At 41.0% G+C, this 121,545-nt stretch overlaps 3 protein-coding genes across 6 annotated transcripts; 2 read left to right on the top strand and 1 right to left on the bottom strand.

Annotated features, from left to right (window-relative positions):
* On the top strand, positions 1 to 19,924 carry LGI2 (leucine rich repeat LGI family member 2; the record flags this gene model as incomplete). Its single annotated transcript, XM_042811850.1, has 8 exons — positions 1 to 53; positions 203 to 274; positions 3,898 to 3,969; positions 7,307 to 7,378; positions 7,923 to 7,994; positions 9,027 to 9,196; positions 13,305 to 13,469; positions 16,039 to 19,924. Coding segments are annotated over 8 exons (1,494 nt in total), but the record flags the coding sequence as incomplete, so codon positions are not given.
* A 23,961-nt stretch (positions 19,925 to 43,885) lies between these two features.
* Positions 43,886 to 95,886, top strand: CCDC149 (coiled-coil domain containing 149). 3 transcript variants are annotated; one of them, XM_042812424.1, is made up of 13 exons: positions 43,886 to 43,966; positions 52,749 to 52,910; positions 53,424 to 53,462; positions 64,152 to 64,259; positions 69,650 to 69,766; positions 71,247 to 71,419; positions 72,873 to 72,945; positions 74,575 to 74,659; positions 75,810 to 75,954; positions 82,445 to 82,521; positions 87,579 to 87,686; positions 91,709 to 92,302; positions 92,885 to 95,886. In XM_042812424.1, exons 1-12 carry the CDS (start codon positions 43,919 to 43,921, stop codon positions 92,299 to 92,301), a joined length of 1,728 nt encoding a protein of 575 aa, XP_042668358.1. In that variant the 5' UTR covers positions 43,886 to 43,918; the 3' UTR covers position 92,302; positions 92,885 to 95,886. The 3 variants fall into 3 exon arrangements, with proteins under 3 accessions (XP_042668358.1, XP_042668360.1, XP_042668361.1); XM_042812426.1 differs by having other exon boundaries at positions 91,712 to 95,886; XM_042812427.1 differs by having other exon boundaries at positions 43,889 to 43,957; positions 91,709 to 95,886.
* Positions 95,887 to 96,627: 741 nt separating this feature from the next.
* Positions 96,628 to 98,092, bottom strand: SOD3 (superoxide dismutase 3). Of its 2 annotated transcripts, none has more exons than XM_042812380.1 (2): positions 97,958 to 98,092; positions 96,628 to 97,539 (listed from the first exon to the last, which is right to left on the bottom strand). In XM_042812380.1, exon 2 carries the CDS (start codon positions 97,512 to 97,514, stop codon positions 96,798 to 96,800), a length of 717 nt encoding a protein of 238 aa, XP_042668314.1. In that variant the 5' UTR covers positions 97,515 to 97,539; positions 97,958 to 98,092; the 3' UTR covers positions 96,628 to 96,797. The 2 variants fall into 2 exon arrangements, with proteins under 2 accessions (XP_042668314.1, XP_042668315.1); XM_042812381.1 differs by having other exon boundaries at positions 97,962 to 98,092.
* Positions 98,093 to 121,545: the final 23,453 nt, after the last annotated feature.

The raw sequence follows: 121,545 nt of genomic DNA, 5'->3' as shown, positions 1-121,545 counted from the left end.
TGCGTGGGGGCGGCCGGGGCGCCGCGCAGCCTGCCCGTCGGGCTCGGCTCGCTGTGAGTGCGGCGGCTGCGGGCGGGTCTGCTGGGCGCGGAGCCGGCGGTGCCGCTCGCCGTGACGCCGGGGTTCTCGCGACAGGGACGCCGCGCTGGGGCTGCCGGCAGCCCGCGCTGGCTCAAACGTGGCTTTTCTCTCCCTCTGCCAGGAGCCTGGTGAACGGGACCTTCTCCGAAGTCAAGGACAGGATGTTCTCCCACTTGCCCTCCCTGCAGCTGCTGTAAGTATCGCACGGAAGCATCTCGCTAGCGCCCTGCGCGCCGCTCCTCGATGTCGTTACGGGCGCGCCTTTAGGAGGAGCGGCAGCAGGTAAAGCCACAGCCGGTGCATCTCGATGGCACAGCCGCCGTTTGGTAACCCAGGCGTGAATTTTCTGTATTGCTACAGCATCGTGAATCAGTTCATAGAACGTGTAGTTATGCGCTAAAGGCGAAAAGTGTTACCTTGATGTCCTGAATTCCACTTTGAGTTTCAGCTTAAAGAAGCTGAGGGCAGCGTTTACCCCTGGAGCCACGTGAGCGCTGTCCCCCGCTCAGGTTGTGCCGGTGGGCCCAGTTTTGTGCGGGTGACTCCTGCGTCCCTTCGGGACATTGCGGGGCAGTTCAGCGCGGCACGGGACGTGGCTGCTGGGGACAGGAGCATCCCGTGCACAACCGAGGAGAGCAGCGTGTGTGCTGCCTGCTGCACGACTGAGGTTTGGCACCTGGCCTCCAGGGCGGCCGGCCCCTCCAGTACCTCCCAGTGCTCCTCGGTGACCTTGGGTCAGTCCCATGGTTGTGCCCATGCTGTAGTCGTGTAGTGTTTCCCACAGGCTTTCACTCAGCTGTCCTGGGAGGCAGGAGCAGGGCAGAGCAGAGATATGGGTGCCTGCACAAGCTGCACAGCCCCAGCTTGAACACCTCACCCTGGAGGGACTGGGTTACTCCCAAAATAAAGGGGTGCTCTGAGGAAAAATACGGTGAGAAAATGCATGGCTTGCCAGAAATAGAGGCTGAGCGCTTGCCACAGAGAAATCAGTTAAATCTGGTCTTGGCAATAGGTAATCCCAAAGGGCATGTGGTAGTGGAGTGCCCTGGTGCTCTTGTGCCCCGTCACCTTCTTCCAGAAGGTCTGGCTCACCATCCAGGGAGAGGGGCGTCACCTTGTTAAAGACACTGCAGAGCAGTGGGCAAGGTGAGGGATGGAGGCCTGCAGGGCAGGGACTGCCTTTTGTATGCAGCACTGGTGAGGCCACAGTTCAAGTACTGTGCTCATTTTTGGGCCCCTTGCTACAAAGAGGATGTTTTGTTGCTCAGATGTGTGCAGAAGAGCAACGATGCTGGTGAAGGAGCTGGAAAACAAGTTATGGGGAATGACTGAGGGAACCGGGGCTGATGGGTCTGGCGAAGAGGAGATGAGGGGAGGCCTCATTGCTTTCTGCAACTGGCTGAAAGGAGGGTGCAGCAAGGACTATACCAATCTATTTTTTCTGGTGACAACTGATGAGATGCGAGGAAATGGTCTCAGATTGTGCCGGGGAGGTTTAGGGAGGACATTAGGAAGAATTATTGGGCAGCACGGGGAGGTGGTAGAGTCAACCTCAAATGAAGTGGTTAAGAGGCCTGTGAGTGTGGCACTGAAGGATGTGTTTTAATGATGGAACTCGATAGGTCAGGTTGATGGTTGGACTTGGTGATCTTGAGTGTCTTTTCCAACCTAGATGACTGTATGATTGTAAGGCCTGAGAATCTGAGTCTTCACAGGTTCTGGCTCAGCTTTGGCCAGGTGCCATGAAGGTATTCATTTTCATTAGCACCAGGCAGTGGAGTCTGAGATGAGGTAGTTGGTCAGCTTGAATTTTAGGGTGAGAGGATACAGTAAGCAAGAGCAAGTAGGGCAATTAACCACCTCATTTCTAAATATAGTTATTCCAATGTATGCTAATGGGAAAATGGCAATTACTGTTGTGCTAAGGTTTTCTCTAGTACATGAAGCATTCCGTAACCTTTCTCACATGAAAAACTTGCCTGGGAAAGGAGAGGCTGGTGACCCCCACCCCCTTTTTGTTGAAAGCACAGATCAGGACTAAAAGCATAGCATGTTCGTACTGTGCCTTCTCTGATCTCCTCAGAGCAATAGAGGATTTACCCCAGGGTGTTTGAGCATAACCAAAGTCCAAACCAAAGTTTTAGGGGGAGCTCATGACCAGCAAAGAACCCTGGACAGAGGACAGGAGGACTTTGCGGGAAACAGCAGGACCTGTGCTATTTGGAATGGAAAGAGATGAACCTGACAGTGGTTTGAGAAAAATGGTGGGTATGAAATGGGAGATGGGGAATCTATTTTGGTTTGGAGACAGTGGTAGCAGGAGGAGGGAAGAAGAGCAGAGGAAGGTTACTTCCTCTCACTAGATGTGGAGGATTTCCAGGAGGAAACATTGAGCTAACAGGGGGAGGATCAGCTGGAGAAAAGCAGAAGTTGCCCTTTTCATTTCTGTTGCAGTGCGAAGGGTTTGTAACCACTACCATCATCATCATCCCAGCCCCCGACAAATTTTGTTGGTCAGTGTAATTTAGGAGTTTGTCCTTCAAACAGGAGAAAAGGAATGATTAAATGATGAAAAATTAAACACTGCATGGAGCACTGTTGTACGTCAGGACTGAATCTTCAGTCACAGTAGCCATGATGAAGCAGGAATGCAGTGATTTCTTTTTGATTGCAGCCTGAATCTTTCTTAGATTTGTACAGAATAATTTAAGAAGTATTTGTCTAGTATTAACATAATAACCCGGGATCACAGGGAAAGTTTGTATTTTGTGTTCATTAGTCTTAAAAATTAATTTTAGTAAAATGCCTAAAATCATACAAAAGGAGGATTAATAAATTATTGTAGTAAAGCAGTTAGTGCAGACGTTCACTCATAGCTGAAAATTCAGAAGTTTTACTAAAAATGATTTATTTTGAGTAATATTTGATTTTTAGACTGGATGGAAAGTTTTGCTTTTTCTTCAAGCGAGATTGCTATCTGTGCCTTGACCGTAGACACTGGAGGCGTCTGGTGCTCCTTTGTGCTCTCATACTGCAAAGAAGGAGCTTTGCTGGCCAAGCCTTTCTGTAGCTTCCTTCTCCCTACCTTGCTGTCCTGGCTCAGGTGACAACTGCTCAATGTAGCACTACCACATTTTGACCCTGAAGTTTGCAGAGGAAGCAATGCAGCACCAGGAGACCTTCTCCTTGGTGCATGCAGACGCAGAGTTACGCTCCCCAGAGACAGCATGGCTTTTTATCTCTGGCTGTTCAGGCGCGTATCAGTTTGCAGCTGACAGTGGGGTGGTGCATAATGGGTGCTTTCCTTCCACACTGCAGATCAAGCTTGGGGCAAGTCCCCTGTGAGCTGAGAACAGGTGAGCCCCAGTGCACCAAGACTGCTTAAATGAAAGCTGGTGCTTGTACAAAAGGGCTTACCACTTCTCAAAGCTGGGGAGTAACACTGAGCCTCTGAAAATTTTCCGTGTGTCTTGATTATCGTGGGCACCTGGGATCCACACACAGCAGACTTACCCTGAAAGGACAGCTTGTCCTACTTAGGGGACAAAGCAATCCAGGGCTAGGCTGTATTTAGCCAAGATGAATGGTACAGCGAACATATTTCCTGGGGAGTGTGGACTTTAACTAGCACCGCATTATGCCTTTGATTTTTATTTTTTATAGACCATTCTGCAGTATTTTATGTGTGCTGCGTTGGTGGGGCAATATGAGCTTGAGTCAGTAAGATGGGTTTGGTCACAGTCAATAAACACAACTGGCATAATCCAGTGTGTCAGCTTTTAATATGCTTTCCCATTGCCTGCTCTCTGTTTTCAGCTTGCTGAACTCAAACTCCTTTACTATTATACGAGATGATGCCTTCGCTGGTCTCTTCCATCTAGAATACCTGTAAGTTCAGTATTTTTTGTATTCACCTGACCATTATAAATCAAGGGGTTTTGATACGTTACCAAGACTCCTGCTGTGGAGTCTTACTCTTTACTGTGATTACCAGAAGCAGGGGAGATGGATGATGGATTGATGTTCCATTTCTGTGCGAATGTCCTTTATGGTTGCTCACCATTTTTCAGAGGTTGCAGTGGATTTTTAGTATATGCTGTGAGTGCAAGATGGCTCTGTGCAATTACAGTACATTGAAAAAACGTTGCTGAGCAAGAGCTTGTCCCGGCTTCACAAAACAGTGCCATCACTTTCAAGGAGTTTGGATCTCAGGAGAGGCGGTGAAGCCTCCCGTGGCCTGCTGACAGCCTGAGGAGGAGTTGCAGGGCGTTGGTGTACTGCCCAGAACAGCCCTGATTACCGTACTGATCCTCTTTCCCCAGCTTTCCTCTTCAACTTTGTCTTTGTTCTGACATTCCATTTAATGCCCGTGGCATTCATTTTTTTATATTATAAATAATTACGAATATATGAATATATCAATATATATTTCATATAAGAGAAATTATTGTAATTATTTACATTATTATTTAAATTTATTTTAACTTTCCTTTTCTGAACTTAGTTCACTTCTCCGTTGATTTTTACGTTATCTTCATTTCGCGATCTTTTTTGTTTTCTTTTTTTAGGTCACCCTTTTTTCTTTTAAAAAAAGTAATAGCCCTGGTACCAGGTTGTCCTCACTTCATACTCCAAAGGACTGCCATTTCTCTGTGTTACCGGACACGAGCTGGTATGTTCTAAACTCTGAATATGATCTGAAAGAAAGTTTATCTTTCCACCCACCTTTCTGTGCTGAAAGGTTGCTGTGGAAAACAATTGCCTTTGTCTAAAGGAAGACCAATGCTCATAAAACTGACTCTTGCTAAAGTCCTTCAGGTAAGTAGGATGAAGTTGGGGTGCATTGAGGACTAATGATCTAATACAGGAGAAGCAGCCACCGGTAGAATTAGCAGACCAAGAAATAGAGGATAATTGTATGTGGCATATGTTGGAATCTACGATTCAGCTCACGATTTTTGAGTGGTAGTTATCTAATCATTCTCTTTTACATGTGTCTACAGGAAAAAAAAAAAAAAAAAAAAAAAAAAAAAAGAAAGTAATTTGCAGAATGCTGGTAAAAAGGAGGAGAAGAAAACCCTGCAAATATTTTGATGTTGTTTCAGTGATGACTTGCTTAGGCTTTGAAGTGGTGATGAGTCTAAAATGGAGCCTTGCCACAACAACATGCACTGCAATAGCTGTTGCACTGGTATTTGTGGCCAGACCTCTGTTTGAAAGAAGAGACCTCTGATCCTCCTCATCTCATTTAAGGGACAATTTCTGTCCCTGGCTGCTAATTGCAAACCAGGGAACAGAATTAAGACTGGTAAAGCCTTGGAGATTCAGTTTCTTTTAGTAACAGCCAACTAACTGGTCTCAGTTATTGGTTGTGGTCATCCTCCCAGCTGAGTCCCTAGGGCACTTCCTCTTGCAGCAAATCTCACCTGTGTCTTTTGGGAACTGTACATGAGTGAGTGGCCTTTCCTTTCCTTTTTTTTTTTTTTTCCTTCCAGCTGTACAGATGGTAACATCATTACAATTGTAATAACTCATGTCTCTCAGTTACCAATGATCAGACCTTACAGAGAAGAAGACACTGCTGATGAACACGATCAAGGCTCTTTGCGTACCGAGCAGTTTCCAAATGAAGAGCAGCAGGGGAGCAGCTGCAGCAGATACCTGTATATCCCTTAGCAGGAGCGGCTCTTGTGCTGTGTCACACTGCACTCACAAAGCTGATGATGGCATTTCATGCACCTTAAAATCTACCCAGCTACATTTGCAGAGTTGGGACAAAAAATGTCTGATGAAGGTGGGAGCTTTGCTGGCGTTCCCAGGGTAGCAGTCCTTTGAGACTGGGTTTGGTTGCAAAGAAATCCAACAAATTTACTGACTCCCAGCCCAGATTTCCACCATCTTGTTGCACTGTGTTCAGTGTTTATTTGCACTGTCTGGCAAGCTGACTGTGTACTGAGTACTGTGTGAGGGAGCACTGTGGCTTTGTGCTCTGTGGATTGAATTCATGTCTCCAGGCTGCCTTGTAACTGAGTATGGTTGACCCATAACTGACGCCCTCCATTCACATGCATTACTTCATCATCTGCATCCTTTGCGTGCAGTGAGGATGCCAGTCAACTCATGAAGGATTTTGGCTTTGTCTAAGCAGAGCTTTTGTCATCTCCTGCAGGCTGCAGCCCCTTCTTGACTCACTCAAGAAATGACATTGATTCACAACATTTTTCCTCTGTCTTCCTGGGTGGCAAACAAGGGCCTGTAGAGGGGAAGGAGATACTCTTGTCTCATAAACTGTTTTTGAAGTCAGTATGCAGCTTTCTTCATCCAGATACATCTGTACCATGCAATATCTTGATGGCCACCTGGCTACAGCCGCTTTACAGAACTGATGGTGCATTTATGAATGTGTCCTCAAGTGCTCTAGGTGCAGGATGCTCAAATGTCAGCTCTTTTTCTAAATGCTGACATGCAGTCAGGATGAGCAGCATACTCCTGCAATCGATATGTGGCTATCAGTTCCCCCAGCACACAGGGCCAGGACTTGTGTGTGTTAAGGAGCCCTGCAGAGGTGATGTCCTGGCTGGAGAGTACTGGAACATGGCAGCAAGAAGAAAAAAGGCTTTCAGCAGAGGTCTTGCCACATAGGCAGACTTTGAGCTTGGAATGCCAATATATTGCTGGGGTTCATGTGACAGCAGTGACTGCAGCAGAGAGCCTTCTGGTTCTGTGGGTGTGAAGGTGGCACTGCATATGCAGCCCTCTGGCTGTGGGCACCATCCCTTCAGGCACAAACTCGCAAGCAGTGTCCATCTGCACCCTGCACAACACTGGCACCTCTGTGCTGCCCTGTCATTTCAGTATTTAGGTTGTTGAGGAAGGCAGGACTTGAGCTTTTAAGTCCATCTCAGAAGTCTCTCCTACCCAAGTCTCTTTCCTCATACAGCACGTTCCACAAGAATTAAGCAACAAAGAAATAATGGTTTTTGCTTTGCTCGCTTTGTTTCTCTGCTACTGCATATTTGTGTCACTTGCTCTCCCTTGTGCTACATGCTTTACTTCTTGCAGTACGCCAGAGGAAAGGTGACAACTCCACTGAGACTTCCCCCTGTCTAAGTCTGAAGGGGCTACGCAGGAGCCTGCAGAGTTTGGCGGACGTAGGCTAAAGCACTGATGGTGCTCATAATGTTACTTGAAGTCTTCTAAAGTACTTTTTTTTTTTTTTTCTTAGATTCATTGAAGGAAACAAAATAGAAACCATATCAAGAAATGCATTTCGTGGCCTTCGAGACCTGACCCACCTGTAAGTTATTTAACACTTAGAAATTTGTACTGGAGCACAACTCTTCCTCGCGATAGATGGTTTTCAAGCCAACACCTCTGACTGTTGGTAATGTGCCTTCTATAAATTAAGAAGTGACCTTTAAAAAATGCCTGCTCAGGCAGCACTGCAGCACATCCAGCTGCCTGTGCATGCTCACAGGTCTCACTGGGGTACAACCCTTGCCTGTGGGTGCTGCCAGCGGTGCCACTGTGGTGTTACATACTTGTAGTTAACATTCCTCTTTTTCTCCAGCATGTTCAGTCATTGATCTCTGTTACATTTCATCCAATAAAACAGCTTTATATGTTTTACTTCTGCATCAGCTTCATATTCTTCAAGGAATCACCATTCTTAAATAAGTATAATGAATGCATGTGTGTTCCTGGTAGTTATTAACAATGCTGGTGACTGGAAAGTATCCCATAATTAACATTTTGTAGGTGAGTTCAGACTTAGCAGGTGTCAACAAGATGGTATGAGAGATGATGTAACGATGATACTAAGCTCTAACTTTCTTTTCTAGTTCTTTGGCCAATAACCATCTGAAAACTCTGCCAAGGGATGTCTTCAGTGATTTAGATTCTCTAATTGAACTGTAAGTAATGAAAATCTTTCTGTTGACCTCCTGCTACTATCACTCTGTTGCTCTGCGGTTTAAATTCTGCATTTGTGTGGTGCTGTGTATGTAAATGTGCACTTTGTTGTTCTGTCTTTTCTCATTTTAATATTATTTACTTGATGGACTTCTCCAAAATGACTGCTGTTTCTCAAATCACTGATTTGAGAAACAAATGTTTTGCATATATTTTTTTTTTTAGTGGAATGGACAATTAATTTTATGACAGCAATTTCTCTGAATAGTTTTTCCTGTTAATGTTGCAAGTATTCCATGAGATTATTTTAGTTGAAGGTGTTAATTTACAAATATACTTTTTCACGCAGTTGCAGCATATTGCTGTCTTACTGCCAGTGTTTTCATGTATAGCTATGCTGCTAGTCAGCTTCCTGTTTTTGGCCTGGCTCTCTCAACTAAAGATTGTAGCCACAAGAATTGCCATGGGGTTGAAGACCAGGCACGTTAGTAGGGGAACGTTAGTTAAGCTGCCCCTACTGTTAAGCTGTTAGTAAGTTAGACTCCACATCAGGACTGACTCTAAAAATACTAGCCTTACATCTGTATTTACATCTGCACAGAAATTATACCAGCAAGACCATCCTGCTCACCAAAGGTGCCTGGGTAGTTCAGTGAAGGAATGGGATTTGTCTGTGCCAGCAGTAGATGATGGGATGCAGACTTGCAGCAGACAAGTGCTCTGTGAGGATTTATTGTGCTATAGTCCTAATCCTTTGAAAAGTTATAAACAGGGGTGACTTTACATGAATCACAGTGCTTTTATTGCTAGCATTGTACCTCGGCTTATTTCCTAGACTGAAACTGTTTTTCTAGGGTGAACGCTTCAGTGAATGAGCATAGGTATTAAGAGCACGTTAAGAAGTCTTTCCTCCTCTCACTTCAAAAACATATCAGAGTTGTGTTTTAAGTTCATTATGTCAAGGTGCTAACAGTTCTGTAAGTTCATACTGCTATCAACCTTTTCAAATATGTTTATTTTTGTGTGTTTTTTAGAGATTTAAGGGGAAATAAATTTGAGTGTGACTGCAAAGCCAAGTGGTTGTTTTTGTGGTTAAAGATGACAAATTCCACTGTTTCTGATGTCCTCTGTATGGGTCCAGCAGAATATCAGGATAAGAAGTTAAATGATGTGACAAGTTTTGATTATGAATGCACCACTACAGGTATTCAGAATGTACATTTCTAAGCACACTACAAATAGTTAAATATCAGAGGTGTATATTACACTACAGCACCTCTGTGAGCATGACATGGTGGGAGGAAGAGAAAAAAGGGTAACATACAAAGCACCATGGAATACTAGAACAAGCATAAAATGAGAAAATTACGTTTTGAAGCCAAAGTACAGTTTTTACTGAGATTAAGTGATAATGGGAGAAGAGTTGGGAGTAGCCATATTCTTAAAGTCTTGCTTATTCTTAAAGTCTTAGGGCTTGCCAGTGACCTAATTTTCATCACAGCATGCATTCTATTGTATGGAATAAGGCCATATAGTTATGTCAGATGAACTTCCTAAAACGTTTTTTGCTTCACGGAAAGCAATGAAGAGAAGTTCAAATGATTTGGCTGTATCTGCTACCTTTATTCAGTAGACCACAATTTAATATCACCAAATGTGGCAACAATACTGCCAGCTGTTCTTTATGGTACTCCATTAAATTGGAGATAAATGTCCAATAATAATCCGAGTACTGTCTTGTTTAGGTTCTTGATTTTTATTTTAGGTAATGTAAAGCATGCAGACCGAAGTGAAGAGACACTTGCATGTGGGTATGCTTATATTTCATGACCAGATAGCAGCAGTTGCCTGTATTTAAATGTAGTCACATCATACAACTGAGAATATCAGCTGCAGGTATTGTTTTCATGTTTCATGTATATCATGTCAGCACTTTGCCTTTTCTTTTCTATACTGTAATATCAGAGGCATTCAAGTTCTTTCATCTGTCATCAAATTAGTCTTCATCATTAAGAGTAGAGAAGTTTTATTTTACTAGTAATATAAAATAAAGTTTCGGGACACGATATGAATGGTAATCCAAGGGCAATATTTAAAGGGAAAGAGAATAAATTAAAAATTAAAAAATATGTCAGAAGAGCAGCAGGGATAAAGCATGATAATGTGCCACATAAAAGGATGTCAAATGCAGGTGGCCAATGTAGCTTAGAACTTTGCCCGGGTTACTGTGTCTGTAAATCCATGGAGGTGCAGAAATAAGGTGTAAAAGTAAGCTTCATTTTAGTTTAAGAATCTAGTTTAAGAAATTGCACAGCACTGACAGTATGGGAAAACAATCCTTGCTTACCTTCCTGGCCCTCAGACCTAAATTAACCTCCCTATACTGTGTCATTTCTTTGCGTCTAGATAGCTGACGTCTAGATATGAACTGAAATGGCTACAGGCTAAATTCATCCATAAAGTTAGTCTCTTTTCTGCTATAAATGAAATTTCACTGAGCATAAGTGTAACATCATGTGCTGTAGATTTTGCTGGGAAGCTAAGGTGTTATGTGGTGCAAGGATTGCACAGCGAATGTTTTTATTCAAAGGCCACCTATGCTCTAGCCGCAGGCATATGGATATAACATACTCTTCAGATAGTAAAAGATGTTTTCCAACCAGACAAGGACACTGTGCCTAACCTGCTTGGCCTGAGAGCAGACAGCAGTCTGGAGCTCAGGTCTGCAGTGAAGGTGTAGAAGCAGTGGGGCCTCAGCATCCTTACAGAGCATCTGAGAGGGATAGCATTCATACAGAAGTGACCTGTAAGAGACTATCAAATAGAGTGTAAATGTAAGTCTTCAGGACTGTGTCATCTCAGACAGCATCACGTCCCATGCATTGAACCAGTCACTACCTTGCTGCGAACTGCAGCCCTGCAGTGGACTTGCTGGTGGCCTATGTTAGGCCACAACTGCCTTTCCCTTCTCTGCCCTTGCTTCCCCCAGATCTGGAGGGAGACAAAATATGCCCACATTCATTCCCTGAGGACTGGTGTGTTCAGCATGACTGGGTGTAGGATGTGGTAATGAAGGAGTTTGCTTGGTAAAGTATTTTCTCATCAGCTCCATTGGCTCATTGCATCTGCTGAACTGATGCAGTGGTGACAGAAAGGGAGATGTAAAGAAGTGCTGCCAAATTAAAGAAAATCCAGAGGATGAAATGCTTGGTCACTTACTGTGAAAATTATTGGCAGTGCCTGTGACCTGCGCTTCTAACTCTTGCAGTTGTACCATCTTGTCTTTCCCATTTCTCACAGCTTGCATCATGAAACAGGTTAATCCATTTCACTTTGGTTTTTTTTTTTGTTTGTTTGTTTTTATTTCTCCTACAGATGTATCCAGCAGCACTGTGGTTTGGCTATAAGCCCCTTGAGGGAATGTGTACTTACTTTCAGGAGACTTGAAAGCAATCTTACCACTTCTATTGCCTTAAGGCCTAAATTTTTGGCAAGCCTGATGTGTCAACATCTCTTTAGTGTGTAACTGTGTTCCACATTAGTCTGGTATTTACAGCTTGGTTTACTGTTTTTTAATTGATTATGTCTGATTTAGTTACCCGTTTTTAGTCATGCAGTGCCATAAAGAGCCCAATGACAGGTGCAAGTAAAAATAGCAGTGTTAACACTGAATCATTTCTGAACAAGCAATGGATTTTAACTCACAAACTGGTCTGTTTTAATTTGCAGATTTCCTCAAAGTGCTTCAAAACTGTTGAGATATCTTTTTCAGTGTTAGAGCTATGCTTTTTTCCCCTCAAGATTTTAAAAATGTTTCAATTTTCTTTGGCTACATCTGTTTCTGTCCCATCCTTTGCTACCTCTTATGATTTATCACTTCTTCTTTCTGCAAAATTTGTTGTTGGTGTTTCCCAGTCTTTTTGTTTTTCCAGTGGGAATGAAGGTAACTTTCTTGTTTTCCTATTTGCACTGCTGTGTCAATCCCATGCTCTGCTTGTAGCAGACCCTCACAGAATAGTGACTGTTGTTTCTGTTGCAGCTCTGGAACCTGTTGTGTTTGCGTGATGGTTGTCATCTGTCTTTGTTCTCCAGAACAAGCTCCTCAAGAGCAAAAGCTTTCATGCATGCAGAGACAAAGAGTTCTTAATTGAAAAACGAGTATTTCTTAACATGCCAGACTGAGGGACCAAAGTGAGGACTTGATTAGAAATCCCAAAATCCCTGAATGCTCAGGCCCTTCAAAAGTAGGAGTGAATGGTGGAAGCATGTAGCAAATGGAACTTGAAGCAGGGCAATGTCTGGTTCTTCAGAGAAACTCTATCTCAGTGGAATGTTCATTTCCTTTTCTGTATGCTTATATCTACATAAATTCCATGCAGGTCTTCTGGTACCTCCTAGACCAAAGCACCTTTTAAGTGCTGGCTTTTCTTTGTCAACTCTGCTATATTTATTTCTTTTTCTGATAATGATGACTTTGCCAAGTTTTAGGCCAAATATCAATTTCAGGGTTTCCTTTTTTTGCCCCAGGCTGGCTCTGTACTGACTTAGCTCAATATGAATTTTAGGACTAAATCTGCAAGCACTTGGCTTTTGAGCAAAAATCTTGAACTTTGGGCTGGTCTTTACAGATTGCTCCAACTCCTCAGTCTTAGTATTTAGATTAAGTTTTCCACTGGATAGTAATTTGAAGGTTGGTTGTATTTTATGCTTAAACTACTTTACAATGCCCCATAAAACGCTACGTTAACTGAGATTTTGATTACACCATTTTATCTATCATCTAGCCAAAATGGGGTTATCCCCAGGCAAACTTCAGATATTATTTCACTTTCTGCCTGGTTTAGCGTAACACAAATTGCTAGTGATTAAATTTGCATGTCTTAAGAAGTTATTGGACTTCAGCTGGATGTTGCTGGCTCTCAGCTTGAAAATGATTCTACCAAGGCCATTTGACTTGATGGGAAAGCAACTTCCAGCTGTGGGGAAAGAGTCTTCTCTTTGGTGGCATGTGACTGTTTGAATGTATCCTGATTTCAAGGATACCAGCCAGCCTAGCTGGGAAACTGAAATTCTGACATTATTTACCTGCTTGATCTCCTTCACAACTCTCTTTCCAGAGGACAGTTTAGGGATGCTTAAAGCAAGAAGACGCTTTCCCCTGTTGCTGCATGCCTAACGTGAGCACTGACACTTCCATCATAGGCCTGTATAGAATTCAGAATATATCACTCATTTGCTGTTTGTAATCAACTACTACTTATTTTGCATTTTCAGCAAGAATGTATCCTAACTGTTGTAATGTGCTTTTTTAGATTTTGTTGTTCACCAGATTTTGCCCTACCAGTCAGTGTCAGTGGATACATTCAACTCTAAAAATGATGTGTTTGTAGCCATTGCACAGCCCAGCATGGAGAACTGCATGGTGCTCGAGTGGGATCATATTGAAATGAATTTCAGGAGTTATGACAACATCACAGGTAACTAACTCTGGGATTCTAAGTGGTGATGAACTATTGGCAGTTCACAAAGGTGAGATTCGTAGATGGGAGCAGTTAGTTTCCATCCTACGTCAGTGTTGAAATTATCCAATTAAAGTGTGCAATATTTGGACGTGAATGAGTAGTGCACCTTGTTCTTACATGCATGATTAACCTTGCTGTAGCACACAGACTAGGCTTTTTCAGTCTGAACTTGTGAATTGTTCTGACGCACAAATACTTGCTGTGAATGTAACATGATGGCCCGGCTCAGATACTCACTGCCTGAATCACACTGTAACTTAAAGGATAGGTTAAGAGAGCCCTTGCTGTTACCAAGTACATGCAAAAAGAAAAAGAAGATAAAAATATTCTACTGCAAGTAGAAGGAAATGGGTCTGAAGGGTACATCTAGACAGGCTGGGCTTATTTCACAGCTGAAGGGAACATAGATATATCAAAACCATGGTTATTAATTTAACAGCTGTACTGTAAAGCCTCCATGTTTTACAAAAACGCTGAATTTGCATGAATTTGGCCAGATTACTTACCAAATAAAAAGCCAGTGTTGATGTCTGGTTACTTTCTAATGCTAACAACCATTCTGTTCCTAATGACGCTGGCAGTGCTGTATGGAGCTCAGTCACAGAATCGCAGAATGGCTGATATGGGAAGGGACCCCTGGTTCATCTGGTGCAGCTCCCTGCTCAAGTAGGGCTGCGTAAAGCATGCTGCTCAGGAGAACTGTCTGCAGCAGGAGCAGAGTCTTTAGATCTTGGTCATACACCATGCTCTTTCCCTCCTATTTCAGCCTGTTGGTTCTGAAAACTTAAGGGCTAAATTTATCCATGGAGCATCCTTCCCTTCTGTTCTTTGCTTTGTATAGTAGATTATTTTTTCCACTTTCAAGTTTTGGAAGCAGAGTATACAGTGTTCTCATCTGCTGTTCTGAAGTGTCTGCAAAGGCAGCAAGCACCAGCTTGTTCAGGTCAGCTGTGTGTGTCACTTGGGAAAATTAACAACATTCCACTTCTGTGTCAGGGAATTTTGGAAATGAAAAAAATTGTATTCTTAGGTTTTCATTGCGTTTTGGTAGATGAAGGGCAAATAAGAACCAGTGAATTTAATTAGGTAATTAATTAGCTAAAGGTAATTAGCTAAAGGTAGCTAGCAGAGCTCCAGAACAGCTCTGGAAACGAAGTTGAGAGTCATTTCCAAAGTTCGTCTTCCTGTGAATGACATAGTTAGGAGACACTTCTCCTCAGGACTTTTTCCCTACCTCCATACCCAGAACATGCGTCAAAACTCATTTCTGAAATGACTCTCCTGCATTCCTAGGAAGCCCCAGATTAAGCTCTGTACTCTGATATGTAAGAGAGCTGGAAAGCTCAAGCATTCATAGAGCTTTTTGTGGAGCCTAAAGAGCATTTGCAGGGCTCGGGAGCAGGCTATCCACGCTGTGGGCAGTTTTGCTACTTGCTATACACTAGTCGGAGTTTAGCCCTTTGCAGTGTGGACCTAAACCAGTTGTTGAGAATTATATTTATACTCAGTACATAGAGAAATAGATCTTGATATCCTCTCCTAAAGGAGATATCTACAGGCTGGGTAAAATCTTCACTAGTGTATTCTGTGACTAAATTAGGCCAGAAAGAGACTGGATAATCAGCTCGAATATTCCTGTCTACACTGCAGATATCTTATGGTATTCAAGATTAATCCTATCCCTCCAGCATTATTGGCTCTGGAAGGATGATAGTTCATCACAGGCCAGCTGTGAAACAGCAGTGGGTAGGGGTCAACTATGGTGTCAACACGAGTCTGTTGGAATGACTGCAGCAAAGCAAGTACAGAGGAGTCTGTGCAGATGTGGTACTACATAAACTGTGTTTCAGAGAAGACTTCCTTTGCTGCAGCAGATCATTTCATACAGTTTGGTTATTACCTTTTGGTGTAGATTTTGTCTAGTGACTTGAGATTACAGAATTGATCATAACTGCAGTAGTCCTAAATATTCTGAGTTTAATATAATCTAAAATTTCAGGAATACTTAAATACTTAACAAACAACAAGGTTAGATTTATCTTTTTAATCTTGCTGTCAGGGGCTATATCCACAGTATTTCTACTTACAGTGGCAAAAAGCTGGCTGTGACTCCTCAAGAAAAGCAGAATATATTTCATCTTTCTGGTTAAACCAGAAATGTAGATTTCTTATGAATAAAAGAATTTCAAGTTCTTGCTGAGTCAGGAGATAACTCGTTATTTTGAGTAATGAAAACTGGATCAAATAATTGTTTTGGATAATAGGGAGTACATATTTGGACAGAGAAAGAAAACGTATTTTGGATGAAGAGGAACTTGCACACCTTGAGGGGTGTGATTTGAAATCATCTGTCCAGGTACTGAGGGGGGAAGGAAGCAAGAAAAGAAGCTCTGAGAGTGCATAGCAAAAAACAGATTATGAGATAAAGATTTAAAAGAGCAAAGGGTGATGTGGTGATGTCTCTGTGGCTTAAAGGGTGCTTTGTACTGTGCTAACGTGTGTTTTTCTTTTCTTTGGACATTAGGTCAGTCCATAGTGGGATGTAAAGCCATTCTTGTTGGTGACCAAGTCTTTGTGGTGGTGGCACAGCTCTTTGGTGGCTCACACATTTACAAGTATGATGAGAGCTGGACAAAGTTTGTCAAGTTCCAGGATATTGAAGTATCTCGCATTTCCAAGCCAAATGATATAGAGCTTTTTGAGATAGACAGTGAAATGTTTTTTGTCATAGCAGATAGCTCCAAAGCAGGTTTGTCAACAGTGTACAAGTGGAATAACAAAGGATTTTACTCATACCAGTCCCTTCATGAGTGGTTCAGGGACACCGATGCTGAGTTTCTTGATATAGATGGGAAATCACATTTGATCCTCTCTAGCCGCTCACAGGTTCCCATTATACTCCAGTGGAACAAAGCTTCAAAGAAGTTTGTCCCGCATGGTGAAATCCCCAACATGGAAGACGTCCTGGCTGTGAAGAGTTTCAGGATGCAAAACAACCTGTACATAACACTCACAAGATTCATTGGGGACTCCAGAGTTATGAAATGGAATAGCAAACAGTTTGTGGAGATTCAGGCTCTTCCATCCCGAGGAGCCATGACGCTGCAGCCTTTCTCCTTTAAGAATAATTACTACCTAGCCCTGGGAAGTGACTATACCTTCTCCCAGATATACCAGTGGGATGGTGAAAAAAAGCTCTTTAGGCTATTTAAAGAAATCTATGTGCAAGCGCCGCGTTCTTTCACAGCTGTGTCAACAGATCGAAGAGATTTTTTCTTTGCCTCCAGTTTTAAAGGAAACACACAAATATTTGAACACATAATCATTGACTTGAGTTTATGAAAAGCTGCTGGAATGAAATTCTTGTAGAATGACATTTGTATACAAGCAAAACAGAGACCTTTCCAAGAACAGGCTGCACCTATGGAGTATGATGACATTTTCTGAACTTTAAAACTTGCATATTAATCAGGGAGTGCATTTACTTGATTGCTGCATGACATGTCTGTTTTATATTTTTTCAAAGACACTTTGCAACCTGCAGCCATTCAGAGAAGAGTGCAGTGCATTAGCATTAATTTTGATATCTTAGAAAATGATCTGAATTCTATCCAGGAAAATACCATAAATTGAGCATCTCTTAGAGAAAGGGACAAGGAAGCCGTACCATTTCTGTGCCACGGCGCAGAAATGCTTTTGAGTCTTAAACTAACATCTCAGTAAAGGTTTTAAGATTAGAGGCAGTTCTTTATGGTTGCTGATGAATTGTAAAAGCAAATGGCAACATTCCAGAACGTGTTTTATTCTGGTTACTTGAGCCCTATTCTCAAAATCTGCATCTATTTGTGTTTATAACAAGACCAGGAGGTTTTAACTCACTGCAGGTGAGGCAGAAAGTCAAAATCTGTTACTATCTTTCTTTTCTTAATCAGTGTTTCAGCAACAAATTGTGCGTAGCAAATAGCTCAGCCCAGAGTACTTGGATGGCCAGGAAATAAAGGTATGTCACTTCCAGACTGTGTGATCTTAACAAGTTAATATAGACAGAAACTAACAGAGGTCTGGTTGGTGCCATGAATGAAAAGACTGCAGATTGAGTCCACTTTGTGTACTAATAGGTGTTCCAGAATGACCTAGTTCAATCTCTTCTTGATGGTTCCAGTAGATTGGGGTGTATTAGCAAGGAGATCAGTTGACTTATTCTTCCATGAGTCACAGCTTAAACTGAGTCTGTAACATACATTTGTGTTCTCCATGCTGCACCTCACCTCTACGCAGTGAGATGATTTATTCCCTAGAGCTCTTCCTCCAGCACAGCTCACAAGCAATAAGTTCAGGTTTCATTCATCACAAGCTGTATCTGGGGAGTCCTCCTGGCTGAGGACCAGATATGACTTCAATATCACCAAATCTTTTGAAACCAGGACAGCTGGAGCTGTTCCAAGCTAGAGTGTTTTCTGCCTCCAAGATGAAGAGTTTCCTCTTGGTGACTCCAGGCTTTTGCCAGGTTGCCATGCTGCTGGAGGTCTTGCAGGTTAAACAGTAGGATGTGAACAGACCATATTGCTTTGGTATTTTGGGTGGCTACAGACTAAGGTATTCATTCATCTTAAATAAGGCAGTCCTGGTGTGCACTGAGCCTCTGTCAGGATAGCAGCTGGCATCTGTTTTCCCTGAAAGGCTCTCTAACGTACTAACCAACACAGCTGTTCACAGAAGCTTTTTCTTTTTTCCATGTATAGATTATGCTTCTTTGTGTTTTCATGTCATGTAGCTTATCAAGTTATTTTCTCATGGATTTTGCTGCTGCATTTCTGCCTTGGAGACTTGGTGCAAAAGAAGCAGAGCAAACAAAGCTTTCCTTTGTTCTTCCGTATTTGAGAACATCTCACCATCTTTGCTGTGTGAGCTTCATGTTTTTGCCTTGGACATGTGAAACATGGTTTATTACTAAAACCAGAGATGTTCTCACAGGTTTTCCCATATCCAGGTTGAACAGTGCTGCAGGTGAGGATTGTGCAGAAGGGCTCTCACAAGTCACAACTAACAGTGACTGGGATATCGCAGCCTTCTCCAAGTTTTGCCGTGCTGCTCTGAAACAAAGTGTTATTATTGGCCTGTCAGAGATATAATTCATTTTATTCTGTTTTTAAATTACATGTTATTTTCTTCCTGTACGGTTGGTCATTTTGGTTTTATTTTTAATTACATGGGCAGTACCACCCATACAGCCTCTGAAGCACTGGTTGGTGCTCTGCACTCCAAGTTCTAGCAATGCCTCTCTTAGGATCAGACTAACAAAGCCACAAAAGTAAGAAATAGTTGATGTGAACGAAACATCTTAGCATTTTCCTCATTAGCTTTTAAAAGCCTCTCTTCATAGAGCCACTACGGCTGACGAGCACATTAAGTTGTGTAGGAAGGCATTTTTTATTTCTTTCCTGTCTAACGTGTTAAAATACAGTCACGTATTCTGATGAGGAGGGGCACTTCTCAGCAGTTTCTTGTAGGGCTCGCTGCTAGTGCTATGCACTCATTGATGGCACACATCCAAGAGCTAAAAGCTGGCTTAGAGAAATTGGATCTTGATATTTTCTATTTGAGGGGAAGCAAGAGGACGGTGAGAAAGTGCTTTTGTATCCAATACCAGGAGATTGTACTGTTGTGAGGGAGTCCAGGGGATTTGAGACTCGGCTATCAAGTTGAATTAAATTAAAACGGTCTCCACAGAGACGGGCTTAATAAAGAGGATGAAGTGATCAGCAGGAGCCTGGCTCGTTCGCATGGGACCAGGAGAGGAAAGTGGGGGAAATGAATGCTGCGGGCAGGCTGCCATGGATGTGAGGGGCTCTGCTGGGGCTTGGGGAGCTGGGCTCAGCATCGTGCTTCAGGACAGAGCAGGAGCTGCTGGGTGAGTGCACAGAGTGAGGAGAAGATCCAGAGAGAGGACGGAACAGCACCAGTTGGTGGGAAAAAGGGGTGCAGGGTAAATTCCTCAGGGCTTAACAGCATCTCATAGTCTCGCTCTGCCCTTCCTGCTCCCAGGGTGAAGCAACCAAGCACCTAAATTCTGCCTTTCCAAATGCGACAACGGTTCTGTCTCCTGTATTCTGTAAAGCAGTTGTTGCAAGTAGCGAATAATCTTTGCATATCCAGAACGGACTGCAGCTGTGAGAAAATCTCATGTGAGACAGGATGGCAGAACATCCCACTGGTAACTTTTGACGTGTTCTAAAATACACAATTCTGTAAAGAGCAGTGGTTGCTGTCAACATAGCTTTAACACAGTGTGCTTGCTGCAGTGGGAGCACATGAAGGCTGTGTTCAATTCGGCTCTATTTAGTAAAGAGGTGATGTACTCCGTACTACTGATGCTGTATGTACTCTTTAATCCTTGAATAAAATGTAGTTACTGAGACTGACGGGGCTGTGCCGTGTTTGTTAAGCGTCCCTGAGCTGTCGGCCACACAGGCCGGGCTCAGGCCGGGTCCCAACAGCCCAGGCCTTTCGTGAGCGGTGTGGGGGTCAGGGAGTCTGAAAGGAACGAAGCCGTCCTCTGCTCTTAGCTGTGCTCTTAGCCGAAGTTTCTGTGCCAGGCTCAGTCGGACGTGCATCCCCGGCCCGTGGTTTCCCCGCTCGCTCTTTCCGGACACCCCCTCTAGTGTTACCGAGTGCGCACTGCAGCTGCTGCAGCGTCCCGCCGTTCGCATGAGGCATTTTTTTCCTGTCATCTTTTTTTCCTCACCGCAGACACGAGAGATCCTCGTTTTCAAAACATAAGATCCTTAAGCAGGTTTCTTAAATGCGGAGTGGATGGGCACCAAACCCTGAAAGTAATCCACAGACTTTCACATCTTTACTGTGGGGTCTCTTAAGATTGATTAAATTTTATGCAGTCATCAGCCTTTACTTTGACACTGAAAAATAAATATAGATGTACCAACAGTGAATGCATGCTATTTCAAGCAACCCTTGAGCACAATCACTGATCGAGTCACTAGTAATGCAAGGAATCACTCTTTTTCTTTCCCTTTCCTCCTCCAGCAGCAGCACCATTCTCTGTTGCTAATTTACAGCCCGCACAACCACAGCGGGGCTGTGTACCATGATGGGATGCAATTGCTCCAGGACTGGTTTCTCCCTTTTGGGTATTCCATCTCTTTGTGAGTCAGTGGTCTTTGTGCATGCTTCACTGAAATGTCTAGCCATGGTTCATACATCAGCTGCAAGTCAGTCTGTTCATCTTTGAAAGTCACCTGTACTACCTTCCCCTATATGTGACTACTGCTCTTGTCACAGAGCCTTGAGCTGATCTGCAGTGGTGTTTGGCAAAACTTTGTCTGCAAACTTCTGCCTAGTGGGCAGCTGCCAACACGGCAAGTTGGCCATGGTTCTGTGCAGAAGCACACACAGTAAAATCAAAGGCAAACAGCCTGACATCGCAGATCTGTGAAGAAAACATTGAAAGGAAGCTTTAGGAGCTGCTCAGAGTCACACTGCAAACATTCACAGAGGGCTATGATGCAATGTGGCAGGCCAGCAAGGAAAGGGCTTCTTAGAGTCTGTAGGATGTGTTGAGAGAGAAGGGATGGGTCTTGGGATGAGAGATTTCTGTGGGCATTTCCTTATTCCAATCTTGCTGCTTCAGTGAAATGGCTTGATTGCTATTTGGTGGAAAGCAAGGAAAGTAGGTAGCAGGAGTTTAGTGTAAGTAAATACTGGAATAGTATCTAGAAAACCAGAGATGGTGAGGCTGCAGACAAATGCTAGAGGAAAACAAATCATTTTCTAAGCACTGAGATATATCAATGTGAGAACAGAGAGAACAAAAAGAATATATGCTACTAAAGAAAGGAAAGGAATAGAAATGGCAGAATTTGAAGTGTGTGTTTAATTGCTTTATAGACAAAGTATCTAAATGCATTTCCAAGGTCACTCAGAGAATGCAATCCACATCATTTTCCCTTTCAGAGTCACCCTAGTTTATGCTTAATTAAACTATGCAAGCTCTGCACACTCTAGAAAATGCCCTTTTTATTACATTGTAGGTAATTTGCATTTCTGAAGGGCATTTGGGAACCATGACATCATCAGAATGAAGGGCTTCTGGTAGCTTTGCTCCCATTTTTATTCATTTGCAATTGTTGATTTTTATTCCAGAGCCCATTTCTATTTCCTGCCTGGACATCAGCTCTGGATTGTACAAGAATGCTCATTTTCTGACTTCAGTGGCTGCTTCAGTTCTTCTGACTCAGCAGACCGGGGCAATGACTTGTCCCCCAGCTGCAGGTGTGCCCTGGCAATTACTTCTCCATTTTCTTTTGGTGAATGAAAGAGCGGTGGGTCATGAAATACTCATCACCCATGGCTGCTGGGGTCAGCATGGAGCTGGCAGATGGAAGGAAGCAGCAGTACTGCTCTCTGTGCACTGATTTCTCTTTTCCATTTCTTTCTCTTCTAGTTTTGCCAGTGTGGCATGTGGTTTTGCCAGAGTTTAATAGAAAGCAAAGTGCCAGTGAGGACAGGATGGTGAAGATTTACTTGGGATGCTTCTCAGAGCAAGCCAGAATTAGAAAGGGGAAATCAAAGTTAAATCAGCAAATCTGCTTAATGATTTTTTCCAAACTCTATAGCCCAGGGGTCTCTTTGGGTCCCAGCTCCTCTCAGCTCTTGCTGACAGCATTTTCTGACTCTGTTTTCTACCATTAGCTAATGGGGAGAAAACGACAGGACTTTCATTTTGGAGAAAAGCCCATTGCAATTATCTACACCTCTGTCACCTGGGGATCTGATTATGTTGCTGGGGTTGCACCTTGAAATCATTACAATTAAGACTTAATGAAGTGAGTAACTACTGAGTCTTGCAGTTACTTCCCACCAACGTATTGCATTTGCCTCCAACGTATGAAGAGCAATCACCTGATTTTTATGATTTTTAAGAAAGGAGCCTCCTGCTTGAAATTTGTCCCGCAAAATCCTAAAATATTGGGGTTCTATGAGCTGCTTTTCTTCCCTATCTCTGTGCAGACCTGGTGAGCTTAGAGCAAATTGCTGGCTGAAGATGTGTGTGGTTGGAGGGAGTGGAGGAGAATAAAAAAAACTAACCAAAACCACCATTTTTTTTTTTTAATCTGGAAAGCAACCTTGAATAATGAGGGAATGCTGGGTGACAACTGCGTGGGGAGGACTCTGCTCATATCTAGGCTGATTTCCAGCATGTAGGTCTCTAATGCAGATGAGCAAGTCTGTTCTGTGGCCCTGGGAGCCCATGGGAAGTGTGGGACAGGAGCCTGTTTCTCTCTCAGGTTGTTCTTGTACACTAAGGAACGTTGCTGGACTCAATCCTCCAGATGATTTTTCTAACAAAGAGGTGCAGAGAGATACAATGATGTGGGAAAGCCTCAGGCTTGTAAAAACAGTGGGACAGGCAAGGTTTGATGGAGCTGCCCTTTGCTAGGGCAGTACTCAGTAAGCAAGAGATCAGGGCTCCTGTTGGCAGTGTCTGCTTGGTTTATCATGACGTGCATTAAGGATATATCTGACCTGATTCAAGAGAACAGGGTAAGTTAATTGGCACTTTAATGCCTTTTAGTCACTGTTGGCTTAAAATTGAGCATACCTGTATGCAAATACGTTTCCCAATCTCATGCTGACTTTCTACTAACAGTGGTTTGTTCCTTTTCTCAGATATGAATCAGATTTTGGGGTAAAATGAGAGGTAACAGAGAATTTGTCTCCACTGAGTTTCCTTTTTTTCTTCTTTGCACCTAATTTATTTGCCTCTCTTTCTAGTCTCTTGGAGGTTATGTCTGAATCAGTAGGCTGTAAGATCTATATGCCATTTTCATTTAAATGGTAGCTGAGATGTTAATCTTTATTGTAGGACAACTCATATCAACATCTGCAGGCTGGATGAGGATAACTTGCTTTTTGTTGTCTGAGGGATTGTCAGTGGGGGCCAACTGGTGCAGATCCTGGTCTTTGGGCATAGTAGACAGAGAATGAAAGTTCTGGTGGCTTGGTATGAGGCAGCTCCTGGCCCTGCTTTTCCTCAGTGAAGGGAGCAGCTTCCATATAGAAGGGAAGGAGGGAGGGAAACGGAGGGAAAGTGAAGCTATTAATCAGTGACAGTAATGAAGCAAAAGCAAAATCTCTCTTTTTAAAAGTCATTGACTTAACTGTTCTGCTCCATTCTAGATCTTAGCAGTTGAATGTGGCACTGCTAGTCTCTGTGATGTGGCTTGGTTGCAGGTTCTAGACCATGTGGAGCTTTAGGCTAAATAGAGGTTTCATACTATGGCAGGAAGAGAAGTGCAGATAAGAGTAGTCTACTTGTCAAGGAGAAGAAAATCATCCTTTGAATTCAGGAGTTCATGAAGGTGCTGAAAGCTGCAGGCTGCTAGGTGGATCAGTGTGCAGGCCTGTGCTGTCTGACCACGGACACTGGGCAACCCACTTGCGACACAGAACCATTGAATGGTGACCATCTAGTTCCAACCCCTCTGCTATAGGCAGGGATGCCTCCCACTAGACCAGGTTGCTCAAAGCCCTGTCCAGTCTGGCCTTGAATGCCCCCAGGGAGGGGGTATCCACAGCCTCACTGGGCAACCTGTCCCCATGTCTCACTCTCTTTGCAGTACAGAATTTCTTCCTAACACTTAGTCTAAGTCTATCCTTTCCCAATTTAAGGCCATTTCCCCCCATCCTGTCGCTATATGCACTTATCAGAAGTCCATCCTCAGCTTTCCTGTAGGCCCCCCTTCAGGTGCTAAAGGTCACTGTAAGGTCTTCTCAGAGCCTTCTCCAGGCTGAGGAACTCCAGCTCTCTCTCCCCTCCTCATAGAAGAGGTGTGTATGGGAACTACTGAGTCACTGCCTGAACCTCTGATTGATCACCTGAGGCGAGCCATGAGCCAGCCAGAAGAGCACAGCTGAAGGCAATTCACCTGTGCTGCTGGAAGGGGTGGAGCCACGCTGCACCTCCCCTAGATCTATTTAAGAGCTGGCTACCAGTGGGGAAGGATCTCATCTGGAGATCGCCTCTATTGGTGTTTTGTGGTGAGCCCAGCCGAAGGGTAAGCCTCCCATTTTGTTCTCTTTTGTTATCATTGTCCACTTTGCCTAACTCTCTTGATTATATTGTGACTGCAACATCTTGATATCCATTGATTATACAAGGTGCTCATGTGGGTCATAAAGGGGGCAACACAGAACTGGAAGAGGTCTGCAGTGAGAACTGCTGCACATCTACTGCAGCCATCAGCAGAAGCATGCTAGATTGCTTAAGAAACACTGCAGGAATATTCATTTTGTTTGGCTGTTACTCAATTTCATATTGGTGTTGCTGTCTTTGGTACTTTGAACTCCTCCAAGTTCAATGACCTGAATATTAATAGTGTTTTCTACCTTCTTTTTTTATTCTGTCTGTGCTAGCCAGGCCTATTATAGAAAGGATCAGCAGAGATAAAGCTTTTGGGTAACTTGAAGACTATTGGAACAGGACTTGAGCCAAAACAGAAAAAGTCACAGAACAAGAGCATGGCTAAGGTGTAGGGGCCCTCTGGGTCTGTTTGGTCCCACCCTTGCTCCATCAGGGCAAGGGTGCCCAAACCAGTATCAGGCAGTGTGTGCTAGCACTCCATTGTTGTATAGCACAGGAGTGCTGCCTGGTGTTTGTTTTTTCATATGTTCCTTCCTATGGAAGGAGAGCAAGAAAGAAATATACAGCTAACAACAACTTGCATTGAAAATCCAGCCATTCTAAGACTATTTAGCTCCCTGTTCCTCTTATCCTCCTCAAGACATACGTGGATGAAATCACTTCCATGTCGTTTGCAGTGACAAACTGTTCCTAAGTATAGACTTAGCTTGGTGACCTTGCGGTGAATGTCAACAGTCAGTTCAGTTGCCACTTAGCACTGACACTGAAGCTTATTTAGGAAGTAATGAGTTGGCACCGCATACTAACTTCTGGAATAACTGGGAGCTAATGTCTACTGCCTGCCCCACGCACTGGTATAATTTAGGGAAGAGAGTGAGTCACTCCTACTGCTTCCAACTGCACCCAAGGCATTGAGTTTGTCTTCACTGAAAACATCTCGGGTTGATCCATGCATTTTTTCACTTTCAATTGTCTATGCTGGTAGCTGGTTCAGGATCTTCTCTTTCAACCCAAGACCATCTCTCTGTAGATATCTATGTGTACTGTAAAATTATCTAGTTATGGCAACAATGGCTAAATGGTCTTTTGCAATACCCTGATCTGAGGTAGGCCATGAGTTTCTGCCACGGTGTCTCCAGTGGATGGATGAAGGAGAATATTTGCTGGGCCCTCTTAATTGTAAGAGCTTGGGTAGTAGGAAAGCCCAAATCTCTCTATGCCAAGGGGAGTCCTGGGGCTTCCTACAGCCTACCTTTTTGCAGTGTGACCTTGAGCAGTGCTTGGGCGTACCAACTGTGTGTGCATTCTGGTGACCATCCAATTATGGGTGCTTCTTCCAGTAAGCATCACTCCTGTAAAATTCCACTATTTTTTTGTTTTGTGTTCTCAGATCAATACCCATCCTCCAACTGGTTCCTCTATAAAACTGAAAGTATTCTCACAATGAGCGCGCAGCTATGGTGTGAGGTAACTTCTAAGTAAGAAAGGCAAGACTTCCTCTTTCACTGAGATTTTTCTTCAATGTCATCAAATCTGAATTCTCTCAGCTCAAAAAGATTTTCTGAAAAATCTACGAATGGATACATCATATTGCACAAGTGTGTGAAAATCAAAAGCAAAATGATTATGAAAGGTTCCTCTCTGCTGTTTTTTGTTCTGTTAGTTTCTACTCTCTCTGAAGCCTTCTGCGTGCTATTGTTGATGGTATGTCAAGCACAAAGAAGCATCTCAGTCTCAGAAGTTGCAAGGAAATAGTATATCTAAGGGAATGGCAAAAAATAAGAGTAAATGAAAGATCTTTTCAATAATGTGCAAGGTTACGGAAAGCAAGGATACTTGTGAACCTTCCAGAGCTGAATAGAAAGCAATGAGATTTTTATTTACTTTAATAGAAGAGCTTTCTTTTGTCTCTTTGTATTTAACCCCATATTGTTTGCATTGTCTGCTGTGGCAACAAATTCAATCCTTTGAGAATATATTTGCCTTTTGCTAATAATATCTATTGCCATAAAGCATATAACATTTATTGTCAAGAGCTGTGCAGGAGACACAGATGGAAATTCAAGAAAGGTAAGAAGAGTCTTATACCATGTCTTCAGCACACCAAACTACTTAACTTCTTGCCTTTGGTCTTTCAATCTTCAGGTCAGAAAGCTTTTGAAGTATTGCCAAGATAACATACTCCTTTTGCACGGACCAGAGACTGCTTAGTAGTGACCTCTCTGCCCGTTTAAAGGCTGAACTGAAAAAAGACCATGCACCTCTAGGGAGTTCTGCCTTGTCCTGCCTGGCTGCCTACTGAGAATGACCATGCAGGTAGCAGTTGCCAGCAAGTCCTTCAATGCCTTTCAACACATAGTAAGAGAGAACAATTTCAGTTGCTGCAAGTTTGGTTTGGCTTACATTTTGCAGATGGATAAGAGAAATGCCAAGAATACCATGTTTGTTTGGTGTAATTGCAGCACTGCTGGGTGCTACGAGGAAGAAAAGAGCAGTTTGCCCTTTGCACAGCAGTAGGTGGTAGAGCATGTGCTTCACAAACACAGTGTGTCTAGGCTGGTGGATCTTCCAGCCTAGGGCTGGAACAACCTGGGCTGGACAACCCTGCACCTCTCTTCATTGAGATGGGTTATCAGGCTTCAGTGGCTAAATGTTTGGTGTCTTTGCCAGAAGGTTTTGCTGTGAAGTCTTCCCTTTTTATTCTCACTCTCTTTGAGATGAAAAAGTTACTTCAAAGACAGCAGTCCACCTGCCCTCAATTGCTCTATTGACACCTGACGTTTGTGATAAATGATGTGGGGTCATGAGTAGCTCTGGAATGGGAAAAGGGAAGCCAAGTGGGGCGGAGTGAGCTTCAGTGCTCTCCTGTTCAAATTCCTGACAAAGAGCATCACTGATGTAGGCCGAGAGTGACTTGTCTCCTTGTCTCCCTTGTGTACATTCAGTTTTCTATACTGTCAAGGTTCAGACTGAATCCATGCTATTACTCATTAGTTATCTCAAAGTACTCTGAACTTTAGCCATCTGATAGCAAGGTGATGTATTTAAATATAGAAAATATTTAAATAGTATACTTAGTAGAAACTCCTCAGTTTTGGCGGAAGGCGAAACTCAGGCATCTGAGTGTATTCATTTAAAATTTGCATCTTACCCCATTGTGTGGTTGAGAATAACAGAAATGTGAGACAATGTTTTCAGGCGGTTCCTGTTCTTGTACAGTTGTGCAGTCCTGGGAGTGCTGTTTACCCTGCAGTCTGTGAACTCTATGGCCCCAGAACTGCCAGAAAAAATACTGATATTAAATAAGAAAACACCATGAAATTTAGTAAACTCTAGAGATTATCCCACATGATTTTCCTGACTATCAGACTAGTATATGTTTCTAAAGAGTGTTTGTTTATCTCCTCCTGACTAGTGAAGCTCCTCCGTTTCTCTCTTTTTTTTCCCCTCTTGCTGCTGTTCTTTCACACTCCAAACTGGAGTGGGCAGCTAAGCTGAAAGAAAAAATGGATAAAAGGGAAAAAATGAAAGAAATCCATCAAGAATTTATGTTGGATGGAAATTTGAGGCATTCCTATGGTAAGAGTTAAGAAGGTATTGCCAGAGGTCTTTATGTCTTTGTCATGGGAATTACTTCCAGGTTGGTGAAGCAGAACAAAACTGTTAGTCTGAAATCATCCCTGAGATTAAAGCCCTCAAACCTCTGGTCACATTCAAACAGGGCCAACCATGTCCAGTCTCTGCCAGTCCCAGGTCTGGCCCCATTCCCAACTTCACCATGAGCTGCCCCAGCATTTTCCAGCAGCGAGTCCCATAGGCGCTTATTGCTCCTTCTGGTAAATTTGATTACTAAGTGAGATCGAGTAGCATGCTCCTCACAGCAGCCTTGTGTCACTGGGATGGTGTGATGGCTACTTTCCAAACCACGCACAGTGGAGCACGAGGGCTTAGGAGACAGCTCACAGAATTATCCTGATAAGCAGTGACGAAGGAAGCAGGGACATTAGTCACAAGGAGACCGGGGCTTTGACAGTGACAGCTGATGATGTACAGCAGCTGCATTTGGTTTGCAATCAGTTCAAGCTACACTTTAGACATTAAGCTGTCTTTTTGGGGTTTTAGTTTTTTCAGGGTAGCCAGAAAAATTAGGTATTTTGCTCCCAGTTGTTGTGTGTGTGCCAGACTGGGAAAGTGTTCTCTTTCAAACCCCCAGTGGCCCGCTAAAGCCCCTAAACAAGCAGTGAGGATTAATTCCTCCCCAGATAAGATTCTCCTAAATCCTAACAGATAATTTGTTTGAAGTTTAATTTTAGTCTATTATTACACACATGGGCCTTATCTTCATTCAGAGTCGTTAGCAAAATTAAACAAGCCTCCTCAAACAGGAATGGGAAGCATTGCAAGAGCCCAGGTGAGTGAAATGCAGTGCTAATGGCACTACAGGTAGGTCGGTGAAGTGTTGGCAAACCAAGCCCTCAAGGAAGCCCCTGTTTGTTTTGCTCTCCCGTGCGACAGGAGTAACCCCATGATGTTTCAGCTACCTCTGCTGTGGTCTGTGGTAGACTATGTACATCTTCTGGTTGCATTTCATCATGCATCAGAGGAAGATAGAGCAGCAGTGCACAGTTGGATGAAGAAGAACAAGGCAACGTAGCATCTATTGCACAAGCATATAATGTGCACTGTGCCAGTGGTCAGGCAAAGCTGAAGTCTGTCCCAGCTGCTTGCATGGTGAGTCCGTTCCTCCTCCAGTGAGTGGGCTGGACTCCTCGAGGCAGTGCAATGTAGGAGCATGGGGAGGTAACCTCAACGCACTGCTCCATAAGTAGGGCTTGGGCCTAGAGTGTCTAGGTATGTTAATGTTGTCCTGCTGATTGGGGGATATTTAAGTGAGCACCTAGGCAGTGCTTATGCTGTTTGACCTCATTAAATACTCTTCAGATCAGAGCATTGCTGGCTCTGTTGGTATTTGAAGCACAAATATTCTTCTCTTTGTAAAAATGCCAGATTCTCAAAAGATAGTACTCCAAAACTCTTCTTCTCTCACTGCAGTCTGTATAAAAACCCCAGATCAACATAAGAAGAAAAGGGACTAAGATCATTTTCAGCCGGGCTGGGGAAAGATCGGCGCTGCTGCTATTTGCCTTTAAGCCACTTCATTTCTTTCTGTCAAAACCAGAGTTTCTTTAGTATTCCTGGGATCACATGGGCTCCCCCTAGTGAGTACAGGACAAATTCCTCTGCATTAAAGCCGTGAAGGCTGCCTGAAGCTCGTCAACTTCAGCATTTCAGAACTGTGGGTGATAACGTTGTTAGAACGGTTCAAACTCAGGTCAGGATGCTGAAGACCTAAGTTGTATTTTGCTCTGTCCCAAGCTGATATATCAGCGATTATGACTGACCGGAGTTCCACCTAATTTAGTGTTTAGTTATGGGTTCAAAAAGCATTGCAATGAATGTAATTTTAAATTTTTAAAAAGAAAATTGTAATTTAGGCTCTTGCAGTAACTCAGTTAATCAAAAATTAAGTAAACCAGTCCAGACTAAGAAGATACAGACATGCCCCACACAGCCTATCTGTATGTTAGCTAACATAAACACATACTAACTATTAACTAGCTACTTCAATAGTTAATACCTTCATGGCCAGGTTGGATGGGGCCCTGGGCAGCCTGACCTGGTGGTGGGCAACCCTGCCCATGGCAAGGGGCTGGAATTGGATGATCTGTAAGGTCCGTTCTAACCTAAGCCATACTATGATACTATGACATCAGTTAATACCCCTCTGCTACTCATATTCTAAAGACAAAGAGCTGTTAGTGTCCCTTTGCTTTTATTGAAGTTGATGGTTTTCCCCATCTGCATTTTTCTAGTCATTTATTCATGATCCCTAACATCCAGCAATAGACATTTTGGCCTATGCTAAGCCACCTACTTACACAATGCGTAAGTAATGCTAAGACATGATTATTTCTTAGGGTTGCTTTTCAGTAATTTAATTTCTGAGTAGAAGAATAAGTGAATATCACTAATGTCTCATATTTCTCATAAATATGAACCATCCAGAGTACTTATGCCATTGAAATGAAGACTAGTTAATCCTCATAAAGGCAGCCTTGAGGCACAGGAAACCTGTATCTGAACACCAGTGTGATGCATCAATAGAAAACATTTAATTCAGCCATTACCTTCTGATAATGGAGAATTGACTGTATAATTTAATTTAGGGCAGCCTGCAAAAAAGAAACTGTAATAAGCAGAAAATATCTTCATTCTCCTTGCCTTGTAGTGTGGGTAGGTCTGTGTAGCGTCAGATGGAACACAGAACAATTTTTCTTCTATGTTCAAGCATCACATAGCTGAAGGGCAGGAGACAGAAGCTGCTGTAATGGACATTCAGGTTAGATATTAGAAAGGAAATTCTTCTTAAAGATCGTAGTCAAATATCATGCTATTTTGTTCAGGGAGGTTGTGGGACCTCCACCCTCAGAGATGAGAAGAATATAACTACACCATGCCTCAGTAATCTGACTTGACTTTGATGTTTCCTGGCTGTGAGCAAGGTGTTGGACCAAAGGACTTCCAAAGGTCACGTTAGAGTCAATTATTATGTTATTTTATAATTCATACCAAAGTCCTTTTGACGTTAACTGACAGGTTTTTTATATTTCAAAGAGAGAGCGATGTATATTGATTAATGCATGTAGACATGCACAAATGGCAGATGTGGGCAGAGTTCTAAGTGCAAGACAGAAAGTCTTGCAGAAAGTCAAGAAGTAGTCATTAGATGTTTACAAGTAATTTCTTCCAAGAGCAGCCTCCTGCTCCAAGTCTGTGTTGAATTTTGCAGTCTGCAAGTCTGGTTGTTCCTTAGGGTTGGACCACTTCTTTGTCACTAGCTGACAGGCTGAGTTACATCAATATAAGTGAAGTTGAAAATAATTTCTCCAGAATGCAGTTTTCAGTCTTTCTTCTTGCAGTAACTTGTAGCTTGATATGTATTAATTGCTTTGTTTTCTGGAACAAATATATTACTCCTAAGTAGACTAAATGGCATTACACTCGTCTAAGAGGTCTCTAAAATTAAGCCAATTCTTAACAAGTTATTAATGACAGACTCTACTCTCAAGTTATTTCTTTCACAGTGTTTTCCACAAATTCATTCTGAGCTCTTTTCTTTTCCTTTACAAAATTATGCATTTTGATAGCAACACTACTTTTAATATGCACATATTCAAGTTACTGTGAAAATATCACAGCAGATAAACCAGTATATGTATTGCTCCTCCTTAGCTTGCATAGTCATGATAGTGTATTTGCTGTAAACAGTAACAGCATGTTGTACTCTCCCACTGGGAAGAGGAAAAAGCATTTTCAACAGCAGCCTGAGGAGGATCATAAACAACAAAACAATCTGCAGAAAGACTAAAGTGAAGCTTTCTTACTGAACAAAGACTTCTAAAGACAGATAAAGCAAGGCAAGGTACAGGGTACCAATATGGCTAATATGGACATGGGCTTCATTTGAAATCCTGTCCCCTGGAAAGCATGCAACCCAGGCAAAGTGTGCCTGTTGTAGACTGAAAGCTGTTCTGTTTCAGACTAAACATCGTAATTCACTCTCATGAGGCAGGTAATTTAGATCTTCAAATCCAAGGTTCAAGTGACCAGGAAAAAAATCTCCTTTGTTTTCATTTTCTCACATTCATACTGCCTCTAAACTGTCTGAAGATGTGAAACTCTGTTCAGAAACAAAGAGAGAAAAGCCCAGTCATGACTCTGATAAGCAGATGGCAAGGCAGCAGGTATATTCCAGATATGTGGCTTGTCAGTGGTGTTTATATCAAGAGTGATTTTTCTTTCTTATGAATACTTTTTCTATCGCTGAAACTGAGTTGTTGTTGTTTTTTTTTTTTTTTTAATTTATTTTTACTTCTGGGGATTTTTGCATTATCTGGATATTTATACATATTCAAGAATTAAATGATGGTGAGCATTCCCTCTTACCATTCAACTTTACATATTGCCTAAGATCACAGGTAAGTTAGTTTTGTGTTGTCAGTTTTGTGGGGAATTTCCTAGACATGATGGTGGTAGCACTGAACAGACAATTTTTTTCTGGCAAGCACTTTTCAGTAAGTCTCTGTACTGGAAGAGTTCTGGGATCAATCAAACCATTTCATGTTCTCCAAATTTGCAGTTTCATGCAGCTTCATGCAGTGACAGGCACAATCCAAATGAAAAGCCTTGCTCCAAGCAACTCAGGCTTTTGGGGAGGTAAATTTGAAAGTAGCACCTTAATATGAGGTCACCCTTAATAACTGTATTTATGGAAGCAAAATTCTCTCTGCTCAAGACTGGTCCTGAAGCCTACTGTTGGATCTTGTCAGTGTGGCTTGCTTTCATGCAGGGTTTTAAGACCGTTTGTTCATATTTCCTCATGTGCTGTCATGTGTACCCTGACAGAATAAGCACAAAATGCATTTACATGAGTAATGCTTAAAGCATTTTCCTGTGTCTTTGGGAGGTGTTCAAGGCCCTGCACCCAACTCTTCTTCTGAAGAAGATTCTAAAGACAGATAAAGCAAGGCAAGGTACAGGGTACCAATATGGCTAATATGGACATGGGCTTCATTTGAAATCCTGTCCCATGGAAAGCATGCAACCCAGGCAAAGTGTGCCTGTTGTAGACTGAAAGCTGTTCTGTTTCAGACTAAACATCGTAGAAGAAGAAGAAGAGTTGTCTTTGTCTGTTAAACTGCTCTGGTTGTATGCTCAGCTGGATAGTCACTGCACATCACTTGGCTTAGCTCGAGAATACACCTTTTATATGCCAGCACTATATAGTTGGTATTCATCCTGTTTGTTACATTATTGCACTTTCTACCGTTAGACGGCAACTTGCAAAGTCCTGCCTCGCATGCTAGGGAGGGAGCAAAGGCTCTGTGAGAGCCACAGCATATCCCCACGTGTGAGTGGCCTAATTGTCATCCCTGGGCTGGATGTGGTTCTCATGTGCTGCCCAGAGAACTGGGACAGGTGATGGTCTGACCATGTGTGGGCAGATCCATGACTGTCACATGCAGAAGAAAGCACCTCTGATCTGGACTTTCCTAACAGAGAGTTTGTTCCTCAGTCATCCTGGGGTGGGGAGCAGGAAGCACTGCTCAAAGGCACAAAGTTACAGAGAAAAGGGGATCCTTATAGAGCAAAGGTCAGGCACAGATAGAAAGGCAAATTCTGAGAGAGGGAAAAAGAACCAGCACAATGAAAACAGGAAGATTTAAAGTAGATATATCATTTCTGGAGGGGAAGGGAAAGTAAAGGGAGGGTGAAAGCTAGATTACCTACTGGCTAATGAAGGGCAAGCAGACACATATTCTCAAGCTCTAATTGTCTTCAGTTAAATTTTCATGCTTTTATTATTTAGAGCTAAAGGAAGGAAGAAGGGCTTGCCAGCACATAAGGAGTTACTATTTGAGTCACAGTGAGTATGTTGGATCTCACTGACCTAGTAAAATAGAATTTTCTTCACTACCTGTAGGTTATCTCTACAGAACTCAATTCTGATGTAACCATGCCACAGCATGCAAAAACTTATATGACTCCTATATCCAAACCAAGAATTGAAACTGTGGCCTTCCAAACGTCACTGAAAAACATTCAGTTTCAGTTCAGTGTGAATTCAGGATTTTGTCTCAAACATGGAGATTGTTCAACATAAGAGCTCTGTAAACTTGAGGTGATGAGTCAAACCCTGTGAGCTCAGAAGGTTTCTTCTTCCAAAAACTCATGTAATTTGTTAGGAGCTTTTCTCATTCCTTTTTAGTGAACAAGCTGTCTAGGGTTAGTGTAAAATAAGCTGCAATTGCTTCCTTTGCAGAATTGCTCCGTGTGGCGTGGCAGGGACAGGTTTCACAAGGTTTATTACAAAACAAACATTTACACACAGGCATTTCAATTAGAACATTATTTCCTCTAATGCAAGAACTCTCTTTTTTCCTGGTTTGGAGTGTGCTGTGCTTTACAGGCAAACACAAACGCAAAACAGCCATGTGCTCTGAATAACTTGCATTCAAATTAGACTGACAACATAATGAGAGATGAATAATGTTATATTTGGAAGTCGTTGATAGAAATCATCCCCAGCTCATATCTTGAGAGGATAGTAGGGTGAGTGGTTATCTATGGCTCTGTTGCTCTGCTGCTTCTTTCACAGTCATTTTCTTTTCTCATCTTGCCTGGTACTCTTAAAAAATAGCCTCTTAAGATATGAAAGTTATCTTTATTCTTCTAAAAAAATATCCTCCTCACTTTCTGGATGGACCCTTATAATGCTCCAGTTATGTTTTAGAGTTAATGTACTCAAATCCTCACTGACTTCCAGGACAGGTTTTAAATCACACATTACACACCCTTATCCCCCAGTATTCTGCTTTGGGTTTACAGTTCCAGTTAAAGTTACATCTGTGAAAGAAGACGAGATGAGCAAGCATCTTGCTGCTCCCTATCCTTTTAAAATATCAAATCAATTTAAGGGCTTAACTTATTGTTATAGTTTATACTGAACCTCCCGAATCAGTTCATTGAATTTTAGCTGTAGCTATATAAAATTCTATACAGTGAAATTATTTGGTCACACTGAGAATGGCTATGCTGTGATCCATCAATGCCGCTAACTGCCAGTTATAAAGAAATCTCCCTTCACTCTCTTCATTTCAGTAAATTTCTGAAGCCACGTAGCATATTGACGATATTTACCTGAAATGCACTTCACCATTTCTGACTTCAGTGGCTGTCTAAAAGACACAGGGCAGACCCAAGGAAATACAGACTTGTAAGATTGGCCTTAGAAGTGAGCAAGATAGTGGAAACATCTGTAAGGGAGTAGATTATAATTCAGTTAGGGATGTGATTTAGTAAGGGGAAAGCTGCGTAGTCCTGTTAAAAGATCGTGTATGACAAATGTACTAGGGTCATTTCAATGCACTGCTGAATTGATAAAGATGAAATTGTTGACATAATTCATCCAGATTTCAGGAAAGTATTTGTTACACACTGTACAGGAGATCGATTTACAAGGTCAGAAAGCAGAGCATAGGGGACAACTCCTGAAATGGAATACAAATTGGTTTAGGCACAAGAAACAGATGGTGTCAGTAAAATGAAACAATTCAGGGTGCAGTGAGGTACGGATGTACATGAACATGAATACTGAATGCCACGTGATGCAGGACCCAAATCATTTGTTGTGACAGGAATGTGGACATGGGGAGGTCTTCATAGCTTTGGAGTGAAGAGTCGCAAACCTCGCTGGAGTGATTGATCTAAAAACAACCTCAAAAAATGCAAATCACTGTGGGGGATTTTGTGCATTAAATGCACTTCTAAAGTCCTCTGTGGATAGCAGAAAAATGCCTAAAATTCACAGGTGATTAACCACTTCTACCTGCTTTTTAACACCATCTGTGCACCTTGTTAAATTCCAGATTGAAACAGATACATTTTCCTGGTGTGTCAGAATCAGCACAACCACTGAAGTTGAGAAAAATGACATTGTGCTGTTAGTGAAAGCTATAAATAGTGAAGACTTTGAGGGCACTCGGTGCTGGCCATCAGCAAAGCATCCACATGCTTTAACCAAGCTTTGATCTCTTCTTAATGTGAGGATTTTTTCTCTTTATTGTAGAGATAGACTGAGAAGACTACTGTACTAAGAATGACTGAGCAAACACTTCAAGCTCGTAGGGGATTCTTAATAACTGATGATATTCTACCAAAGTCTCATTCTTCATATGCGAGCTGCCTGCCATCCCCCCTCAAGCATTGAAATAACAAGGGGCCACATTACTCAGTGCACTTCTTCAGGCACTAATGCAATTGCTTCTATTAAAGCAGAAAGGCCAGGTGTCTTAAAGTTTGGGTGGGAATTAGGCTCCCCATAGCACCTGGTGTTCCACAATAGGTTTCTCCCCATCTTCTAGCCCTGAAGTTGAGCGGAGTGGTCCTCTGGGCCCCACCTCCAGTGGAGAAAGCACAAATTAATTTTATTTGTTCCAGGCTTTAAATGTATGTTTTTCTGTAAAGCAAAAATACTTTAACTCAGCAGGGCTCCTGAGCTAAACTTCTAAGTCTTGGGCAGAGAAAACCCTTCATCAACAAAAGGTTGGCAAAAGCATACAGTAGACCTGTTCAGCAGAGGCTTGCAAGTCTTTGCCTCCCCACCTCTGCATACAGCCAAGCAGACCAAACTGCTGATACAGACCTCCATACCCTTTTGTTCCTGTTGTGTGGGGAATACCACTTGCAGAAAAAGGCAGATATAACACAGATAACTAAAGATACCACAGACCTGCATAGCATATACAGATTATTTCAAATCAATTTTCATTTATTTCAGTATGATTGGCTTAAAATTGTGATTCAGAAGCTGTTGTAATACTCATTTATTCCTCCAAACTGCCTCTGGATCACAAGGTAATGACCAGAGATAGTACTCACTTCAGCCCACGATCTCTATCTACTGCTAAACACAGATCAGAGTTCTCTAACCTTACCTTACCTAGGTTTAAGAGGTTCTGCTTGGTACAAAATTGATTCTGCTTGGTTTGGTGCCTTCACCATTTGTAAGAGTGAGTAAATAAATGGTACTATCCACTCAGAATAGGAGATTATATTTTCAATTGATTCAGTGACCAAAAAGCATGAAGAAAACAAAACCCTTCTTGGTGAAAGAGATCACTTAAAAAATAAACATTTAAGAGGCAAGAATAAAAGCAAAAGTTATGAAATTCAAAGGTAAGACAAGCAGCAATGAATAAATTAAAGATTGGTTTCACTGAACCAATCATTTGTTACCTAAGAATTTAACAGGATCATAAACTCATCAGTAAAATGTAAAAGCCAAGTGAAATTCTGGACTATCTTGACAGCTTTTGCATAACATGTATATATTGTCCAGAATGGCTAGAAGAGGAGTGTATGCTTAAAAAGTGCTCGCAAGCACCCCTCTAAGGAGGTGTAAGATGAAGCTTTATAACATAGAGCAATTAGAAAATACAAACAAAATAAAGCAGGTGTCTGTCCAGTGCCTTGATTCTGCATGATCAGTACAAGAAGGCAGTAGGGGAGAAGACAAGACACAATCATTTTAGAGCAGCATTCACTCCCATGGATACTGTGACACCGAAATTATGGTAGTTCTTTCTTTCTGCTTGATTAAAACCTGGAACATAAAAACAGATTCCTTAATTTCTTTTGTTAAAGCTGTTGCTTTTTTTAATAACTAAATATTTACGTGAAGAGAGAGAGGTTGTATCCTCCCAGTTATGACCTTATCTGAAACATAGGAATCCAAGATTCAGCTCATTGCTTCGCTTAACACTGAACTGCTTTCACCAAACTGGTAAAGCTTCTAGAGATAAAATTGCTCAAGAGACTTCCCCTAGAAATGACTGAAGTTGAAGCCCTAAAAGGTCTTCAGAATTCGAAAACAGAACACACAAACTTCAGCTTAGTGGCTCTGTATGGTATTATTATCCATTCTAAGGTGTGTAGTCAGCTTTGATAAGAAATTCCTTATGACTCCAGAAAAATTGCGTACTGAAACTGATACGTATTTTTTTCTTTCAAATAGACATTTTCAAATGGAAAAATATTTTGCTGTGATATTTTTAACAAGTTCTGTTTCAGTTTTATTTTTGTGTTCTCTGTCAGCCATCCTTCTTTCTTTATTCCCTCCTAATGACTAGGAAGAGCAGGATCTCCACCTCATTTTTTGTGCTTACCGTCTGCTGGATATTGACCACATGTGGAAAGTGATAGTCTTTGTGCCAAAGAGTGTGTGGTCACAGCAATAAATGTCTCTGAAATGGCCAGACAGCTTTCTGGGATTTGATATACTCCTCTGGTTGAAAAATGAACTTACAAGTCTGAAAAGCCACTCATATGTCAGATCTGATGACAGTACTAGGGCACTCTTCAATTTCACAGTAACAGAAAGTAGCCTTAATTCCCTACCTGAATTCCTCAGTAAAATGAACTATTTCTTAAATTTTTCTAGCACACTTAGATGAACATAAAATGCAGTACATGTTTCCTTGGTACCCATCAGTTGTGCCTGTCTGAGTCACTTGACAAAATATTTTCTCTGATCTTATACTGCATTTCTAGTGCCATCAGTAGCAAGATATTTTAAGGGAAATAATAATAATGCAGAAGGAGGGCAGTGAAAGGCTCTTGACAGGAGGAGTTTGATGCCTCTGGGAGAACAGAATTTATTTACACTACATCCATATTTGATTATAACAACAAGGTGGCAACCCTGCCCACGGATGGGGGCTGGAATTAGATGATTTTTAAGATCCCTTCTGACCCAAGCCATTCCATGATTGTATATGATCCTCAATTTTTGTATTTTTTTTTTCTTTACTGCTAGTTCCTACTGAGTTTACTTTTATGTCGAGGGAAAGAAGGGCCATGAATTCTGCTGATGAAAGTAAAATAATTTACTCATAAACCTCACAGAGCTATCTACTATCACTAGCAAAACTATCCATTAAGTTATTAATCGTTTAATTTCACATGTGCTCTTAAGGAACTTGATTCCTTCTTGGTTGAGTTGGATTCTGGTTCTCCCCAGCACCTTCCACATGTTCCTCCATAGCCCGCTGCTGCCATGGGATTTCACTGAAGTTCACGTTAGGATTATGTCCATTCAAGAGAGCGTGTGAGCCCAGCAGTTCTGTGCAGTGGGTGTTAACTGACAGTATCTAGAGGCCAGACCAAATACCTCTGTCCACAATTCTACCCATTTTTCAGAACATTTCACCATAGCAAACTAGTAGGCAATCAAACAGCTATTTTTCAAGAAACCCCATATTTCCTAAGGTTTAGGTAATACAGTATTTTTTCCCTTCCCTCCTTCGGCCTGACCTCACCCTTCCTAGAGCTGTCTTCTGCAATTCACAGTCAGGTCCTGTCATCCTGTCTCTTCTCCCACATTCTCTTTTTTTTTTTCTGGAGGAGGCAGCTACTGAACTCTGAACTCCAGAATCCAGTAGCTCCAGCTAGCAATCCTATAACAGCAAAAAAAAAAAAAAAAGAAACTGTCTCCAATTTTAATGTAACACTCAGCACCTAAAATACAAAATAACATAATGGAGTGAAGGACCAAAACTGTTGAGGAAGAAAAAAGAAACACCATCACTTTAAAGATCCTTTATTGTTTGCCTAAGATGTGTCCTTCACGGACTTGACTGGGCACAAAAGGATTCAACATAAATGAATAACTGCTTCTGATCTGCAGATCATATTGTCCTGCTGACAGATCATGCATGTGAAGTAGAAGAGCTGATACAGGATAGTGAAACCAGCAATGAACCTGAGAAAATTGAGAAGGTGCAGCTGGAATATAAATGGACAAGAAGCAGCCTCTGATGAGGAAAGGCAAAAATCAAAGGAAATAAAAAAATTAGGGAGCACATAAATGCACTCCTAAACATGGGATGCTCCCTCCAAAATGCACACATGAGGCTTTGAGTGTGCATTAATCCAGAATGCAACAAGAATGCAAACCAGAATAACACCGCTATAAATTACCAAAGGTACTAAAATATCTGTTTTATCTATGATAGGCTAGAGCCTCATTCAGAGGTATTTAAACCCTGATTAAATGGAACCCTGAAACATCTGTGCAGAGTCAGACTGAATCATCCTTCAGGGGACAAGTACTACACATTTTCATTACATTTCAATTACGCAGCTTGCCCAGATCTTAAGGATTTACACCGTTCTTTTGATCATATATTTCTTTAGAGCTGGACATGAATGTAATGATCACGTTAGTGCAGTAGATAAATGATGACAAAAATAAGCAGCAAAATGTGAAGTGATCCACTCACTGGCTTATCCATGGTTAAAAAACAGGGTTGTTTTCTCTACCTATGTCTTACAAAGACACAGCTTTGTGGAGGTTCTGTTTTAAAATTGTTGATTAAATCATCTGCAGGTGAAAACTGTTGGTGAAATCTCCTAGAGATGGTTACCTGAGAAATTGCATAAAAGAGCCAGAGTAGTTTGGATGCAGCTCTGAATGTGTAATTTGTCCAAGCACACATGCACCAAGAATAAATAAATAAATAAATAAAGCATATAACTTTTTAGAAAGTCTGGAACCTTCTCAATGAAATGTAGAAAATATTTAAAGAAGTGGAAGCCAGGTAACCTGGTTAAAAAACAGATGAACTCAAGATACCAAGAAGTTTGATCATACGGAAAGTGTTGCAGAAGGAAGAGATGAAGCACTAGAAGCAGCTCAGTGTATCTAATGAACACATACAGAAGGAAAGCAAAGGAGGTAATGTGGAGACAAAGCAACAGAATGTTTCAGTACTCCTGAAATCTGCAATTCTGCTTCTTGGATCTGTTTGAGACTTTTGCTTTTCTTGGGCAAGACAACTGCTTTTCTCTTCAGCTTCTTATTTCTAAATTGGGGTTGATAGTACTTCTTTTCAATCGTTTTCTTGGCTTGTTTATGTGATTTGAGGTAGGAACATCTGCTCATAGTCCAGCAGAGTAACTCATCCTGGCCAGGTCCGTTCTGTAGGAGCATTGCAGTGGTGAGTAAAGTAAGTAGTATTACTGGTAGGTAAAACAGAGAATTGGAAAAGGTGAAGAAGCTGCCAAAAGACTTTGTTATCAGGCACCAAATGTGATTATTTAAAAATGCATATTTGTGTACTTTTATTTCCTTTCTTATCCTATTAAGTCCATTCAAAACATACTTCAGCTTGTTTTTTATTTATTCCCCTGAATCTTGCTTTTTAATTCAGAAGAAATTAGTTATTCTCATCCAAGAGCTGGGGCTTTCTGAAAAACACAAGCTCTCATCAGATGTTTGATAAAATCGTAAGAGCTGGAAGTGCTGAGAATTCCTTTCGATTTATAACCTCTCTTTCATGAATATTTACTTCTCATTTGAATAATTATCATCAATAAAAATGAAAACTTTTGTTAAGACTGCAAGCAGCTTTGGGATTAAAATGAGTGACATCCCTCAAAAAATGAGTGTTATTAGAGAGTTATCTTACAAGCAGAGCCCTTTCTGCAAGAGCATTCTGAGCGTGGAGTACTGCAAGACCAAGAAAACAGAGACACATTCCATAAATGAGAATTAAAGCTAGGAAAAAGATTGTTGAATTCAACTATGCTCGTAATGGTAAAGCTTTAACTATTACAATAATATGAAAATTATGGGGTTTCTAATACCATTAACAATTCTAATCAGTGCATTTAAATTATAGCTATTTTTCATGTAATTTTCATTATTTGCTATTTGCCTGTGAGAACATGCTTTCTTTTTCAGCAGGGTTTGCTGAGAAGCCTGAGAGGATGTGCAGGCTTGCAATGTATTGCACACATGACAATGTGTGCAATAACAGACCACAGAAAAATATGAACAGGAGGAAAGATGAATGTACCCTCTAGAGCACTGAAGTTACAGAATGCCTAGAGATGACAAAAAGCTAATTTAGAACAAAATGGTCTATAATTTGGAGAAAATGTCTAAGTTTGATTTATAATTTGCACCTAAAATGTACGAACCCTGCATAGACCCCATCAAACTACAGCTCCATACCAAAGCCAGCAGCTCTTTTGATCTTTTATATATATGTATATATATAAATATATGTATATGCAGGTAACTGTAGATATTTATTAGACTTGTTAATTGTAAATTGTTGGGGAGACAGTCCAGTGTTTAAAGTCTTCCAGTGTTTGAGGAGGACCTACAGGAAAGATGAAGAAGAAAGTGTACAGACAGGGCAAGAAATGATGTTATTCATGCTGAGACTGAGGGGTCACCTGCTTGAAGGGCTGTGAAGTTGTAAAAGAAGGACTCTTAACTTTCAGAGAACAGAATGACACTGTTACTAGATGCCAAATCACAAACAACATCCTAACAATGGAGATATTGTGGTAAGGAGTGATATGTGTTATTGTTTCATCTTTAGTTGTTTATTGTGTTATTTAAAACAAAGAATAATTGTGGGGGGCAATCCTAAACATCAGTACAGGCTGGGTGATGAGTGGAGAGAGCACAGTCCTGCAGATCAGGAGCTGGAGGTACTGGTGGATGAAAAGCTTGATATAAGATGCAATGTGCAGTTGCAGCCCATAAAACCAAATGTATCCTGAGCTGCATTGAGAGAACCACGGCCAGCAAGGTGAGAGAGGTGATCCTTCCCCTCCACTCCACTGCTGTGAGACATCACCATGAGTGCTGTGTTCACCTCTGAGAACCCCAAAATAAGCAGGACAGGGATCTGTTGGAGTGAGTTCCCAGGAGGGCCATGGAGATGATCAAAGAGCTGGAGAACTTTTCTGATGAAGACAGGCTGAGAGAGTAGGGGTTATTCCACCAGGAGAAGAGAAAGCTTTGTGGAGACCTTCCAGTATTTTAAAGAGGACTTGTGGGAAAGATAGAAAATGGACTCTTCCTTGTGGACAGATATGATAGGAAAAGGGGTAATTGTTTTGAGTTAGAAGAGGGCAGATTTAGATTAGACGTTGGGGAAAAAAATATTCAGTATGATGGTGGTGAGGCATTGGAACTGGTTGCCCAGTGAAGCTGTGGATGCCCCATCCCTAGAATTATTCAAGGTCAGGTTGGATGGAGCTTTATGCAGTCTAATCTAGCGGAAGATGGCCATGCGTGTATCAGGGGTTGGAATTCGATGGCCCTTAAGGTCCCTTCCAACCTAAGCCATTTTATGATTTTCACTTGTTTGTTTTGATCTGAGGTTCTCGATCCATCCAATTCCTGTCCCCCACAGCGTACCCGGACTTCCCAGTTTAGGCATTTTTGAGGCGGTCGTGCCTTGGGTGGATTTTGTCTGTGAGGACGCACTACGCTGCAGCTGCGTTCGCTGCTCAGATGAGGGTACGTAGAGCCCCCGAGGCCCCCGGACGAGTGGAGAGCACCGCGTCCCCAGCGCGCTCGGGCTGCCGTGCTTCCGCCGGTGACACCAGCGGTCCTCGGGCCGCTCCTTCCACGCGGGGCTAGCCGTGCCTTGCCCAGGCCGCCCCCGGCGCCCGACCGCGCACGGCGCCTTCGGAGCGCGGAGGCGGCCCGGGCCCAGCTCCGCGGCCCGGCCAGGCCCCGCCTCTCCCCGCGGGCCGCTCGGCGGAAGGCCGCGCCGGTGCGGGCGGAGGCGCTCGCAGCCGTACGCCGGCCGGAGCCATGAGCTCCCACCGCAGCGAGAGCGACTGGCAGGGGCTGGTGAGCGAGGTGAGGCGGCGGGAGGGTGCGGGGACCCGCCAGGTGAGGGGCGGGCCGCGGTGCGGGCCGCGGTGCGGCGGAGCTCCGGCTGCGGGCCCCAGCCGGGGAGCGACGGGGACGCGGGGCGGGAGGTTGAGCCGCGCAGGGCCGAGCGGGGCGGGGTGCGGCCGCTGCTGCACGGCGTGAGCCCGCTCGGCGCTGCCTCCTCCGGCTCGTAGCCGGCCCTGCCGCTCGGTTCGCCCGCCTTAACTCCCGTTCGCTCGCTGGAAGGCGGTGTGTCCGCACCGGTGACACCGCTGCTGTTGGTTTGACAGCCGGGCGAATCTGAGGCCTCAGGCCTCGTGCTGACAGAAGCCGGGAGGTCCGGCACCTGCAGCCCTGCCGCCAGCGTGGCATTGCGAGCTGCGGGCACGGCGGGACGGAGCGGGCGCTTCAGCGTTTGGAGTGCTCGCACCGTAAACGGCAGGGTGTTGTCATCCACGGTGCCATTAATGCAGGTAGAAGTGGATTTTCAGGGTAAAGATTAGCAAATGCTATCTGCTGCTTCCATATTAAAAGTTCTTCGATGTCTACAAGTGCACACGTTCATCTGAGAGATGTTACCAGACTCAAACCGACATGACACCAGGATCATTTAAGGAGTATCGTCAACGTTAAGCCAATTCAGTAGGCAATACCATGCTGTTCTGACTAGTTTGGCATTCTGATTTATGGAATTGCTTTAGAACGTCAAAATACCATTTTACTTTTACAGCTAAAAAACAAAACTTTGTTTTGCCTTCACAAAAGGCTCGTGTCTAAATGAGAACCTAACTGTTTCAGAGTACCATCCGCAGAAGTAAACTGCTCTTTCTGGAGGGCTTTGCTTCTGCTATGCTTTTAAACATGGCCTAAGGCCCTGTCAAAGGTCCACGTGTTCAGTGCCAAACCTGACGTGTCCCAATGAATTCGGAATTCATGAGTGCCGGAATTGTGCGCTGCATTCAGAACTGAAGTCTTTCCATACACACCATGCTTTCAAACGCACAAGATAACCCATAAGAAAGTGAAAGGCACGCTTTCAGTACGTGGTTGTGCAGCACTGCAACTGCCATCTCCCTTCCCAAATGGGAGTTTTGTTTGTGGGCAGGGATAGTGTTGTGTGTCAGGGAAGGGTAAGAACTACTAACAGTTCACAAGGTGTTTTCAAAGCGAACAGCTCTGTTCTCAGCTCTGAATGCCCTCTAGAGTTACTGTAGAACTTTTTGACTTCTGTTATGATTTAACCTAAAAACTCAATCCAGAAATTGAACACTTTTTTGAAAGTTTCTTGATTGTAGCAAAGTTTAATGGCTGTGCTAAGCTACATTCCTGCAAATACTGTAGCATACATATAATTCCTGTTGTTTTTTTTGTTTTTGTTTTTCAAAAACAGACGTAGTGACATCCCTTCTATCTGTTCCTACAGCAGGCTGTAAGCTTTGTTTCTACGTGAAGTCTGTAGAACACAGTGACAGTGATACAGTTTCTCTTCTGCCTTCATACTTCTTCCACTATTGTGATTAATTTTGTGTGATCTACCCGTTTACGTGCTAGGGGGTCTGTGAGAAAGTGGCTCTGGCTTATTAAGTAAATTGTAATTTGTTTTTCTGATTTACTCAATTTCTCAACATGTAATTTCAGGGTAAGATATAGAGCTTAGTTTCCAGAGCTCTTAGTTTCAGTTAGGCAATTTAAAATTTGTTTTGTACACATTATACAAGCATTTTGAGGCACTGTCAAAGCATAAGGTTTAACACTTGCAGGAGCAGACTTGGTAGCTCTAAACAAACACACTCACACAGCTGATGGACAGTTAAAACGCAGAGTGGGATATAAAATCTTCACCTAAAAGGCCAGAAGCCAGTAGGTTCAAATCAATGTGACGTACTTGTTCATTTCCACACACTTGGTCCTCCAAATTTGAAAGCTGTAAGGCACTTCTGTTGAAATACTTGTCAAAGCAACTGTAAGATTTTTAAGTCTGGTGTTGCAGGTGTTAGGAAAAGTGGCAGAGTGCAGTTTTGATCCTTACAGATAGGTGTATAGACAAACACTTGTACACACAATTGTATATCTCTGTAGTTTGGCTCTTTATTCTTCATTAGAAGGAGTGCTTGCTTACTTCAGTGTTTTCTTTTTCTGTGTTTACTGTTTTTGTCTTTTTTTCTCTTGTTCCACTCTAGCGCCTTCTGCAGCGTGCTCTTTCACATCTCTTTCACTGCTTTTATAATGCTCATCACCAGCTTCGTGCATGTGTTTGGCCTCCGTGCTTACAAGTGGTTTCCACTTGTGCTACAGCCTTTCAGGCACAGTGTGCACCTGGCTCAACAGTCTTTGTGCCATATGTATCTTGAATAGTCATTAACTTTGAATAGGTTGACATAGAAAGGCATGCTGGGTAAAAGCCAACTTTGCAAATACTGAAGGAACAGAAGGAGTCATTCTTTCCATCTTGAAAACTAAATACAAAAGAGCAAGCTACAGGAGTGAGAATCTACGTAGTTTTTGCCCACTCCTGAGCAGAGTTCAAGAATTCTTCATGGGTGGATATACATAGAGGTAAAGCACTCTGTTATATTATACAAGAAGTCTGCCTGAAGTCTGGATTTTTGTCTACCATTTGCATTACTGCATAGCCCATGTTTAAGATATTTAAAAGACAATGTAAAGCTGTAGAATTAATATCTGTTAATAATTGTTTGTTTGACACAAATGTCATAGCAAGAACTTTCTTGCTGGCTGGACTGAGATGGGATGGTGACCTAAATCCTCCAAAACCATGTGATTTTAATAAATCTCAAAATACTATCTCAAGTGGAGGGCTCATTTCTTTGAACGTGTTTTTGAATGTTTCTTTATTTGGGAAACAAACAAACAAAACAAAAAACCACACCAAAATCCATGATGCAAACAAGATATCTGTCCCACCAGGAAGAGGATGAAAAAAAGTTAGTTTGGCTGATATTACTTGTTTGGTTGAGTGTGCTGCTAGAAAGCTGCTATGGTAAGATGTTATACAGGGCTCTTCACTGAAAAGAGTTTGTGAAAATAATTTTGATCACCAAAAGCTTCATTGTGGAGTTTTGTTTGTTTGCTGTTAAGTATTTTTAAATGTCCATGCTTACTTCCCAGTCTGACTTATGGATAAGCTAAGTTACTAATTTAGACAACTTAAGTAAGTCAATTCCTTACTGGCTCAGTTTTCTTCCCTGTATGGATGAGAGGAAGCATAACTAAATGTTGTTAATGGGAGTGAAAGCTGTGGTGTATGCATGCTGTTCGAGGATAGGTGAGGTAGTTTTGAGAGGTTGTAGAAACTTCCGACTCTGAATGTTCTGCTACAGAGGAGAGTGATTTCAGTTTTTGCTTGACTTTCATGTTATCTGCCTTGGAATTCATGTGATCTAGAGATGATGACAGAAATAGTGATAAAGAAATAAGTATTTGCATGATCACGGGGTGGTGAGATGAGTTGAACAGTATCAGAAGATCATTTGTGATAGGGAAAAAACACTTCTGCATAGTGTGCAAGACCACCTCTGTCCTTGCTGACTTCTGTCAGTACAGTCTTTACAGTGCTTTCTACTGAAGTCAGTGATTGTTCTGCCATCACCTTTCCTCAGAGTCGGCACCAGTTCTGACATCATACTGCTTGGAGGACATGTACTTTTGGCCCTGTTTTCCACTGAAAGCAAGCAGGTTTCCTAGGATACTCATAGGTTAGAGTGGCTCTCCTCCCTTCTTTCTGATGGCTCCCTTCTTGCATTTGCCAGTTTTCAGAATTAAATCCAACGTCAAAATGGTACTTTTTCCTTGTCACCTCCCGTATACTGTAGCATCTACTTTATGCTATTTACTGCTACTCATGCATGACTGTGCTTCCTAAAATTAGTTGGAAGAAATTTAGTCTCCATTTAATTTGTCATTCTCAAGAGGCTACTTCTTGATTATTAACTGTGTGTGATCTTTGGCACTGCACAGGGAATGTGCTCTTGAGCTTCTTTCCCTAATAATTGCCAGATTAAAACTTGGAGGAATAGTTTTGGGGAATGGTTTATCCAAACTACAACTACTGAGCAGTAGTTCTGGTTGAAATAGCCGTGTGTTCCTGATGTGAATTCTGAATAAGAGTGAGAAACTTAACCTGCCTGTAACTTAGCCTTTTTTGCTGCACAATAAACTAAAGAGAAGAGGAAGGAAAATTAGTGAGATTTTCATAACTACAATGTATCTTTAATTTTCTGACTTCTCAAAGAGGGTGTGAAGTGTAGTTAAACAAACCCATCCGAGGGGATTGTGCAGGGTTTAGAACCAGTCATCTTAGAGGTTTTCAGAATAAGGGCAAATGCCAGCAACCGTAGACCAGGACAGATTGAGGGAAATGGATGCTCTGAGGTCCCTGGGTGATTGAGTTGGCACTGTAATTAATGACTTCCTCCTTTGGGAAAGGGAGTGGAAATGCTGAAGGTTCTTACACTGTGACTTACTTTTTTCCATAGTTCTTGGTAACTGTGAGAGGTGCTAGACACCTGCCTGCTGCCATTTCAGGCAGCAAAGCAAGTGTCTGCTTCTCATGTCTCCATGTTCCAGGTTGGACTAAGATAGTCATAGAATCATAGAATCCTAGTCACAAGGACACTGGGGAACAAACATGGTGAAGTTTGTAATGCAAACAGTAGTATGCAAACATCGGGCTGGGTCACGTTGTGAAGGCGTTCTGAGTTACCAAATGAGATGACTTGATGTTAATTCTTAAAGGATCAGAAGCTTTGATTTGGTGTAATACTGTCGCCAGGACAAGATGTGGTATTCTGAGCAAGCTGCCTACATTACAGTGAATGATACAAACTTGTGTCAAACTCCAGAAGTTAGGAGGTAGCTAGAGGAGGAAGTGCTGGTCAGGAGTTGGTACTGTGTGTTACAGCCAAGGTAAGTACGTTGTTTTGGATTTTATAGGAGATGGGAGGCAAATGGCCAGTAATTGCATATTGCTTTGAGTTTGAGTGCTTGGCTCTTCCAGATAACTTCAGGTTAAACTCTTCCAACTTCTGGGAAGCAACATTACCAAAACCTGGCCAGCAAACAACCCAGACAGTGATGTTGCAGGGCATTTTGGGGCTTTTCCACTTGCAACTTGAGCAACTAACTTGCCTGCAAGAACGAAGTGAAGTGAAATCTGATAAAACTAAAGGCAGTTAATTAGTAGTTGGATCTATTGTCCAAAGGATGTTGAATAGATGTTACAGTTTCTCTGAGATGTGGTGAATGATGGATTTCCAGGCCCATGTACCTCATGGTGTCCCGTGCGTGTGGAGGACACAAAATCCTGGAGTGTTCAGGGAACATGAAGTATGAGCCACGCTGATTTCAAAGCAGATCTTGGAGAAAATATCTTTGCTTTTAGCCTCAGGTATTTTCGTTCTTGGCACCAATTGCCATGAAATAGCCAAGTAATTTGTACAAATTTATTTTATGGTAGGAATTTGGTGAGTTTGTTTGTTTGAAAAAAGAAGGTTGAAAACCTTGACGTGTCCCAGCTTCATTTGATTTTTAGACCATGTCTGTGGTGCCATTAATGAGATGTGTCCGGATCTACCACTAAAAATAGCAGTGGACAAATAGTAAGCGTTTGATGTAGAGTCACCTTGGAGTAGCTCCACTCTCCTGTAATGTCAGTCTTTTTTTACTCAATTTCTCTAAAGTAGTTATCTGGCTGTAAAGCAGTTCAGGCAGTAATGTAGGATGTCATATATATTCCTTTAATTATTATGATCTTCCTTGTAGCAATTATAATTTGCTTTATTACAGATAACAGCGAATACAGATAACAGTCACTAGACAGATATGAGAAGTTGTACACAGTAGCTTTTAGACTGAAAGCGTAGTAGCTGGTTCTTGTTTAACTTTGTTTTTTAAATTCAAAGATTCTTTTGAAATGTCAATTAAAAGGAAACAAAAAATAACAAGAATATACCGTATTCTTACAGCAGATAACAGAGTGCACTTGTTTGTCTCACTGATAGGCTGCATGTGAGACATTGCCTTCTTTTGTCAAGTGCAGTGGAAGAAATCTTTGTACAAATGCCAGAAGCATTTGTTGAATTCCTTTTCTCAGACTGTGTTGGAAATTTTTTCTTAGTGCTTGCATTGCTCCATAAAGACTTTTCAAGTCCTATGTTCCTTTTGAAAGCATACCAGCTTGGCTGCACGCCTTTGCTCATGTGTAGAAGACTGTTGATGGGACTCAGTCATTTCTGGAAGTATAGTTCTTATCTGTTATACACTGGTTAAGTCAACTTATGGTCTTTAATAAATTAATAAATTTTTTCTTTCTTTTTTTTTTTTTTTTTTAATATATATTCTGAAGCATATCCATATTGAATTACTTCCTCGAGGTCTTTCTTTTTATCATTTGTTTTTCTTTCAAAAATGGTAATTGGAATTGGAAACATAGCTCTGCTGAATAATCAAATTCCACAAGAATGCTGTGACTTTATTGTTTCTTGTACCACAAACCCATGGAAACAAATTACTATATATTATTGCTATTTTTATGCCACTTATTTGGGAAACTCAATATGTGCAGAAGACAAAAATGGCTTCAAAAAGCCCACTAGATGCTGATTTTTATGGTAAAAGCCAGAGTAAGAGATGCCAGGCCACTTTCTTCTATAAGGTCTATCATCAGCATTTAATTAACCAAGGTAAAACTTATTCTATGCTAGGAGCAGACGATTACGCTTTTCATGTAGGTGCTGAACTCCTGTTTCTGCATCCTGCTTAGGGTTCAGCCACTGCTGGCATGGCAGATAATGGAGAGTTTCCTTTTTCTCGCCAATGCTGCTGTAAAAGGTGAAGCCCCACTGGTGTGCCTTGAAGGATGCATCGTGGTGTGGCAGAAGCAGGTTTTGTTTGTCACTGTGTTACCTGCCTGGTAAGGATTCTGTGATCTAGCTCACAGTCCAGATGAGCTTCTGACTTTCACACAGCACCCCATGAGTGGCCATTTGCAGGAATGGGGCTGGTTCAGGGTTTGGGGTTTTTGCTTCTGTGTTTTTTAATTGACTGGGGGAGTTGTTTGTAATTACTGTGTCAGATTGTACTTATTTACAAAGCATATAGTGAAGGCATATTTTTGAACTGACTAAGGCATGAGATGAAGCTGGAAAAAGAGAAAATAGATTGTCAAAGACAAGTATTTCACTGTAAGTGAAAGAATGATTTTATCAAGTTTAGGGCAGTTTACCACGTCACTATAATCTTTTGCTGACAATATTAAAGTTTAGCTTCTGATGCCTTTCCATGTTTTATCAGGGGACTTGACATTTGTGTAAGGTATCAGTAAGGACATAAGTACAGAGTTACAGTTGCCTTTGTAAAGTTGATGCGAAGGCATCATAATCCAGAAAATTTATGGCAGGATTTCAACTTCAGTAGTGCCAGAAATAAAATTAATCCAAGGTAGAAGTGTCCTTTTTGAGAGTTCAAATCCTTCTTGGAATTGCTTTTCTCATTCCCTTTCGACTTTTTTGCAACTAAGCATTTACCGTTTTTGGAAAATGTTGTCTGTAGTACTGTGCTAAAATCTCCTTTCCCTCTCTCATTTCCTTGAAATTGAGGTTAACAAAGTCAGTTCCAAGTAAGTTCTACATAAGGGTGATGATTTTTATCCCAAAGAACAGCATTGACTTGAAGAGTGTGGAAGTGCTGATGCTCTTGCTTTATGCAAGAGCCCGTAATGACAAAGTGTTCTTGTCAGAGTACGTAATGAAACTATAAATTGTTTTCATGAATGCTGTGATATCTGGTCTCTTGCAGAGCACAGTCAGAGTGTATTTAGTGCCAGATTTCATGTGAGTAACATCAGAATTAGAAATATTACATAGAATGAGTAGTGTCAGGAGGTGGGTGAGAAGAATCTGCTGACTGACCACTGTGTTAAATCGAAGAAGTTGCCTGAAGCTTCTGATAGGTAAAATTCAGTTGCTGTAGATGTTGGTCTCTTCCTCTCCACAGGGAAATGCAGTGAAGTAGATAAATGTAGAAGAAATGAGATTTGTAAGCTCTGCTTCTCTTTGTGTATGAGCCCTACACATAAGAGGTGGTGAAAGGAGAGAAAGTCTCACTTGCATCTTCCCTCTGCTTTCAAATGCTTGCAATATTCCTGCATTATTTCACATTCTTGTGAAGTAATTTCCTTTGTCACTGTTTATAGGGTACACACTAAAATGATTCAGGTACTTTTTGGTAGGCACTCGTACTGCTCTTTTGGTCATAACAGGGCCCTCTTTCATTGCCTGGGAGAAATGTGAGTCCAGAGGACATTGCTGGTAGTGGGGAAAAGAGGGAGGGCAGAGAGAACGAAGCAGGAAGTGCTGGTGGCTAGCAGAGCTGGCTCTTGTGGAGTCAAGTAGAAAAGGGCGTTTGCAAAGGCTGCTTCTTCCAGCAACCTTCCTGGGCTTTCAGGCCAAAATGTGAGACTTCTCATTCTATTACGTATGAGGGAAAAGAGTGGAAATATGAATTGCTAAATTTTGTAACTCACGGTAATCAGGAGAGCATGTGGCCTTGCAAATGGATTTTCATGATTCTGAAATAACGAATTTCTTTTCAGTGATTAACAATAAGCTAAGAAGATTTGTAACAGAGTTTCATTCTGTGCAGTGAATTGTCTTCCATCTTTTCCGTGAAAAACTGGAGACTGTTGAATCTAGTACTGGCTGGGGTAGGAGTGACTGGTAAGATTCATGTTGTTTTTTCTCCTCTGCAGTACCTGGTGTGCAAGAGGAAGCTCGAAAGTAAAAAGGAGGCGCTGCTGATCCTCTCCAAAGAGCTGGACACTTGTCAGCAGGAAAGAGACCAGTATAAGCTCATGGCCAACCAGCTTCGAGAACGACATCAGTCCCTGAAAAAGAAGTACCGGGAGCTGATTGTAGGTTGTTCTTATTGTACACCACATGAGTAGGGGACAAGAAGCAACTTGAATATCAAAAGCATTCTATAATGAGTGCCGTAGAAAGCATTTAGGTACTTGTTTATAGTAGCCCTGCAGTTGTACAGTCCTGATCATATTATTACTCATTTGTTCCGCACCGATGAGGTAGTGGCTGTTATATGAGACACAGTAAGACAGTTTGTGCTTGGAGAAAATTAGTTTCAGTCATAATTCCATTTAAAAACTGACTGCAGTATTATTATTCCACAGCAACTTAATGTACCGTTATGAAAAACAATGCAAAATAAATTTGTAATGACCTGCTGTTTTAGAAAGACAAAAAAAATATTCAGCCTTAGAAAAAAATGTAAGGTGAAATGAACATTATTGGTGTTAATCAAGATGCAGTATTTTTGAAACAATTAAAAAAAAATTACTTAAAATTATGTATTAAGAAGTGAGACTCAAAGCTTAAGAAGTAATTTGCCAATAACATCTGTTTATTTGTAGGATGGAGATCCATCCCTTCCCCCTGAGAAGAGGAAACAGGTAGGATTTATTTTTTGTTTGACATTACTTATCTGCTTCGAAAGTTTTTTGCGAAAGTGTGAAAATGCTAGCTATAGAATCTGGTAAAAAGCAAACATTTCTGCAAACTGAACAGTCAAGTTATAAATTCAGACATCTTTTGCTTTGTTCTAAACATTTAATCCTGAAATATCATTAATTAGAATATATGGTTATTGCTTTTATGTTCACCAGAGACTGAATCTGGGCAGTGTACAGAAATGTGACTTTGTTCTTATTTATCTTTTTTGCACTGAGCTCTAAAATGAGTTCATGGCTGAACTTTTCATACTTCAGAAGCAGATTGGGAATGTGTTTTCTGCATCCTATAATTGTTATTTTATTGTTGTGGGTACTGTTTTCCATTAGGTATTCTCCCAAGTCATTTGGGTTCTATGGGTTACAAGTGGTAAGAACAACAGTAATTGGATTTTATGGTTCCCTTGAAAATCTTCTTTTTTTTTTCCCCAGAAATCTCTAATCAGTGTCCCTATTGCAGGATGTTGTTTGTCACACCCTGATATTATCTTAACTTTTAGAAAAAAAAAAAATAATGCCCATAGGAAAATATGTGAGAAGATAAAAGTATCCAAAAGGACAAAAGTTGTTCATGTAATTGCTAGTCTCGAAAGTCTCAGACTTGGATTGCTTGAACCATGGATATTGCATGGGTATCAGTGGCAGAATTTTTATTGATCATCCTTTCCCTTGGAGTTTGAATGTATTTCTTGCTATTTTATTAAAATTTTAGTGTCATAGAGTTTTGGTTGTTTTAAAGTAAACTTTCAGAAGCAATGTAATTACTCCTTCATGCACTTAAACAAATAGCTGCTGAGAAGTCAGTGTCTCAGTGCAGAACCATTTAACATGCTTGTTATTTTGCATAATTTGTTTAAATTCTATTAACACAGTTCTAATGAAACTTTATGACCAGATGTGGGTTTGAGCATTGTCACTACTCAAATTGGGATTGAAGAATATACAATAAAATGAAAAAAATAAAATCAGCAATGTAGTATATGGGTCATTACAGAGATGAATAGGAAGGGAGACTTGGCAGCATCCCATAGACGCTGTTCTAATTCCTCTTACATTTTTTAAAAACAAATAAAGCTGATGCTTGTTTTTAAAATACTGGTAGAATTTATTCTGAATTCGGATGCTGTGACTATGTTAAGTTTTGGCAAATTTCATCATGGTGCTTGGAAAGTCATTTAATCTAGCTAGGAGTCCTTTTCTCTGAAGAAATGATGTATTCATGCTAGATGAGAGAGAAAGAAAACCTTGTTCTCAGATGCGGTCATTTTAGAGGTCTCCCCGAAGGACAATATGTATTATAACCTGTATATTAATAGGCTGCTAGCTCCCTTCTTGAGCTTTTGTTTTCTCATATATTATCTATAACACACAAGGTGTTTGATCTGGAGTAGTCAGGGCAACCTTTCTCAGGAAGAGAATACTTTTACTTTGAGAAATGCACCAAAGCATACTAAAAGAAAGTTGTATTTTTTCCACTGTTACTGTAAATGCATTTATTTGAGTACCTTTTCTTACTCAAGAAAGAGTTACGTTCTCTGTGCTCTTTTGGACTTTTCCATTCCTTTTTTTACCCAGAAAATCTAGCTATGTGCTGGGAGAAGTTTGTTACTGCAGTCACTTCATAAAAGATCCTGATCCTGTAATGAATTTTGTGTGACACAACAGTACATGCTGTTCTTGCGGTCAGGAGTGAGATGAAAACATCACATGCTGAACAATTTGCTGCCTGTTACGTTTCTGTATTGCAAATGAAAAATTATTGTTGAAAACTTCAGTCTGCAATGCTAACAGTAATAGTTGGGTTGGATTTGGTACTCTCTTCTCTGTTTCTTCATTTTTCACCTTTCTTCTGCTTTGTGACTTCTTAAAACATCTTTTCTTCAGTAGCATTCTTCTTCTCATTTGTCACAGCACAGAGTTCTCTTGAATGGATCTCATGTAACTGGGCAATTTCAATCAGCAAGCACATATGGACTGGTTTCATTTAAAAGGTATCATTACATGCAACACTCTGCAGTATTTTCCCTCTTGAGGTGTGTGTGATGGTACACATCTCTGTCATAATCTAGATGTGTACCATTCTGCCAAGCAGCAGCAGTGGGAACGAGAAATTGTGTTGCTGTAATCTCTTCTCTCACAGTAGGTGTTTTACCACTAGTAGTGCTATCACAGCCTATGAGCTATAAATGTGTTCTTGGCCCCTCTTTATACCAAACATTCAGTATTAAGTGCTGCAGCTGAAGGTAATGTAGTTTTGTGATGTCAGGAGTAATTTTTGGATAAATAATGGCGTAATGAAATGTTTCAGGAAGGTAGGAATAATGAAGAGTTGATTTTTGATGTTAGAATTCACCAGAGATCGTAAACAATAGACATTTCCTATTTTAAAAGCATGTTAAAATATTAGTCTGCCTGCAGAGCCTCTGTTGTTGAAAATCTCCCACTCTGCAGTGATATGCATTTTATATACATTTATATGCATTTGCTGTGATACAGAACATTTTGATGACATTGACATTTTATGACAAATACTAGGAATCTGTTGGGCAGTGTAGCATTGCTGGAAAAGTTAAAGAAAAAAAGACCAGTGGGATTTCTAGCTTGATTTACAGTGATTACTGTTGTCTTCCACATTGTTTAAATTTTTGGTATAACTTTAGTCTGAGAGAAGCTTTGTTGTTGTGTGTCAAGAGTAAAGCTTCAATGCGTGTGTTCTCTGGTGAGGTTTTATGTTTGTATTTTAAATATGCAAAGTCGCAAATTAAATTGGACTAAACATCTCAGAATCAGAATGGTTGATGTGGGAAGTCACCCCTTGATCATCTGGTTCAACCCCCTGCTCAAGCAGGGTCAGCTAAAGCAGCTTGCCCAGGGCCCTGTCCAGCTGGGTTTTGAATATCTTCAAGGGACTGAGATTCCACAGACTCTCTGGGCACCCTGCTCCAGTGTCTCACAGGTTTTGTGTTTGGGTAGAAATTCACATTTTAAATTGTGTTCATTAGTTCTGGCTCCTTTTTCTTCATTTCCTCTGTCGTGTATTTGTAGACATTGATGGGATCCTGCCTGAGCCTCCTCCAGGCTGAATGGTTCCAAGTCTCTCATCCTTTCCTCACATGAGCATATAAGATGCTCCAACTCCTTAATCATCCTAGTGCATCTTCCTTGCATGTTTGTTTAGTACTCATTCTCTCTTCTCTATCAGTTCTCTCTTTAGGCAAGTGGGTCCTGTGCTTTCCAAGCAGCTGTAGAGCCTTGATGAGAGTCTATGCTAACAACACCCTTGCTATTAGGAGTCTCATGACTTAATGGTGACATAATCGTACCACAAAGCACAGCTTTCCAGTTAATCTCTTTGCCAGATCAGAAAGCTCATCAAGAACTTGTGTGCCTCTTCCCTGAAAGTCATGCATGGCATTTGACCCTGTTATAGGTATCCATAGATGTCAAGGTGATTCATTCAAGCAAAAACTCTTACTGCTTCAGCCAAGATTGACATCCTGGAAGCACATTAGCCACTCACTGAGACTTTGTTTAGACAGCTTGACTTCTGTTAATGTATAAATTCATGAGTGTGGCATTTAGAGCCAAGCAGAACATCAGAAAGGCTGGAGGTTCCAGACAGAAATATGTTGTGACATGCTGCAAATGGACCCATTTTGGTCCTTTTCACTTCTGCTTCCAGCTTAATGTACTCAACTGTCAATGCAGTTTCAAAACAAACTTCAGGGATTGCCTCATGACCGTTTTTGACGTCGTTGGAAAAAAAATGATTACTGTGACTATTTTTCATTAATGAATTCAGGAAGTTTTGCTAGCCTTGTGCTAAGGCACAAAAGCTGCGTTCAGAGTCCTGTGAGATAAAATCTTCAGATAAAGCACCGTACGGGGTAAGCAATCATTTTGTATTTATCTCTCACGAGTGCTGTGAAGATTAATGTGATTTCCTCCTTTGTTCAGAGGGTTTGAAGATGAAAAACATTATGCATGTGCCAGATTGAGACCTGTGTGCTTTGCTGTGGTTTGTAGGTGCATGTTTGACTGCCACAGCGTGAGGCAGCAGGTGCAGAACAGTGAGATCACTTGCCTTTGTGACACTTGAGAGAACAATATTCCCACGGATTTCAAAATGTGAGAGTATAGTCAGGGAAGAGATTTTGTTTTCTGCATGTGTGCAAAATCAAGGATTTCCTGAACATGCTGTGAATTATGTTTTTTGAAATGACACTGATGTCTTCCACCTGTAGATTTTGCAGTGAGCATGAGGCTTGGAGAGACGAAATGCTGATTCTAACAGATGTGACTGTCGCTCTTTAAAATTTTGAGTGTTGTTCAGATCTGATGTTTATCATGTGCTCTGCTCTTCTGATTGCTGTGTCTTACCTTGATGGAATAAAGATACTTGTCCCACCTCTGCACCTGAATACTCTTGATAAATAGTCTGTTAATTAGTCAGGGCACTCAATGTGTTTAAGAGACTTTGATTCTTTCTTTGTCTGCATTATGACAAAGTTTAGGTCCCTAGAGTCTCAAAGCAGCCATTTTTGTTAAACCAATGAAACAATCTTCTGCCCTAGTGTGGCAGTCTTTGTATAAGTAAAAATTAATCATTTCTCTTTGAATACGTTCATCTGCTGTCAACAAAAAACTGATGCCCTACTCTTGCCTGTATGAAGTATGAGGGAACTGAAGCACGCTGCTGAAACTTCACACTGAAGAAATCTCTGCCAATTAACTTCTCATGATGTTTGAGAGGTGAGGTTTTGGGAGAGCACACTTTGGCATCTTCAAGGATCTGGTTGGTGCCATGATGCATCCTAACACAAAGGAAGTCAGACAAAAATACCAGAAGACCTTCGTGGATGAAGAAGTTGCTCCTGGACAAACTCAGTCACAAAAGGAAAGCTTACAGAAAGTGACAGCATGGACAGGTAACCTGGGAGGGAGTACAGGTGCATTGTGTAAACAGCTGGGATGGAACTGGGGAAGTTATGAATCCCACATGGAATTGAATCTGCCCAGGGATGCCAAGGGCAACAAGAAAGGCTTTACAAGTTAATACTAACACCTGCTGCTTATGATGTATGTTAGCAAGTTGCTTTGGAAAAACTGTCCTCTTAAGAGTCTGTAGTTGATGGTAACATTTCTTTCTTTCTTTGTCAGTCTTCAGCGTGTGCCTTAAGTTTGGCTATGTGCTGTTTGATCCTGTGTAACACTGTGCTAAGCTAACACACAGAAAACTCATTGTAAAGGAGGGTAGGAGTATTTGGCTTTTATGCCTAGCGATAGAATGGCTTTCTGGTTTTATTAAACAACTCAATAAAAACAGCTTTATAAGCAAGAGTGCTGAGTATCTTGTAAGTATATGAATGTTAGCAAGTTTTTCTTGTTCTGCAAAGCTCTGTCAAGTTTTGACTGGTTTGCTTCTGTGGTGGGATTCCTTCCTGGTTCTCAAAGTTCATATAGTCAGAAGAAGAGAGGTGTTCCTTCTCTTCTTTTCGACTGCTCGGCAAGGCTTTGACTTTTGCTGTTGTTTTTCTTGGGGAAATATGACCCATTTTGTGTATTTAATGTGCCTAGGACATATAAATGTAGAAGTCTTCTGTGCATAATCTTTCAACTTAAAAAGAAAGATGATTTTTGCTTCTTTACTGTAAGGAAACTGTAGGTGAACTTGGTAAACTGTAAGGTGAACAGTAGTAGTTGGTAAGCAAAACAGGTTTTTCTGTATTAATTCAGCCACTGCAATCATATAAAAGCACTGCAGGAGAAACTGCAATTAAATTTGCTATCAGTCACACCAATCAAGTGTGCTTAATGTTTCATCACACTTTTTTTCCACCTGTCCTAGGAACTCAAAGAACTCAGTGTTCTTTGTTTGAAGGTGTGGCTGAAAAAAAACAAAAGACTGGAAGCTGTGGTATAGAAATAATACTTGTTTGTATTTTAAAATATTTTTTTTAACTGTAAAGGTATTTTGGAAGTTCTCTTCCCCTTAACAAATTACTTTTTCAGACAGCATCTAAAGGCAGGAAGTTTTTTATTTTTTTTAAATGTCAGATAAGATTTATGTGCAAGAGGATTGAGAGGTATATTAAAGCCTGTGTTACTATCCATCATTTTTTAAAGTGATGTGAAGAAAAATAACACTGTGAATGTGTAGCTAGATTTGCAAAATTGTTGAAGAATCCAAATTCAAGGGTAGTGTGTAATGCCAGAGATGACTGTTTGCAGTTCCATGTTATTTATAGTTTTTCTTTAAGGTCATCAGTTCAAATTCTGTGGGTCAGTAATGAGCAAAGATCTCTTGCTGTCTGATAACTGACTTGCATTAGTAAATTCATATTTATAGGTATTTTTGTCAGTAGTTTCAGATGTTTGTCCGTGGCTGAAAGTAAGGCTCTCTTCAACCTTCTATCCTGAAAATATTCTTGAGAGTTTTAGCAGAAGTCTAAGTGGAAAAGCTTCACGATCCCATCCCAGTGAATCTTTTTTGTCTGCTCTGTGTTGCTTTTTTTTTTTTTCCTTGCTAAAAAAAGGAGGCAATTCCCAGTGGGCACTCCCACATCACACTTTTTCTCTCAGCTTCTAGTGGGATCTTTGCCATATGTTGCACTTGCTTTTGGTTAGCAGAAAAAGCAATTTTGGCATAGATTCTTCTGTCCAGTACTATAATGTGGGGTTGAACTGTGCTGAAATATACAGGCATGCTTCCTGTAGCAGACATGTAGAAGAACGCTGCGGAGGCTCAAGTGTGCCCCAAGCTGACACTAAGGGTGGACCGGGCTCTGGAAAGATTTTCTGATATATTTGAATGAAATACTCTTTGTTAATTAGAAAAACAAGTGGCTGCATTGAGAGAGGACAGTTTCCTGTTTTGGGTTGTTGCAGAGGCAAGAAAAGATGAGGCTGCAGAAGGATACAGACCTCTGCATCTTTCCCTTTCCCTGGGTGAGGGATGTGATTGTTCCCTTCTATTCTGCCCTCATGAGGCCCCAGTTGGAGTCCTTTGTCCAAGTCTAGGACACCCAACACAGGAAAGAATTCAAGGGCTAGAGCACCTCTCCTAAGAAGACAGACTGAAGGAACTGGGCTTGTTCAGTCTGGAAAAGAAAAGGCTGCAGGGAGACCTCTTTGCAGTCTTCCAGTATTTAAAAGGAGTTTATATACATGAGGAAAATCAACTTTTTACATGGGTAGGTAGTAGTAGTACAAGGGGGAATGGCTTTGAACTAAAGGAAGAGAGGTTTAGGTTAGAAGTCAGGGAGAAGTTTTTTACTGAGAGTGGTGAGGTGCTGGAACGGGCTGTCCGGAGAGACTGTGAATGCCCCATCCCTGGAGGGGTTTAATGCCAGATTGGGTGGGACCCTGGGCAATCTGATCTAGTACATGATCTAGCAGCTTGTGGCAGGGGGATTGGAATTTGATGATCCTTCCACACAAGCCATTCCATGCAAGTCCCTTCCACGCAAGCCATTCCATGATTCTCTTCCTTTAACCACAACACATAAATCTATCCACATCATTCAAAGACACAGCTTTGAGTAGCGTGAGTGAAAGAAGTGAAATCTCTGGCAGTTTACAGGATTCTTTTTAAGTTTTTGCTTAGCATCAAACTGTTGAAGAAACTGACAGTAGGGAAGCTGAATTTGACTAATTTTCTGAGAGTTCTGTTATGCAGGTAAATGAAACAAACTTTAGCTTCCCTGCTAAAGTAACTTGTCTTGAATTTCTAAGTGAATTCTGTGTGTGTTCTATGAATATTGAGAAGAAGTTGCCAGTTGGAAAAATGAATCACCTTTCTCCTTCCTTGGACTACTATTTCTCCCTTTTCTTCATAAAATATATTCTTAGAGGTCCTCCATTGTTAATTTTATCATCTTTCAACCATATGGTATGTTCTCTTCTGTGTGCCAAAGTACTGGTACCAAGTCCAGGTGTTGTTCAAAGTATCTTCTTGGCTGGCTCTCTTGAAGCCCAGCAGAGCACCTGAAAATCAAATAATTCTCCTTCTACCCACATTTAATGGAGCTTTAATGAGTTCTTGCCAAAACCTTTAAAACAGGGAACAATCTAAATTACATGTTGTATGGTACCTCTAAGCCAGGGAAATGAGTAATTGCTAGAGACTGCTCCTGTGACATAGCTCAGTTGTTTTAGTCTAACACCAGTATAATAGAAGGTTTGCATTAAGAAACAGGTCTATACTTAGCTCATTGTAATGCTCTTAGTATGCTTAAATGAAGCTGTTTTATTTTGGTGTCTAAAATTCTTCGTTTACAGTTTCTTCCAAAATACCTGTCTCAAGTAGAAAGGTTTTTGTCATGTTAAGTCATTTATATGGCTGAAAAATAAAATTCAGCATACAGTCATGCTGCAAAAGAAATGGTTTTAGGGGAAAGAAATCTGAGCAGGAAGATTTAGTATAAGCATGGTAATGCATTTCCTGGACTTACTGGAAGCTGGGTCCTGACTACTGACTGCTAGAATCCTGGTGTTGTAGCCATAAGGACAGATTAGCGAGACTGAGGTCCTCCCTGGTGTTGAAATAGCTGTTGCAGTGTCAGGAGTTGTTCAGACTCGTCATAAAAAGGGACTTTATAGATAGAATTTTCTTTTTTCAGGGAGATTTGTGCAAATAGTGTTCCTTTCAACTGGTTCACTTTACTGATTGGATTCAGTTGATTAAAAATCATCTGAGCATAAGCTGTGGGTACTTCAGATTAAATACAATTTCATAGAAGCATGGGGTTTTTGTTTTATTTCTTCTAAGCAGCCATTAAGAAATACCTATCAGAACCATTGACTGAATGCGATCTGAAGCCCCTTGGTTCATTCAGTACATAAATGACTTTTACTCATTTGTTTAACACATAGGAAAAAAAAAATACCAAAGCATATTTGAGGAGCATTTATGTTCCTTAAGTGATTGTTGTCTTGAAAATAAAATGATGAGTAGGTAATATTGGCCCTGCAGATGGATATTTACAGTTTTCTCACATTATTTTATTTGCAGACTTTAGGCTTATCAGTAATTTTAAAAATGCTTTAATCTATTCCAGAATTGTGGAAAAGTTACTCTCTTCTGAACCTTTGGTCTCAGAGGAACAGAAGGGTCGAAATGATAGCAGTGAATCAGGCTTGAATCATTGAATCTAGTAGGAGATATCACTATCTTGAGTTATTTTTCCTGTTCAAAAGTTAGAAGGTGTTGCTATTTTAGGCCAGCTGGAGTTTGGAGCCAGCTTCCTTGTATGCCATCGTACAAAAGTCCTGGTTTAATAGTCTAATCCTGGAAATATCAGATGCATGCATAGCTATATTCGTGTTAGTAGTTGACTTAAATATAAAACAGGAGGTGTGGAAATAGCATTTAGTAAACAGAGAGATTGCAGGGGTGGCAACTGTGTTGGTTCAATAGATTAGAGGTTTTAAAGGGAAAGACCAATAGACTTCCTATGAGACTGCCTAGTAATGAAACTGTCAAGGTAAAAAAGCAGGACCAAAAAATAAAGAGATATAATAATAGAGAAATGAGGGAATAAAAAGGGCAACAAGTAAGGATGCTAAAACTGAACTTAAATATTCAGAGAGAACAAGGAACAGTCATTTGATGCACTGACCTCAAATCCAGAGACTCTGTATAGGGCTAATTTAGAAATGTTGCCTCAGAGAAGCTGAAAATTCTCATTCCATTTCTTTTTATATCCTTCAGATCTATGACAATAGATGACATACCTAGCTGGCATAGGGGATGTCTTTAAAGGCTGTGTATTAGCTGCTATGATTATAATGCTCTTAGAAGAGATGTCATTTTGATAGACTTTCCCTGTGTAAAGTCAATATTTGTGTATTTCTGAGTTATTTTTAGGCAAAAAATTTGTTGGTAGTATTCGCTCCTTTTCAGATATCTTAGGAAAGAAGAATATTGCTTGTTTTTTGGTTAGTGATCAAGCAGATGGAATTGGGAAATTATATACCAGATTGCTCACCTTAACGTGCATGATGGGCTTTTGACTTATTTGGGAAGCTTCCCTGCCTCCAGGTGAATTCATCTCTACCTTTCATTTCTGCTCTTTATGAAGTCTCTATGCTAACTAAGACCACGAATCAGGCCATGTCTGAAGTTTTGTGCCATTAGGTATCTGTGGTGCAGTTCCATACAGGAGCAGTGACTCTGAATGGCTCTGCCTTATTGAATAGGAATCTGCTTTAAAGACTATTAAAGAACATAATTAGATCATAATTATTTCTCAGCTATGCCATTTGTCTAATTGCATGTAAGTTTAAAACTATAATTTTGGCAACTTTCTATAAATACTGTCAAAGTACTCTATGTTTTCCTCTTGGTGCCAGCCAAGATGCCAGAACTAGTGTAAATATTTTCATTTTATTTTGTTTGGGTTTTGTGTGCTGTTCTGGAAAAGCGAATGTGTGCATGCTGTATGTGTTTTCTGCTATGAAAGATGAAGGAACCCTGGTGACTCTCCAATGAAGCATGAAGTCTGAATACCAATAACTATAAAAGTAAAGATTGTTGGCAGATAAGGGCTAAACCTAGTGTTTCTTTGCAATTACCACTTGCACTTATCTCCATAGGCACTAACTTTTGACTGATACTTGCTTTTTTTCTAGGCAAATCTTACTCAACTGCTGAGTGAGGCTCAAGATCAAAATAAACATCTTGGAGAAGAGATTAGGGAGCTTCAGCAGAGACTCGGGGAAGTACAAGGGGACAATAAGGTATTATAAACTTAATTTATCACTAAATTGACTGGAATATGTAAACAGGACTGGAGTTTTGCATTAGCTTCTTAGGAAAACAAAGAACTAAATCAAAACAATGGGTTACAGAACTTCTAGAACATTTGGACATATGCTCAATAAATGCTCAGTACAGTCAAACAAAAGAAGTCTATATAAGAGAGCAGTAAATGCAGCTCATTAGATATTTTGATTTACTGCTTTTACTCACTTGTCCTTAATTATAAATATTGCACCCAGCCTTGCTTTAATAATCTCAGGGTTATTTTTTTTAATATATTTTATTAGTGATATTTCCTCTTACATGCATAAGCATTTCATCTTCAGCATGTGATATTTTTCACTGCAATGAAAATGGAAGATATTAGTAGATGATAAAACCAGGAAGGCATATTTTTCCCTACAAAAATATGGAGCAGGTCATTAAAAAAATGTATATTTAGCTTAGTGCAACGCTCTCGTCCTGTTACATAACTAATTTATTTTATTGCTAAATTTAGCAAGTTATGTGGAACATTGCTCAAAATCTGCCATTTGGTATTAATCAAACTCCTGTTGTCTCTGTTAATTGAAATATTTAAACTCATGCCAAATGTGTGTAACATTCACAGCTGGAGCATATGCAGAAGTACCTTCAGAGATCAAACTAGTGAAAGGTTGAATTTGAGACCAGTTGAGTCAGTTCGCAAGTAAAAAGTGAAACATGGAATGATAACTTTCTCTTCAAATACCACTTTAAAGTTACAGGATATAAAAAAGTGAATAAGAGCTCTTTTCTTTCAATTGATCAGGCTAGTTTTGTTCTTTCCATTTTATTTTATTTCAAACCTAAGTATTTTATGATAAAGCAGCTTTATGCATTGCTTGTCACAAAGATCTTTAGAAATGCGAACGGAGTTGTTGAAATGGCCATATGAGGCCTGAATTTGTCCCGTGCACAACATTCAGTGTAACTTGCTCAGGTCTTCAAAGGATTCCCCGGGTATTTTTTGTTCGTCTACTGTTTGAATTACACTGCAGCATTAAAAGCAGTGCCAGTTCTGCAGAACCAGTACAGCCTTTGCCATGCCAGTCCTGAATTGGTAACAAGTGTTTGTTAATCCAGACAGAACACAAAGGTAGTACAATTAAAGCATACTTAAATATCAAGGTTATGTACTTATTCCAACTCCTTCTAAATACATGATGTTGGTAATACAGAATCTACTTCTTTGTGCTTGAAGTGGCTTTGTTCAAACATGCCTTACAAATTAATGTGATAGTAGCTGGTTGTCATTCTGATATCTGTATTGTCAGAGTGAATTTAAATGCATGACTCTCATAAGGAATGGAATACAAAAAGGGTCATTCTGCCCACTGTGGCCCTGTTCAAAATGTGCAAAATAGTGCATCACTAAATAAAGTGGGGTGGGGAGCAGTGGTCAGGAATTACAGCAGACAGGGATTAATTTAGACTGGGATTTTCATTTTTGGAACACATTCTTTACTTTACTAGTAAATGAGAAATAGAGCTTATTTTGAAGGCAGGTTACACATTGTGAAGTGCCTAAAAAAAAACCAACATTGCCATCTCTCTGAGGGGTTTAATGCTTCCCTCCTATGTCAGATTTTTCTCTCTTCCAACTTTGGTGATAACATTCTACACTTGTTCCTGAAGCCATTCTGTTTTGCTCATCAGTTCTCCTGTACTGGCAGTTGGGTTACTTCAGGCACTAAAGTCCAAATAATACATGGTATATAAAAAAACCAAAGAACTATAATAATTTGCTTGTTCTTACATTCTTCCTCTGCATTCTTCTCTCTGCTTTTCCAAAGTGAGGGAGGGCACCCTGCCCAGCTGGTCTACGTCAACCTTACTTCTGGCAAGAGATGAACAAACAGCTGCTTTTGCAGCAAGTGAAGCTGCTTATGGATGAACAATTCTGCCTATGTCTGAGCAGGGGTGACTCATGCAGGCTTTGTCACTGAATGGCAAGAGCTTTGTAGGGCTAAAAAAGAAAGAAAAATCTTTAAATATCGCACATTAGCCCTATTGATAAAGAAATGTTTTGATGGCTTGACTTGTTTTTAACTGCTTTCATGTTTGCTGCTAGTTGGGTACAGTTACTGGGATTAGCAAGAAGACCTTACAGTGATTGCATTTTACCTTTTTTTTCTAACCACGTTAAATATGTTAACAGGCAATGACAAAGTACTTGAATTTGACTTAAGTAGACTAGGGTTTTTTTTCATTTATTTTCAACCAGAATCAAATAGGCAGAAATAAAATTTCTTTAGGCAGTCTCTGGAAGGGTTTGTTGCTGCAGTTTCAGAAATACAGCAGCAGTCAGACTGCAGCACTCCAGCAGCAGATATCTAGGACTGTTTATTTTTATGATTGATCACAATCTTTTATCAGCTCTGACACATGAAAACTATTCCATGTTTGTGATACAGTTCTTTGTAAGTCCTTTTCCTTTCTAACATTCTGACAGCAATACTTGGAGAACAATTACTGAAACTTGGAGTGAGCGTAGCTAGGAGATCTCATTCTTTCTCATAAGTAGAGGGAAATGGAAGGCACGAGAGAAACTGGAGGCTTCTGGAAGACTAGATGACTCAGTTGTCTTCCTACCCACGCAAAGAAATGTAGGCTGTGGAGGGCAGTGCTAAGTGAAAGGAAGCTGCATGGGAAACAATAGCTGTGGTATTACTGACAGTTTGTTATTGTAAGGCAGCAGTGGTGCAGAATGTTAATTGTGGTGCATCTGTTTTGGCAGAAATGGGACTTAATGTTGCAAGTTTGCATAGTCCTCATCTACTTCTTGAGATTTTATAGGCAACTTAGGAAAGATAATGGCTGTCAGTGACTGTAGCTAAACATGATGGTTTCTGCCTTCTGCGAAGAACTTACTGTCTGTGCTTATTTTCCCTTCTTCCTTTGCATGTTTTGTAGATAACCAGGGACATAAAACTTTGGCACAGACATTATCTTTTGTCTCTAGCTGGCACAGCAGCTCTTGCAGTGAAACCTCTGAGGCATTGTGTTAGTGCTGCTACTTTATGAATAGCTATTTTAGCTGACACTGATCAGGAGAGAAGTGTAATATTTAAGCAGTACAGACTGGTGGCTTGCAGCATCAGAGTGTTTGGGTTAACAACACGTTGGTTCTTAACGAACAGGAGCTATCTCTGGTGAGGAGCTGTTAACTCCATTCTGTTCTGTTGTGAATGCTGTTTGCAGGTTCCTGAGGGGCAGCATTAACCTGTTCTGTGTCTGCAAAATGAACTTGAGTGATTCTTTACTCAGTGATTTCTGAATGATAGAAATAAAAATACAGCAGCCAGAGGACAAGTGTATAAAAATTGTAATAAAGCACTAAAATATGAAATAAACTCTTAACCCCCTGGCATTAGTATCTGTTTGGGTCACAGAGTTTTAAGTGGGAATTTTACAGCAGGTAGTGCTGCCTTGTGAGACTTTTGCAGTGCAGAATTAAAGGACTTAGCCTGTTGTGCCCTGCCAGCTCTCTGATCGGCCAGCTGCCTCGGAGAAGCTCTCAGTTGTTTTATGGATTGGTGTTTTACTTTGTTTTGTCTATGTTTGTTGTACTTTTACTGATGGAATTTGGGGTTCTGAAGCATTCTTGTTGTAAGACTTCGTGCTTTTTTTTTTTCTTTTTTTTTCTTTATCTCAAACTTCTTAGTAAATAGCTTTCGTTTTACTGGCAGACTGTTCGACCTTGCGAGTACTAATTGCTCACGGATATAATTGCATCTGATGATCACCCCTCCTGTGCAGGAGGAGGGCTGCTCTTAGCGCACAGTCGCAGCCCTGATACGTTCCCAGCCTGGTGCTGCAGTGCTGCAGGCACTGAGGCCTCGGTAAACTGCAATCCTCTTCCCATTTCCAGTTGTTCTGAACAAGGTTGAGTCTTAAAATGTTACTGCATTTGTTTCTTACTACCTTTCTCGCTGATTATCTCAGAGAGGGATTATAGAAACGTAATTTATCTAACTGCATTAAATCACGTTATCAAGACTTTTGCTTATTGAGCTTTTAGTCTTTAAGAAATTATTACATAGCTTTGAGATCATTCCAGAATTTGCTAGTTGCCTTCTGGACTATTTTTTTGGTGAAGGAATTAACAGGAATGGTATCTTCTATGATCCGTTCAGCCTTTCTGACTGTGCAGTAGTTTTTTGGTGGGGAGAGGGAAATGTATTCCCCAGCATTACTTTTGGGGGCACTGCTTCTCCTGAGCAAGTGAACTGCCTATCAGATAGAGTCATACAAACTCCACTGGATTGCACTAAACTGTAGCTGAAATAAGTGGGGAAGGTGATTTTGCTAACCTGTCTTGTATCAGCAGGATTTTAATTGGCATGTTGCAGCTGCAGTGACTGGCATCCCATAAATACCAAAGACAAATTTTAATGTACCATCTCTACTTCAGAAGATTGATTTTTTTTTTTTTTTTTTTAATGTAATGATGTACATTAATTCCTTGGTACAGTCAAATACAGGGAGGCTCAGGCTAGTTATCATAGTGAGCTGCTGTGTTCTCTGTGGAGCTTCTACAAGTTAGGCCCCAGGGAGGCCACACTTTTGCCTGGCTGTGCACAGTATAAGCAACTGCAAATGCTGAATGCCTTATAGAGTCTTATTTTAATACTTGATAATTCTCAAAGGTAGTTCCTATCTGCCTCAGATATTTAATACAGCTGTGTATTAATTCAAGACAGGCTATTTTCAGCGAGGGCAAAGCTGATGAGTTCATTAGCTTCTTGCATTTCTTAGCCAAGTTGTTTGTTGTTGGCCCATTTCTTTGTTAGTTTTTAGCGTGAATTAACTTTTTTGAAATAATGAAAAAAAAAGAGCAGTAAAATTGATGAGCAGTTGTTAATGCAAATTTTGCACTAGTGTAGCACAGTGGGATTTTAAGTGGCATAGGTAAAGTGATGCTGAGAACTGCTTGGTGTCTTTTTTTCCCTTAACTAGGAAACGTACTTTCTGCTGCAGATAATTTTATGATCCAAATATGAAATTGGCTTTATGAGAATTGTCTAGAATTAATTCCTGCCACTTCTAAAAATTATTGACCACATTTTTGTGTTTATTTGGTCTTTCAGCATTTGGTTATTTGTATACTCTGCTGACTAATGTTGCAGGATGTAATGCAGCACCTCTTATGCTCGGAGAGTTTGACAGGAATTTTTTCCTGAGAACAGAATTAAGCCCTCAGCTAGAAAATTTCATCTGGTTTAAATAATACGAGCTATTTGGCTTGGAAGTGATGAAATCTAACAGCCTTACTTTCTAACCTAGAGGTACTCTCATGCTACATTCTGTGATCTCTTGCTTACGGAATACGTCTTTGTCATCACAGCTCCTTCGAATGACGATAGCAAAGCAAAGACTTGGAGATGACGAAGTTGGAGCTCGCCACTTTGCAGCACATGAACGTGAGGATCTTGTTCAACAACTGGAGAAGGCTCGAGAACAAGTAATAACAAAACAGGCACATGGTGTTGTATTTTATAGAGCTTGCCTTACTGCAAGTAAATGGCAGTTTTCCCCTGTGTTCTGAGGCTGGTACCACTATCTACTACTGCAAATAGTGGTAAAGGTGTTGGCATTTTTACTGAGGCATTTCTTACTGATTTAAGAATTGTAAAGAAAGCACTAATTTAAGCTCGTATACATGGTAAGAGTGAGTTTTCTGATCTCAGCAATTCCTTCTCGAGATTATAGATGCTCTTTTTTGTCATGTGCAGCCATCAACAGCTTGTGACAATTGAGTGTTGTCAATGAAAAAGACTTTTTAGTGAAAGCAACTAAAAATGTAGTATTCAAAATAGCATATGATAGCTGATGTATGTCCTATGAATCACATTTTCTGTAGAACATATGAGGTTGTTTCCTTTTCCTCTTGTATCTTAGCCATTCCTTCCTCCCTTTTGATAAAATATTTCATCAGGTTTCTTCTTTCTACATCAAGTTTGTATCAATATCACATACTAGGCATTATTCAGCCCATCAGGCGCTTTCCCTAAAAGTGATACATAGCTTTCTGAGCAGTTCTGGATTTTTGTTTTCTATTGATCCTGTGCTCATTCATACCAATGGCAGTTCCACCCTCAATCAGCCATTCTGTGGTCCAGGAAAAGGTGCAAATTTCTTGTTATTCTTCAGTCTACACATCAAGTGCATTACTGCCTTAGTTTACCAGGAGGACTTTTGCCTGCTCTTACTCTTCTTCCAGTATGATTCCTCCGTGATCTCTGTCCCCAGGTTCTATGTCTGTTCAGCATGTAGCCTTGTTACCTGTTTTTCTGTTGTCTTTTTCTAGTTCATCAGAGTTTTTTGATCTGCCCATGGAGTTCTCAAATCATTGCAGACTTTATTCAACATATTTTGTTTCCTCTCCTTAGAAATTTGAAGCTCTGTGTCCCTGAATGTTCTTTTAATTTCTTTTACCCTTTTGCTTAATAGCAGGGCTCACCCTGTCAATTCCATGTTGGCTTATTTTTTTTTTTACTTCTTTCAGTTCCTTTTACTCTGTGGAGCTTTATTGCTGAAAATCCTATAAGTAGTACAAATTCCCACTTACAGACTTTCTTCTATCTAATCTTCCAAATTTGCTAGTTATAATTTGTTTAAGTTCATTCTCAGAGACCTAGATGTTATATTCTAAAACTAGCTTAGTATGTTTGTAGCAAGTTTATAGTATGAATTAAGATTTCTTTTGCTGTTATGTGTTAGTCATTTTGTAAAACAGGTCTAACTGCTAAGGTTATTTAAATTCAAATGAATATAATAATAACAAAACAGAGTAAAAGTACTGGAGTTATGAGCTTTGGAAAGACTGTACAAGAATCCATCTGCAGAGATGTAGTGCTTGATTGTAGGTGCTTTCAGTTTGGTCACTGTGCACTCTTTTTTCTAGACTTCAAAACATTGATATGACTCTCCTTTCTTTTCAGATTGAGGCTCTGAGACATGATCTTCAATCTGCACTAGATGAGTTACAGGATGTTAAAGAAGAACGCTCTTTTTATCAAGATAAGTCTGATAGATTGAACCAAGAACTCAATCATGTTTTAGGAGGACACGAAAACCGTATCATTGACATAGATGCTCTCTGTATGGAGAACAGGTGAGTACATGGCACACCTCACTGTTTCCTTAGAACTAGTAGCATATTGCTTCAACAGGAGCACCAGGAAGTAAGTCACAACAAAATCTCACAGCTGAGAGATTTGGTCATTTGATTTGACTATTTTGTTTCTGCTGTAACTAACCATCAAAGAATATTGGGAAAGTTATGCTGCAGAAAATTAGTAATGCTGTTTTATTTGGCTACAAAGATGTAAGCGATATTCCCTAATATGTCTTGTCTTGGGCAAGAAAGAGAAGTGCAGACTTTTTATTCCTGTCGCTGTATGGCACTGAGAGAGTATTAAAAATCAGTGTCTTAAGGAACTCATTGTGAGTTGAAGTGGGCTAATCCTGAATTGTAAATAGGGATTTCAAGTACACTGAGTTATCATTTTTGGACATACTTTTCACCGTAAGGAGTGACTGTCAACAAGGTGTGATTTTCCAACAACACTGTACTTGTGAAGTCACCCGTGTAGATATTGTTGCCACTTCCATGGGGAAGAAAAAAAAGTTTTATGGTTTCCACAAAGGTCAACAGAAGAAGCACTGGGAAGTCATGGCAGGTACCTCCCTTAATGTCAACAGTTACCTGAAAGCGAACCATGGCTTGTAAGGTACTTCCCTTTTACTTGTACTTCAGGAAGGATAGAGTAAAACCAGATGCTTCCTCCCAGCATTTTTGTTTTGTTTTGTTTTATGTAGTCTATTAGTTCTGTGTCAGTTTAAGCCTCCTCCTTCTCTGGGTGTTGATCCCTTTTTTTTTCACTGAAATAGTTAAATTGTTACAGACCCTAATGCAAGGGTGGTTTAACTGTGAGAGGATATTACCTAAACTTTTCATGCATTAAAAAGTATTTCTTCTTGTGTGGAAACTGCTGTCTAACCAAAGTGCCTAAAAGTTGCGAGGAAGAACTAAAACTATTGTTTTAGTTTATGTACATCATCTTTTAGCTGTAAAATTTTATATTCTGTGATTACTAATGGGAAGTACCATGAATTGAGTGATAGTGCAATGCAAAAGCTCTGCATAGTTGAGTCTTGTTTTGGCATACATATGAATGTTAGGTGTTCATCTTACCGACTTTCAAGTTCAGAGAAGATGAGTAAACGTTTTCTGACTATTTCGTCTAGACATAAATATATCATTCCAGCTTCCCTTCCCAAAATCCTGAAGAACTATATAAAATGGTTGTGCAGGATGCCTGACAAATATAAGAGAAGGGCAGCCTAGTTTTCTGATGCAATTTGTTTTCTTGCCAAAATTGTTATGGGGTCAAAAACAGTAAGATCTTGTTATTTTGTCCCTCAGAAAGCTGTAAAGGGAAAAGCATTCTCAGTAGCTAAAGGAGGAGTCATTCCAAGTAGTAAAGAGGAATATTTGAGGCAACAGTGAAGGTAATGTTGTATGAAAGATCTCCTTTTTTTTTCTTTTTTTTCTTTTTTTCCAGGTACCTCCAAGAGAGATTAAAGCAAATTCAAGAGGAAGTGAACCTTCTTAAATCTAATATTACTAAATATAAGGTAAAATCCTCTCAATGTATCTATCATCTAATCTGCGCTTTGGTGTTTGTGAAGATTGTTGTTCATTCTCAAGTTTGTATGTATTTAAATAAAATTATGCCTGCAAAGAAAAATCCCCCATGAGCATTCTGACAATATTAGCATGTATGTATTGTGCATGCTCAGTAATCTTCCTTTTATAGGCTTTTTCAGCCAGACTAGTACAAAAGTGGTACCCATTAGGGGTACATGGAAAAGAGAATGAAGTGACCTTTTTAAGTTCTGTGGCACCTCTTGGGGAGGGTGTATGGGAACTGTTGAGTCACAGCCTTGAACCACTGATCAGCTGAGGCAAGGACTGAGCCATAGGAGCATAGGCAAAGACAATTCAGCTGTGTGACTGGAAGGAGTGGAGCCTGGCCGCACCTCTCCTAGACCCCATTTAAGGGCTGACTGCCACTGGGGAAGGATCTCTTTGTGGAGATCCCTTCCTTTGAAGTTTTCTACTGCAAGCCTAGGATGTGGGTGAGCATTTCATTTTTGATTGTCTCTTTTCATCACGATAATCCTTCTAACTGTAACCCTGTAAAATACTGTCCTAATCATGCCACTCTTCTCACTGTACATTTGTTAGTCGTGCAGGAGAGTGATGAGCCTTCCAGCCTGAAGGTATCAGGTCATGCAGTGTATGGGGAATGAGTGTGTCTGTGCTCCCATCGCAAGCAGGTCTTGTCTTCCTGTTCCCTAACAGCATCACTGCTTCTTCACATACCCTAATGAGTGCTATGTCTTCATTATTACTTTGTTCCTGGGTTATAAGGTATATATTGTTTTGTATTAACCCTTCAGGACTGAACTCCAAGAGCAAAAATATTCTTGCTCTTTCCTGCATTCAAGCATTATATCATTTTCTGATGTGATTTTGGTGCACAGGAGGAGAGATCTACTTGTCATGGGACAGGATTGGGTATCTAGGACTGTCAGTAGGGCTGCTTAACCATGTGGGTTAATGTGAACCCACATGTTAACCATGTGTTTCAATGTGAAACAGCGTGCTTTTTGTGCATGAGCAAAATTCCTGAGAGTACTGTCAAGTTTGTGTCAGTATCTGTTCATGCTTATGACAGGGGTATCTCAGAGTGGATGCATCTGGTATTATGTCACAGGACAAACTGGACTCTCGTTTCTGTATCATGCTACTGTTAAGTCCTGAAAGCCAGTACATCCTCTTATAAGGCATCTAGAAGCTCTGGTAATGGGGTTTTGAGGTTTCTCCTTTGAAGCCTATCCAAAGAAATGCTGGGGAAAGACTGATTTTGTTCCCAACTGGTACTCTCTACAGAATATTACAGTATCTTCACTCTTGAATTAAAAAATGTGCTAGTCTGAAAAATGCACAAGGATAGGGGAATGGTGGAGAGACTGAAGCACTGTGATTTTAATCTGATGGAATGAGTCCTTTAACATTGCAGTTTTTCTGTAATATTCCGGGAAGATCACACGCCTGTAGGATACTGTTAGTGTAGCTTCAGGCCCTGTGAAGTTCTGAGACCCAAATCCAAAGTTTCACATTTTTACTCCTAATAGAAGGAACAGAGTAGAACTTTTGACCTGCTGTTTTACTGAATAAGACATTTGTTGTTTCCTTAGAATGCATTGGAGAGAAGAAAAAATTCGAAGACTCATAGTAGATCCAGTAGCAGTGCTCTGACTGGAGTCCTGTCTGCAAAACAAGGTATTAATAAACACAGCGTGGTGTTGCATATCTCATTGAATTCATCCCTTCTTTTTTCTCAATTTCACTAACGCTTTCCTTACCAACCAAATAAAACTATTTATTTTGTGTTTATTATAAGGTGCTAATTTTCCATAATTTTCTCATTTGACTTGATTAAAAAAAAATGTCTTTTGAGTATTACTTTCCCTTTTGTTATTCTTCTGCCATTTATTCACCCCCACCCCCCAACCAGTCAATTGGATCAAATGCATTTTTGTCTTATCTCTAAGCCTGTTTGCAACTTTAACCTTGACTTTTCTTTGACCTCACTTTTCTATTCAGTCTCTTTCCTCTGCTAACAATGGCAATCCCAATTCATAGTCCAATGAAAAATCTATTGATGGATAGAGGGGGGGCCCTAAATTAGGTTTTTTACTCCTATTTTGGGGAGGTTTTACATTCAGGTACTTTGCAAGAAGTTTTTTTTTCCCATGTTTCTTTGTGGGAAGCAAAAGGGTGAAACAAACAAACAAAAACAGCGAGCTAAATGCTAGAGAAAATTCTCAGTGCCAAACAGTATACCTTGTTAATATGTTCATACACACACAGGTAAGATAAGTATTTTTTGTTATGATAGTTAAAACTAATTTTTCCTTTTTTTGTTTTTTATGCTTCTGATCTTCTCCATGTTGACCTGTACAAATATAAACAGAGCCACTTTCTAGTTATAGAAGTTGATGACACTGGTGAACTTTGTAGTGTGGTTGAGATGTAAACAGGCTCTGTACTGCAAAGGAAATTCTTGGATGGCTGTTTTCACATGAAATGGAAATAACCTAAAGTATGTAGCCACTGAGCATCCTCTTCTCCAGGCTGAAAAATCCCAACTCCCTCGGCTGCTCCTCATAAGGCCTGTGCATCAGACCCAAAATGTTGCTGCCTGTTCTTACTCTGGCGTTTGGTGTGGATTCTGAACAGTCAGTTCAGAAAGCCACCATCTTTATGCCAGCTCTGTATTATGTTTCTGGTCTTTTGGGTTTGTTATTTAAAGGAAATTATATATATGTTCATTTAAGTAATGACAATAATCCTTTAATGCTGAGTAAATGTTTGTGTAATGTCTCTGTGCTTGAGAAGCCAAAACTCTTTTGTGTTTTTAATGTTACAGTCCAAGAGTTACTGTCTGAGGATCATGGATGTAGCCTACCAGCCACACCACAGTCCATTTCAGATCTCAAATCACTGGCCACTGCGTTGTTGGAAACAATCCATGAAAAAAACATGGTCATACAACACCAAAGGCAAACCAACAAGTAAGTGGCATTACTCTTAAGTAGAACAGAGCTTACCAAGCTATGGAAAAGTCATAGTTTTGGGAGTAGTTTCAGGGAAATGGGAAGGAATTTTCACAGAAAATTTGTTGTCATTGCAAGCAGGTGGGTGGGTACTGTGGATTTTAGAGCCAAAAATAAACTGTGTGTTTGGAGAAAATAATACAGTTTAAAGAGATCTGACTGCCACTGCTAGGCAAGGACTGATTTACAGCCCAGTTTAAAGACAGACCATAGTAAATCATTTGACTTCTTGTAATGAATTGGCATTTCTTGCTAGTCCTCTGTAGAGAGGGCTAAAGAAAAGCAGCCAGGAGGATGGACACCCTTGAAATGGAGAAGATATGATAGATCAACTGTTAAACATTGGTGGAAATAGCAAATGTTACACCTAGGAGACAGTATGAAAAGTTTTAGTGTGGCATTTGTTACAGGCAAGTAGCCTATGTGTCGTGGATGATAGCTGTTGCTCCTGTAGTTACTTGCCGGAAGTTTTAGGAGATAAACACAGTTATATTGCTACCATATGATTTCTTAAAATCTGAACTGAAGTTTCAAGGAGAATTTGTTTACCTTTAGCTGTTCTACTCAGTAGAATTTATTGTATCTTGTATAACATCTATCATGGCAGAATATAATCATTTTTGACACATTTTCTGACATTCTGATGTTATTGTCCTTAAGTAGTGTATGAAAATCAGAGCTAGGAAGTGTGCCTCAATTCTATGCTCAGGTTTTGTGTTTTTTTTCTTTAGGACTTTTTCTGTTTTTTGTGGTTTTTTTTTTTTGTTTTTTTTTTTAAGGGGGCTTTTTGCAACACTGAGTCACTACTGGTAATCAGAGATTATTCAGACTTCTCAAAAGCACATCAGGACCAGATGTCAGAAACAGGCAGCTATCTCTTGTGAAAGGAAGGAGTAGCTCTGAAATGAACTGTATTCCGCTAGAATAGATGATTCATTTTGAAAATTTGTAACTATGATACTAGGCAGACTTCACTGCATAGTTCTTAGGGATGTGGCAGCAGAAGTGGAGGAGCAGTTTATAGCCACTCTCGAATACTCTTGAGAAAGCAAATGCCTAATCAGCTGAAGGGAGACTAAAGCAGTGAGAATGTAGCCCAGCTCCAACTGATGGCTGCTCAGTCAATTCATGCTTTTAAGGCTGTTGTGAAATGCAAGGTGAGCTCCTGCACTGAACAGCATAAATGAGGAGTCTGCTTGCTCCCTCCTTGCTGCTAATGGAACAACAGAAAAAACAGTAAGAGAATAACTTCTGTTATTCCAGTCTTTGCCTTTTACTTTCTGATGCTGCATCATTTCCTGGTGCTGTAATTTGCATACTCCTGACTATAGCCATAGCAAGCTTCCTTCTTAATTTTACATCTCTTGCAGTCCTCTATGACTCTCAAATGTACTGGTGGGATGATTGCTTCACTTTCTGATAATATTATCTCTATTTTTGACTACTGTGCCTAGTTTTTTTGAGACAAGTCTTCACCAAGAGATACAATTATTTTATCTGTGTGCCCAGCTGGTATAGCCTTTGGAGTAGAGATTGGATGTGTGCACGAAAACACATTTGGAGTTGGATTTTGTGACCAACAGAAGATAAAATCTTAGAGAGTGGTGATAGTCCATCTCTTTCCCAAGGAATGAGCATGCTTAGAACTTTAGTGTGCTTTGGATGCCTTGAGAAAACAGAGTGGAAAGCCAGAAAATACTGAGCAAGTTGAGTGAAAGGCCCAGGAACATCTTGTACAGTATGCTTGTTCTTTTTTGTTCTTTTTTTTTTTTTTTTTTTTTTTTTTTTCCACCTCTGGCTTTTAGTTTCATTAAGGAAGCTTTTAAGTAACTGGGAGGAATGGGAACAACTTCACGTAGAAGCACCTGAGTCACAAAAGGGTTAAAGTGAAAGAGGGCAATGCAAGTAGGACATCAGGAAAAAAACATCCTTTGCTTCAGATGCACTAGCTTGTTGCTGAGGACACTTAATTGCTATTTTAAAAGTTAGGAGTGAAGTCTGATGTCTTCTGAAATTTAATAGAAAACTGCTCAATTAGTTGGTGCAGGTTAGATGTGAGATTTAGGTTGCTGCACAAGTGAATAGGCAAGTTCACAACCTTGGCACTAGCAGCAGATCCGTTCTTTTGTAGGAAGTTGAGAAGGAAATGGAACTAGAGAGAAATGTAATGACAAAAGTGTTTTCATAAATCAGAATGTTGAAGTATTTCCTTCAGTGCTTTAACTGTGTTTGTCAAGCTTTTATTGTACAGTGTTCTGAGAACACAGTTAACCGTGCAGATTATTGCGTGAAGAAGATGAAATTGGTTAAAGAACATGAGATTTTGGAGTGGTTGTTTTATTCAGAAAAAAAGTTATATGTTTGGTTTATGATAGGTATTCCATCTGTTAGTGATTCTGTTACCAGTAAAAGGGATTCTTCAAGACTGTTATTTCCCTCCCACGAGTTAGCCTACTCCAAAGTCATAACCTGTTTTCTTGCTTGACTATTGAAACAAGGCTATTTAACTTCACAATAACAGTACACTAAATTAGTGTTTTGATCAATGAAAATAATAACAAGACAGTAGGTTTTTTTTCTAGGTGGACTGTAACTTGAATGTACTGCTGAAGTTAACTCTCTGCTGTTAAGACAGTTTAAAACCAGTATCTGTTTTCACTTGCTCTTGAAACAGACGCACTTTGATTATTACTGTTTTTCTAATTATCTGGTATGGTAAAAGGAAATGTGGGACTGAGTGCCTACAAATGAGAGGGCTAAGTCCAGCCTGTAATTTTTTTAGCTTCCTTTTTAAAAAGAAAAAGGCCTACAAGAAAGGTGGGGATGGAGTCTTTATCAGGGAGTGTTAGTAATAGGACAAAGGGTGACGAATTCAAACTAGAGGGCACATTAAGATTAGATGTAATGAAGAAATTCTTCACTGTGAGAGTGATGAAACACTGGCACAGGCCACCCGGAGATGTTCCTGGAGGCATTCAAGGTGAGGTTGGATAAGGCCCTGGGTAGCCTGATTTAGTGAATGGCAATCCTTCCCATGGCAGGGGGATCGAAACTAGATGCTCTTTAGGGTCCTTTCCAACCCAAACTGTATTATGATTCCATGATTAAAGAGATATATAAGTTATTTAGAGAGAAGATGGGTTGGTTTCCCTGTGTGATCGGTGCTATTGCTGCTAGGTTTAAGTAACATCCTTTGTTTTTCTTTACAAGCACATCAGCTTAATTTGAAAAAAGACATTTTAAATGAATTCTGTATGCAGTAATGTATTGCAAGACTAAATAGTTAAGTAAATGTGAAAATAAACACTCCTAACCCTTCTGAGAAGTGGATAAAAATCTTTTTGGCTTCCAGCAATAAACAGTTTATTACATTTGTTTTTGTTGGGTTTTTTTTTTTTTTTTTTGGTGCAATTTATTCATGAAATTGCCAGCATTCATGCAAGCCAGATGAGCTTCATAGCTGTTCTCCTGCTTAGACTGTTACACTTATTCTATTATTTCTAAAGACCTAAAAAGCTTGCCTCAACCTGTGAGTAGATATTTCCACGTGATGTGTACAACTAGATAAGCTACTGTGACAGATCCTACTTATGGGTGTTTGGAAGATTGTGTCCATACGAGGGTATACACCTTCTATAAGTAAGTCTAAGTTAAAGATAAGTTTGAGTGGATCTCAGGTACTGTAAATCAGAAAGCTCCCTTGAGATTATGCCCGTGTGTTTGGGGAAGAGTTGGAATTGCCAGAAGGGATCTTCTGTGTTCAGGTGGGAGCCTTGCTGTTGTCACCAGAACAACGTATTTCTCTAAAGCCTTATCCTGGAGGGAGGTTTGGACAAACTCCCTTGTTGCATTAAGCACATAACCAGAGAACAGTGGAAATAGCTATTGACATCTTTGTCAGTGACACAATCCTTCTGTTTTCTTTAAAGGGTCTGGTCTGTTGTTGCTAGAGAGGGGAAAATAGATTTGGGAATTGGATGCTAGCAACTCACACATCCTGTTCAAAAATATCTGCTGTTCCAGGCCAGCACAACTTAGACTTTCCACAGCATCTACTGAGGTGGGAAATTATTTGGAGGGGCACAGGGGAAAGGAGAAACTGAGGGCAAACCGTGTTGTTTTCAGGATTTTCAGTATATGCTTTCATTAGCACACACAGCTTTATGTAGGATTAATTGCTCTCATACTTCTCTTCCAGTGATGTGGTTTGGAGCAAACTAGAATCATGTTCTATATATGTGCTCTGTACCTGACTGAATGGACTGTGGTTAAGGATTGTCCTCTCTTTCTGCTGAGCAGCATTCAGAGCTGCAGAATGATCCTTTTACATAAGAAACTGCAACAAAGATTAAAAAAAAAAATAAAAAAAAGAATGCTCAGGATCTCTCTGAGGCTTCAGTAGGAATTACCAGGAATTACCAGGATAGAATCTTTAGAATTACCATAGTACAGCAGATAAATGAATTATAAAGTTTAAGAGAAGCAAGAGAATTGCTGCTCTCTAAATAACAAGAGTAGGAGTAGCTGAACTTAATGTAGAAGGTCAAGTTAGTTTTGGTCTGTCATACAGCAAGTTGATGTCTTTTTGTCCCTTTTCTGTCCTGGGCCTACTGGGGAGACACTTACTGAAATAACCAGTTGGTTTTTTTTCCTGGCAAAAGTGCAGAATCGCGATACATTTGTAGTGACAACCATTAGCCGCATCGGCTTTGTTTTGTTGGCTCCCTCACAAAGCTAACGTACTGGAAAGAGTATTTCACAATTTGTCTGTCTCCCCTATCCTTATGCCAGGGGGGTTCCATATCCTTCAGCTGACCTTCAGTGGGCCCTCAGGCCAGCACAATGCACAGGACTATGAAACAAAGTTAATAGGACTGAGTCCCCTGTACCAGAAGGAAGCGTTCTGAAAGTGAAATCTCGTCTTGAGCAGTTATTGGAAAAGGCAGTAATAGATCTATCATAGCCTTGGTGGCCTGTGTGGTTGCTGACTTTCACTGGAGAAATAAATGCTGCCACATGTCTTTTCTCCTCTGCCTGTAAACGTGATGGGCTGTTTGCTTTCTAATTGTTCTATATCCCTATACCGCCCCGTGCTTGCTTTGATGTTCATTCTAAGCTTTTTCTTTTACAGTCTCCATCTCAAACTGTTATTTTTGTAGTCTTTAAAATACTTAGAAGCTTTTATTATATCATTGCAGAGCCCTCACATTGGAGATTTCAAAAATACATAGTCCTTGTTAATCGATTTCTCTAGTCCATTTAATATTTGCTGGTTTTGCTTTCCTTCATGACCCAGATTCTGTCATTCTGTCAGTAATGACATTCCCAGTATGCTCAAATGTTTGCAGCATAAAGCCCTAGGTGGAGAACATGCAGTGCAGTATTACACAGCTCTGGTGAGCTTGGGAGGATATTGTTGCCTTGCTGTGTTGCAGTATACTGCTTCTCAGCATTCAGTTCAAATTTAAGTGACTTATCCTGTTGCTGTAATTTGATGAGTAAAGCTTGCTGTCCATTATCTCTGCTGTCATGTTTAGAATTGCTGTCTCGTCTAGCTTTTTCACTCTGCTGAGTATTGTTTGGGATTTATTTAGAGACTTTTGACTCTAGGAGACTTGCTGTGCCTGTGAGAGAAACATTTTCAAAAATTCATTAGAAAAAAAAGAGCTTTGCAAGATACGAATCTCTCATTTGATCTTGGGAGGGAATTAAGTCTAAACGTTAAATCCAGCAGGAGAGCTAACTGCAAATAGTATTTATTTAGGAATCAGATGTAAAAGAAGAGATGACCCAAGAAACACAGTGAAAACTGAGTGGCTGAGTGGTAAAAGCACTAAAGAGCTTGAAGCTTTTTAGTAAATAAGGCAACAGTTCGGCACCTAAAAAGGCTGTTCTTTGCTGTATTAAGCAATCTCACTGACAGACAAACCCTTGTAAATAAGAGTAGGCAAAGCTGTGCTTGGGATTGCTGAATCAATCCAGATGTTGTCTTGAGTTTTGCACATTTGGATTGCATAGCTGTTATCTTCTGATTTTAGCTGCTGAGAAAGTGAAAGTAGCCAGGAAGAAATAATTGCAAGTGAGAAAACAGAAATACTGGGAGTTGCTATTCTTAGTCATTAGCGTTATGCAAAGATTGAATGTCCAATTCATCCAAGATTATTTTTTTAATCTTTCTTGTTCTTTTTTGTTTGATTTAATTTTTAATCATGATATAAATTAGACAACTATATTTTGCTCTCTCTGAACTCTGGGGGAGGCTGTCCAATGCCATTAGTAAAAATCAGTAAAATTGTTAACGGGTTTACTGCACTAATTAAGTAACAAGTACAAAATTCAATTGCAGTCACACAAACAATTAGGCTCTGATTACCTTAATATAACAGGGAATTTCATTTCAACTGAATGTCCCTGACTTCTTGTTTTCTTTTTTTTCTTTTTTTCAAAGAATTCTAGGTAATCGAGTGGCGGAACTAGAAAAGAAATTAAGAACCTTGGAAATTGCTGGCTTGTGGAGTCTTCCAGGTCAGTAAAAATTCAGGAGATCAGCTTGTGTTATTTAATTTTCAAGGGCATATTTGCATTTAAGAAAAGCTTGGTTATAGTATTTTAATGACAGCTATTTTGTGAATGTGCTGTTCAGCACACTTGCAAAATTTGAGGCCTTTAATAAATGTTAAGTTGAAGCCAAAACTCTCAAGGCTCTTTAAGCCTTCTTTCAAATATGGATACTACAAATAAATTTAATACTGGAAATAACAAAATTTTTTCCATAGCTTGCAGGTTAAAAAAAAAATTGGAACTATTTTATTTAAACCATTGTATAAGATGATACACATAGGATATTAACCATGACGTTTTTCAACAGATTTATGTATTGACTTTGTACGTCTTATTACTTCCACAAATTTTATTGCTGTGTTTTGTAATATTTTTCTGTAGAGTGTTAATCTCAGAGAAACTGGAAATGTAAATGATCTGAAATTTTGTAGTCTGTCTCTCCAGAACAGGATTATTCCCTGTAGCATCTTAAGTATTGTACTTGGTTTTGAATTACACAAGTAATGGGAGATTAATCTGCTTCCTAATAGACCTTTCTCTTAGGAAAATGAACAATATTTAATTTACATTTACTTCTTGCTTCTCTTCTCCCCATTACACTTAATTGTATCTTTCTTAACCACTGTAAATTATATTGTTCCATTGTTGGTGTTTGCACCATTAGGCATTGTTGTTTACAGCTTCCTATCTTGGTGTGGGAACTAGCACGGGTTAGACTTAAACTTATTTATGTACTTAAACATTCCATAAACTTATGTACCTAAACATTCCATCTAGAAGGAAACATTTGACAAAGCTGAAGAGATGTGGTGAAAAACTAGTGTGGTTCAGCTTTCTGGCCTAATATAGTAGGCATTGTGAATCACTTTTCTGGAACTGGCTGTCTTTCTCGTTGGTGCGTTCCAGAACTGGAGGTCCCAAATTTGTTCCCCTGGCTTACTCCTCAGGTTACCTGTGATGCATGGAGCACTGAATGCCTTTGTCCAAGGGGGGCAGGTGTAATGTTTGTCAAGACCCTGCTAATGTAGTTCTGTACACTAGTAAAAATAATGTATCACAAACCTACCAAATTAATGTACTGTAGGGATTTTGTCAGAACCATGAAATTAGTATGCTAACAAAAGCAGTGTTTCTAATCTTTATAAAATGTATTAAACAAAAAAAAAAAACCAACCCAAAAACAACAACAAAAAGGAATAGTGGGAACAAATGGCTCCATTGTTTATCTGTGGAGGTAAGACATCAATTTAATATTTATACATTAACAACTGTTTCTTTCCTTCCTTTCTTTTGCTGCCTGAAGGCCTGAGCTACAATGTCTCAGTGGGATTTGGGAGTAGGTTCTGCTTGACATGTATATTTTTAGTAACTTATTTTAGCAGTACATTAAATATTATCTCTGCATGTAAATAAATAGAAATGTTATTTAAACATTTTTCTATCTGTCAGATTAAGATGTTTAGTCAAGTGAATTAAGATGACCACAACAGAAATAGAGGCTGCTCTACAAAGCAATTTGTTTGAAATGAGGGAAATAGTAAGAATAGATCATCTTGGAATTTTACACTGGACTGTGTGTTCTGTTGAGCACCAAGTTTGGTTTGTTGATTTGCTGCCTCACTTTTAAATCAAGAGTGTGGCTTTGTTTCCAGGTGCACTGTAGTTCCAACGTGGTCACAGAGAGCCTTGTAAACACTTTTCAGAGTGTGGAAAGCTACTGCTCCATGAAAAGGCAGTATGAAACACAGTGTAGGAGGTCTCATAGTAGGCTCTGCAGCTGAACGCTAGGTTGGGCAAAGGACTGAACATGGAGGATGTCTCATGGAAGTTATCTAGGCAGTCTCAAATTCAAAGAGGAAAAAGCTTTATTTGGCTGTGAGTTGAACTTCTTGTCTGAAACTGGAAAAATATGTAGATAAAAGCTGATGTTTAGTCTACCACTGAAAGGAACACACATTACGAATCACAGAGTTTTAATTTGAAGTTAATGTTCCTACTTAGGCATCACTGTCCGTGTAACATTTACAACATCCAGTGATACCATGGTATTAATATCTTCCAAATTGTGTTAATAAACTGCATTAGTAAGAAAGAGCTTGACTGCCTCTAATTACTTTTGTTAGGTGACGTATTCGTTGTCCTGTTTTTATGAAATGCCTGAATGAACAACAGCAAAGCTAAGTCAAGAGGAAATGTGTATTTCATTTTTGAAATGGTGAAATGGTTTGTGTAGGTTCAGTTTCTGTAAAAGTTCTGCCTATCACAAACTTCTCAGCTCCCCTGTCTGGAAAAATGGGCTGTAATTAAATGAATCTATTGTGAGGTTCACTGCTAAATAGAAAGTAATCTTGGGCATAGATATATCTCTGATTTTCATTTTATGAGACCACTTGTTTTGAGAAATAAGTAGAGAAAGTGATGTTTGCAGAAGCGTTTAATTCTTTGCCTTGTCTTACATCCATCATGGCTGGTTCAAATACGCATGCATAGTATGTTTGGTATGTTCAGCATTAATGCAGAGGAAACACAGCTTATTACTCTTACAAAAAGATGTCACTAGGTACCCAGGTCAGTAATTCTGTATGTTTATAAATGTATCAGTTCGCAAAAATTCCAGATATACACTAAAGAAAAGACTAAGAAAAGATTCAGCTGTGACTCAGCCTTTTTCTGTCTGGGATGATAGGAAAGTTTCTGTGCTGCCTCTTCCTCTGCAGTAATCAGCGTGAAGCAGTGACGAGGTCAAATTAATGGGCTCAGCAGCTGCTGTGGTGTAGGGCAGTTTACATGGAGCAGAGGTTATGAGTGGATCCTGAAGCCTGAGAATCTTGTAGAGATGCGTGCTTCTCCTGAAGAAGAAAGCAAATTAATTTATTCCTTTTGATAACTTAATCCTTATTTTGAGATCTCTATATTTTTCACCAGAGCCCTTTTAAAATCCTTTAAATAGGGGAGCTCTGCACAAAGCAGTACGGGTTATAAAATTGAGCTTACATGGCAGCTAATTGAAGGTCCTCGTGTGCAATCCAACTTCAGATAATGATTCGCAAAATGTGCTACAGCAACAGCCATGTCCCTCCTTCATGAATGGATGAAAGTCACTGTTAATAAATAATATGCATTGGACTGTTCGGGCCACATTTGTTGCTGAGCTGTGTGGATACCGAGCTTGGCTCTATTTTCTGTAACTGGGTTGCTTTTCAGAGAAAAAATGTGAATGTGTTTCCTGTGTAAATTTTGGCTGGAAGTCATTTATTTTCTGAAGCTTGTGTTGCAATCTTCTATCTCAGGCTTTGCTATTTAAATCTGAGAGCTACTACCAAAAAAACCTCTCTGCTTTCCACTTAACAGTTAACAATGCATCTCCCAAAATTCTTTATTCGTAATCTGTTAGAGTTTGACCACCTCTGTTGGACATTTTCGGTTCATCTGGCTTTTGACTACGTACACAGAATTTCTTCAATGTTACTTTGAAGTGCATTTTCCTAGGGTTTATTTCTGCGCTTTAAAGTTGCCGTCAGATTTCTTTTGGCTTTTTTTTTCCTTTTAATTAATTTTGCCTTACGCTTAGAAGCAAGGGCTCTACTTTGTTAGTTTTTTTTTTTATTACTTGCTATAGTGAAGGCAGAATTCTGATGCATACTTGATAGTGGGATCAAAGCTTGACAAGGTCATTGTTTTTAAACCATTAATTACATTCGTATCACTGCAGTATATACCCCAACATTATAAGGATATTAAAAAGTCATTAATACCTTCAGTATCAAGGTAGTAACAGGCGGTGCTTTCAAAAGCTGTTAGAGATGGAGCAGCCCAGTTTGACTCTGTGAGAACAGCTTGACTTTCACTCATTCTTGGGAGGTTCCAGAACTTTCTTAGTGAAGGATTTATTCAGGGTATCTCCTGACCTGGTGCTCTTTTGAAAGACTTTGTCTTGGATGGGTGATTAGATTTAGGATGTTGCCTTAAGGTGAAATGTACAAACAGATTTAGAGGAGAGAAGTGGTTGTTACATAAATGTCCATTGTTATGGAGATAAATAGAGCAGTAGCTTGCCACCTTCCCAGCCATCAGTTATCAGTTGACAGTTGTTCTGGAGGCCACTCAAGCACCATGCTTAGCTGATCTTGCAAATTTCCTGCCATCTCCCCTCTAGGTTTAAGGTAGTGTCAGTCATTACAGACATGAGTATCCTGAATAGTGGAGGACTTCCTAAAGGGTCTGCAGGTGTTGCTTTCTGTGTTGCTAAAATATGTAAAGACTAGGCATATACAGCAGAGTCCTTAGCTGAAGAGTTTCTTGCACAATTTTCTCTGCGAAAGAGCTGGAAAATTGCCCTCTTGCATTTGGCTTGAAACAAAAATGTTCAGAAATATTTGGGAAATTTTCAGATTAAAATCCCTCCTGTTCCCCAGCAATGTATGCTCCCTCTGTTCTGTCCTGTCTCTTAGTTAAGCTAATCTTTAATTTTTATTTATTTACCTATTTGTTTTAAGGAAATGTTGTAGGACAACATGCGTTAGCCTGTAGTGTAAAATTATATATGTGACATCAGGCAGTAATTGTATCTCCATGAAGTGGTAAGAAAGTGAAGAGTTAGTGCTGAACACTCCTGGTAATAGCATGCAAATGATCCATGTTTTGGTATCTAGCCTTACCCAAAATTAATTTTTCCAGTATTTTTGGTATGGTTTGATTTGTAATATTCTGAATTATATGGCTAGTACAATTAGCTGTATGCAGCACCCGCTCTTCTTTCAAAGGTTGTCCTCTACTCGGTATTAAAAGTTTTAAAAAAAATAAAAAGCCTTTTTCAGTGTTTAACTTGCATATTCCAGCTCCAGGATAGAGTACTTTTTCAGTACTGTAGAAGGATCATTTGAGATGCTTCTTCTGTTCTGTGCTTTTTTTCATAACACTGCAGAAAAAAAAAAGTTAAATGGTAGGATATGTTTGCGTATAATTAGTGAACAGTGAATATAATTGGTGAATTAATGGTTTTAACACATTCCTTGTTTCAGGTGGAAAGGATACTATAACGTTCAGTGACGCATCCTTGCCTGTTATACAGCGGTCTAGGTCACCCTTGTTAACATTTACGGATAAGCCACAGCAAGCTGACGTACAAGGTGAGCACCTGGAGCATAAGGAACTCAATGAAAGCTGGGCACGCATTCCTTTCCAAGTAAAAATAAATTTTCATGCTGGGATAGCAGAAGGCGAAGTTTTGGTGCCGATGGAGGTTGAGTAAATCATCCACAAGGGAAAGGGATAGCTGGTCCCAGTACATACAGCAAAGGAACCTCTGGAAAAAGACTGTTCAAGAGATTGCACAGTGCTAGACATCAGGTCATACACTTCAAAGAATTTTCACGCCAGATAACTTGATACTGTGAGAAGTTATTTGTGCCATCTATGTTAGCCTCCTGCTCTTTTTCCCTCTGTTAAAATGCACAGTAGGAAAGCAGTCTGTGGAACTGGCGTAGCACTCTGCTGCATTATAGCTGATATCTAGATGAAAGGCTTCCTGATTGCGCCTGTTAAATTGAAATATCCCCCTCGTTTTCCTGGAGAAATTGACTGCTTTTTTATAGTCTTGCATGTGTTTTGTTCAAAACCTTCCCCAATAGCAAGCTTTTACATCTCTCCAAATTCAAGCTTTATGTGACAGTAGCAAAAAGATAGTGCTTTTCCGATAACCTCAACTTTTTCCTGAGTTTTTCATAATAGATGGGAGATGGATTATTACACTTGCCTTTCAGCATTTGGGTAAGCTCTTTAACAGCATAATATTTTGGTATGCCCAGATCTTGCTCAGCAAACCATGAAGCATCATAAACAATTTATTCGTTAGTCCTGAAACTAAATAGAATGTGGCCTAATTTTGACTTTATTATCCATATTATCATCTGGTAAAACCTGACAGTCAGACTGATCGTTTTTATAATCTTGATCAGCTGATATTTTTGCTAAAAATAAAGTGAAACCATAGCAAATAGATCTCCAGCCGGTAATAACAGCTCGTAAGTATTCATTTTTTTGCCAGCTTAATCATTGATTTTTTTTAATTAAATCTGCAGTTACTGAAAGTATTTACTTGGTGGTGGTATGTTATTTCCTTTATGTATTTGTCCTAGGTAAAGTTAGTATTACAGCTTTGATTAAAGCTGCCTGTCAGTGCTCATCAAACCCTGTTTCTGTTGCTTTGTTACCTCGCCAAGCTTTACCTCTAGGCTGAAGCTTACCATGCTGTGTTTTCTACTGCAGCTTTTATATCAACCACATAACTTTTTCATGTTTAGTTTTGATGACTATGTTGTTGTGTTTTAAGTAAACATTCAAGAATTTGTATACCTACAATTAATAGACAAGGAAATTGCAAGCTGGGGAAAAGGTTTCTACTTGTGAGAAGTAAGGTTGGAGTTCCCACCCCATTCTGAATCATTCTTGTCTGCGAAAAACAACAAAAAAAGAACAGTGATTCTGTTGAGTTTTCCTTGTGCTACCAGCACAGGTAACACTACACATGCTGTTTCTTCTAGATAATGTAAGCTTGGAGGGAACAAGACTTGGAGCAGGGAGGAATGGAAGGCTTTGAAGTGATGGGAAGGCTATAGTAGATAGGAGTTGAAAAAGATAAATTCTCCATGAGGAGGAACCTCCATCTAGCTCAGAGCACAGGAGAGAGGAATGCAAATTCTTACAGTGAAAGTAAGATGTGGTGATAAACACTAAAAGGAGGATGAGAAACGTTCAGAGTATATGAAGGGAGTGGGGGAACAACAGGATATCAGGTAGGAGCAAAACTCTAGACAAAGGAAGAGAATATGAAAAGAAAAAAGCCGTGGACAGAACCAAGGATTAGGACTGTGGCAATCATCAGAAGAACTAGCTTCCAGTTGGTCATCCTCTTTACCCCTCCTCATTTCATAATTATAATAGAATCACAGAAAAATCCTGTGTTTAAACTGCAGTGGATTAAGAAATTACTGCTCTGCCTGCACGTACAGCTTGTTTTTAATTTGCATGCGGCACAGTATACCTGATAGTGGGAATTCAAACTTAAAACCCACCTCTCTGACAGATTAAATAAATGAGGACAACATTTCAGTTGTGTTTGCACAGAGGATAACTGCCTGCTGTTAAGTTTTAGGAGTTTGGTGTGTACTGCAGTTCTTAATCCCTACAGTGTGTTTCCAAAGTGAGGAGGAATGGGGTGTTCATCAGCCTTTGCTTACCAAACAAGCAGGGCCTTTAATTTAAAAGTATTTCAGAAATAAAAACAAAAAACACTCTTATTTTACTATCAGCTGAACCATCAGTTAAGTGACAACAGATACGTGTGATGGAAGTGCAATTCTTGCATATCGTTAAATACTAGGCCTGATGTCCTGTCAGCACACTGTGCTCCTTTAAACACTACCATTGCTATTTGCTGTGTGTTTGTCCCAGGAAACCTTTTCAGCCTTGAAGTTAACATATAGCAGAAATTTCTGATGAAGAATATATATCTGATGTTACTTTAGCTGTATCTACAGGTAATCAGAGGGTTTTTTCATCCTTTTTTAATCTAATCTGCCTGCTTTCCCTGATCTCATCAAGCCTTGCTGTAGTCTGTACTTGTTATCATCATTGTAGTTCGGATGAGTGGTAGAAGTCTGTAGGATGTGCTGTGCAGTTCCTGCGAGAAAATGCCTGACGACGCAGTACCAGCATATGAATTAAAGTCTGTCTTTTGACACAAAGTCTCTCTTAATCCAGTCTGCCCAATATCCAGTGTTGTGTGATATGTTGTACTTGAATGCTGGAACTGCTAGTGATCAGTTTCCCTTCTGTTGTCCTTGTTGCACACTTTATTTCTGTTGCATTGGCTGTGCACCATCTCAAGCATTCTCTGAAGACAAAACGCTGTTTTGCTGTGAATTTTTCTCTGGTGTTGTAGTGCTTTGGAACAAGTTGTCTTCACAAAATTGCAGCAGAGTGGCGGAATGGTGTCAGAAGAAACTGAGGTGCACAGAGAGTAACGTAGCACCCTGCTAATTTTGAGTGCCAACTTGGGTAGCTAAGTTTTGACTGTTGTTCAAGCACTTCGAGTGTGTGTGTTCATATGTATAAAGTGAGCACAGCAGTACTGCAAGTCAAGCTCCTTGTTTCCAGCTGAGCGCTCAGATAATGAGGATTAGATCCAGTGGGTGATCACCTTTTGAAATTTAATTTATCCCTGCCTTTTCCACAGGCCTAAATCCCATCTTCCTTAATGGTAGTTATAATGTCCCCTTCCTGCCAACCTTGTCTCTCTCACAAATTATAAATGAGGCAGGTCTGATAGAGACAGTGGGTTTCTTTATTGTATAGCTCATATCCCTCCCTGCAGCCACTCTTACATTGAGCAAGGTGGGATTCCTGTGGGAGAAACAGAGTAAATGCTCATATACTAAAAGGTAATGCATATGCACTGCAAGAGTCATGTGAAGCTGTCAGTGCTGCCATACTTCTGGCATTTCCTAATTTTTCTTACTTGACTTCACAAGCTTATTTTCAATGAGGCTTTTTGTACTTAGCAGAGGCGAGGACAAATTCTTTCTCCTTTTCAAAGCTGTTTGTTTGCGCGTTGCTGTTTTCTCTATTCTGACATGTTATTCAGTGTTTGGCTTTCTGTATATTTCATATTCTCCTACTGCTGCTTTGTTTTATAATGTCACTCAAATTAGAATAATCTTTTATGTTAGGAGAAATGTGGGATCAATAACAGAACTTTTTAGTGGATGAGAGCTTGCAAAAAGAGAAATGAAGTTTGTGTTAACCCATAAAGTGGTTCTGGTTTGGGGATTCATGTTAGACTGTGCCAAAAATATTCTGCAGCTGAGCATCTGGATTAAGAGTTGATATTCCTGTGAAAAGGTTTGCCTGTGCTGTTCTGCAGTATGGTGTCAACTTTGGAAGTTGTCAGTGTTAGGGGAAGACAGCTCCTGATCCAGCCAGATGCTTGTGCTGATTGATTATAATCTAAGAAATGGATCTGGGACAAGATAGAGATTTACTGGAAATTCCTCACTGAGGTAAACATCTCTGTGCTCTGATGCTATTAGAATGGTCTCTGGGTCAGATATGTAGATACATGACACATGTTGCTGTTCTGTTTCTCTTTCAGTAGAACAGAAGAAGGAGCATGAAGAAACTAATGCTGTTGCACATGATTCCATGGCTTCAGAGGAAAGAAACTTGAATAACAGAAACCAAAATAAACACTTTTATCCTTCATTACCCCAGTTACATTCTGAGGAAGAAGAAATAAACAAGCTTGGAAGTCAAATAATTAAACTGACAAAACAGGCAGTTACAGAACTGGAAGGGAAAAGAACAGAAAATTCATCTGAAGAGCAGAAGACTGTGGTTAGAGCAGAGTTTAATGGTTCATCTGAGAAGGGCTTCCCATCACTCAGCCTGGTCCCGTCTGACCCTGCAGACCCCTCAGCCTCAGAAAATGAGCAGACAGCTGAAACTGAGGGCCTGAAAGGCAGTGATGAAGCCTCAGAGAGTGACTGTGAAATTACACATGAAGGAGAGAGTCAGAATGGCAGCACTGTGGATGTGACGCCCAGTGAGGACCCCAAAAGGCATGGGAGCCTCAGTGCTACAACTGCACGCACAAATATCAGCTTTGAGGAGCTCCCTGAAACTGCAAACAAGGAACCATCTGATCCTTCTGAAAACTGTGAATATTTGGATAACAGCTTGGCTTGAGGTATGAAATCCAAGCCCTCAAGCTTCTCACTGTAATCCTCTTGCAAGTGCGTATGCTACTGTGACTATGAACAGTGAAAGTCTGTCAAAGAGCTGATTTTCTACATCAGTCTGTTAATATTGGTCTGATAACAGTATTCTGTTAGTTTTGACTGCAGTATACCAAAAATGTAAGTTGTCTGAGGGGAAGAACTTGAAGCTAATTAGGTATAATCGTTCTGATTCTGTGTAATGATTGATATAATTTACAACAGTGTAGCAAAGAGACCAGTGATAATGATGTATCACGTACATGTGAGGTGTATGGTCTTAGTGCTGGACCATATCTTAAAGCTTAGAAGTGTCTCCCAAGGATGGAGAATTTGGAGTGATAAATTGAGAAGTATCTTAAGGTTGCTGGCTTTTGCTTTTTTTTCAGACTGCATTCTGTTTCCCTTTGCAAGTGCATACTTAGAATAAAATTACCCTTGCTTTATAAGGAAGCAGAATCCTTTCTGAAAACCATCCCTGTGTGTATATCATTATCTCATTTCAAACCTTTCTATCTTCTCAATTGTACAAATTTTTGCCCTCCCTTTCCCAGCTCATCTCATGAAAACATACGGAGTTATTTCACCAGATACTAAGAATGTGAATTAATGGTGCTCTGAAGGAAGTATCATCTGGAAGGAAGTCTTTCAGTGAGAAACAGCAGTACTGTTCCAAAGCTAAGGGAGCAGCAAGAAAAGAACCATTGATGCCTTGTCCTCCTCCTTCACATTCTATATTTCCAGAATTGCATCCCTCAGCCCTCAGGAGCTGGAACACCCTTGAGAAGCGGGTGGTAGATTTTAGCCTCTTTCTTACATGCCCTCCTTTCCAAATCTGTGTTTGTTTCTAATGTTTTAGAAAACACAAACATTTTTCAAATGTTTGTTTCCTCCTCACTTCACCAGTTTTTGGTGTAGTAGTAGGTTTATTTGTGTTGTTGCTGTCTAACTTCTATCTGTGTTGATATTCAGTCATAAGAAGACATTACTGTAATAACTTGGGAGAGGGAGGCTGCTGTGTCATTCCCCAGCACACTCCTGATGCTGGAGCTGTGCCACTCTGCTCCAAGGAGGGCAGCAACAAGGGAATACTTAACGGTGAAGTTAGCAGCTGTTGGAGAAGGGGAGGCACGTCCTTCCTCTCCTGCTTGTAGCATAAGGAACAGTCTCTGCAGCTGTGGAGCTTCTATGGGCCAGCAGCCGTCAAGGCAATTTTTCTGCTGGCTTGGGACCTAATTGTCTGTAAATGTTCATTTCTCACTCCTAGAACTTGAAACCAATCAGAGAGAATTAAACCAAATTTAATAAAATACTACTAATAAAAAGGAAAATCCCTCCCAGATTGAGTTCTCCTTTGACAAATAACTGCCAGCTGCAAATTTTTACAGCCCACTTGTCAGCTACTGAATAAACAGAGTTTATATTAGCGATACTGACAAACTCTTCTGTATATGGAAACTGAGCTAGCAGGTGCTGCTATAATCAAGGTGGCAGAGTCCATGAGCAATTTGTATTCAGCAGAAGAAGGGCTGTATGTAAATGATTACATACAAACATAAGGAATGATAGAGAGAAGGTAAAAAATGTGGCTTGTCGCTGTTGTCCTGTGCTTTTCCTACCAGGTGCAGCTGGGTAACCCTTTCTTTGTCTGTGCAGGCAGTAAAGCCGTAGTCACAGTGCTCCTCAAATAGGTTTCCTTTCTCTTTAAAGGTAATTTGACATTGCAGCACTTTGCTGATGCTAAGCAGCAGCCCTTAGGGAAAAAACAGCTGTATATTTAAGTGCGTTAGGAACATGAAGCAGTAAAAAGTTTTTCTTTCATTATCCTGATGACAATTTAAGTTCCTCATCACCTGAAAACCAAGAAGAGTTTAAGCATGTGAAAGATTGTTTTGCTGTTCCCATTAATTGGAACTGACTGCGCTATTGACTCATTTATATGGCAGTACTGACAAGTCAGAAGAGAAATAGCTGCAGAAACTGAGATCTCCAGGAGAATGTGGCAGATTTTTTTCCTTTAATGCTTGAATGTTACATTGGGTATCACTTTATTTGAGATGCATTCTTTTCCATCTTTCACAGAGTAATCCCATGCAGAGCTAAATATCAATGCAGTCAGAACTGATGCAAGCAGTAAAAAGGGCAGCATTTCACATAGCTGAGCTCTGAAATGTTCAGGGTTGGTTTTGGCCTTTGTTTCCTTGTCTTCTATCTTATCTGACTCACAGCTGTGTGAGCTGACGTTTGCTCCTTGTCCCTCAACAGCCAGTTAATGCTATTAATTGATGAAAGGCTTAGTGCAGAAATCAGAGCAGGTGGAAGTAGCTGTGGACCAGCAGCAGCTTTTCAGCGCCTCACTCATTGATTCTTTTAGTGTGGTTTTCCTGAGAGAAGAAAACTGGTGTACAGCCCTGCAATTAGGTCATCTTGGTAACGATCCTCACTTCATTAGCCCTCAGTCGTTAAACTGCAGCGAGAGATCTGGATTCTGGAGAGCACATTTAGAGTGCCATCTCACTGCTGCAATGCTGCTCCCATCCATCCTGCCCATCCTGCCCAGTGAATGGGTACTCTGGCTGCGCTTTTAGCCTGCTCCCAGGAGCACAAGGCTTCAATACTGGGGCAGCTGTAAGAGCAGGACTCCTCTCTGTGATCTCACGTTGACTAGTTTTGTCAGTAACTGTCTTAGGTATTGTTTCCAGTGATGCTCTTGTGCTGTTAGAATTATGTGGGTTTTTTTTTTGTTTGTTTGTTTTGTTAGTTTTGTTTTGTTTTAAATCCATTCCTGTTTTGTTGTAGAATCAGCACTATTTTGTTGAGTCTCTTTTAGACTTGTTCCCTCTTTCTAGGACTTCAGAAATGGAGAAATCACATCTAGGTGTAAAACCTTTTGCTGTTGAGCTCTGGGGAAGTAAACTGCAAAGGGGAGCGTTGTAGCAAGGAGCTGGAGAGGATGCATTCCATAAATTGATTTGAAGCACATTGCCTCACCTGTGAGCAAATTCATGCATTATCTATGAGAAGGATTTCATCTGAAAGAACTGTTGTGGTTATTTGAAAAAGAACACTCAGTGAATTTGTAAAATAATTCTGTGAAAACGACAGGCTAAGAGGCATCATTTTGAATGTTGCCTCTTTTCTAAGTGAGACTATTTTTAGCGTACAGTAATTTGTATAATAAAGACAGCAGAATTTCTTTAATCCATATGAGCTCAGGAATGTATTTTGAAATCTTAACTGAGATGAAGTTGAAAGTCGGCTACGTTTCTAAAAGATAGGGTTTTGTTTACCAGCCCCTGTTTTGTAGTTTTACTTCTTAAATGACATGGTATAATTTATTTGCAAACCCTTCTTTTGTCGCTGCCTGGATTAACTGTGCAACATAGTTCAACTCTATTAATATATTTTGTCATCTTGAATAAAAGCATACATTTCCTGATATGTTTGTTCTACCTGCATATTTCCTCCTCTCAGTATCAGATGAACGATAGTCATGAATTGGTATCGTAGTATTTTCAGCTGTTAAAAATGAGAAAAGTAAAGCTTTATTGAGTGAGACTGCTAAGTTTGTTGAACATTTTCTGACTTACATGTTTTCACTGTGACTTCTCCCAGTCCCATTTGGCTGATTAACTTCCCAGTTTTTTGTGTGAAGATATGCACTCGGTATTTTTTTGGTTTTGAAAATAATAGTACTAATTTCTGCTGTTCTTATTTTATCATCATTTTTACTGTCATCATCTAAGCAGTATTAAAGCTTGAATGCAATCCATTATGGGGTTGCATTGCCTCTAGTCACAAACTGGAGGCTCTCAGGAGTTTTTGCTGGGGGTTTATGGAAAGCTGGAATATTTAAGTCAGCTTTCTGCTGTAAATACTGTGACTCAACTATAGTTGTGTGTAAACAGTCCAAACCATTTAAGAAGCTTAGATATGTTTGAGAGTAAAACTTGGAAATCCAAGTAGGATAACATCATGGACCCAAAGCTTAACATCGAAATGTCCATAGTTTTCCCAGGGAAGTCCATTAACAAAGTCTTACAGCATAACATCCAAAGCTGTTGAAAGCAGAGATCTTTTTACCCTCAGGTTTGCAGCTAAATAAGGGACAGCATCTAATCAGAGGCAATTTCTCCCCTTACTCATATCTATTTTTTTCTTTTATATCTAACTTATGGCCCCTTGTGATGTGCAGCCTCTTTATTGGCCATTCATCTTAGCCCTCTTACTTACATGCATTCAACTCCCAAACTGCATAAAAGGGAACCTTCTATCTTCAAGAAAATATATCACAGTGTTGAGTTGATGCTGTATTTATTGATCAGCTTACAGAAAGGTGGCTCTACAAAGTGATATACATTTCTCAGAGAAGCAAGAGAATGGAAATGGGAATCCCTTTGCCACCTAAGCGGCCAACGGTGCATCCTAAGGTACTTGATGCTTGGGTGGCAGCTCGACTGCAGGTCCTCAGCTGAGCCTGGTTCGGAGCCATCTCTTCTTCTTGTCTGTGGCCTCAAACTGTTTCTCCTCCCACAAGTTCTTGTTGCAGATCCCAATCACGCAGCACGCCAGACGTTTGCCAGCATTTCCATTTTCCAGACTGGCCTTGTTATTGCCCTTACCCATGTCATCTTCCTGCTCGTGGATCACAACGGATCTGCCCAGGATGGAGTACGGACCAAACATTGTGGCGAAGAGATTGGATTTGTATTTTCTGATTTTGCCATCTTTAGGAGAAAAGTTGCCGAAGTCCCCCGGGTGGCGGGGGTGGTTGACTCTGAAGGGGTTGTAGTGTCCTCCTGTGGAGTCGCAGCCGTTGCTGAGATCTCCGAGCTCGTGGATGTGTATAGCTCTGCCAGACTGGTTGTTATCTAGCGGAAACCCATCCAAGTGAAAAATGGCTTCTAATCTTCCTTGTGAGTAATGCTGTCTGAATAAGACTTGTCCAGTCACTTGTGGCTTGTCAACATCTATTTTGGAGCTGGGCTTCATTTCACAGGTGGCGTAGGTCAGCCCATCAGTCTCATTATCAGCCATCACCGGATAGAGCAAGCTCTGCCAGAGGTCATTCACTTTTCTCTGTACATCATGAAGTGATGCGCAGCTTGGATCGGCTCCTGTTTCTGTCACGACACCAGAGGCAGACAGGGCCAGTCCAGTGACCAGAGAAAGAAGCAGAAGCATCCTGGCAACTGAGAGCCTGCAAAACCTGCAAGGAGCCAGAAAGGGTCAGGGGCTTTTTGCAGCCTGGGGGCAGCATGCTGGGACAGAGCGGAGCAGCTGAGCAAGTCCATGTGGGCTGCTACTTTCTACATCTAGCCAACACGTTGAATGGAGACCAAATCAAAACGCACACACAGACACATAGACAGCCATGCCTTACAAAAATAGCAGTTATTCTGTATTTTACACGAGATATTAACTTTAAAAATTGCCTCTCTTTCCCTGCAGAAACCAAGTAATAGGAAGCATTGCTTGATCTGTTTTTGAGTTTGTACAGAGGCTTTTCTCCTATTACACAAGTCCAGCAAGACCGCTTGCCAGGAGGCTCATTTTGGTCCACCTACTGCCATGCTGGCTAGGATTTCAGCATGACAAACAAAAAGCAACAACCGAGGAGCCGTTACCTGCCTGCAGCACTGCTCGGCAGCAGCCCTGCTTCTCCACTCCCTTGTGGCGAGGTGGGATCGGACACAACCGGAGCTGCGTGAGGCCGATGTGAGCGGGAGCGTTGTTTGTGAGTTGGGTAACGGCGCACAGGGGAGGGGTCACCGGCTGTGCTGTGGGAGGGACAGAGGGAACCAAGAGTTTGTCTTGGGCAGGCTAAGCTGCTTGTCCTTGCTCTCTGAGCCTGGGGAGGAAACTGGCCAAAACACAAGGAAAAAAAAGTTACCGAGCGTTAAAGCAACTTTCCCTTCAGTGTCCATGGGAGTGTGTAACTGAGCGCCCTTCTGTACAGCGAGCAGCATCGGGGCAGGGCTGGGAGCTTTGGTAGTACTGGTCGTCATGAGTGGTTTGTGTTTCCATTTCTTCATTAGGCAAAACTGAGTCGGGTCCTCTAGCAACATAAAGTGCCCAGCATGCGGATGTACAGCAAAGTTTCAGTGGGTTTAAAGCCAGGAAGGCAGGACTCAGCCTGTCAGACGTTGAGGCACATCTCTGAAGCCAACGGGCTGCAGTCTGCCCGGTTCCCTGCCCCACTGAAGCTGTTTTCTCCCTGTTTCCCAAGCAGTGGTGAGGCGGCAGACGTTAGTGGGGGCGCAGCGGGGCCATTTCCCAGAAGCCAGCTGGCACACATCGTGCTGCATTTCACCATCCCCCAGCTGAGAAACTAGCTGGGCTCCAGGGCATAGCTCTGCCCTGTGCCTCATGGGCTGTGCCCAAAACCAGGGCTCAGCCAGCAGGAGAGGAGATAGAGAGGGGGGAGCTGCTGGGAAAAATGCAGAATGGTTCTCAGCATAAGAAAAGGGTAAAGAAAAAGGTGAAGAAAAATCTTTTGCCAGTTCACCTCTTCTGCTATGTGGGAGAGGAGTGTGGCTGTCTGCTGCTGGAATGGTAAAGATGTGCATTGATCCTGTGGGTGCTGTGCGCTAGGTCAGATCCAGGATACTTAGCTGTTTGTGAGTCTTCATGTGTGAGGGAGAGTATCACTAAAGGAACATCTGATGGGATCGTCAGTAGGGAAACACCAGGTTCAGTTCTGCTTGGGACACTGTGGTACTGAACGTGCTGCTCAGGCCTGGTCTGCAGATCCTGATCTGTGGAACAGGACAGCTGATGTCTTTCCCTCAGAGTGCACAGCACACACCCAGCCCTGAGTCCATTCCTGGCAGTCTCTGCACTGGAGAGGTCCATACAGAAGGCATTTTAAAATAGGAACTGGGGTCAGAATTGTAGCTGCTTACCGGCAGTAATGGTGAGTTCAGCAGTGTTTGTGCTGTTGTGCACCAGCTGGGGTTCTGTCCTTAAAGCCTGAGGGGCCCTGGCTGCACTCTGCAGGGCTTTTCTGATGCTCTGCACAGGAAGGGCTGGGCAGAAATGCACAGAACCAAGAGGAAAGAGAGGCTGTGGGCTGCTGCCAGAAAGATGCACTCTATACAAGAAATGCAATTGCCAGGGTGGTTGGATGTTCACTCTGGGTCTGCAGGATGGCAGTAGCTGAGCACTAAGCAGGTGTGTCCTTAAAGCCTACTGGTACCCACCTTCATGTTTTAGTTTCCTGCTTGAAAAGAGGCGACAAATAGTGGCCTCATTGTCCCAACCAACCAACAGCTTCTGGCCGGAGAAACACCAGCTGCCAGTGTGCACCAGGATCTCCGTCCCTGCTGTGCCCTTCGGGGCTGGCTGCTCTGGGGGTGGCACTGCTGCAGCACACCACTGCTCGGCTTCACTCGGTTTGATTTGTGTCGCACGGAGTTAAAAGTGGTGAAGGAGTGCTGTGTGGAGGAGCATCCCTTCATAGGAAGCAGCAGCCCTGCTTGTTTCCCCAGCACCAGCTCTGCTCTCAGTGAGTTTATGGCAGGGCGATGCTCCGTAAAAGTGACAGCCAGCCAAGGCAGCCTTACATCTTCCAGAGGAGGTAGCGGGGAAAAACCTTGTTCTGGCACAGTGCAGCCTGGTGCTGGCTGAGGCTCTCTTCCTGTTTATTCCCATTTCTTGAGCTGGTGGTTCTTTCTAAAGGGATGTTTGGTGCCTGAGATAAGCATCCATTTATAATCTCCTTGTGAAAGAGCTATGTGCTTTTCAGGGCATTACTCATAAAAAATTAAGTTAAATAAATACACAAAAGGGAAACAAAACTGTTCACTATGGGGACTAGTTTCTCACAAAAAATAGAAGAATCATGCAACTGTCAAACAAGCCTGCAACCACCAGTTTGAAAAATCATGGAAATGCTTCCTCTCTAATAGTTTGAGAAGAAGCCGTGTTATGAGAGAGGGGGAAACATCCTGAAAAAGCTGTGCTCAGAAACTCCTGGTTCTGTCAGCCTAATTTAACAGAACTTCATCTCCACACGTGGATGTAAAATATAGATATAATTTAAAAAGCAGAGGCAAAACCCAACTATTAGACCATTTAGGTTGTTATTAGTGTTTGCGTTAACTCCCTGTTCCATTAGACATTGATCGGTTCTGCTGCATAGCATTAACCTGGAGAGGGTTTTGCTGCTGTGAGGAAGGCCCATGCACAGACTGTGCTCCTGTTCAACCACCAGCACTTCTGGGAAGATGTTGAGATCCTCCATCAAAGCACACATAGCACAGCACTCTGGACACTTGCACTGCTCTGGAGCTGCGTGGGCTCTGCTACTGTCTGTATTGTGATGTGCTCTTTGCCCACTCCTTTCCTGCAGAACTGCTGCCTGTGCAATCACTTCCATTTTTATCACTTCAGTTGCTGTTCTTGCCAAGTATGGGATTTTACCTTTGTCCTGAGTTATCTCCTTTTTATTTCATTTCCCCCACCCCTTACTGTTTCTCCAGCTCGTCATGAACATTTTGAATTCTAATCCTTCCCTACAGTGCATTTACAGCCCTTCCAGCATGGTATCAGCTGTGAATTTAATCAGTTCCCTTTCTTGTTCTGTCATCCAAGCCACAAACAGAAGGGCTGGATGCAACCAAACCACAGAGAGGCTCATGCACACAGGGCGGGCCGTCCTCCTGCTGGGAGCACATGGCTTCCCAGGAGCAGAGCTCCCATCACCGCTGTGCCTCAGAGCAGAGGCCTTTCCCGCAAGCTTGCACACAAGAGTTACACATGGGACAGTTTTTGAAGTTAAGATTTACATCTACGTCTTCTCTGCATGCAAAGATTGTTGTTCTCTTATAGAGAAAAAACAGAAAGTCCCAGCAATCTCTCGTTTAATCCCCTTCCCAGCTGTCAGGTGAATGCCAAGAGTTTGTCTCTTCATGGTTTTCCTGTTCCTGTGACTCCTTGACTGCACCTTCCCTGCTATGCCCCCCCCCCGGATCTTCAGAGCTCACAGGAACCAAGATAATTTTCTGTCCCTATCGCAACATATTTGTGATATCACAACAAACTACTGTTATTCCCCTCCTGCAGAATCATTATGTGCTTCCCCATACCAAGTGCTGTTTGAAGTGCTGGGCACTCCAAACTTACACTTTTGCATTCCCAAACCCGCGTTGCTGCCTCTCTTCTGCCAGAACAGCCCAACTGTCACACTGCATTTTAAGGTGACATCAGCTGCAGAAGGAAAGATGAGGTTAACTCACACTAACTGGGACTGAGCACAGTTCCAAAGGTTCATACCTCTAGTCTCCTTACTTCCCATAAGCTTGGGCCCATAACCTGTGAGCAAAGGCCTTCCAGCTTGCTCGTGTTCCTCACCACCTTCGTTATAACTGCCAACAAAGCACAACCCCACACCACAAACGAGCCTCCACCAGCTTTATAGACCCTCACTCCCACAGGTGCCAGAGCTTCCACTTCACATAAAGGAGAGTAGGAGCACCTTGTGGAGATTGACCCTGGCTGGTTGTGCTGTGTGGCAGGATGGGCTTCCTTCAACCAGGTGTTTCACTACAGACCTTGTGGTATCTTTTGGTTAAAGGAAAGGTCAAAAATAAGGCATGGTTTGCTGCTAAGTTACCCTTCTCCTTTGTCAATCACAGTGAGTGGAGCAGGGCCTGAACACTTCAGTGTTTTGGGGGGCAGTTTGTGGTAACACCACTGAATCAGTTGCTGTCACGCTAACAGGAAACGAAAGTATGCATTTTTCTGTAGAGTAAATGACTTTGTGGTCAAGTGGCTCCCCACCTTTTTAGCCAAACTTATTCCAGTGTGTTGATCTTGTAAGCATAGCAGAGGCCCTGGGAGACTAACGGAGTTTAACAGTGCGCGTTAATTATATCCACTTTTGTTGTCTCGGTGAAAACACGAGGTCCTAAATCCTATTTTTGTTCTGAAAGTTCTGAGGTTCCAGGTCCCCCACCTGACCTCAGCATCTCTCGGTTCCGTGCAGCTTTCCTAAGCCTGGGCACATATCTCAGTTCTCCCGTGGAGCATGTTTGTTGAGATCAGCCGGTCAGGGATTAGCAACACAACAGTTTTCTTACCTTGCTTAAAATCATTCTGACATTTCAGTGTAAGTCATTAAGACTGTTTTCTTGGACCACAGTGCGGGTTTAATTTTAAGGAAGGCCAAAGAAAACCACTTTAAGTTTTCAGTGTCCAACCTGAAGGATTTTAACATAAATCTTTTCCGACTCTGAGTCACAGAATCATAGAATCCTTAGAGTTGGGAGAGACCTTTAAAGATCCTCTAGTCCAACTCCCCTTGGAAGTTTCTATCTGAGGTAAATATTTGCACCTGAATTATTCTCTGGACAAATAGCTCCCCAACCTGGCAAATATTTAAAGCCAGGGTCATCCTGGGGTGCACCAGAACGGTCACCTCCACCTGAAGATGCACTCAGGGTCGGTTTTATCTGTATTTTCTTTTTTTGTTTTCCATTCTCTGAACTGAGTGGAGGATCCCAGATGCCAAACCCGGAGTTTCCCAAATGCTGTGGGATTTGGGGATCTCTGTAGAGATTCAGAGTTGTTCTGCTGGCTCTGATTTCAGCCCAGGGCAGTCCCACCTATTCCAGCCCAGCAGTACAAACAACCCCAGTATCTCCAAAGCTGGGTCTAGAAAAGCAGAGAATGGGTATGAGGCAAAACACATGATGGGAATACATTTACCAGCTCCCGTGCATGCGTTAATAAGCAAGACTGAGATTGCCACCTGCTTACAGGAAGGTTTTCAGCTCATGGGGCATGGAGCTTTGATAGCATTCCATTAGCTGTAATGAGGAGCACTGGCGCAGCCCTCCCCCAGGAAGATGGTCCCATTTGTACAAAAGGAGGCTCCTGCTGGGCTGCTTTATGAATGTGGAGGCCTTCAGCCCTGATTAAATTGGGTAACCAGCTGTTTTCCAGAACAGACGGAGAAATCCTTGGATTGGTTCTGTTCTTCTTGGTGTTAGGATGCTTGTAATAAATGAATGAAAACATGGTGTATATTTCACTGTGGCCTTGCTGAAAAAAAAAGCAATTTTTCAGCTGCATTAGAAACTTCTGTAATGGGGACAAGAAAGAAAAGCAAAGGTAAAGATCAATTTTCTCCAAAGCTGTCCTTTTTCTCCTTTGTTTTACTTTCCATCTCCAGCTTCCAGGGTTCCCTCCCATGAGCTGTCATCTGTTGTGCTGCTAGCAGGGCTTTATTCTCAGAGCCTGCAGATGTTATTAAAACTGAGGATTATAAGGTTATGAAGTGTGTTGCAGAAGCTGGAGACAGATTAGATGTTTTTTATTAAAGGATTACCAAACTTTGTTAACAAGGGTGAGCCTGAACAACTCTGCAGGAAGTTCTGCCATACTGGTTAAAGAACATCTGATCCCAAACAGCTACAGAGCTGCCCCTTAGCCAGGCCCCAGCCGTGCTTTGTGCTCATGGTGTATGGAGCTGGGCTGTGCACGAGGTATGTGCTTCAACATAAGTTTTAAATATACTGAAAATATCTAACACTTCTTGTAGCTTGCTATAACTTGCATGTCCTTACATGGTGCTAGGCTATAAAAAAAAAGTTCTTCTCATAAAGCATGAAGTTATAATGACCATGCAACTGATACTCCTGAAGTCAATGTGCTGTGCGTTTTGGGAGTGAGGGAGGGGCTGGCCCAAGTTAGGGAAGCCAAAAATCTTATCACTGTATGATAGCATTGCTCAGCAACAGCCCAACTGCTGTGTTACCAGCACAGTTCTGGACACAGACCCAAAACACAGCACCATATGGGCTGCTATGGAGAGAAGCAACTCCATTCCAGCCAGGCCCAGTACACCTGCAAAGCTGGATGCTCACACAGGCCTATCCTGGAACGGAAGAGAAAACAGGTTGTTAAGTCGCAGCTAATGCAGTTTGCAATTCCAAGAGGAAAGAGAAAAGCATTGAATAAGGACCTTGTGTTGTATTTCCATGTGCACCTTCCCTTCTGCTACAGGGCTGAATTACCACTGCTGTGATAATAAAGTCCATTTGATTTGTCCGAGCAGACCCCTAATCGCTTAATAAATCACTCCAAAAGTTATTTGGTAGAGTGGAAAATTATTAACTGGCTGGAGCAACAGTGAGCAACAGCTGCTTGGTAGCAGAAACTGGACTGGGAGAACTGGCCCAAGGTACCAGTGCTCAGTGCCAGAACAGTGATTTTTGTAAGTGTTCAAGTTATTCCCTTTTTGTGTCAACAAGGAAAAGGAGAAAAAAAAATGATGTCCATCAATTTTAAGGTGTAATTAGTGGCATAAATGAATGTTTGTTATTTGTATGAATGTCTATATATTTTCACTTATAGGTGGGATAGTCATACAAGACCCTGTCCCACTCTGTTCACTAATTTGGGTTCTTGCAGTTATTTAGTTTATTAAAAATCCCACTGTATGTTTCTGTAGGCAGGATGAGTATCTTTTGCTGTGGCTATGGATATTTACTCAGTTCTGTCTAGATACAGGACAGATTCTTGTTTTGATCTAATGAATAACTAATTTTTAGGTTGCTCCCTCAGTATCCTTATGGGTGTGGATTTTAAAATCAGCTTTTGAGGAGTTCATCCAGAATTTCAGTTAAAAAAAAAAAAAAAAAAAAAAAAAAAAACAGATTTAAAAGACATCACATTAGAAGACTTTATATAAGATAGAATAGAGGATGTACATCAAATGTAAGTGCGTAGTACAGATTCCTTATTACAACAATATGTTCTTATTTTTCAGATAATAGAAGAGAATCTGTGTTCTGAAAATTTTCATTTTGGATTGTTTATTTAGTTAGATAATTGCTACCTGTGTTTTCATCAAACAGTGTTGTCACATCACAACAGGAAATGGTCCTGACATTAAAAGGCCAATTTGGATTCTGGGTGCATCTTAGCCAGTGTGTCTTTAATTTTATTTGGCGTGGAATAAGCCACCTAACACCCTACCACATCCAGTTAGCCCTCCTTCAAAGTGACAATAATAATGACTCACTTCCTCACGGGGGTATTTTGGGGCTTAGTTGAAGCCTGAGAAGTTGTTTCTGACCCTGAGAAAATTGATGTCAGAAATTGCAATATTGGAATACTGATCTTTCAAGGCTTGGAAAAATAATTGTCCACAAATGAAAAGCTATTTTCTCTGTGTTTTTTGTCCCCCTCTGTAATATTCCTTGAATCAGTAGAACCCCAACTTAATACAGACAACAGAAGAGACAGTGGGCACTACTTGCTTAAACAAACAAGAGCCAGAGCCCAAATTATTAGTAAATACCAAGGCTTCATTTAGGTTGAATAACGCTGCAATCCAACAAATAAATGAGCCATCAAGTTTGAATTTATGTAGCATACGAAACACATTAAAGCCATCTGACCATGACAAAGGCCTTTTCTGCTGTGAATAATGAGGCCAACCCATTATAATATCCTTGAGATAAGACATTAAACCCAAGGTCCTTTCAGTTTGGTGGCTGTCCAGGTGGAAGGTAAAGGCTCCATGGCATTTCACTAAAAACAGAAAACCTTCAGTCTCTGGTAGTAATACTTTCCCTGTTTAAACAAACAAACAAACAAGCAAAAAACAAGAGTAGAATAGCCGATGCTATATGAGTTAAATATCATCAAGCTAAAGGCAAACTAGCTGTCCTGTTTTGTTGTTGTTGTTTTGGTTTTTTATATGTAGGAACAGTGGAGAATGTTCTTTTCTTTAGTGGGACTAGGTTAGCACTCCTGGGATCAGCGTTGGTCTTGGAAGGTCTTTTGGAATCCTGAGATTGTAAAGAATAGAAAAATACATCACCCTCATTATTAGCACATACTGTGGTAAGGAAGAACATGTCCACATAATACATATTTGCAGGTGTCTGTGCTCATATAACATGATAAGCATATTCGCACCTAATTTCACACGTAATTTCTGAGAGGAAATGGCTGGGAGACAAACTGCAAGTAATGATGCCGGGCAATGTTTCTTACCAGTTTGTACACGTGTGATTCATGTGAGGAAGTCCACCTCAAATTTCAGATTCTTTTGAATAATCCTAATGATTTTGTATCACTTGGGATACTTTAGATATTTCAGCTATTATACTTGATAGAGCCTTAACTTGATGTGAGCTTTGGTGAACTTTTATCTAGGCTAAAACCAGGTTCTTGTTCTCTGAGCACAACTTATTTGCATAGTTTCACACCAAATTTTCTCAGTGTTAGTCTCTCTTAATGGCATGGCACAAGGTCATATGAAAGGTAAATTTCTGAATACTCTCATAGGTGTGAATCTATTATCGTACTGTCATCAAGCTGATTGAACTCACTCATTTGAATTTAAAGGAAATAAAGAAAGAACGAGAGAAGAAGCCCCTTGAAATGAGTATAAGATTGCTTGAGCTGAAACCCCTTACAGCAGAGATGATGAAGCCTTCCATGAGGAACTGACTGATGAATCACGGCGTCTTTCAATTGTCTGAATAATGAGCCCACTCTTCCCTCTTGCTGAGAAACATATGGGATGTGAGGAAACCAGCTGGAAACCCAGCCACAGCTCTCGTTCAACATCCCCTCTGCTAGAGGCAGGAAGGTGGTACCTTATGAGAAAGGATGGTTTGAGGGAAACCTGGGTGTTCAGTCAAAGCAGATTCATTCCTATTGAGTCTTTTGCCTCTTGATGTTTGTTCCTCTTGTATCAGTTATCAGTGGGAATGCCACAGAAAGCTGAGATGCTCATCCAACAGAGATTAATGCTGGCTGGTCTATGGAAGTCAGCTCTGCTTCTTTGTTTTGGTGTGCGTCGTCCTGGAATTCCTGACCTTGTGGAAATGCCCCACCAGTCATATCTTTCAGATCCTTGTGTTTGAGAAAGGCATTTTTCAAGAGAGGAGAGGAGATATGAGGGAAATATCTTACCATGACACATCTTAATATTGATTTTGTTCACCTTCCTTTCATTCTTCTCAGCATCAGTAACATCACCGTCTGTTCAGAACCGAGTGGGAATGGCACAAAGCTGCAGCAGGTGAGGTTCAGACTGGACATTAAGACAAATTTGTCACGAGCGTGACCAAACGCTGGAACAGGTTTTCTAGAGAGAGAGTCAATACCCCATGCCTGCCAGCCTTCAAGAGGCATTTGGATAATGCCCTCAATGACATGCTTTAACTTTTACTTAGCTCAGAAGTGGTCAGATGGATGGACTTGAACTCTGTAGGCCCCTTCCAACTTTACCCTTTCCCCCTTCCCCAGTATTCAACAGTTTTTAAAGTTACTGATTTCCACTCTTCCTATTTGCTTCTTTACCTGCAGTCCCACAAAATGGAGGCCAGCTGCCCACACCACAGTCTGTGATTTACAATTGGAGCATTTGGATTCTGTCCAGCAGAGGGTGTTGACAGATATTTGCCCAAAAAGCAATTAACTGCAATGTGTTTGAAAAGACAAAATAATCCAGTAGTGACTTATCACCTCCCAGAAAGGTTTGTATTGGAAACAGGTTGTTGTTTATTGAATTTTTTTTCTTTTGAGAAAAAAAGAGAACTTGCAAAATATTTTACCATATAACAAAGACAGCAATATGTAGAAGTAATTAGTAGGGACATTTGAAGGGAAAAAAGGGTCGCACCATTAGCCCCTACTAAAATGCATTGGAGTTGATGAATTATTTTAATGGGACAGAATGACAAAAAAGGGACTGTTTCACCTAAGCAGGGACAGCTGGTCCCCATGACAAGGATACATTGCTGTCTTGTTGAGCCTGCCAGCCAGTAAGGCTGAAATAATAGCACTGAGAGAGGTGTGAACATTCCCCCGCTCACCTTAATTGAGAGCTAATATGAAGTCTAATTATGAACATTTTGTGTTAACTGCTTCACGTCTGAAGACAGCTACCTGATCAACACCACTCCATCATATCCAGGAAAGGTCTGCTTTGATTTTCTGGACAGTTACACATTCTGAAAGTGTGATGTGGGCTGTGTCAAACCACAGCCAGCTAGCAGCTTTCATCACTGATGGCGCTGGTACAGGTTGCCCAGAGCTGTGGTGGATGCTGCACCTCTGGAGACACTCAAGGTCAGGCTGGATGGGTCTCTGAGCACCTGATCAAGCTGTAGGTGTCCCTGATCACTGCAGGGCAATTGGACTAGATGACTTTTAAGGATCTCTTCCAACTCAAACAATTCTATGCTTTTATTTCTGTTACTGGGAAAGGGGATCTTTGGACAGAATGTAGACCTGGGGACCAAAGCACATGCTTCCCAATGGCAGAGTTTGTCCCCCCTTAGAGGCTGCAGGGCCACGTGGCAGTCCCAGGATGAGCTGCATCTCTGCAGCATCCCCCTTGCTGTGGAAAGCAGCAGCCCCAGAGCCCTGAGGATCTGGGCTCACCCCATCCTGTGCCCACTGAACCAGCTGCCAGGATTCAGAGCCAGACAGGTGGGATTAGAGGATTTAGGTGACTAATTACAGAATTTACTTCCATACAAAATGTTTGTGTGAGAAGGAGAGAGAGGAGGATTAACTTAATTGGAGAAATCTCTGGCAGGTATTTGAAAGGTGGTTGTAAAATGATTGTTTAATCTTGCATCTCACCTGCTTCTGAGAACAAAAGTGCTTGAATTGAAAAATACCAACTGGATGGGGACTGGGTGGCTGGGGACTGAGAACGAAGCTGCAAGGCATCCGGTTTTTGCAAGCCACATAATGGAGGCTTGTGAGGAATGAAGGCAGCCAGCTTTTGCTGGCTCTTATGGACCGTGTTAAATCAGAGCACAGACAATAGTCCAAACCCAAAAGAAGCATGGGCCAGATCCTTCTACTTAAAACCGTGGTCCAAGACTGAGGCACCACATGGCAAATCCTCAGCACTACCTTTAACAGTACTACCCCCACAGCTGCAGGTCATTCACTGCTGATATCTGTGAGCTCTCGTCAGGAGAAAAAGAAAAACCTGTGTGGGAGAGAGGGGAGGGTAAAGGAGTCAGGGAAACAAGCTGACACAAACAAAAGAACAAACATAAACAGAAAACCCACACCAATAACAAAGCCCTTGGCCCCTCTGATCAGAGCAGCTTTGATCAATGCATCTATTCTCAGCAGCACCTTATTTCAGAAGGCAGCTAAAGCTTTCTAACAAATAAAGAATTGCTCTGTGGTTTCTTTCCAAAGCTCAAATTCAACTTTCTAGAGTAAGATGAAAAGCTAATTTTCTTGAAGTTTAACATATTTGTGTAAGCATGTCAGGTGAAATAAATGACATTGATATTCAGTGTGTATATAGGTGGCACCAGCTCCCAAAACTCTATCTCTTTTTCATCTTACTGGAACATTAACTTATGCTCCTGAGGGCTATGCAGCATGCAGAGTGAAAGTGCAAACTTAAAGATAATTTATCATAGCTCTCTCCTGTGTATCACTCTCTCTCTCTGAACTTTTCCATATCAGAATAAAGAATAGAGGGAGTTTGCTTCTGCCTTAGCAGCTTCAAACCGTGCCAGTGTATCACAGAATGGCCGGGGTTGGAAGAGACCTCAAAGATCATGAATCACCAACCCCCCACCACAGGCAGGGCCACCAACCTCCACATTTCGTACTAGACCAGGCTGCCCAGGGCCCCATCCAACCTGGCCTTGAATGCCTCCGGGGATGGGGCATCCACAGCCTCTCTGGGCAACCCATTCCAGCACCTCACCACTCTCACAGTAAAGAACTTGCCCCTGATACCCAACCTAAATCTTCCCTCTTTCAACTTAAAACCATTTCCCCTTATCTGTGTAGAGTCCTATGCAACACAAATCTTTGCATCCTTCGGATTGATTGCTCAATTGTGGTCTTGCACATTCACCTTACCATAAGAACTGGGTCATTGGAAGCTTAACCATGGGTCTTTTGAATAACTATAGTAACAGTAAAATATATTGAGAGCTGTAGTTAGGGTAGAGGAGGGGGAAAGAAGGAAGGAATTCCCTGGGAAACCTGTCATCCTGGCCTGTAGCAGAGAAGACCCAGGAGAACCACTCTGCTCCAACTAACCCTGAGCAGCAGCTCTGGAAACACTTGGAGCAGCTTTCGTTTTGTGTTTACAGCCTGACCACTGGGACAGGGGTGCTCTCCTACCAAAGGAGCTCTGCCTGTAAGCACAACGATTAATATGAGAATAGAAATCTAATTTTAATAACAATCCAGAGCTTGTAGCACTGGTACCCAATTTTCCTTCTTCATACTGATATTGATGAATTACACTGCATGAATTACTTAAGCTTATAATTTTTCTTTCAAGCGGAGCTCAGTTTTGCAATTCACATTTTGCAGAATGGGAATCTGAAGCCACACAAAGGTTACACAATGTTTTTTCTTCCTGATCCACTCTCAGTTTTTTAAAGAAACATCTGCTGAAATCTGCACCACAATACTGAGCTGCTGTTCCTATTTTTGCATAGGAATACTGATGTGTTAGCTAATGCTGCTGGCAGGGACCAGCATTAGAGATGTTTGGAGATGGCAGATTACAGAGTAGTCTGAGATGTAATACATCTTCCTCAATATTTTCCCTGTTCTTGTTTATTAGTACATGATGTGAAAGGCAGAAAGCAATCAGTGAGGATGCACAGCCCTCAAAGAGATATGATCCAGACTGCAGCACTTTCACTGCACATCAAGATCCAGATTCATTTGTCTTAAACTGTGCCTATAAGAAAAAGAGATTGGATCTTGCCATAGAAACACACCTTGCAACTTTGCTTCCAAGGCCTTTGCCTCCACTCATCTGAGAACCAAACCATATGAAAACTAGCAAAATGTGTGCTCAGACAGGCTGTGAGTTTTGAAAAGAAAAGTGGCTGCCACAGTAGATAGTATCAGACAGTCACGTGCAATATCTGGGCAAAAATAGGCTCTACAAAGAAAAAGCCTGCAAAATGTAAACTGGAAGGAGATATGTGAGATTATTTCAGATTATATAGTGAGTGTGGTTCCAGTAATACATGATAAAATGAAATGTGGAAAACACAAACTCCATGGCTGGCTCAAGACGCTGGGGAAGGCTTTAAAGAGTATTCTTAGCAGTGTTTGCTGCCCCATTTGTCCTATTCTTGCAATTCCTCTCGTATGCGATAGCCCACAGAAGGTAGAATAGTTTGACTTGCGGCCTGGCTTAGGACAGCCTTTCCTATGCAGTAGTGGTCAAAAGGTTTTCAGCATTTAAGAGAACCTGATTGCAGGAGACACAGTATAATGAGTCTTGCAAAAAGAAAGTTGTCCAGAGAAGCTGTGGGTGCCACATCCCTGGAAGTGTTCAAAGCCAGGTTGGTTGGACCCTGGACAGCCTGATGCATTGTAAGATGTCTCTGATGATGGCAGGGTGAACTGCATGGTCTTTAAGGTCCCCTCCAGCCCAAGTCATTTTGCAGTTCCCTGATTCTAAGAAAAGTAATGCTGGCTGTCAGTACTGGTTGTTCTACACAGCATACACGCCATGCCTGTAATAATCGTGTTGGAATGGAATAAATGGATTGTTCCTAAATCCTTGAAGCTCAAAATACTGTGTCTGCTCTATAGGTTACCTATGGAAAAATCTAGACTGTAGTTCGGAACTGTGCTATGTAGGGATGCAAGAAATATCATTGGATGCTTCAAATATCAATCGGTCAAAAAGAGCTGAGTGAAAAACCTGGGGAGACAGTTCCAGGAACTGTAAGATTAGCTTTAGGTGTAAGGCTGCCATGGGATCTTCCTTTGCACTGGAGATAAATAGGTGGTGGTTTGGGATTATTAGTGCTATTGGCCACAATTTGTTTGTTTGTGAAGAGAATTAAACATGGGTAATCTGAGGTGCACTGCCAGAAAGAACTTGCACTAAGAAATACTGAGTTGTAAGTTGATAGTCCTGTGTTTAAAGATTTATCAGAAGAACACAGTAACAGGTACTCTCCTCCAAGGGAAGAAGAGCCACTGGTTCTGTTGAAGATATTATTGACATGGTTAAAATAATGCTTTAAATAAGAAGCTGAGGAATTTGGTACCCATCCATGCAGAGCTGTCACCTGCAGAAAACGCTGCTCAACAGAAAGTCTGTTTACCAAACAGCGTGATTTTGTGAGCATGGAAATTAAGAACAAGGAACAGTGGATTCTTTCAGACACAAGAAGTAAGTATCCATAAAACACATCATTTTGAAACACAAGCCCATCTATGCTGTGGCAAAATGATGTGCATATAAGTATGGAAAGTAAATGTAGACAAAAAAAGCTTTTTCTTTTGGAGTTTTTTTTATGGTTTTTAAACCAGAACACAATAACAAATTAAAGAGGATATGCCCTCAGAGAAGAAAAGGAATTTGGACACTAAATCCCAGAATCAGAAGGTCGTGGAAAAACTGACATCTTTAACAAGGAAGGGCTGAGAAGAACAACACAAATATAGGAACACATAAGTTGTTTTGCATCAATATATAGGTAGAGCAAACCAACTTACAGACTGCAAATACAGAGTATGGCATCTCAGCCTGTGCTATATCCTTTCCATTTGGAAGAGGGCAATATAAAGGTGAACAGCTCTGCAGTGTTTTGTACTGAACCATGATATTCCTGATATAACATCTTGGCACCAACTTTTTGGAGTCTGGCAGACTCAGAAATACCCCTCCTCTGCTGGTTATTTTATCACTGATTTATCACGGCTGTAGCTGATTCTCCAGCTAGAAAGAGCTGTTGCAAAACAGGAGCAAACTACCATGAAGCTAGGGACACTGCCATCTTCTGCTTCACCAGAGTCAGCTTGCACTGAAAGTGCCCTTTCTTGAATAGTTAGCCTCAGCCATAAATACATGCACCCGCTGCACCTTAGACGTGACTACTTCAAGATGACTCTATTCAAAGTTTTCCTCCTCTTTCATTTTTCAGCTCTAAATACGAGGCATAATGTTAGAAAAAGTCACCACAAAACAAGGAAACCAGCTGCCAAGTGTTGATCATTTATCTAATTTGCCTGAAGAGCACTGACTGACTCCCTTTAGCTTAGAGCTGTGTTTCTTGTTTAGGAAGAGAAGCAGCAGCTCTAGTTCTTGATACTGCAGTGAATGAAACCAGTGCAAATTGCTAACATATCCACCACAGAGAAATGTAACCAAATACACCTTCTGTTCTCTAACACACGTACAAGTTTACAGTAACAACTGTGCACAGATAGTAGTGTGTTTATGTATGCTCAGCAGGCTTATGAGGCAAAAAAGGGAAGGGTACTAAATGTCCATCAGGGATGTTAGTTTTTGTTGTCATTTCATTTGTCATAAATAAATGATATTTGTTTATATTCAAGTATCTGGATGGCCTGGGGTCTATATACTGAATCAACCACTTACGCTTGCTTTAACCATAGGTACATAACTGTTGTTGCTTTCCGTGGTAAAACTGGACTAAACAAGCAAGGGGAACTTAAGAAGGAAATAGACCTCACACCATGGTCTTGCCCAGTTCTTTAACTGGCTTCTTCAGCCTTGCTTTCTTGCTTCTTATGAACCACTGTGATGACCAAACTAAGAACTAGGTGTTCAGCATCTCTCTCTGCAGAGGACTGGGGTTGTAAGGAAGGCAGTATCTCTCTGAGCCAGCATCTGAAGCTAGATGCCATTCCACCAAGAAACCATTAAAGTCACTGTCTTGGTAGGCCCATCAGAATTATCCAGTTATCTATGTATTTATCATTAAAGTAGGAAATAGGAATATTCATGCATGCAATCTTTTTTTTGTTGCTCTCCTCTGTATCTCCTATAACATCAATGGGGAGTTAACAAGGATCAGAATTTTGTAGGCTGGCTTCTGAGGAGTGCTATTAGTAATGCTGGGGTGATTTGAGAATGATAACCAGCAGCCGTAGAAAGAAAAACCCAGGTCTTGGAATTTGAACACACTCATCAGTATGCTTTTTTGTGTTAATGGTAACAAGTGAGTTATATATCTATGTACGTAGAGCCAGCTTCGAGAACTGTCTTGGGACAAGTTAAGTTCTTATCAGCTACTGCCTGAAGCAAAAGTGGCAAATATATTATCAAGATGTAACAAAGGCAGCACTGTATGTGATGTACGTGTATACCTTAAGAGCATTCGTGCTATAGATGCTTCTCTCTTATAGACATTTGACCTCCAGGGTGACAACAATGCACAGCACCTGAAATCTGGCCCAGATTTTCTAAGTGCAGGTGGCAGCTCAAAGCCCCATGGAGACTGCTTAGATGAAGATGGAGAACTGGCTACTAAGGAAGAGGTCAAATGAAACCTCTTCTCCCTTCACTGCAAAGCAGGTTTGTCCCAGAGGCTTTCAACCAAAATGGCCACAGCTCTAAAATTGAAAGTATTTCCATCAAACCTATATGCATGAAACCTTGCAGGTACCAGCTGAGTCAATTATCTGGAAGCCGTCTAGAGGTATATAAGCAGGAAGAGTGGAATTCACTAGTGAACTAACCAAAGAGACAATCGCTCATTCCCACTTACATGCAAGGGTTCTGATCCTCTAGTCCTGCACAGGTAACTACAAGATCATTACCCTACTGACTGCTACACCATCTGAGATAAGTTATAGTTTTGCATCACAAGAAAGACAGAATAGGTTATCTGCTCCCATGGCTTGCACTCAGCATGAAGCACTGATCTACAGCATGTACTAAAGCACTGGTGGCTGAAATGAATACATCAGCCCATTTCCTGCAGCCCGTAGGAGCAGACACAAGGCCTGTTCTGCCATTGCTGCTGATCTCCAGGAGAGAGACAGGATGAGTGCAGGAAAATCTTCAGCTGCTGGACTGCAAACAGAAGCCCCAAATGTGAGGAAAATGCTGAGATTTATTTTGCTGTTGTTTGAAGTGTGGCTGATAAAAGCCAGCACAGAAAGTCCTGATACGATATCATGACGAAATACTCTGGAAAACAGAGGCAGTCAATCAGTTCAGAAGTTCACAGGCTCAGTATTTCATTAATACTGACAGAGTACACATCTGAGGGAGGAAAGAGCTGTACCAGATATTTTCCACTTGTCCGTAAGGTGCACCTGGTACCTACTGGTTCACAAATGCTTGCAGAAGGGATGGAAGGACATCTGCCATGTCCCTCAGGAAGAGGGTTGTGAGGTCCCTCCAGTACTTCCACCAGTGACACCATATTTGGGCCTTTGTATGTTCTTGGGTTCTGTTGTCTCAAAAACTTGCCTCTGTGCCTCTTTTCCTCCTGCAGGACTTCTACCTGCAGGCCCACCAGAGCAATAGGTAGGGCCAGCATGTCCCGCAGGAGGAAGGGAGAGCTGTGGCCTTCGGGAAGGTCCCCAGCATGGCAGAGACAACTGGCAAGAGGGCCATTCTCTGGGTAAGTTCTGAGAGAAGCATAACTCCCAGCTCTGTATTCCCCCAAATGGGATCTCTCTCCCATGGGTATGAACGTGTAATATAGTATCTCAAAATACTCATGGGTACGTTAGACAGGTAGGTTTCAGGAGACAGCAACAAGACTGAAAAGCATTGTTTGCAGACATGGAAACAGTTCCTTTAACTGACAGTGCACTGTGGTTTTTTCTGTGGATAATCTTCATCAATATTAGATGAACTAGATAAGGACAGAGGCTGAGTAAAAAAAATGCATCCTTTTGTACAACATTCATGCTACTCACTCCTCGTCTTCAGAAAGGCTTATCTATTAATTTAAACAGGGTAGGAGAGGCTCTCTTTGCTGACCTACACTGTATAAAGTAAAATATGGTTGCTAAAATGGAATGACTGACTTTGCTATAAAGGTCCGAGTTTCTCTTCTCCCTTACCTGATAAATGAGTGTCATCAGAATTACTGTGCTCTCCTGAAGCAATTAGTCATTATTGGATGATGAAAAGTATTTATCAAAACTTCAGGCATGGTGCGATTGATCTTCATTTGAGCTGGAAGGGTTTCCTTGCTGGGTTTTGGAGAAGGAATCCATCAGTGGCACAGCCATCAAACAGAAGGTGGCAGGAATATCCTTGTCAGAGAGATATATGACTATGCAGAAATTCAAAAAGGTGCCAAAAGTGCAGCTCAGCAGTAGAAGTGGTTGCTATCACTCGGTAAAGCCAGCAGGCAGGAGATGGGAAGAGCAGTTAACCAACCTTCCTGAATGGAGAACACCACAGCCTAACTCAAGACATGCACTCGAAAGGCAAATGGGATCCTGGGCTCCATCAGGAGAGGGGTGGTCAGCAGGGACAGGGAGGTGATCGTCCCTCTCTACTCGGCTCTTGTGAGGCCCCATCTGGAGTACTGTGTCCAGGTGTGGAGCCCTCAGTACAAGAAAGACATTGAGATTTTGGAAAGGGTCCAGAGGAGGGCGACTAAGATGATCAGGGGGCTGGAGCACCTCCCCTATGAGGACAGGCTGAGGGAGTTGGGCTTGTTCAGCCTGGAGAAGAGAAGGCTGCGGGGTGACCTCATTGCAGCCTATCAATACCTGAAGGGAACCTACACCCACGAGGGGAGTAAACTCTTCAAAAGGGCTGACAACAGCAGGACTAGGGGAAATGGATCGAAGTTGAAGGAGGGAAGATTTAGGTTGGATGTTAGGGGGAAGTTCTATACAAGGAGAGTGGTTAGGCCCTGGAACGGGCTGCCCAGGGAGGTTGTGGATGCCCCGTCCTTGGATGTGTTTAAGGCCAGGTTGGACGGGGTCCTGGGCAACCTGATCTGAATGTGTGTGTTTGGTGGCCCTGCTAGGCAGGGGGGTTGGAACTACATGATCCTTGAGGTCCCTTCCAACCCGGGTGATTCTGTGATTCTGTGATTCTGTGATGCACAGAGGAATTTTAACTAAAGATTTACACAGCTGTGGAATCCTGAAATCCTCTGAGTATAGTACAGTGTCTGGAGACCTCCTTGGGAACAGCTCGTCAGTATTTGCAACCTTAAAAAGCTACCAAGAGCTATTCCAACATGATGTGTTCGATTGACCTTGTTCAGAAATCCCAGCTTTAAGATACACCACCTGGATCAAAGCGTTCTAAAACATCATTTAAAGCAGCTCTTACAGCACTGGGTTTTTGAGCAACAGATGTGGCTGAGAAGACATGAGGATGGCAGGTCTTGGCCTTGTAAAATGCTTTGAGCACCAGATAAATGTTGTCAGGTTTTAGAACACTTAAACTTTGAAGTTTCCATGTGATCCAAATGGTTTGTGGATGAGCATAGTGCAGAAACTCTGCTTGTGTGTAAATCACTGATACTGTGTGTGAAATAGGTTAAAGTTTACACATGAGAGGCAGCCTTTCTCCTTGAGACACCAGTTTCCTTGTGCTACTCAGTAATTCACATACAAATAAATTAGCTGTGTAGCTAAACTGGAAACACAGAAGTGTCAGTGAGAGTTGCATTTGCCATTGCGTCCCTTCCTGGGGCAGGTATTGAAGCAGCAAAGCATTGTATACCAACTCATTTGAACCCCTAAATAAGCAGGCAGGCAAGATTTGTTTTGCTGTTGTTGTGTGTTTTCTAATGAGTGTTTATTTTCTTTCCTTTTTCTTCTACTTTTTTTTTTTTTTTTCTCCTAGCTTAGAGGGACCAATTTTTTACTGTTTTTATAGAAACAAGTATAAATTCAAACTAACCTACTGAACAAAGTTGGGTTACTCTGGATTAACAGTGGTATAAATAAGAGCAGAACTTGGCACAATGTCTCCAAATTAATAAACCTAAATGTTTTCCAACTAATGGAATGGCTTGAATTTGATCAAGCAGATTTTACTTTTAATCTGTGGAAGAAAAATGTGTTTGCTTGACCTGTAAAGCAAGTTATGCCAAATTTGATCATGAAACAATATTTATGCCTAATTTTTAATGCACTAAAAACAACCGAAGTGGGAAATGCCGATACACTAGTGTAACTATGACTGTGGAAATGGAACTAATGCAATAACTAAAACAAATGGGCGTAATGAAAGAATAAACCCGTGCCAGTTGGTAATTCCTTAAAATTGCGTGACTTCGAGCCTAACGAGTAGGAGGGGGAGTCGGGAGCTGCAGCACATCTGACATTTGCAGAGCATTGCGTTGTACAGCATTGCTGTAAGTGTCTGAGACCAAGAACACGGCAAAGTACCGAACTCCGGAGCATGGTAAGAAGGAACGACATGGGTGTGCCCGCAAGTGGCTCAAATCCTGCATGCTTCTACTGAAAGTGGGCTCGGAACATTGACATATTTCCCATTTGTTCTACTTGAAGAAAATCAGCTAACAGCGTACAATCTTGGCAGACGGCACATGCAACAGAGTGCTGACTTTGCATATCTCCAAAAATGGTAACAATTGTACAGCAAAGTAAAACTGGATAGATGCAGGGAGGAATGGCTTCCCCTGTGAGTGGTTTTGTTCAGATTTTTAAGCATCCTTTTAATGTTGTTAATAGATCTTCGTAAAAATAAATTATTTAAGGAGGCTTATCTTGAAAACGCTACTAGAATTATGACTAGGAAACATATGAATCATTGCTGTTCCATAGCACAATTAATTTCCATCACCGTGTTTCTGACCTACTTACACAGACCGCAAACACTAATCTCAGTGGGTAATTAAAAGAGTGTAAATATCATTTGTCCAGTCCCCAATGATTTGTTTTAGAAATCCAATGAGCTCTCTACAGTAAACTTGAAGATAAGAAATCCTCAGTTACATATAGACTTTAATTATCATATAATACTAATGATTCTTAATAATTGGTTTCATATTTTACACTTAGAACAATACAAACTGTATTTAACAGGTAATTAAATTTTTTCATCCACAATTTTTTTTCCCTGACATCATTCTGATGCAATGAAATGTGGATACATTGTACAAAACAGACAGCTAGATTTGTCTTTCATTTAATCTCAGATAAAATATGTGCAATATTTTTGTTGATGTAAATGAAGTTTCCTTCAAAATTTACTCCTGGCCTTCTAAAGGCATGCATGTATTTCAGACAGGGGCCAAAGTAATCAGTTTCACAGTCAAGAAAATATTTGGCTAGATGTCATCCTGGTTTAGTGTTAAAAGAAAATTAACGATTACAAATAATACGTATTAGTTGTATGTATAATAGATTACACTTGATGTCATAAAAAAGTGATGAAATAGATAGTCATACAGATGGAATGAATGTTACAGGCACAGGAAATTGAGAAGAGAAGCAAAAGAAAAAAAACCATGACAGCAAGTGATGATTTTATAAACTACAGTAAGAATGATGGGTATCTCAGCAATGTTCCAATTCTGTAACTAGTTAAAGGTGGTGATTATCTAATAATGGTGAGGATTTTCTTTCCCAGTTTTTTTTTTTTAAAATTCCTTTTTCTGATCCATTCTTATTTACTTGTTCTTTTGTTTTTTCCAAACTCGGTTCTCTACCATGAGGCTAAGATGGAAGCAGCAGCCATCTCAGAACTCTGGATGGGCTATCTGCTGTTTGACCCTTACTTCGACAGGACTGAGTGAAATCCCTACTGTAGATGATCCCACAGAGAGTGTTTCTCAAGCAGCAGTTGTACAATCCCTAGATGTTCCAGAGTGTGATAAGGAAGCACATTTCAGAAGTAAATGTAGTAAGCTGTACTGTAACAGGCTCTTCAGCCCTAGTGTTCTATTTAGTGACTGTAAGAATGCTCTCTGCTCAACACTTGCTGTTGTCATAGCTCTAGTGAGAGTCAAAACACAGAGCTGAGACAGGAGAAGCCAATACATGCTCATTGCTATCAGAGCCTCCTGAGAGAGAAAGCTGTTCAACTGCGAGTGGCAGAGAAGTCTGAAAAGGGGTTGCATGCAATGAGGCTATCCTTCAGCTGTGACATGCAGCACCTGGCTGCATGTAGCAAATGAAGTAAATGCATGAAATAAAACAAAAATTTCTGTTGCGGAAATAATTATTCAAATGTTATAGTAATAGAAAAGTACTCCTTTATCACCGAGCCAACACAAAACATGGTGAACAATTGATATGGTTCTGCTTTATTTTGGGTTTGGAACTTCCTAATTAAATTAGCTTTGGGTAGAATGTAAGCACAATGAATTTGGGCTGTAAAGGTTGCATTCTGAAATTGTTATAAGCCACTTAACAGAAGCCTAAAAGAAAAAACGCTTTTTCAGCCTCTATGACTGCCTTGCAACACTGTAACAGCACTGCCTAGCAGTATTTCTGTAATTAACCAGCCTCGCAGCAGCTTGCAGAAAAGGAAACGCTGGTGACTGAGATGTGCTGACACAATAGGGAGCCTTGCACAGGGGTTACCTCAGGAGGGTCCAACCCTTCGGCTTGGCTGGGCTGCTCTGACTGAAGAGGAGCTGTTGAGGGCCATGTCTTCCAGGCTGCTCCAAAAGTAATGCCGCTTAATTATTTCCATGGAAACAACTGATACGAAGAGCTCAATAACATTATTTGACAGAACAAATTCTCAGCTACAAAGTACTCTTTTTTTCCAGCACAGCCACCATTATTAGCCAGGTGTTTTTAACAGTGATGAACAAGTGCCTGCATGCTGCTCTTGTAACAACCTGCACCAGTGGGTGTGACCCACTGTTGCTGTCACCACTGCTGAAACACATCGCCACTGCTGCACTGTGCTCACATCCGCTGTTTGGTCTCTGTTTGGAGCCAGTGAATGTTTGTGGGAGCTATTTTCTGCATGGTGGAATTCAGTGACACACCTTTGCTTCATCCGCACTTCTGTGTCAGACACCCTTTTGTCAGACTGCCCCTCTGCTGCCATCTGTCACACGGCAACAACATGCAAGGGACCGTTGATGAGAAGGTTCAACATCTCTTGCCATAGCACCAACAGTTGCCGATGACATTGTGGGCCATCATCATAAAATAAGTGGCATTACTTTTGGAGCAGCCCTCATAAAATATAAAATACAATGTATATATTTAACAACGCTTATTTTTATAATTAATATTCTTACTAATACCAAAAAGAAGGTGTCAGTCATGGCCCGAATGAGTTATGGAGCACCTAGTGGGAAGGCAGGGCCAACCCAGGGGAGCTCAGGTGCATGCAATGAACCTGAATGACTGGAAGGGGTGGAGCCAGGATGCACCCCTTCCCAGACCTCATTTAAGGGCTGGCAGTGGCAGTAAGGGTGTCTTGCTGGAGATCTCTGTATACCTGGATCCTTCTAAAGGTAGGTATTTGTGGTTTGGGTTTTCTTTCTTC

The sequence above is a fragment of the Centrocercus urophasianus genome, unplaced genomic scaffold (assembly GCF_019232065.1).
Source record: "Centrocercus urophasianus isolate 14NV4802_14NV808 unplaced genomic scaffold, USGS_Curo_1.0 seq_13, whole genome shotgun sequence".
Lineage (NCBI taxonomy): Eukaryota > Metazoa > Chordata > Aves > Galliformes > Phasianidae > Centrocercus > Centrocercus urophasianus.
Note: the sequence above shows the minus strand (reverse complement) of the source record. Positions and strands in the feature narration are given on the sequence as shown.

Excerpts from the sequence above, each read along its gene's own strand:
- CCDC149 (XM_042812424.1), top strand. The coding sequence starts at position 43,919 with ATGAGCTCCCACCGCAGCGAGAGCGACTGGCAGGGGCTGGTGAGCGAG. Across the intron at positions 52,911-53,423 it reads AGAAGTACCGGGAGCTGATT|GATGGAGATCCATCCCTTCC; the intron begins GTAGGTTGTTCT and ends GTTTATTTGTAG. Across the intron at positions 75,955-82,444 it reads CACCAAAGGCAAACCAACAA|AATTCTAGGTAATCGAGTGG; the intron begins GTAAGTGGCATT and ends TTTTTTTCAAAG.
- SOD3 (XM_042812380.1), bottom strand. The coding sequence starts at position 97,514 with ATGCTTCTGCTTCTTTCTCTGGTCACTGGACTGGCCCTGTCTGCCTCT.